General features: G+C 42.4%; 1 protein-coding gene and 1 long non-coding RNA gene across 17 annotated transcripts; both read left to right on the top strand.

The window, feature by feature from the left end:
- Window positions 1-10,589: 10,589 nt before the first annotated feature.
- Window positions 10,590-16,811, top strand: LOC309332672. Its single transcript, XR_014152293.1, has 3 exons — window positions 10,590-10,693; window positions 15,241-15,299; window positions 16,533-16,811. It is a non-coding gene; the product is annotated as an uncharacterized lncRNA (long non-coding RNA).
- Window positions 16,812-34,207: 17,396 nt separating this feature from the next.
- MPDZ (multiple PDZ domain crumbs cell polarity complex component) lies at window positions 34,208-141,337 on the top strand. 16 transcript variants are annotated; one of them, XM_081844712.1, is made up of 50 exons: window positions 34,208-34,296; window positions 42,930-43,014; window positions 44,428-44,594; window positions 53,000-53,215; window positions 54,022-54,161; window positions 55,633-55,846; window positions 57,862-57,990; window positions 59,362-59,565; window positions 62,788-62,908; window positions 63,743-63,831; window positions 64,717-64,912; window positions 69,866-69,955; window positions 73,247-73,333; window positions 75,646-75,788; window positions 76,289-76,435; window positions 78,959-79,147; window positions 81,183-81,392; window positions 82,482-82,598; window positions 84,097-84,258; window positions 86,824-87,090; window positions 87,940-88,063; window positions 90,451-90,649; window positions 92,762-92,803; window positions 96,020-96,124; window positions 98,373-98,465; window positions 102,494-102,671; window positions 104,239-104,349; window positions 105,253-105,336; window positions 108,682-108,783; window positions 110,843-110,914; window positions 112,571-112,733; window positions 113,313-113,509; window positions 115,828-115,919; window positions 116,156-116,246; window positions 117,356-117,436; window positions 118,915-119,007; window positions 119,116-119,190; window positions 120,737-120,851; window positions 122,171-122,316; window positions 124,264-124,347; window positions 124,491-124,684; window positions 127,989-128,136; window positions 129,640-129,726; window positions 130,936-131,032; window positions 132,775-132,818; window positions 135,207-135,329; window positions 137,165-137,269; window positions 139,101-139,213; window positions 139,396-139,519; window positions 140,358-141,337. In XM_081844712.1, exons 2-50 carry the CDS (start codon window positions 42,999-43,001, stop codon window positions 140,502-140,504), a joined length of 6,333 nt encoding a protein of 2,110 aa, XP_081700838.1. In that variant the 5' UTR covers window positions 34,208-34,296; window positions 42,930-42,998; the 3' UTR covers window positions 140,505-141,337. The 16 variants fall into 16 exon arrangements, with proteins under 16 accessions (XP_081700838.1, XP_081700841.1, XP_081700835.1 ...); XM_081844709.1 differs by having other exon boundaries at window positions 34,209-34,296; window positions 120,737-120,923; window positions 132,778-132,818; XM_081844701.1 differs by having other exon boundaries at window positions 34,209-34,296; window positions 120,737-120,923.
- The last annotated feature ends 2,842 nt before the right edge of the window (window positions 141,338-144,179 follow it).

The following is a 144,179-nucleotide window of genomic DNA, read 5'->3' as shown; positions in this document are numbered from 1 at the left end:
AAGTGACTTAGGAAGGATTAGGTAAGTTTACATAGGATAGGAGATTCTTATGCCCATCACGTCTTGATCATGGTCTTACTAGGGACATGCAATTGACGATCATGGCAGACAAAACAAAAAGTTGGTGTTTGCAAATAGCCCTGATAATTTGCCTCTACTAACAATCTTTGAAATACAGCAGGTGGCTTGTTTCTCTTCTAGGCGTTGAAATTAAATCAATGATGAACAGTCTGTGTGAGGTTGGTGTTTAAGGGATAGGAACAAGACCTGTATAAATCTGGTAATTTTCCTTAGCACTGTTCCAACATATGCTGTTTGGCTTGGCCCACATAAAACACCTTTGTCCTGTGCTAAAAATGGACCCATTGCAGTTGGCTATCAGTGGGTTGTTGAATTAAATCTGTAAGAAGCATGCCTTCTTGACTTCCATGTCTGTGTAGTGTAACTTGTGTTTAATGTTTCTGTTTCAAATATCTGCAGATAAGTTTCAGAACCATTTCACAGTATATGATAGGGCAACTCTCTCTCTCTCTCTCTCTCTCTCTCTCTCTCTCTCTCTCTCTCTCTCTCTCAGTGTGTGTGTCACTGAGTTTGCACTGAACTGGAAGCTGTAGCCAATCCTGGCTCATGCCTTGAAGTGCAGTACTACATTATGTGGTGAGTGGCACATGTGAATGAAGGATCACAGATCAAATATAGCAGAAATTCCATGTCCCAAAATGCAATGCTTTACAATGGAATCAGTTCATATTGTCATCTATGAGTTAAAAACAGATGGCAGCTTGAGTGATGTCCACTTATGTGTGAATCAGTGGTGTAGATATATGGTGCAAGTTCAAATAGAACGTCTTAAACATATGCCTAAAAAGGTCAAGGTAAAGGACCCCTGACAGTTAAGTCCAGTCACGAACGACTCTGGGGTTGCTGCGCTCATCTCACTTTACTGGCCAAGGGAGCTGACGTTTGTCCGCAGACAGTTTTTCCGGGTCATGTGGCCAGCATGACTAAGCCGCTTCTGGCAAAATGAGAGCAGCACACAGAAATGCCGTTTACCTTCCCACCGGAGCGGTACCTATTTATCTACTTGCACTTTGACATGCTTTTGAACGGCTAGGTTGGCAGGAGCTGGGACCGAGCAATGGGAGCTCACCCCGCTGCAGGGATTTGAACCGCTGACCTTCCACTCGCCAAGCCCAAGAGGCTCAGTGGTTTATACCACAGAGCCACCGACATCCCTTAAGCATCTTAAGCATATGCCTAGCAGTGTATAATTTGCATCCCTCAGACAGTTTGGGGAGCTTTGCAGAGAGAAGATTCTCAAAGTGCAGCCTTATGAAATACACCATTCTTTGCAATGTGTCCTCCTGAATTTGGTAGTGTAAATTAGATGGGAACAAAATCTGCTGCCCCTGGCACTCAGTGGAGCTATGCAATGCAACTATGTAGATCTTTGCAAGGTTGTGCTAGCTGCTTGTTAATTAGGAACAGAGTGGTCCTTCTTTCAGAGTGCACCATAAAGAATATGCACATTTGCTGGCAAAGAGCATCTAATATTTCTTTAACACTGACTAGGTGACACCTCATTTAATTAGGTTGCGTCCAGCTCTCAGGACAGCCTGTACAAGCGATAGTTTTTCATGTCTGAATTCTTCAGCTGTGAAGACATAAAGCTCCTTAGTCAAATTACTAAAAACAAAACAAAACACCAAACCCACCAATTAATTTCCTTAATTTTCCTTTGGCTAGCTGCTGTATTTCTGTATTTTAGATTTAGTGGTTCAAATGAAGCAGCATTTCCTTCAGGCTCTCACTTTCTGCCTTCTCTCGGTCGGTCGCTTGCCAGCTCCTTTCCTTTGGAATGGTTGTGTATTAATTAAGTTGCCGTGTTCTTAAATGTGGTCTTTTGCTTTTCCTTCATCAAAAACAAAAAACAAAACCATAAGCTTGTTAAAACTTCACTTCTGCTAGAAACAGATAGTGGGGCATTTTTATCCGAAATCTCCTTTGGGGTCATTTAAATATATCCAAATTTCTGAAGACAATAACCTTCAATTTTCTATTTAAAAAACCCGGAAAAAAACCACTGAGAAAGCAAAGGTTGTATGTAATGCTAGTCATACCCAGGGGAACACCTGAAGACTGGTAAGGAATGCACATAGACTCCCTGAGCCCTCTAGGCGCTGTGGTCTAAACCACTGAGCCGCTTGGGCTTGCCGATTGGAAGGTCAGCGGTTCGAATCCCCACGATGGGGTGAGCTCCCATTGCTCTGTCCCAGCTCCTGCCAACCTAGCAGTTCGAAAGCACATAAAAATGCAAATAGATAAATAGGTACTGCTCACTGCTCCAGCGGGAAGGTAAATGGCATGTCTGTGCACTGCTCTGGTTTCCGTCAAGGTGTCCCATTGTGCCAGAAGCGGTTTTGTCATGCTGGCCACATGACCTGGAAAGCTGTCTGTGGACAATCGCTGGCTCCCTCAGCCTGAAAGCGAGATGAGCGCCACACCCCATAGTCGCCTTTGACTGGACTTAACCATCCAGGGGTCCTTTATCTTTACCTTTTACCTAGATTCACACAATGGCCAGAAGGCAGAAAGGACTAAAGTTCTTCTGATCCATCCATCATATGAAATGCTTTCTTTCGTCATTCCTGAATCTCTTGCCAAGCATTACATGGCCTTGAGATCTCGTGTTATGATAGAGAGAGAGAAAGAACTTACTGCTTCCTAATGTTTCCAAACAAAGCATAATGTTATAAACTTTTGTTGTGTCTCCCCTTCCCACCTTACTCACATTTTCCTAAATTAAGGTAAAGGGACCCCTGACCATTAGGTCCAGTCGTGACTGACTCTGGGGTTGAAGCGCTCATCTCGCTTTATTGGCCGAGGGAGCCAGCGTACAGCTTCTGGGTCATGTGGCCAGCATGACTAAGCCGCTTCTGGCAAACCAGAGCAGCGCACGGAAACGCCGTTTACCTTCCCGCCGGAGCAGTACCTATTTATCTACTTGCACTTTGACATGCTTTCGAACTGCTAGGTTGGCAGGAGCAGAGACCAAGCAATGGGAGCTCATCCCGTCACGGGGATTCGAACCGCCGACCTTCTGATCGGCAAGCCCTAGGCTCTGTGGTTTAACCCACAGTGCCAATTAAAAAGCCCCAAATACTGTAGCCTTTTCCCCCACAGGGTAAGCACTCCAAGGCCTTGATTATCCTGGATGCCTTTTTCTTCACCTTTGTCAGCTGTACGACATCTTTTTTTAAAAGTGTGGTACCCCTGGATATCAGTTAGTTACCTTCAAAACTGACTTCTTTGATGTAATGGAAGATCTGCTTGCCTTGAAAGATGGACGGGCTTCATAGACGAGGGGGCTGCCTTTCAATTCAGTGGCTGCTTGACAAAGCCAAGCAGCTGCACCAGCATGAAAAAGAAGAGCTTCTATTGTACACTGCCCCGTTCCTATCCAAAGATCAAGGATGGAGTGCTGCCAACAAGCTGAGCTCTCTAAAACATGCACTTAGCACCCTTGAGTTTAACTACATTTGTTGCTGAATCAGAATATTCCCTCCTTTCTTTAGTCTCCCTTTTCCTGATGCTGCTGCTGCTGCTCCTCTCATGCAGACATTCCTGTCTAATGTCACAATGCAACTGCTCGACTGGGTGGGTTTTCTTGTGCCCAAAGCAGCCCTGGGCATCATGAGGGCTGATCTGCAGGTTTACTTTCTCCAGTCACATGGGCAATGACGGGATATGGAAATCTTTACGCCAAAAGCACAGGAATCTTCTTTGTCCCAGGAGTGGGGCTCACGAAATAAGGTGTTTGTTTGGTTTATTTACTATTTCTTTTGAAAAATAATAATTTTTATTGATTTTCTTTCTTGCAACAAATATCCATCATCATTACTAAACATTCATTTTCCAATTTTCCCCCTACCTGTTGACTTCCCTCAACCTTCATTACTGGTTTGTTACATCAAATGGTACAATCTGCTGTTTATATATGATACTATGTTTTCCCATTGTTATATTTCTTGTTCTCTGTACATAAAATTGTAAATGTTTATTTAAATCCTGCCAGTGAGTCCATGTTTTTTTGTTGTTTCTGCAAATATGTTGTAAAGGGTTCCCATTCTTTTTCAGTCACTGTCCTTTTCACTCAATTTGTCCGTTAATTTTGCTAACTCTACATAATTCATCAACTTTTCTTGCCATTGTTCATTGGATGGTACTTCTCCGGTCTTCCAATTTTGTGCTATTAACATTCTTGCTGCTGTTGTAGCATACATAAATAATATCCGTTTTTCTTTCGGCAAAATATCCAACGAAAAAGCTTCTGGTTTTTTAACAAATTTTATTTTTAACATTTTTTTCAATTCATTGTATATCATTTCCATTTTTTTAAAAAATAATAATCTTGCAATCCCACCACATATGGTAAAATGTACCTTCCCCTTCTTCACATCTTTTGTTCTGTTTTATACATTTTTGCCAATTTTACTGGTGTGGTATACCACCTATACATCATTTATTATTTCAGTTCGGATGGCGCTTTCCCACAGAAATGTGCTCAAAGCGGTTCACAACACGACAGCAACCGCTCAAGTGGTCTAGGGACCACCTTTGCCATGTATATGTGAGACAGTTTTCTATCTTTTCTTTGCTTGACACACTTTAGTGGGACCAATAAATGAAACCCTATATGCTGCTATATGGAAGTCAATAGAGTTTTTCTTTAGTTGTTCCTATTGAGGTGTATCAGCTAGGCTTGCCATATTTCAAAAAGTAAAATTTCTGACACTGCCAGAGTTGTTGAGTTGTTGTTTTTTAAGTGTAAAAGTTGAATGAAAGTTGAATGAAGGAGAACTGGGGACACCTTGCCCACCTGCCCTGAGGAATGGGCTAAATGTGGGGCCGAAGTCATGCCAGCATGTTCAGAATACCTGGAGAGGGGCATGTGAACTGAGAGGTGTTGGGCAGGGAGGAAGAAGAAGAAGAAGAGGAGGAGGCGGAGGCGGAGGAGGAATTTGTTAATATTTATACCCCACCCATCTGGCTGGGTTTCCCCAGCCACTCTGGGCTGCTCCCATCAGAATATTAAAAACACAATAAAACATCAAACAATAAGAAGCCGCAGGTGGAGACGGGGGCAACTCCCTCCTGCTGCTGCTATGAGGTGGCCTAGAAAGGCAGCCTCGTGCCCAGCCAAAGGCTGCAGTCCCCGACCCATGTTCAAGGGACAGAGCATGAAGGCCTCACTGGAGCAGCAACGCCAGAGATGCCTTAAGTATTCGCTGACAGAAGATTTATTTATTATTTTAGCAATATCATTCTGCATAAAATGTACCTTATCAGCACGAAGGCCTCGCCAGAGCAGCGACGCCAGAGACCAGGCGGCGTGCAAAGGTGGGGAGCAGACCCGGAGACCTCCAGCGGAGAAGGACTGAAGAGGCCCTCAAGGAGTGGAGACGAACCCCTTGCTGCCCACCCCGGGAGCCGAGAGAGAGAGAGAGATGCTCAAGGAAGGAAGGCACTCCATGCCTGGCGCAGGCTCTCCCTGCTGAGCGCTTCGCCTCACCCATGCCTGCATGTGTCTACCACTCTCTTGCCTCCAAAGGTGGCAGTGGCAAGATGGCGGGCAGGGCCAGAGTGTGTTAGGATATAGTTCCACTCCACCTTTGGAACAGGCATGTGGAGTTGTTGTATGTCACATGTCTGTTTACTTCCAGCACAGTCTGCTGAGAACTTCCATTGTATATAGCTTTTGCCTATGCTGTTTGCTTGGACACGAAGGGAAGCAGACATGTTTTCCCTTTGTCCTGATGCTGAATAAATGCTTTTAAATATGCTTACATATGCCTCTGTCCGCTACTTCTGTTGCAAAGAGTTCTTATCTCTGCTGGCTTGCGTGCTCAGTTTCTAAAGGTCTCTGAGGCTTGAGTCACAGTTTTGATGCTGTTCTGAGAACCAGAGTTCGCCCAGCTGCCGGCCAGTGGGCTGGAGCCAGCTGGGGGCCTGCCAATTGCTCCCATCTCCCCAGACACATCCCAGCAGAGTGATGGGCCAAGTGGATGCGCTGGGAGGTGAAGGACAGGGCCAAAAGGGAAGCCAACGGCAGCTGAAGTGGGACACACACACACACACACACACACACACAGAGAGAGAGAGAGAGAGAGAGAGAGAGAGAGAGAAAGCTGGAAAATAATCATCTGGTTGCCATACATGTGGGAAATTCCGGACATCACTTAAAATTCAAAAAATTCTCCCCAATCACCATTTTAGGCATACAATTTCTGTACACATCTGGAATTTTTCGGACGTATGGCAAGCCTATGTATCATCACCATCAAAAAAAGAACCAGCGAGAGAGGCAAAATGTGCCCTCCCAAGTGGGTTCACCAGTTTACTGGTGTTCATAGTATCATAGGATCTTAGCATTGGAAGGGACTCCAAAGGTCATTAAGTCCAACCCCCTGCAATGCAGGAATCTCAGCTAAAGCATCCATGGCAGATGGCCATCCAACCAATATGAGTTACTGTCTGAAAGTGCAATGTGTAGAGTACACAGAGATACATTATGTCACATCCCCCCCAAAAAAAAACCTGTAATCCTTATAATATATAGACACACCTTAAAATGCTTTGCCCTACGCATATATTTTTAGTACATAAATGAAAATTAGTGTCTTGAACAAAGATACGCTAGTGGAAATTCATCATTAGAAGTGCAGTACAATTTGTAATACATAACACACTGACTTTATGCTTAGCAATGCCTTAAGTATTCACTGATGGAAGATTTATTTATTATTTTAGCAATACCGTTCTGCATAAAATGTACCTTACCATTTTGTGACCTGTCATATACTTGGCTTTCACAGGCAATTCTATAAATTGCTGTTCCTCTGTAAATGGCTACATTTTTTTAAAGGGACATTTGTCTCGCTGCGGTAAGTTTTTGGATTTAGAAATACAAAAGTTTGACTCAAAGTTTTATCCATTCTAGCACAATGGTGAAATGTGCCATGCTTACTATTGAGCTTTTTTTAGACCAGGCATAGGCAAACTCAGCCCTCCAGTGGTTTGGGGGAGTACAATTCCCATCATCCCTGACCACTGGTCCTGTTAGCTAGGGATGATGGGAGTTGTAGTCCCAAAACATCTGGAGGGCCGAGTTTGCCTATGCCTGTTTTAGACAAACCCCAAAGCTGTTGGCAAAAAAACACAATTTTTCAATTGACTTGCCTAGGATCCGGGATAAACCACTGTCTTTCATAATGTTCTCCCTGTTTTCTGCAAAGAAACAGAAGTGAAAATTAAGTACTTAAGTTTTGAAATACCTCATTATCCATAAATATATCATGTGGAACAACATGCATATACCACTTTGGGTTCCATGACAAAATAAAAGTGGGGTAGAAATGTAAGAAAACAACTAGCTAGCTGTAATTAACAGCTCTGAACATTAACCTGTATGCAAAGTGACCTTTGGTGCATATTGTGAACATGCAAGTCCATCCTTATAAATTTTTTTCATGGCTTATATTGTGTGATGTTGATAATTCTGATCTACTGCTGTCTCATGCTTGACAAGCCTGGATGGGTGTGATTTACAAAACTTGGACTGAACCCTTAAAAAAAACTTGGGTTATGCGGTTCTAGTAATTTCACCTGGGACAATGCCAAAAAGTTACAGACTCTGAGAAAGGTGAAAATCTCCCTACAAAAAAAAAAAAAAAGAAAAAGAAAAAGAAAAAGAAACACAATTAATGCTGTCTCAACATTGTTAAGCTGCTCCAAAAGCGTTTGCAAACAATATCCCTCCATTTCTCTGCTGGATGCCAATAAATGGGGTCAACATTAATCCAAGGAATTTGAAATATAGCAAAAGTAGAGGCTCATTTACTACATTTTATGGGGTTTCTTGAGTCTCCAGGGGGCACTTTCCTCTTTTATAATGTGGAACTGTTTCGTTTTGGCTTGTCGATTTACTGCTGTTGACTCAAGAGAAGAAATGGGAGAAATTGAGCGCCAATTTCTGTTTGCTAATTCTGTGAAAATATGCTTAAACTACCAAGGATTTGTAGTAGAATTCAACAGATTAGTATCTGGGTCAGTGTTTTGAAACCTACAGTGAATGCTCAGTGACCTAGTTCTGCATCTCATCTCTGTTCCTAATTCCCTCTGTGTACACTATGAGGGGGTGTATATGATGGTAAACGTATGGTAGTAAAATAATACATTGATGCCTTTCTATTACAGACTATGGATTGGATCCACTGCATGACTTCATGAAACTTTTCCATAAGTTATGGTGCATTTCATTTCATTTTCACGTCCTTTTAAATTTACATACCGCAAATTAATTTGTGTATACACAAAATATACAGAAAAGGACACACACCTTAAAATAATCTGATCCAACACAAAAAGCCAGAATACAATGGAACAACATATCAAATAAAGTGATATTCAATAATATATTAGAATATAATAGTACACAATAGAATGAACTCTCAAAATATCAGCAAATAATAATTAAACAGAAATTCATTCTTAACAATTACAATAAATAATTACTAAACTATGAACTTTGGCTCCAAGCGAGGGATGGATGAATCCGTCAATTCCAATTTCTCTCAGTTTCCCAGTCTGAACTTCGGCTCCTGAAATTTCAGCATAGGTTTGTATTTTTTTAAAAAAGAGAAGCCCTCAAAATATTTTTTTGGCATTTTAGTGCACATTGCTCATAATATACACATTTTGGCAAGCAATTTTGGCCTCTAGAATGCATTTTTGCATGTTGTTTTCACCAACATATGCATATTTAGTCATACATTCACCATAATGTATGCATTTTTGGACACATTTTTGATCGGAGTATTTTGCATTGCAAAATTCAGATAACTGTTAATTTTGAAGGATACCCATGTTGTTTCAGGGAGCACAAATTAGTCAGATTTGCATTAAAATGCAAAGTGAACTGAAGTTTTCCTCCATCCTTAGTACAAGGTTACGTGTACACATATGTATGAAGAAAATAATACATGAGGAGTTATGTTGCAAGGTCCTTTGAGGAATGGACTATATCTCTGTACAGTCTGCACACAGGGACCTAATGCAGCCTTGTGGGGGAATCCTGTCAGCAGTTGCGGACTTACACTTTGGGGGCCTTCAATCTTGAGCTGGTATGGGGGCCCCTTTGCAACAGCTTTTACAACATCTATGCTACTGACTCTCAAACTTTGGGATTGTGGACCCAATTTTTAAAAAGCAATGTGGATGAAAATCACTTCTGAGTCACCTCCACAATTAGGGTCTCTGAAGCTTAATCTTCCTTAGTTTTATAGTATATCGGCCCCTGCCTGTATTGGAGGATGAGAAAGAATGTTTTACCCTCACAATAACCATGTTCCCAAACATTTTACTTTTCACCACAGAAGTGGATGGCAATGATTCTGGTACAGGGAAGAAAAAGATATGCTTGGAGACTCTATTGGAGTGGAAGTGAAACCTTCTCCTTCACCCTAGTGACCCCACCTATGTAGAATCATAATTGCATAATTTCATCTGACCGGTGACTGGGAGCAGCCGCCAGGACCATATAACACCGGTTCTGAAAGACCTACACTTGCTCCTAGTACGTTTCTGAGTACAATTCAAAGTGCTGGTGCTGACTTTTAAAGCCCTAAACAGCCTCCGCCCTGTATAGATGAAGGAGCATCTCCACCCCCATCATTCAGCCCGGACACTGAGGTCCACCTCCAAGGTTCTTCTACTGGTTCCCTCACTGCAAGAAGTGAAGTTGCAGGGAACCAGGCAGAGGGCCTTCTTGGTAGTGGTGCCCTCCCAGTGAGATGCCCTCCCATGAGATGTCAAGGAGATAAGTAACTATACAACCTTTAGTAGACATCTGAAGGCAGCCCTGTATTGGGAAGTTTTTATTGTTTTATAATGTTTTTGTATATGCTGGAAGCTGCCCAGAGTGGCTGGGGCAACCCAGTCAGATGGGTGGGGTACAAATATCATCATCCCAAGGCCACTTTCTTTGTGATCTAGCATGTGATGATGTGATGGAACACTGAGAGTGACAAAATGCTGAGAACTGGCTTTGACTAATTGATTTAATTCTGTGGTGTTGTGAAACCAGCACCTATGCCATTTTTACTTTTGCGGGCTGAACTTTTAAGCCAAATATTGGCTGGTGATGAGCCTAGAACAGGGGGAAGTTAGGGGAACATTCTTCCCTGTGTCCAAGACACCCCTTTCAGTAATGTTTGCAGCTTCTCCACAAAAAAGGTACAAATCTATATGCAAGAATATAGCTGATGCAAGGGAAGGCAGGACATAAGCTGATGCACAACCCCATCTTGTCGTAAGTAACTCTAAAGAAGTAAAAGTGAATCAGGGTGAAAAGTGCTACTAGATGACACTGGTGGGCCATGAAGCTACCAGAAGAGCAGGGAAAGACAGGGAAAAACAGGGGGGCTGGCCTGGTTGCCTGGGCAATGGGGATGTGTCTCCCCCTTTCTATTGTGAAGACAATAGGATGGCTTTGTATGTCTTCAATGACTTCATCCTATGTGGCGCTGTGACATCAGCCAACCAGGGACCATGTAATGAACAAGATGAAGGAGCCCTTTAGTTAAAATAGGAAGAGTCCAAGGAGCAGCAGATGGAGAACGATGGCTGCAAAAAGGTGATTTTTTTTTAATAAAATAAACATGTGTGTTCTGAAATGGCAGCCAATGCAACTTGAAGCCATGCAAAAAAGCACTAGTAGTGTAGAATTCCTAGATCTCCTGAGATCTGCGTTTCAATATCATTCTGTGGCTTGCAGATGTCTGTGGTGGAAAGATCTGGTAAAAGATGAACTCTCCCTTATTCCCACTTACCAGTGGCTTTTCCAGATAAGGTATCTTTTTTTAAAAAAAATTGATAACAGCACTGTAATGATAATCCCATCCCCATGTTTTATGCTCACTTCTGAGCACAATTTAAAGTCCTGGTGCCTAAAGTGCTGGTGCCCTGTATACCTGAAGGAGCATCTCCACCCCCATCGTTCAGCCCAGACACTGAGGTCCAGCTCTGAGGGCCTTCTGGCTGTTCCCTCACTACAAGAAGTGAGATTACAGGGAACCAGGCAGAGGGCCTTCTCAGTAGTGGCACCCACTCTACAGAATGCCCTCCCATCAGACGTCAAACAGATAAACAGCTATGTGACTATTAGAAGACATCAAAGAGATGAGTAACTATATAACCTTTAGAAAACCTCCAAAGGCAGCCCTGTATAGTTTGATATTTTACTGTGTTTGATGTTTTAATCTGTTGGAAACCACTCAGAGTGACTGGGGCAACCCCATCAGAAGGGTGGCATATAAATAAAAAGGTATTGTAATATTATTATTATATAAGGAGATGAGGCTAGCTTTACAGTCTGAATGTGACATCATGGTTGAGACAGACTTAAACATACATACATACATACATACATACATACATAGGAGGTGCGTACTGCATTGCTGTGGAAGGTGAATGGATAGCCTTAAAACAAGCAAGCAAAGCAGCAAGGGTATATAGCCAGACCAGCTTGTGAAGCTCCAGATCACAGGAGTGCCCCCTTGGTCCTGCAACTGTGGGGGCCCAAGGCTGTGGGTGCCATGCAGCATGCATGGCCCTGGTGCTGAAAGTTGTGGGTGCCTGGCCCCTTCATGGGGAATTTTGTGGGTGCTGGGGCCCCCAGGGAGTCGGCACCTGTGCCAGATCACATGCTAGCACCTCAATTAGTGCCAATAGTACTAAGAGAGCTGAAGTGTATGTTGCTGTTGTTAATTTTGCTGTCTGGTCTTTGACCGCAATAAAGATGGATGGATGGATGGATGGATGGATGGATGGATGGATGGATGGATAGATATGAAGAGAGCCGTCTCCTGCAATAGAAATGAAAGGTGCTTCCTGTTTGGTCTGGGAACTGCTGCTTTCTTCAAACTTCTGTTGGAGTTTTTATTACAGTATAAGCGTAATCACCCTGTAAGGGAAGGTGATATTGTTAGCCTGATTTAATTGCAAACCTGAGGTTTCCTAGTGCAACTACAGAATGTGCAAGAGTTCCTAGGACATGTAACAGAAATTCAAATTCTTTATTATTATCCTGAATACACACATTAGGAAGTGAAATCTCTCCACCAAATACACTAGTCATCTGTGATGTCATGCATTAAGAGACCCCTTTTTGGATTAAAAAAAACCTCTGCTCAGTCATAAAGTTCACTGGATAACCTTTGACAAATTTCTTTCCATATCATGGAGCTGTAAAGAAGTACATTGATGCAACAGACATTATAATAATAATAATAATAATAATAATAATTTATTATTTGTACCCCGCCCATCTGGCTGGGTTTCCCCAGCCACTCTGGGCGGCTTCCATAAAAACCAGAGATACACTAAAATATCACAGATTAAAAACTTCCCTGAACATTACTGATAATAACCCAAAGAGGAGTTTGGGAACATCAAGTATACACTCATATAGTACTGGAGATTGTAAGATTCAGTGAAATAGACATAACCAAGATTTTAAGATATTTATGTATTGGAGCGTAATATAGAATGATGACTAGTTTTTGCCATAAATCCTCTCTTTACTTACTGTGAGGCAATTCCACCCTAAATGTTGCACAGATTGTCTGCAATTAAGTCCTGAGATTTCAGGAGGATATACGTCTGAGCAATGAGTTTCATATCAGAGTGTCTGTCCGAGTCTGTAACTGAAAAGTTGCGTGAAGAATAGATTAGGTTAATTTCACTGCATCCAAGGTTCCTTTCTGAAGGCGTTTGAGACGTGTCACTTGTGAGTCACACTCAGAGCTGGATGTTGGCCCATTATCACAGAGACTCGGCTGAGCAGTTGTTGGAGTCAGCAGAAATGAGAGGGTGCTCTGGGGCTGATTGATGGGAGCTCTCCTGTATGTGAGAGAAACAAGCTGCCTGCGGAGAGTCTCTCAGGCAACCTCAGGTTTTTTTGTGTTTTAATTGGAAGAGGCCTAGTTGACAAAAGTCAAAACCGGAGGAGGATTATTTGGCTAACCTTAGAGCCCAGCACGAAGCAGAACGAGGATAAATTGTCTTTCTTTTCCTAGCTTTACCACTTCATCTGGGTGCTTCTGGTTTTAGCCATGGCTCAGTTCAAACACTTTGCTTTTCAATTCTAGGAACAGCAATTGGGCTTTCTTGCTTGCTTTGCAGGATACTTCTGATATGCTTTTATTGTCTCCCCAAAGAGAATGCTGTGCTTGGGGTTCATCTGCAGTGGCTGTTTCACCCAAGGTGCATCTAAGGGGCAACTTATGCAGTCTCCCCCCCACACACCCAGATTGTCCCCCATTAGTCCTCCATTTCCAGGACTTGTTTACACCCAAATAAATGAGTAGTTAATTAAAATTTCCTTCACAATATTCCTTGAGCTGTCATTTCCAATATCTCAGGATGTATTGCCACTGAAGCAGTGAGATGAAGTTGTCTCCCAGCTTTGATGAATGGAGTTTAATTCTGAGTAAACAGTAGAGAAGGATCTTGGCCATGAGAACAAGCATTGATGGTCAGGCTCAGGACTGGAAATGGAGCTTAGTATTGGTCACCTGAAAGCAGGGGTAGGGAACCTAAGGCTCATGGGCCAGATGCGGCCCAATCGCCTTCTTAATCCAGCCCATGGACAGGCCGGGAATCAGCATGTTTTTACATAAGTAGAATGTGTCCTTTTATTTAAAATGCATCTCTGGGTTATTTGTGGGGCCTGCCTGGAGATTTAACATGAGTAGAATGCATCTCTGGGTTATTTGTGGGGCATAGGAATTTGTTCATTTTTTTTCTTCCAAAATATAGCCCAGCCCACCACATGGTCTGAGGGACGGTGGACCGGCCCATGGCTGAAAAAGGTTGCCAACTCCTGCCCTAAAGCAGTGTTTCCCAAACTTGGGTCTCCAGCAGTTTTGGACTACAACTCCCATCATCCCTTGCTAGCAAGTCCAGTGGTCAGGGATGATGGGAATTGTAGTCCAAAAGCAGCTAGAGACCCATGTTGGAGGAGCCCTTTGGATCTGAGCTGGAGAAGACTTCCCAGCTAAAGAGCTGCTCTCAGGAAAATTGGAACTTGAGGCAAAATCCCACCTACCACAGGGGATGCTCTTCACTCCATATATCCCCCAGTGTATGTTGCTGACCCTTCCTTGCTGGCTGCTCCTGGAGAAATGTCTGTTGCTTTGCTAGGTGGCTGTATGAAGCAAAGGTGCTAGGTGAAGCGTGGAATGAAAGAACTGATTCCAGGAAATCTGAGTAAGGGGCCAAAGACCTCCTCTGCAGGGAACCCTCATAGTCCAAGGTCTTCGTACTCCATTTTCTCCAGGGTCAACTCTCCAGTTCAGCTCCCTATGAAAGCAATGTAGATATTATCTATTGCTTTGCAAAGCCAGACCTTTTGGCCAAGAGGATCCCCCACAAGAGGTGGGCTGATGGCTCTGACTCCAAATTTTCTTGGGCCTACTCTTCAAAGCTGAATCCTTTCCTTGCTGAGGTCTGCCTTGAACAGCTGCCCAGACTGGTTCAGCAATGAACTGAGCTATGTAACCATTTGGAAATAAATAGCTCAATTGCTTTCTTTGCCAATCTGATGTGAGCCGAGGGGAGCTTGTCCATCACTAATTGCTGGGTAAGATTGCCAGGGCTTTTTTTCTAGCCGGAACTCACTGGAACTCAGTTCTGGCACCTCTCAGGTGGACACTGCTGCCATTATAAGAGAACAATGGAGGCGTTTCACAGAGAGTTCCAGAACTTCTTTTTCTAAAAAAATAGCACTGAACATTGCACTATATTAAGTCCCAGTTCTGCTTCCAGACAACTGCAGAAAAGCAATGCCTCAGTAGCGCCAAAAAGACCAAACAAACCAAATATGCACTTTACATTTATTAAAGTACTTTTAATTGTACATTCAGTTGCTGTTTAGTTTAGTTTGTTTTATGACAGAGCTGTTTGTTTGCTATTTATTGGATTTGTTGGTATGCATTCTGTAGTTTTTGCATTTATTTTTTAAGTATCCCCCCCCCGTATATATTTTTTAATTGTTTCCCCACTATGGGATTGAACTATTTAATGACAAGCAGGTTATAAATACTCATTAAAAAATAAATACATGTCCAGTACACAGAAGCAAATGAGTGAAATTACCTTCGCATATTCTGAACTCTCTAGGCTGTGCATGCTCATGGCAAGAAACAGGAAATGACAAAACGAAGATCACCGGAGGGAAGGTGAGGGAACTTTTAGTCACTCCTAATGCATGCCAAGGGACGTGGGTGGCGCTGTGGTCTAAACCACTGAGCCTGTTGGGCTTGCCAATCAGAAGGTCAGTGGCTCAAATCCCCATGACGGAGTGAGCTCCCATTGCTTGGTGCCAGCTCCTACCAACCTAGCAGTTTGAATGTACGTTGAAAATGCAAGTAGATAAATAGATACCACTCCTGCGGGAAGGTAAACAACGTTTCCGTGCACTGCTCTGGTTTCACCTGAAGCGGCTTAGTCATGCTGGCCACATGACCCAGAAAAACTGTCTGTGGAAGCGGACAAACGTCGGCTCCCTTGGCCTGTAAAGCGAGATGAGCACCGCAATCCCAGAGTCGTCTGTGACTGAACTTAACTGTCAGGGGTCCTTTACCTTTTTCTTAATGCATGCCAAGCATGCAGCATGGGATGGAGAATTAACTTCCGGAGAAAATGACAGAGGAAGTCCTTTGCATACAGAAACTCTCAGTTTCAACTCTCAGCATTTTCAGGTAAAGCTTGGAAATACTCCAATCTGACATCCTGGAAAGGCCTTGTCCAGTCCATGTAAGCAATTCTGAACTAGAAGGGTCAACAATACAAGGCAATTTTGTATGTTTCTGTAGCTGTCATTCTGCTTAAGTAAGTTATCAGCATGGCACAAATCTCTTATTAAAAATATGAGGGGAAACTCAGAAGCAGGAATGTCCCAGCTTTCAAAGCCCACTTATTACCCTCACGAGTCACAACCACCTGCTGGTAGTGCAATATTCCTCCCTCCCCACATATGATTAGGAAGAAATAAGTCTTCCCAGGCAGGAGCAAATACTCAGCAACCAGTGGGGACGATGAACTTAGTTTACTCCCCAGCCTCCCTCTCCATTGCTGGACCACACCTGAAGGAAAGGTACTTTCATCATGTAACCCCACCTTGAAGAAAGCTGTCTGGATTTCATTTAAAAAAAGGGAATAACAAATGTTTATTTATGCCAAATAAAGGCCCTCAGCCAATGGGCTGCTTTGGAAGGAAGGGAAGGTATAATAATAATAATAATAATAATAATAATAATAATAATAATAGATTTTAGATGAAATCATAGACTGGAAATGTAAATAAGGCTGTAAGAAATATACCTATGTTAAAATAAATAGGGACTTACTTCAGAGAAAATATGTTTCAGATGGGAGCATTGATTTGACTGATAACTGATGTTTTCTTTCAGAAACCTGACATATTGGACAAAGCAGGCCGCTCCAGAAATTCCTTTTGCTCTTTCTGTGTCACATGCCGATATTTTATTCTGGAGCCGCCACTGCAACAACTACACTACAAATGGATAGAAGCTGTAGAATGAACAGCAACACAAGATTGCAATCCAAAGACTAAGGGAGAGTAGCATGCTAACTACACAAAGCACTGCTTTGAAGAATGGTGTATGGACTTCATGAAACAAATGAAGAACAAATGTATATTTATTGCCTAAATAAAGGCCCTCAACCTGGTGGTCTTCTTAAATCAACTCAGGCCATAGAGAATATAAAAGGTACTATGTACTTTATGAAGAAACTTACTTTCAGTTTAATGATTACAGTGACACCTACTGTTCCCAAATAATCAAAATTATGTACATTTCATTCCGCAATATGTTAGGAAATTATTGTTCTGTAATTCCCATCTACAAATTTATTGCATGGATTTCAAATGGATTTCCATCCCCTCTCAAACGGATTGCATTTTATTACTTCAGAAAAGCTTTACAGCACCGTGAAAAAGCACAACTTTTTATGAGTCAGTGTATTTATATTCGTGGTCCCACTCAAAGAAGGAAGGATTTTATGTAGCTCAAGACATCTATAAATAGTAAAATAATATCTCATTATTTGCAGTTTATGGCTGCAGCACACGTCTGAATATTTTTAGTATTAACTGCCACCAGGCACAATCTGGCCAACCTTACGCACATCCGTCACATTTATCTCAATGGGAGAAAATTAAACACTTGAATATTTGGGGATATTTGCAACATTCACTAACCAGACCTTTTTGAGGAGGCACTTAGAAGGCTGCAATGTTTTGTTTTTCCAGTGGTTATTTTAACTCATTTTGCCCCTTGAAGGAGAGATTATGTTCAGAACTTGGGAATGTATTTTGTTAAATAAAACTTAGCACACACTCTGTGCACATCTTGTTGGCTTTGGTGCATTGTCTTCATGCTGCAGACATAGAGGAGGGGTGGACCAATAAGCAGGGGATCTTCAAAGGTTTGCTAACTTGTTGAACATCTGCATTCAGTGTTATTAACAAATCTTGTTCTAAGTTCAGAAAGAACAAGTTTGGTGATAGCAATCGGAGGAGCTCAGTAACCTATTTTTATTTTGTTGTGAATCTCTAGTGACAACTGTGTAGTAAAAGATTGCTTTGGTTAAAGGTGTATTTGAAAATAATAAGGGATTGTTATGTGTAAGGTTGGGCAATGTTTTATTAATTTCGGCTATGCTGTGTATCACATTTGTGGGAAGAAACCCAGTGGGTGAGCTCACCTTTTCTGCTTTTATTGGTCTACAGGGCGGACGCGGCAACTGGACTTGCTTGTGGTCAAGGGCCCCTACATTAGCTTACTGGGATTGGCATGGTTTGGACCACTGGGGCTAGCCGTCACCGGGGTGAACCACACTAGCTTACAAGTGGACGTGGATGCCATATGCAAGGAATTTCCAGGGGTTTTCAATGGGAAATTGGGACAGTATATGGGCCCCCCCATTGCGCTACAGCTTGACCCCGCAGTACGACCCGTCAGGCTCAAGGCCCGCCGGGTCCCGTTCGCCTTGAAACCCCGTATAGATGAGGAATTGGACCGGCTCGTGGAGCAAGGAGTGCTGGAGCCGGTGCCTAATGCCCCCTGGGAAACCCCAATCATCACACCCGTCAAGCCTAATGGTTCGGTCCGCATCTGCGCAGACTACAAATGTACCATAAACAAGGCCCTCACGGCCCACGCATACCCAGTGCCAGTGGTCAGCCATGTCCTTGCCACCCTGGCTGGGTCGAAAAATTTTGGCAAGCTGGACTTGGCCCAAGCATATCAACAGCTGCCAGTAGATGAGGCCACAGCAGAGGCACAGACGATTGTGACGCACAGAGGAGCGTTCAGGGTAAAGTGGCTGCAATTCGGTGTCAGCGTGGCACCAGGCATATTCCAGAAGCTAATGGACTCTCTCCTTAAAGGGATTCCTGGCGTCACCCCCTTCTTTGATGATGTGTTGATTGCCGGGCCCACACCAGAGGAGTTTGAGGACCGCCTCCGCACCGTTCTGCACCGTTTCCAGACGGCAGGTCTCAAGGTGAAGCGGGAAAAATGTCTACTAGGAATGCCTCAGGTGGACTTTCTGGGATTTATGGTGGACGCAGAAGGGGTCCACCTGACTGGGGACAAGGTACGGGCCATCTGTGATGCCCCAGCACCCAAGAGCAAGACTGAACTTCAGGCCTTCTTGGGACTATTGAACTTTTACCATTCCTTCCTTCCCCACAAGGCGGTGGCAGCGGAGCCCCTAAACAGACTCCTGGACAAGCGGGCCCCTTGGGTGTGGGGCCAGCACCAGGAGGCCGCATTCCAGGCAGTCAAGGACTTGCTTGTCTCAAACTCGGTCTTGGCACACTTTGACGAGAGGCTGCCGGTGGTGCTAGCATGCGACACCTCACCCTATGGCATTGGCGCTGTCCTGGAGCACCAACTCCCGGATGGAAGAGAGGTACCGGTGGTGTACTTTTCCCAGACACTCAACGCAACCAAGTGGAACTACTCGCAAATCGACAAGGAGGGTCTGGCAATCGTGAAGGGAGTAAAAAAATTCCATGATTTCTTGTACGGGCGGCCCTTCACCGTGGTGACTGACCACAAGCCGTTGCTTGGCTTGTTTGCCCCCGAAAAGCAGACCCCCAAGTGCTGTCTCCTCGCGTCCTCAGGTGGTCAATTTTCCTTGCCAGCTACCAGTATGCACTGATTCACCGACCTGGGAAGGCGATGGGCCATGCGGACACCCTCAACAGGCTACCACTACCGGAAACAGGCCCTGACCCAGCACCTGCACAAGAGGTTATGAGCCTGGAGCTGCTTCCCGACCGCCCCATTCAGGCACAAGAAGTTGCACACCATTCCAAGAAAGATAGGGTCATCTCCCAGGTCCTGGACTGGGTGTGGAGGGGATGGCCCAGCAGCAGCCCCAGGCCAGAATTCGCCGGCTACACAACCCACAAACATGAACTGTCGGCCCACAAGGGGTGCCTGTTATGGGGAAGCAGGGTCATTGTTCCCCAGCCCCTCTGCAAAAGGGTCCTCACAGCCCTACACGACACACACCCAGGGGTAGTAAGAATGAAGGCCCTTGCCAGGAGTAATGTGTGGTGGCCGGGGATCGACGGAGAGATAGAGGCCTGGGTCAAACACTGCCAGGCCTGCCAAGAATCCTGCCCAGATCCCCCAAGGGCCCCAGTCCAGTCCTGGGAGTCCACCCGAGCACCATGGTCATGCCTGCATGTGGATTTCGCTGGCCCCTTTCAGGGGAAAACATTCTTCATAGTGGTGGACTCCTTTTTTTTTTTTTTTAAATAATTTTTATTAATTTTACAACATAAACAAAAAACAGACAAACATAACACGACTTCCCCAAACCTCCCCTTCACTGCATCCTTATTTTAAAATTTTTTAGCAATCCTTCATCCCTTTTTATATTTAATTCTCTTTAAAGCTTTTTTTAAATTTCAATTTTTACAGCTGTAATTCTTTATATCCAATCCCTTGACATCTTAACATTCCGAAATTTTACAACAATTTTTAAGATAGATTTTGAATTTTTTCCAGTCTTCTTCCACTGTCTCTCTCCTCTGGTCACGGATTCTGCCGGTCATCTCTGCCAGTCCCATAAATTCAGTCACCTTGGTCTGCCATTCTTCCAGAGTAGGTAATTCTTTAGTCTTCCAATACTTCGCCAAAAGAATTCTTGCTGCTGTTGTTGCATACATAAAGAATGTTCTACCTTTCTTTGGAACCATTTGGCCTACCATGCCCAAGAGAAAAGCCTCTGGTTACTTTACAAATGTCCACTTAAGGATTTTCTTAATTTCATTATAGATCATTTCCCAGTAGGCCTTAATCTTCGGGCAGGTCCACCAAAGATGATAAAAAGTTCCTTCACATTCATTACACTTCCAGCAATTGTTATTGGGCAGATGATATATCTTTGCAAGCTTGACTGGGGTCATGTACCACCTATAGATCATTTTCATTATATTCTCTTTCAAGGCACTACATGCCGTAAATTTAATACCTGTGGTCCATAACTGCTCCCAGTCAGCAAACATAATATCATGACCAATATCTTGTGCCCACTTAATCATAGCTGATTTAACCGTTTCATCCTGTGTGTTCCATTTTAGCAGCAAATTATACATTCTAGACAAATTCTTAGTATTGGGTTCTAGCAATTCTGTTTCTAACTTTGACCTCTCCTTCTGAAATCCTAGTTTCCTGTCCTGCTTAAAGGTTTCATTAATCTGGTAATAATGTAACCAGTCTCGGACTTTAGGTTTCAATTTCTCAAAACTCTGTAGTTTCAGGTTTTCACCATCATATTCTATAATTTCACAATATTTTGGCCAATCTGAATCCATGTTCAATCTTTTTACCGCCTTGGCTTCCATTGGTGACAACCACCTGGGGGTTTTACTCTCTAACAAATCTTTATATCGATTCCATACATTGTACAGTGCTTTCCTGACAATATGGTTTTTAAAGTTTCTATGTACCTTTACCTTGTCATACCATAAATATGCATGCCAACCAAAGTTATTATCATAACCTTCCAGATCCAGAATATCTGTATTCTCAAGAAGTAGCCATGGTTTCAGCCAGCAAAAAGCTGCTGCTTCATAGTAAAGTTTTAAGTCCGGCAGGGCAAAGCCCCCCATAGTGGTGGACTCCTACACCAAATGGCTGGAAGTCGCACTGGTACCGTCCACTTCCACGTCCACAGCCATCCGGGTACTACGCACGCTGTTTGCAACCCACGGGCTCCCTGACATTCTCGTCTCAGACAACGAGATTGCATTTACGTCAGGAAAATTCCAAACCTTCACAGCGCAGAATGCCATCCGCCACATCTGTTCGGCACCATTCCACCCTGCCACCAATGGCCAAGCAGAATGCATGGTGCGGACCACCAAGGACACCCTTCGCCACATGACGCAAGGGGATTGGGAGTACCGCCTTGCCACATTCCTTCTAGCACAGCACAGCACCCCCAGCTCAACGACTGGCCGGAGCCCCACTGAACTACTAATGGGTCAGTGCCTTGCAATCAGATTGGACCGCCTTCACCCCGAGAGAGCTCAGGATGAGGTAGTGGTGGGGGAAGGCAGGAACCCCCGGACCTTCGAGGCCCAGGACCCAGTGTATGCAAAGAATTTTGGGGCAGGCCCAGCATGGGTACCCGCCACAGTCACCAGGGTCACTGGCCCCGTGTCGTACGAGGTGCTAACGGATGGGGGGGCAATGTTGGCGCCGCCACTGCGACCAGATACAGCGACGATTCCCGGGAGAAAACCAGGAGGAGGACAGGTCAGAGGAGTCCCAAGAGAACAGCGGGGCAGTGAGGCCCATAGAGCAGGAGGGGCCAGCAGGAGAGGCAGAATCAGTAAATACAGAGAGGACCCGCGAGGCCGAAAGGACACCGGAACCAGAACCACGACTGAGCGAGCTGGTTGTGCCAGACCAAACAGCCCCATCACAGCCATCATCCTTGGAACACGAGCCAGAACCTGGAGCCCGGACCAGGGAACACCCCAGGCCGCAACGCACATGTAGGCTGCCGGCATACCTTGAGGACTATGAATGCGACCTCCCGGGCAGGACTGGAACTTAGAGGGGAGGGGTGTTATGTACTGAGTTGAATAGGATCCAAACTGCAGCAGTCTGATTGGTCCTAGAACAATAGGATCCAAAATGCAGCAGTCTGATTGGTCCTAGAACAATAGGATTCAGAATGCAGCAGTCTGATTGGTCCTAGAACAATGCAGCAGTATGATTGGTTGGCAGGAACCACCCAATCATGCTCCAGATTGAAGTGAATCCACAACCTGATTGGCTTACAGTAGAATTCCAGAATTAGCCAATCATATTGCAGCCCATTGTGTAAATAATGTATATAAAGCAGATACTGTGAGGGGACTTTCATTCATTCCTCCTCACCACTATGAGCTGAATAAAGAGCATGAAATCACTTTGCGACTCTGAGTATATTTCACAGGCATACCCCCAAAATTCAGGCCACTGTGAATTTGCTTCACCGTGTTATGTTATTGATGATCAGTTTTTTTCTTCATCTAAGCACCATCTGCCTCACAGTCCAAATGTTAAAGTGGTGTTGGTGCAGAGTGCATCTCTGAATGCAGGAACAACTTTTGCATTGCTAAGCTTCACAGAGTCACATGTTCCACCTGGACTGTGACTCCTGAGTTCTTTCAGCAGAAACATCTTTGGATCCAGAAGTCTGCAACTGGAGCATGACAAATCTGTGGTCACCTTGGGAAAGCAGAACTGTTTTTAAAGTAGCCTTAATCTGGCCAAACCAGACATTCCTTTTAGGTATTTTGTGTCTGAATGATCTATGATAATGTTAATGGGCTTTGTCATTTATTTGGATTCACCACTCTGCCAAGAGCAAGGCCTGTGGTTTGAAACAATCATGTTTGCATATACAGAATTTATCCTTTATATTCCTGCACTTTCTACTTATTTTTGTTTTGCAATTATAAATAATTAACATCCCTTTAATGATTTTTTTTTTTCAAATTGCTCTACCTTAAGGGCTGTATTTTTTTATATATTTTTTTTTTACTCCAGGCACACGTGTAACCTCCAGTAGAAAATTAAGAGTTATGGAGTTATGTACCAGAGGAAGCTGTGTTCTTTTTAAAAAAGGGGGGAACCTCTTAAAAATGCAAATCTATGCAACACCGATGCCAAAATAGCTGCTCCAGTAAGTGAAACTAATGTGCTGAACTTGCCAGTACAATAATCCAAAATATGGAATGGATCCCAAACAACAAAGTTCTGAATTCTAACTTTTCTCAGTAGTAAACAGCGTGTTACCAAAACAGCTAACTTTCATTCCTTGAAGATGCTTTATGCAGGAGTTGAAAGGAACTGCCACTGCCCTTAAATGCAAATTTCTAATTTTGTAATGAAAGTTATCTATTGACCGAACAAATTTAAGTAGACTTTCCCACAGCACTTTGACTATTCAAGTGTGGTTGCTTCTTCTGCCGACTACACTGGGGGCGTTCAGCATGACTGGCTTAAATGCCCCCCTGGCCAGCCAGGCATGAAAGCAGACAATGTCTGGCCAACCAGCAAGGCACTGACCAGCAATAAGGGCCTCTGATTGGCCCGTTTGAACTTAAGGGAATTTAGGCTTCCAGAGGCTTTCCTCTGGCTCTATTTCAATATATAATATAGGGTTTATTCAGTCAACAAGCTTTTGTCAAACATCACCTTGATCTCACAACAGTGTGAGATCCAGGCACTTACCCAGGGTCTGTGTTTCCTTTGGAAATGAGGCACAGAGGAGACTGTGGTGTCTTTATGTGATATGGCTTATTATTTACAAATATAACCAACCTGAGCCTTTGATGGAGGGGTTCACAACATTAGCATTAACCCCAAGAGGTTCATCATCATCATCATCATCAATATATATATAAACACATTTAAAAGGCTGTAGCATGTTAATCAGTCAATGGCTTGGTAGAAGAGGAATGTTTCTGCCTGGCATCTAAAGATGTATAATGAAGGCACCAAACAAACCTCCTTGGGCTTTCTGCCACAGCTGCATCCTTGGGTTCAAGAAGAAATCACCCATGGCTCTCCCTCTGCTTTTCCAGCCCTCAAGCTTTCTCCCTCTAGGTCACATCACAGCAATCTCTGCTCAAAACTCTGTCCTCCTGATTATCTAAGAGCTGGAGGAGGTGCCCCACCCATTTGCCCTCTGGTGCAGAGTCCCCTCTCTTCTGCTTTCTTAATGGCCCATCACCTTTTCCTTTGTTCTCTCTTAATGGCTCATCTCCCAGGCAATTACCTCATAAGGCAAGTAGCCTGCCTTGTCTTTTAACTCTTGCTGGATCCAGGGGATCAGGAGGCTTAATTAAATTCTAACACTTACTGGTTCCAGGGATTTAGGGGAGTCTGACACCCCCCAAACTCAACAATATATATTACCAGGTTGGAAGTGGGTAGGCTGTGTGCCAGACCCTTCTAATGCCTTCATGGAATAGTCTTCCTGGTTAGGTGATGGCCTAGGAAATGGCCATTAAGGGAACAAAGGAAATGGCTTAATACAACCCGCTGCTCAACTTCCTGCTAGTTAGAAAGACGAATGCCAGAGTTGAGAATACAGCTTCTGGCAATTAGAAGTAATGATCAGATAAAAGGGGTAACGGTGGGTAGGAAAGAATATAAGGTTAAAGCCTTTGCGGATGATTTAGTATTAACTCTGGAAGACCCTATGAACACGGTAACAGAAGTGTTGAAAGAAATAGACCAATTTGGCCAGTTGGCAGGATTCATCTTGAATAAGAAAAAAACTAAAGCAATTACTAAAAATATAGATCCGGAGATTGTTAACAGATTACAGCAGCAAACTGAAATAGAAGTGGTTAAGAAAGTTAAATACTTAGGAGTTTGGTTAACCCCCAGGAGTATTGACTTGTTTCAGAATAATTACATTCCAACATGGAACAAGATCAAAAGGGACTTAGAGGTGTGGGGAAGAATGAAATTGTCATTTTGGGGAAGAATTGCAACAATAAAAATGAATGTGCTACCGAAGATGTTATTCTTGTTTCAAACAGTTCCAGTAATCAAAGGGGCAGCGATTTTTTAAAATTGGCAAAGAGAAATTTCAAGGTATATCTGGCAGGGTAAGAAGCCGAGGATAAAATTTAAGATATTGACAGACGCAAAAGAAAGAGGAGGCTTCGCCCTGCCAGACTTGAAATTGTATTATGAAGCATCTTGCCTCTGTTGGTTGAAGGAATGGATGAAATTAGAAGACACAGATGTGTTAGATCTTGAAGGTTTTGATAATAGATTCGGGTGACACGCGTATTTGTGGTATGACAAGAAACGGGTACATAAAGTTTTTGAAAATCATATTATAAAAAGGTCTCTGATTGAAGTGTGGGAAAGATATAAAAATCTGTTGGAACAAAAAACTCCATATTGGTTGTCGCCGTTGGAGGCAATGAGTGTGAAGAAAGTCAATATGACAGGGGGATGGGTGACATATGAGAAGTTAGTATGTAAAAGTGAAGGAAAATGGAAAATGAGACCATTTGAAGAAGTTAAGGACTATGTGAATGACTGGCTGCATTTTTTTCAAATTAGTGAGATGTTTAGAAAAGATTTGAATCAGAGGGATTTTGCTGATAAAGATTCAAAATTTCAGACAGAAATACTGAATAATGACTATAAGATTTTAGCAAAAATGTTAAGATATTATTGGAATGGTGTACAAAGGATGAGGAGGTAAAATCAGTTATGATTGACTGGGCAAAAGATATAGGGTATAATATACAAATGGAGGATTGGGAAAGACTCTGGAAAGAAGGTTTAAGATTCACTGCATGTACAGTTATAAAAGAAAATGTTATGAAAATGATGTACCGATGGTATGTAACACCTGTGAAGTTAGCAAAAATGTATAAGACAAGTAACAAATGCTGGAAATGTAAAGAAAAAGAAGGTACCTTTTTCATATGTGGTGGGAATGTAAGAAGGTAAAATGCTTCTGGGAGATGATTTATAATGAATTGAAGAAAATGTTGAAATATACATTTGTTAAGAAACCAGAAGCTTTCTTACTAGGCATTACAGGTAATGAGATAAATAAGAAAGAAAAGAAGTTATTTTTATATGCAGTGACAGCAGCAAGAATACTGATGGCCCAGAAATGGAAACAGGAGGAGCTACCTACGATAGAAGAATGGAGAACTAAAATGATGGACTATGCAGAACTGGATAGAATGACTGGAAGGATCCAGAATCGACGAGACCAAAGATTTACAGAAGATTGGGGAAAGTTTATCCAATGTATGCAAAAACTGAGTGATAATCAAATTACGTTTGTAAGTTTTAAGGAAGCTCTGTGAGGGGAAATGGTTAAAATGGCAGAAATGTGTTAAAAGTAATAAAGGGAAGGAATTGCAGACAAATTGAGGGAAGTCAAAAAGAGAAGATTTAATTAAGATGTATGGAGTGTATAAACTTGTTTTTTGTATCTGAAAACCAATAAAAATATAATATTAAAAAAAAAGAGAGAGAATACAGCTTCTGGCAGTTCAGCATCCGGTGAGAACAAACTATTTCCTGTGCCTCTAGGGTAGGGTGAGATTGTATTCATGTGTAAACAAAACTGTATATCCTAAAGACCCCATGGTTTCTGCCTCACTCTGGAGGAAACTCAAACCCTGGGTGAATGCCCAGAACTTCCAAGCACTCAGAGATTGCGGTGGCCTGCTGCAATGAGCTAAAGAAAATGTTTTAAAATACTTTTATTAAAAAACCAGAAGCCTTTTTATTGGGTATAGTGGGTGAAGAGATACCAAGGGAAGATAAAAGACTGTTTATGTATGCAACAACTGTGGCAAAAATTCTCTCAGCCCCAAAATGGAGACAACAAGAAGTACCAATGAAAGAAGAGCGGCAGATGAAGATGATGGACTTTGCAGAACTGGCAAAGCTGACAAGAAAAAACCCGAAACCAGCATGATCAAGTATTCCAAAAGGTTAAATATATACAATATCTGAAAGATTATTGTAAGGAATTAACATCACTAGCAGGGTTGTCTGAAGACTTGTAATGAGAATTTTTCTACCTTTCTGTATTTATTTAATTTTTGAGCTATTTTATAATGAGTGTAATTAGAATTGGAAAACATATAAAATGCAATGATATATAAAGGTTAATTTTGAAAGCCATGAGGCGCGCAGGATGGAAGTCAATAGGCTCTAAAGACCCAGGGAGGTGAAGTGAATAACGATGATGTGAATGTATATTATTAAATGGAAAATAAATAAAAAATTAAAACAGAGATTGGGGTGGCCTGCAACAAGTTGGTTGCACATCAACTCAAAATATGGCAGGCATCATGTCCTGTATTTCACTCTTTCCCCAGGTCTTTTTCTTCCAGAGCAGTGACGAAGAAAGTAGGGCAGCTGCTGGTGATGGCAACATAAATAAAATATCGAGGGGGGGGTATCAGGTAATCAGCCCCCCTGCATAATCAATCACATGACAGGGCACACACACCATATGAATTACCGTGCCCATCAATGGGGGGGGGGTGCAGTCCCCTCAATTAATTTTTTTTGGGGGGGCGAAGACCCCTCACCCTTTTGGAGTCGCCTCCTGCGGCAGGAGCCGCAGTACCATCTGGCCTCCCGCCGGCTTCGCGGGACACCTGGCGGCCCCTCCTGTTGCTGCTGCTGTTGTCATGGCTCCTTCCCAGCAAGCAGCGCCCGCTCCGGCGGCGCCGAGATAGTTGCCTGGCCGGGAGCGGCTAGGAGAGCCGGGGCCGGGGGAGGCCGGCCGGGCGCGCGTTTCTCCGAGGGCGCAAAAGGAGCCGAAGGGAACCTCGCCCGGCAGAGAGAAAGCGGGTCTCTCTCGACACCCGCCTCTCCCCGGAGACGGACAAAAGACTGAACCTCAGCTGAACTTCGGGAGGGCGAGGGTCACCCTCGGGCCAGCCGGGCTCGGGGCGAGGCGGAGGGGCAGCTCGCCAGGCCGGAGGGGCGGCGCAAGCTCCTCGCGGGACCCGCACTCGACCACCGGCGCTGCTGCAACTGTAAGGCGCTGCGCAAAGCCCTCCTTGGCTCTCGCTCTTTCCTGTCTTTTGGGAACCTCCCCTCCCCTCTAAGGGAGCATCCCGGTTCGGTCGACTGCGCTGCTGGCGGGGGTGGGGTGGGGGGCGCCAGCCTCTCTCGGCCAGCCTCGTTTTTCCAGGGGGGTGGAGAGAAGGGGGGGTCGTGCGCGCCGCTGCGCCCGCGGAGGGCTCGGCCAGGCCTGGCCTGCGTGGGGCGGGGGGAGACCGGCTGGCGGAGCGAAGGCCGCCTGTTGCTTCTTGGGCAGGAGCTGCTGGCGCTGGCCCGGTTCCAGCAGCGGGACCTGCCGGGGGGGGAGGGGAGGGGGAGGGGGAGGGGGCGGGTCTCGGTCCGGGTCTTCACTCGGCGGCTGGACGAGCAGGAGGGATGCGGCGGGCCGGTTCTGCTTCAGCCTCTGCCGCGGGTAGGAGGAGGAGGAGGAGGGATGGGGAGGCCCACCAAAGCGCGCCTTCCCCGGCCTGGCCTGCTGGGCTCCGTCTCCCCCCTCCCTTTCCTCTGGCGAGGAGTTTCCTGCGGTCACGCTCCCTGCTCGCCTTCCCAAGCAGCTCTGGTTCCTACTCTCTGGTCTCCCCCCCCCCCCCGCTCCCTTGATCTCCCTGAAACACTTGGGGTTGGTCGTGCTGCGCAGTTAGATGCAACATCTTTGCTTTTTGGGAGCGAGCATCCTCTCCCCTCCCGTTAGGCGAACTGAGGAGCTGCGAATGGGAAAGAACTTGCATTGTTGAGAAGGGTTTTTTTTTTGGGGGGGGGAGATATGCTCCTTTTGCATGCGCGGTGGAGCGGGCTGGGGGGCGAAGGATGCCAAGGAAGCATCGTCATCCCCAGTTGAAGGAGGTCTGGCTAGCTTCGCTTTTTCGCCCTCCTCCGTGGAAACAGCTGAAGAGGACGAAAGGGAGGCGAGAACTCCGCCTTAACCTGGGTTGTTTAAAAAGGCTGATGTCGTGTTGGAAGTACGGCGGAAAGATGAATATAGCCCCTCTCTTTCGGTGCACGTGAATAGGTAGAGCTAGGTTTCTAACCTGTTGTAATAGCTGGGAGCACAAAGATAAGGAGTTGATAATTTCTTCAGATACAATTAGCGTGCAATAGAAGAGTTTATTGGTGTGTAGGCAGGAGTAAAGTGAGCAAAACCGTACAGACATCCTGCACGTGCTAATAAATCCACTCCTTTTTATCTCGCAGTGAAAATGCCCGATAATCAGCTGATGATCATTGAGGGGGAATTAATAGCAACCCCTCTGTATTAAGGAATAACTGATATGTCAAATGGTCCTGATCAAAACCAGTGTATGAGCATAGTCCTCACTGCTTATAATATTTGTATCATGATGTGCCCATTCTGCTGGAAACATGATTCGGCAGCTTTCCCAAAGCAAGAAGGGGCCAGTCTATGCAAAACACTATTTCTGTGTTTTCAAAATAAATGCATGTCTGTAGTAAGCCCCAAAGTTCCAGTTCAGAGTTTAAGTGCACTTCAGTCCACTTGGCTCTCCCTTGCAATGCAACTATTGAGTTTTAGTGGTGCACTATTTATTTTAAATCATTAGCTTTCCTGAAAATCCCAACCACTGTAATCTCTGTGGTATTGTGTAGAGATTACCTGACTGCAGTGTCGGACACTTCGTAGGCTTACTTATATAAATTGCGTATTTGGCTATCTCTAGAAGTGTCGATTCAGAATGATTTACAGTATTGCATACAATGGGTGAATTCTGACCTCAACTAATTGTGCAGATCTGTATGTGTTTTTCTGTAATACAATTAGAATGAAGCTTCAAATGCTATGTGCTTTTTGTTTCTGGTTGTGGCGGTTCTTAGTTTAGTTTTTCTAAAGGCTTTTATGGACTAGTGAATAACTATAGTACAGTATAAACACTGCATGGCAGTACAGAGAATTTCTCTCTAGTGTTTTTACATATAGGAGGACAAGTGTCTTGGGTTCTGTGTATCATGACCCTGTCTTCAAAGATGTCTTGTATTTACTTGATAATATAGCACCTATTTTAAAGAAAGGTTCACATGACATTTTGGAGAAGTGTGCTTGATTATTTATGGCAGTCTCCTCTCCAGTAAGCATTTCAGTCCACTCACTGAAATGAATGCCAGCATATTAATGGATCCTAGTGTGGTCTAGTAAGTTTTCTTTGCTTTGCCAATGACAAAACTACACTCTAAACCTAAAGAGGAAAGGTGGTAGGCAGCCTTTTCAATAGGCTGTTGTAGTTGACTTGAAGTCATTTTGTATCTGGCTGTTTATCCTGCTTTGCTACAGTGATATGTTTTGTTACATTGCACAGATGGTGGGCATTGCAACCCATTGCAATTGACTTGTTGGGCCAGGAAACAGGTTTGAGCAAAGAGTTGTAAGAAGCCCAGATTATGGGTGTGTTCACATGTTATATTCAACACATGTACAATCTCTGCACCTGGATACACAAGCAGTTTAGGGGGTACATTTGTACAGTATTCACATGCAGAGTTCAGTGACTGTACAATATATGTACTCTGGTGCACAATTGTTGTACTCTTGTAGTTATTCACATGTCATACCCAACCGATGTAGTCTCTAGTTTATACTGCCAAGAAAAGAAAATTGCTTCAGTGACATGATTTAAATACATTAAGTGAAACCATTCCCTTTTATTGGCAACAAGGCAAGGCATGCTGAGACTGTCATACCTCCCAAAGCTGTTTCCTACCAATATTAATTAATTAATTAATTTTTATTTAATTACATTTATATCCCACTTTTCCTCCAATGACTGCAAGGTAGGGCATACAATTCTCGCCCTCCTCATTTTATTTTCACAACAACCCTGTGAAGGAGAAATGGCTGAAAGACTGTAAGTGACCCAAGGTAACCCTTTGGGATTCCAACTGGTCTCCCAGATCCTAGTCCAACACTCTTTTAAGTATTAGACCACATTGACTGCCTTTACATTAAGTAGAAAAAGTTGTGGCAGAAAGGGGAACATAGTTTTATTATTTCCATTTTTTTCCTGCAGTATCTTCTTTTATAACTAAAACACAAGCTTTTGAAATGAAAACACCACCTCCTGTAAGGACCATAATTATAGATATGAAAATATTGCAGATCAAAAGTTATATCTGTTATTCCCAAGAATATTCATGGTTTTCTTTGATGTAGGCCTTTTACAGCAAAATCCTATACATGTTTACATTCCTTACAGTTCAATGGGGTGTACAGTAAGCCCACAACTTATACACATTCACTTTGTGCATATTCAGGTTTAAGCGCTTGTCAATTAATAATAGCAATAACAACAACAATAATAAGCAGATGGAAAGTGGGAGGGCATCCAGGGGGGAAAAAAGACTTTGGCAGTCCCACCCAGCATTGACCTCATTGTGTTTTGATTGAATGGGATTTTGGCTTTGGGCGCAATCCCCAGATTGTAACCCCTGTGTTGTGTAATGGTTAGTGTGTTGGACTAGGACCTGGGAGACCAGGGTTCAAATCCCCACTCAGCCATGAAACTCACCAGGTGACCTTGGGCCAATCACCATCTCTTAGTCTATCCTACCTCAAAGGGTTGTTTTGAGTGGGACTGGAGATACCATATTTTTTGCTCTATAAGACTCACTTTTTCCTTCCTAAAAAGTAAGGGGAAATGTGTGTGCGTCTTATGGAGTGAATGCAGGCTGCGCAGCCATCCCAGAAGCCAGAACAGCAAGAGGGATTGCTGCTTTCACTGCACAGCGATCCCTCTTGCTGTTCTGGCTTCTGAGATTTAGAATATTTTTTTTTCTTGTTTTCCTCCTCCAAAAACTAGGTGCGTCTTATGATCTGGTGCGTCTTATAGAGCGAAAAATACGGTATATTGTCCAAAACCAGTTTGAAATCCATGTCATGACATCAGTTTCACAATTTTAGCAATGGATCACAAATCATATGCTTTTGTGTGTGTGTGTGTGTGTGTGCGCACGCTATGCAAAAAATCACAACGTGGGGAAAACTGTGAAGCCAGCCCATGCTTCTACATAGTTCCATCCTTATTTCAGACACTGTGATATATCACTATATCACAATGCTATATCCCGATGCTTAGCTGGTAATATATTGTGATGTTGAAAACCAGGTTTCGCCCAGCTGTAGCTGTGAGGAAGAAATGCGGAGGGGGAGAACCACTGCACCACATTGAGATCCTTCTAAGATAAAGGTGCTCTATAAATGCAATAAATAAATTAAAATAAATTGTGGGTTTACAGTACCCCTACATAAATATGCGTAACATCAGCCCTAAATGTACTGAATGAAAATATTTTGAGGAAGAGACAGCATCACGGTGGCCTAACATCCTAAAAATACTGGAAGCAGCCTTTTGACCTACATAGACTGTTCTATGTAGAGCCAGTGTGGTGTAATGGTTAAGAACGGTGGACTCGTAATCTGGTGAACCAGATTCACTTCCCCGCCCCTCCACATGCAGCTGCTGGGTGACCTTGGGCTAGTCACACTTCTCTGATGTCTCTCAGCCTCACTCCCCTCACAGAGTGTTTGTTGTGGGGGAGAAAGGGAAAGAAGATTGTTAGCTGCTTTGAGACTCCTTAGGGTAGTGATAAAGCAGGATATCAAATCCAATCTCCTCCTCCTCCTCCTCCTCCTCCTCTTCTTCTTCTTCTTCTTCTTCTTCTTCAGGCATAGTTAATGCTATGTATTCATTCATCCACTAAAACAGATTTCTATCACTGCCTGTTGATCACATCTTGCCATGAGGCTCTCATAAGACCAAAACGTCAAAGATTCCTGGAAGTTGAAAGCAGCAGCAGAGCAAGCAGCCAGCTGCATAATTAGCAGGACAATTAATATCCCGTTAAAAAAATATACCTGGTGCTTCAAAGAAAACACTCTGGTCAGCCAGGCAAACTGGGGGCAGGGGTGCCAACTTGAATAAAATATTATTTTGGGGGGAGGGGGCGCAGGTATGCTCCAGCTGGCATAACAGATCCCATGACAGGGCGCGCACACAGAGCATCTGAATGGCTTTGCCCATTAACTTTTTTTGGGAAGGGGTCTGTCCCCCTCATTGGGGGTGGGGAGAAGGTAACCTGGCCCCTAGAAGATTGGGGAGGGGGTTTCAAAGTTGAGGCACCGTGACCGAAAAGTGGTCCCGGTAGCTACCCACCTAATGGCGAAATCGGGCGCGGGGTGGGGGGGGGGAGAGAATGAAGAAACTTCTTAACATGTGTTGGAGAGGAGAGCTGGGCCGAATCCGACCCTCGCTTTCTCCCTCCCTCCCGCCGCCCGCGCGCTTCGTTCCTCCCAGAGCAGCCTCGGGAAAAATAGGACAACTGCCGCCGCAGGATTCAGGGTCCGGGGAGCCGGCGCGCCTTTCTCCGAGGGCGGAAAAGGAGCCGAGGGGGCCTTGCCCGGCAGAGAGAAAGCGGGTCTCTTTCGGCACCCGCCCCTCCCCGGAGACGGACAAAAGACGCCCCCCCCCTCCCCGCGACGCTCTCGGCTGAACTTCGGGAGGGCGAGGGTCACCCTCGGGCCAGCCGGGCTCGGGGCGAGGCGGAGGGGCAGCTCGCCAGGCCGGAGGGGCGGCGCAAGCTCCTCGCGGGACCCGCACTCGACCACCGGCGCTGCTGCAACTGTAAGGCGCTGCGCAAAGCCCTCCTTGGCTCTCGCTCTTTCCTGTCTTTTGGGAACCTCCCCTCCCCTCTAAGGGAGCATCCCGGTTCGGTCGGCTGCGCTGCTGGCGGGGGTGGGGTGGGGGGCGCCAGCCTCTCTCGGCCAGCCTCGTTTTTCCAGGGGGGTGGAGAGAAGGGGGGTCGTGCGCGCCGCTGCGCCCGCGGAGGGCTCGGCCAGGCCTGGCCTGCGTGGGGCGGGGGGAGACCGGCTGGCGGAGCGAAGGCCGCCTGTTGCTTCTTGGGCAGGAGCTGCTGGCGCTGGCCCGGTTCCAGCAGCGGGACCTGCCGGGGGGGGGAGGGGAGGGGGAGGGGGCGGGTCTCGGTCCGGGTCTTCACTCGGCGGCTGGACGAGCAGGAGGGATGCGGCGGGCCGGTTCTGCTTCAGCCTCTGCCGCGGGTAGGAGGAGGAGGAGGAGGAGGGATGGGGAGGCCCACCAAAGCGCGCCTTCCCCGGCCTGGCCTGCTGGGCTCCGTCTCCCCACTCCCTTTCCTCTGGCGAGGAGTTTCCTGCGGTCACGCTCCCTGCTCGCCTTCCCTTCCTTCCCGTCGCTCTCCCAGCTCCCTTTACCGTCCAGAAACACTCGGGATCAATGCGACGCCTTTGCTTTTTTGGGGGGGGGGAGGGGGTGGGCACCGGGGAGCAGCGAGCATCCTCTCTTCTCCCCTTAGGCGAACCCAGAGAGTTCAAATGGAAAGGAACTTGCATTGCTAAGAGGAGAAGATGCGGGGAGGGGGGAAAAGAGAGATGCGCTCCGTTTGCATGCGCAGTGGAGCGGGCAGGGAGCGAGGATGCCAAGGAGCATCATCCTGAGTCGGAAAGAGCCAGACTTGTCGCTTTCATATTTCATATTCTGTGAAAGCAACCGGAGAGAACTAATGTAAGGTTACGTTACCAGACTTCCCCGTTTCCCGGGGACAGTCCCCGGATTTACAAATCAGTCCCCCATACAGAATCCATTGAAGTTTAAAAGTGTCCCCGGATTCATTGAAAAATAATCTGGTAACCTTAAACTAAAGCGAGCCGAGAACTCCGCCTTTGCCCTTGTTGGGAGCGGAACAATGAGGGTTAGTTGTGGTTGCGGCTACACACACTCAGGATCATTTCCCTTGGCTAAGCGTTGCTTAACAAGGCTTATTCCCACCCTCCTTGTGTTTAAAATGACTGGTTGAAAAAAAAAGTAGAGAAATGCACAATCCTCACACTTTTGGTGTGCTTGAATGGGTAGGGTTTTAGTCTGCTGGGAGCACACAGTTAAGGACTAGATCATTACTCCACATTGGATTAGCCTGGAGCAGAAGAGTATTGGCTTTGTGTATATGCAGGAGGAGCGAAGTAAGCAACCGGGTATAGGTGTTATCCTGCACACCCAGCTGCTTTTACATCTCATGCTGAAAAGGCCCAAACCTCAGTCGCTGCTCAACATATTAATTGCACGGGAATTGATATAATCCCCTGTGTTAAAGTACAACTAATGTGTAAAATGGTCCCGATCAAAGTTGGTGTGTGAACATAGTCCCCACTGCCCTTAATATTTGTGTGGCCATTCTGCTGGACACATGATGCAGCAACGCTTGCTCAAAGCAAGAGGGGGTCAGTAGAAGTAGTGTATGGAAAACACCATTTCAGTGTTTTTGAAATTAATGCAGTAAGCACCAAAGACCCAGTTCAGAGCTGAAGGGCACTTTCACATTGTGACTGTTAAGTTAAAGTAATGCACTATCTTAATCATTAGCTCTTTCTTTCTTTCTTGCCAACTATCTCTGTGCTACTCTCTGGAGATCATGTGGCTATCTTTAAAGTGTGGATCTAGTATAATTCACAAGAGTGCAAATAAGGAGTGAATTCTTTCTTCAAGTAATCATGCAGATCTGTAGGTGTTTTGTGCAATACAATTAGAATCAAACTTCAAATGGTAGATGCTTTTTGTTTTTGTTTGTGGTGTTTCTTAATTTAGTTTTTCCAAAAGCTTTTATGGACTAGTGAATAACTATAGTACAGTATAAATACTGCATGGCGGTACCGAGAATTTGTCTCCAGCGTTTTTACAGATAGGAGGACAAGAGGCTTGGGTTCTGTGTAGCATGACCCTGTCAGCAAAGATGTATTGTATTTTCTTGATAATATAGCACCTATTTTAAAGAAAGGCTCGCATGACATTTTGGAGAACTGTGCTTGATTATTTATGGCAGTCTCCTCTCCAGTAAGCAGTTCAGTGCACTCACTGAAATGAATGTCAGGATCTTAGTGTGGTCTAGTAAGTTTTCTTTTCTTTGCCGATGACAAAACTACACTCTAAACCTAAGGAGGAAAGGTGGTAGGCAGCCTTTTTGATAAGCAAGTTAGGCTGTTGTAGTTGACTTGAACTCATTTTGTATCTGACTGTTTATTTTGTTTTTCTACAGTGGCATGTTTTGTCACATTGCACAGATGGTGGGCGTTGCAACCTATTTGCAATGACTTGTTGGGCCAGCAAACAATTCTGAGAACTGAGTTGTAAGAAGTCCAGATTAAGGACAAATAGTGGTATGTCCTGTACAGGGACAAGCTCCATGCACTTGGAAGTTAAACAGGCACATGAGTGCAGATGGACCTGCCTTCAGTATTGTATTGAGCAAAAATTCGTAGTAGCATGTTAGCTTTCTGCATGAGCAAAGATCAGGAGGATGTTATTTGTCCATAATACCAAACCCCCAGTCCTAAACAGAATTAGGCACTGTTAACGCTTGAGCTCTACAGTGTCTTTGCAAGCCAAAGGGGCAGTTTTGTGTGGCAAAATGATTGCGTGAATTGGCTCCCCTTCTAAGTCAGGTGCTTTTTACCATGGTAGTAGATGGTGAGGGAAAGTTCTGGGTTTTAGCATAACTGGCATGCAAACTGCTTTGAAAGCCACTTTATCAAAATGGTTTGCTATAAAATTCCAGCAAACTTAGAATATGGCTGTGCTTTCATTTTAGCTATGATGCCAGAAAGTGTAGGTTTGAGTTGGGTTTTGTTGGGAAGAAAGGAAGACTGAAATTAAGGAGGCCTAGTTTTAGTGAAATGTTTAGGACTTTTTCCTTGGTGTGTTTGAAGTGAAGAAACCATTCTGTGTCAAAAAGAAACTTATGTTTTGTTAGATCGCTGTTGTTACCTGCGCTCTTTATAATTAACAGAGAAATAGACATTTACATTTATGAATGCCACTGAATTTGATGAATGTGTGCCCTGAACCTTCTGTTGACATGCTTTCCCATAAAGAATTGAAATACATTCTTCTTGTCTTGGGTTGAAATAGAAATCTGCATTAGGACAGCCAAGGTCAATATCAGCTTTAGGAAAGTAGAAAAGTGCCGCTCTGAATGCTGGTATAGATAGCTTTTACCTCTTGTCTCCTCCCTATGTTTTTGTTTTTTACATCCATAGGCATGAGAGCACTGAACCCTTTCTATGACAATTTAGTCTGAATGTTTAGTAGGTTAGTATCTTCTAGTGCCCAGATTATACTTCAATCTTTAGATTTAGGTTTGACCAGGCTCACCCACCCTAGAATGTTTACTTCACATTGAGTTCATGAAACATCGTACCCTGACCTGTTCTCAATGCATGGTTAACCACATCTACGGAATGCGATAGTTATGTTCTTTTAAGTCATGCTATATCAATCACTAGTAATAGTTTAATAAGGAGGTTTTCATACCTGTCCAATTCTGTGTTCCCTTTCCCAACCTTTAATCTATTGATGATTAATGCCTATATGCAACCCTTGTATTGTATTTGTGTTAACCAATCAGCAACAAGCACATATGTGGCAATGCTGTAATATTCAATAAAAGGGACTCCCTGAGACATGCTCGAGAGATGCCTCCCATATGACACTTGTCATTCGTCTGTTGTTTATTTCAACCCAACACAGCTTGCAGTAATAAAATTCAAATTCAAACACTTATGGGTTTCTAACAAGAGTATTCATGAGAATTCTAACATGGTATTCATGAAATCAATTGGATTATGTAAATCAGCTGCTTAAATATTTTTAATGTGAATTCTTTTGATGTTTCATTATTGCTTTCTGATCCTAGAGCTTCTAGCAACAGTGCACTGTGTGGTTATTAGTTTGTATAAGAAAAATATCTTCACTTATTTTGAATTTATTTATTTATCTGAAATGTATATATGCAGCTTTCTTTTCTACCATCAGAGGTGAATGGAGATGTTGACTGGTTAAATCATGATCAATATTTAAAGAAAGGGTTTTTTTGAAAAGTAGTAAAGACAGTCTTACATTTATTACAGAACCCCAAATTAACTGTTAGGAAACAAAGCTAGCACAATCAATTATTAATAACTGCAATGAATTTCTGCAAATATGAGTGTATGTTAGTGCTGTTAAGTGATCAGCTTTATTTGCCAGGTAGTTAGAAGCAACAGGATACTTTACTTACAAATTTTACTTTGGTGGCAGATTTTGTTTTATATTAAGCCAGATAAATAAACAAAAACAACAGAGCAATAAAAAAAGCAAAGCAGAAAAGTTGGTTTTGTAATGCAACTATGTTTCTAGATGGTGTGCAGGAGTATATTGGTGTGTATCCCTAAACTGCACAAGGACTCGGGAGCAAGACTGCTCACTCCTGCCTTTGCTGTTTGATGATACCATGATGGACATATTTTGCTTCATGGAATTTTTGCCAGATATTTTCAAATGCGCTGAATTATCAGTAGGTTGTATTGGATGCAGTGGCGTAGCGTGGGGGGTGCAGGGGGGGGCCGGCCGCAACATCGGGGGGGGGGGGCACGCTCGCACTCGCAGCTCTCTGCCCCTACCTGGCTCACTCACTCTCTCTCACTTGGCTTGCCCCGGGTGCTGACAACCCACGCTACGCCACTGATTGGATGATATGTGTTATTGAATCTTATTCAGATTTGAAGTGAGTGTGTCATGCCCTCCTAAAACAGTTCTGACATTATGGGATAGATACTTGTGGGCATCATTTTTAAACAGAGCATATGGGTGAAAAATCCAGTGCACACAAGCCAGTTCATGTGGTTGATGTCACAGATACCAGAAAAAGGGACAGAATATACAAAATATCAGAATATTAAATATCAGTGGTTATTTAATGAATAAATCCCAATGGATTTTTCTCTTACTAATCAAGGGAATCTATGTAGACACTTGTTTTGTTTTGCTTAGCTTTGCCTACTGAATAATTTTACAAGGCTTTTACCCTTTTCCTATGCCTTTTATATTTGATTGGGGAAATGGTCAATTTTTGCCCTTCAGAAATTTTACTGGTTTTGATAGATTTATAGTAATTGTATGAACTCTTTTGTGTCATAGTTTAATTGTGTATTTGTGGATATATGTTTAAGCAGATTTCCCCAGATGCAGATCAGTTAAATGCATTGATAAATATATTACGTATATAAATACTGCACTTGTCACATTCCTGGTGTACTTTTTCAAAGTGCATATAAAAGTACGAATAAATTGGCTGTATAATTTGAGTTTACAATAAATTGTTTACAATAAAAAATATTTCCTATAACAATTATAATGTTCTACAAGTATTGATAAAATTAAGAAATAAAATAATAGTGATCATGTCTTTTATCTTTTATTTGTACTTTTGTGAGGCTTTTATTAATTACCATTAACAGTTTTTAAAACCTTTTACAGTTCATATCTTGTTTTAGCATCACAACCACTCTGTAAAACAATTCATACTCCCCCCCACACACTTTTTAGGCAGTTGGGTTTCCAATATAGTGACTTGATTCAGGCAATTCATTTATCCATTAACTTGTGATAAACTTTGGCTTATCACTGCATTTACTCTGCATTGCTTTAACCTCTCCGAGCTTTGATAAGACCAGTGACCAAGTTGCATTGCTTGTTGAGAAACAAGATAGTGGGCTCAAAAATGCTAGTTATGAGCAGAATCTTGTGTGTGTTTAAAGAACATGTCATCACAAAAAATAGTGCCCCACGGTTATGCGAGGAACAATCAGTTACAGTATTGAACAGGTAAAGTAGCAACCATATTTCATGGTTATTATGCATCACAGTTTGAGAATAGATCATATTCTTGCATGTGCCTTAACTTTGGATGTAAAATAGTCATCATTTTATTAATTTAAACTGATGCAGCAAGGGGACCTATATGTCTAAACAAGTTTCCTTTTGAGTATCATCAGCTGAAGCCGCAGATGGGAATGCTCATCTGAGCGTGGGTGGAGCATAACTAAGGTATGCTTTAAATAGCATGCACATCTTAATGTGTCTCCACATCCTGATGCAAATACTCATGCACAGAAAGGTTTCTAAAATGTGATTTGAGCTGCGTGGGAGTGAGAATAAAAAAATGAGGCGCTGAAAAACTTCTGAGATTTCAGTTGTGTTTAGAGTAGGGTTGTCATATCTTGAAGAGCAAAAAAAGAGGACAGCCCAAGCCACTGCCAGCCTGAGCTGGGGAAATAGGCACACAGGGCTGCGGCGCCTGAGACCAAGTCTGAGCTACTCTGTGCCTGCACCAAAAACCCCATAAACAAACCAACAAACCCTGAATATTTCCTTTGAAATGTAAAACATCACCTAGGATGAACCTGTTGGCCCCCTAAAAGAGGACATGTCCAGGATTTCTTGGACATAAACCCTAGTTTAGAGAAACATCTGGATTAACAGTACTGTCCTCGAGAATATGTATTGATTTTAGCAAAAGGGAGAAAAGTAAGGGTGCTCTCTCTGATCCCAAACTTACCTTGTCTCTCTGTTGGTGATGCAACAACATCCAAGCTTGGGGGTTCTGTTCTGCTTATGGAGATCAGGATTCAGTATTTCATGGGCAGCCTCCATCTCCACATTGGGCAGGAAGCCTGCTGATCACATAGGGTTCCCATTCAAGGCAGAGATCATTGCACCTCAGCCACAGTGAGGCGTGCCTGGCCTGACCTGGTAGCAGAGAGTAGGGGGAGAGTGAGCGGCAAAGCTGCCACATGCTCTTCTTGGCCACAGCCTGCCCCATGTGCCAACCCCTGGCAGTGCGGGCATACTCTCCGCTGCTGTGCATATGCATCGGGGTGGGGCTAGTGGCCACAGACCCAGCTCCACTCCCTTCCTTCATGAAATGGTTAATCATGTTGATCAAACACTTGAATGGGGCTTGATGCTGCCAACCCAAATATATTTGCATGAAAGCATTTAACACTACAAAAGAGTGATTGACAAGGCAGACAAAATGTTTGTGTTGCTTTTTGGGCATCTCCCGGAAGGAAAGGCACATTGATTTGCTTTCATATATAGTATGAATTCATTTGAACTCACGGGGAGGTGTTGCTCGCAGTGGATTTAATTTATTTACAGTGGGTTGGGTCCAGAAATGTGTGAGCAGAGGTCTGTTCACAGAACATTCCCCTGAATGGAAGGAAGAGGTGATTTGGGCCCATTTCCCCCTCCCTGTGCAGTTTTGCTCGTTCTCTGAAGTTCTGTTCTGGAGCACGTGTGTGCCTTCTAGAACAGTTCTACCTTTGAACTTTAGAAGATGTGCACAGTCATTTGTCTGTCTTCGGCTATTTAGCTCACCATCACTTATCTCTGTAGCTGAAGGGCTAGAGGCTTCCTCTAAAACAAAACAACAAAAGGCAGCAGAAACCTGCTGGATGACCAGATACCAAGTTTTGTGTTTACATGGTGTCATCACAGATGCTTAATATACACACACTTCCCTAATATTGTGTAGCTCTGTCTAGAAGAATCCTAGGGATGTATAAGTAGGATGCCTCACTTAATATCTAATTTCATCCTCTCATTTTATAATGGGGGCTCAGGTAAAGAAGTCTGACTGTATGTGTAAGGCAATTTGCATCTCAGTGTGAATGCCTGAATGGTTCATTCCTCTTTGTGTGGGTGATCAGCTTACAAATCTGTTCCTTTTGCCATTCGCTGGCCTCTGTAAAATTGATAATGTGGCACTCGCACACAAAAAGCTTCCTCTCTTCCATCCCAATGGGAGGTTGCTTCCCTGCGAAGTCCAGCCTACCTAATGAACACGTGGGGCCTGGTTGTCAGTGTTAATTCCAGTAAGGCTTGAGAAATGCCATTGCCTGCCGTAAGGGGTGCAAGGCAAAGCCTGTTACTGCACCTTCTATCTTTGGCATCGCATGTTTGTTAATCTGATGCTGTAAGCCTTATAGTTTCCCCGAGATATTTATTCGAAAATGGATTTGTGAAATATTAAGAGGACCGGTTTAATGAAGAGTGGTGAAACTTCTGTTTGGAAATTATGTGTTCAAGTACAAAAAGAATTCTCACAGCTATTGGAGGGGAATTGCAGGATACATGCCTTTTTAACGAAATGCCGAAGGTTCAGTCAAATAGCATGGGATGGTGTGTTGTAGGTAACAGAGTTGCAAAATCCAGGGATTTGCCCTGCCTTCATTAGTGATGGTGTTTTCTTTATATTATGTGTGTGTTGCACTTTCTGTTTGTCTTTGCAGCTGTGTATAATTTCCCTTGAATTATTTCTTTTGGTGAGAAATGAGCAAAAAAAAAAAAAAAAAAAGTTGCCCAGTGGTTATGGGGAGCATAGAAAAGCAGCCATATTGCTTCTGTTTTCTACAACTACATATTTCTGCAGCAACCCACTTTCTCTGCCCCTTTTTTCCTCCATATCTTCATGAGAGTTTGCATAGTGGGTTTTAGAACCTGCATTTTGAATACTGCAGCATAATGTTTGTTAGCATTTAAATAAAAAGAAGCTATTGTTGTACGCCTGCGCTAGTAAATTGCTCAGGACAGGGTGCCAGTTCAATCTCTTACAACACAACATCACTGTGGCGTTGCAGTGACACGACAACTGCATAAACGTTTGAGATGAGGTATCTAATTAGCTTGTTGTTCACTTTTTGGACTACAACTAATACAGAAATAAGAAGCGATTGATTGAGATTCTGCTAGATCAGTCAGTCGGGGCGGGGGTATGGTTCTGACACAGTAGTTTTAAATTCCTGCTTTTACAGCTTAGTGTTTAAAATCTTTCTTCCTCCCACAGTTCTCTTGTAGGAAGACCTTGAGCTGCTGACTGCTGTTTGGTGAAGTATAAATTAAGCAAGTGGAGGCCATGTTTGAAACAATAGGTAAGACATGATACCAAAACACATTTACATACTTAACAAACCCTTTTCATTCTCTTTTTAAAGAGCTATGGTGAACTGTGTTTCCTCGTGTTTATCCAAATTCAGGAGAAATACGTGCGACGTTCATTGGTAAACTATTCACTGAGATGAAGTCCTGGTGGAGATAATGTCTAAGACTGCTGGCAAGAAATGCTTATAGATCTATATGAAAATGTATTATGCCAAGTGAGGTCACTGGTCCATCTTGCACAGTACTCTTGACTAGGAGCAGCTCTCTAAGGTCTTAGGCAGAGCTATTTACCAGCCCCGTTAGCAGTGTTAGAAACAAATGGCCCTTAAACCAAGGTTACATTCGCCAAAATGGAATGTCTAGTTGCCATTTTGGGGCAAGCCGGCTCCAGTGTCTCATTTTTCAAATGATATACTGACTGCGATTGATTCTCAGTTAAACATCTGGCTAGCTCAGATGACTACCTTGAACTAGGTTAAGAACTTTGACAACCTATAGCATGGCAGTGGGGCGGGGAAAGTGAAGTGAAGATGCACCTTTAGATGGTGTAAATGCCAGGTTACATGCTGGCGCCCTGGCATCTTCATTGGGTCACAAGTGACCGATAGCCAGGTGCAAAATGCACCTGGTGCTTGGCTTATTTCAAACACTGCCTGTTAGCTGCTAATTTTTAGCTAGAGATTGAACCTGGAGCCATCTGCATGTAAAGCATATTCAGCTATAGCCTCTTGCAGATGTGTGTTGGTGTCCAAGGAAGAGCTGAAGTTGATCTCATTAGTTAAGCCAACACCTGAAGCAGATAGTAGAACAATGAAGCAAGGTGAGCAGGCCCTGGTTGTGGAAGACAGCTGTGGCTCAATCTGGAACAGAAGGCCAAAGGGCAAGACAAAATAAACAGGGGCCTTCAAAGGCATTTCGGATGGAACAAAGCCATGTCTCAAGTAGTATGGTTGGAAGGACATTCACATATATGGATAGAGGAGAATGATTGGACAATGTTATTGGTGCATCCATCAATCAGTGATTGGGCCATATGGTTACTATTGTCTGGAAAGGAGGACTATACATTCCTGAGCTTCAAAACAATGGTGCATCCATCATTTTGTGTTAGCTCCCTGATAAAAATTCGTTCAGGAAATCAGAATCCATTTGGGCCATGGGTTAACTGTAGAAAGCTAAAATACAGTCACTTAAAAGTATAATTAAATGGATATTCTGCTGGCATTGTGCTATGACAGGGCAGTTGGATGCAATTTTCACTAAACCGGATGTTTTAAAAAAGTGTGTGGAGACATCCACATTTCCATCTTGTTTTAAGAGCTGATAAAGTAGCATGTAAGCATCTATGCCTAACAGTATATACGCATATTAAGGGTACCAAGTAATAGGGAATATTCTTTCAGATACTCACCGGGCCCTCCAGGCAGTGGAACGCCTGCAAGCTAAGTTACGGGAACGAGGTGATACAGCAAATGAAGAGAAACTGAGTTTACTGAAATCAGTGCTGCAAAGTCCTTTGTTCAATCAAATCCTCAACCTTCAGGCTTCTCTTCCACAATCAAGAGATCAGGTAGGATGGTAACATTTCCAGGGGAAAGAGGAAATGCCAATACGACTTTGTCAAATCCTTTTATCTGATAACACTCTGAACAGCTTGCAAAATAGACACCAAACAGTAAAAATGTCCACAATTTTCCTTGTAACTTAGCAAGTTTGGCCTTCTTAAAGTTAATGTATGCAGTTTTCTCACTTAATACTGATTATAGGTAAACCTGTAAACTTTAGGAATACTGTTACTACTGAAATTAGGATAACTGGTATCACACACTATTTCCCCCAAGGTGTTTTGTGAAGAACGGTGCCATTTAACCTCTGTCAGAATAGCTTGAGAGTTGTGGGGATTCATTCTTTGACCTTATTTTTAGCTGTTGGAAATAAAAGAGAAGTTTTACATTTGCGCTGACATTGTGAGACAAATATATATATATATATATTTCACAAAATTTGGATACCGCAAAGACCTCAAAGTGGTTTGCATAAAAGATAAAAAAATAAAATTATTATAGCTAAAAACGTTACAACCGTTTGCTAACCTGTGCAACACAGAAGAATGCTGGTGTTAAGCCCTGTCTTGAGTTATGTGACGCATGCCTGTGGAAACATACCATTCGTAATGAAGGCCTGACTCCAGCCATTATCAGGAATGTGATAAGAATGGAATGCAGTTGTCATAAGGAATATGAATTGCTAACAGTGCAGAAGTATACATGCCCACTCAGAAGTAAATCCCATTGAGTTCAAGGGGCCTGATCCTCAGTTAGGTGAGTGTAGACTTGTAGTCTAACATGCCTGGTTTTCACTCAAATGAGTGGAACACAAATGTGTGAGGTGCTGGTCATAGTTTAAATCTAGAGGCAATTGTCACACATCTGTTTTATTTAGTTAAATCTGGTGCATTGAAGCGAGTACAACAACAACAACAACAACAACATTATTCTTTGTACCCTGCTCATCTGACTGGGTTATGACAAATTTAGTATAACATTAGTATTACTGCTATATATCTCAGCCATTGGCCACCTTTTGAAGAAATGAAAACATTAAAATCTTTTACTTCTATTTTTTCTTTTGCTAGAAGCAACAGCATCTTTGCTCATCCACGTATAACATGGCTTAGTACATTCTGTTATCATTATTACAGTGCCTTTACTCTTCTGCGCTATGTATTTTTTTAAAAAAACATACGTGCATTTTTGGGCATAGTTGGGAAAGAATTCCTTTGATGAGATACGGAGCTTCTTTGTCTGCATGCTAAAGGGCTGGAAGAACCAAAGCTTAAGGAGTTTTTACTTATTTGTTTAGAACATTTCACTTAAGCGTGGATGTTTTAGAACTGGTGCTCAGATGCCTGTTGATAGGTTGCCTTGTAAGCCTTTTCATTAAAATAAACAAGATTTGTTGCTTATGTTGAGGATTTTAAAATGCAAAGTAAGCAAGATAAGTAGGAAGAAAATCCCAACAGCTAGGGACTAAACCAAACTGAATCAATTCTCTCTTTCAGAGAGAGAAACTGGTACTTAGCCTTCAGCACTCATTTGCATGTCAGCAAGCTAAAAGCAAGCGCATATTTTCCCTCTGAGCATTCCCACTCTGTCCGTTTTTCAATGTCTGATGCCATAGCAAAAGCCCGGTGTTTGAAGATAAGGGAGCAACGACAAAACTAAAAAAAAAAAAAGTAAATTCTGCTCTTGTGATATAACGAACTTCTTAAGTCTTCATTTGGCTTTTGTTTATAATTTGGAATATTTAAATATTCAAATAAAAACAACCGCAACCACCACTCAGTGCTGGCAATCCAGCCTTCGCTCCAACAGTGCTTGCTTCCCCTCCTCCACTGGAAAAGCTCAAAGCTGTGCTAATGAGAAAAATCCCTTTCCTTGGCTGGGTGACATTCTTCAAATTTTTTTCATACAAGTTTGAAGATAGATTTTGCAGGGTGGAAAATTACTGACTGCAGTGTAAGGGGTCTAGCCTGTCTTCACGTGCACCCCTTTTAAGTCCTGTTTCTACTTCCTTAGTGGTTTCTTTCTTTCTTTCTTTCTTTCTTTCTTTCTTTCTTTCTTTCTTTCTTTCGTGGCTTCAACCGGAGTTGCATTGAGATGTAACTATGCTTGCTTTCCTTTGATTTGTAGCCTGTGCACAGCCCCAGCTGGAAAAAAAAAAGTGCTGGAGCTCATCTTGTGCTCCACTGGGGAAAAATGTGCGAAGAAAAACAGCAGAACCGGCCAACTGGTTCTGTTGCAGGCAGTTCTGACGTTACTCTAAGGCTGTGGCATTATGCACGCTTACTTACATGGGTCTAAGTCCCATTGAACGCAGGACTGATTTCTGAGTAGACCTACACAGGATTCTGTAAGTTGCAGAACTACTTAATTACCCTGAACACCAAACTATCCAGCGTGGATCACACCAAATCCTTTTGCCGTTGTCTTTCTACCCAGCTACAGATTGCTCTTGGTTCAGTGCTTCCTGCTTTTAAGAACCATGTCTGTACCAACGTTCCTTCAATTAAGAAACTGAGCTCTCAGAGAAAGATATCACAAGTCAGAAGTCCTCTGTTAAAATCATGGCACTGTGCTAAGCACCTTCTCCACCTTGGGGAAATTATAAACAGTCAGTGTAGAAGGTGCTGGACACAAGACTCAGTTGCAAATACAATGTTTTAAGTGCGTTTTGCATGCATTATACAAATGTGACACTAGATGGCATTAGTCTTATACATGGAGGCATGTTATACATGGAAAAATATGGTACTCCTTAGAGGCATAACCTTTCATGGAAGCCACTGTTGCCATCAGCTTTTTTAGGCTGGAAAAGAAGAAATATAAACTAGGTTCTGAGACCAGTTCAAATTTCCAAGAGTTTTGTGCAACTTCCATTGCTATTTTATCAGGTAGTCCAATTGCATAGTTTTCTTTATACATATAAGGCAATAAATTCAACCATGATCATAGTATCCCTGTTTTCAGCAGTGGACAGTGCAGTGGGGCTGCACCGCTTACCTGAGCTCCCCTCATCTGAGTTGCGTCTGCATACTGGGAGGGAGAGGGGAGCACGAGGAGGCAGTAAGTTTTGTGCAATGCAAATGAGCCAGCAGGAGCACCGGATTGGCTCTCCTGGTTTGCTTGCAGCATGCCAGCTTCATCACTGCTTCACCTCTTGCCCTCTCCAACTCAATATGCAGCAGCAACCTGGCACAAAGGAGCTCAGGTTAAGTGGCGCTGTGTGTTAGTGCCCATTTTAAGCACAGAAACCAACCCCATCTTTATGTGTTCCTACATGCATTGACACCCTAGCTCCACCTTCCTAGCAAAACTTGTGCTCCTGTAGGCTGCAGATGAAATACTTTACCAAAAAATGTGCTTTGAACAAAGAACAAGCATGGATCTCCTAAATTTTATTGCCCTTGCTCTCCTTCTCTTCGCTCCTTTCAGTGTGAGTTAAGGCAAAAGTTTTTGAAATAAGTGCTCGCTCTCATTTTGTTGCCTAAAATGCTGACATTCCATAAATGCAACTGAAGTAGCTTTTTTTTTTTAATTGGGTGACATTTCAAACAAAATACAGAAAGTAGCATTTGATTGCACTGAAAGTTACCCAAATGTACATTTTATCATATATTGTGGCATCGAAGGGTGGTGGGGTTTTTTTTTTGTTTCCTTCCAAATTATGCCAATGTTGCAGATGTTATATACAGTAAAAGGAAAGGCAATTGTGGCAAATTAGCTTAAGGCAATTTATAGAACAAAGCTATGCTCCTTTCATACAGTATATACATAATCACTTTGCTATAAAGCTACCTCGTCATGGAGTTAACGGTGGCTTTTTTTTTTATTGTGAAGCAGAACAGTTTATATGCAATGAAAAATATGACTTACAACTACAAAAGGCATTATTGTTGTGTGGCAGTGATCACTGAGCTACTTTAGAATATGTCACATCTGAACTGAATCACATGCAGATACACACACTCAGAGAGTCCTATTGTTTCCTGTGGAAATACTTAATCTGGATGAGCACACACCTGCGTTTCTCTCCCCCCCCACCCCAATTTATTTTATTAAACTTCCAGAAATTCCAGCTACAATTCCAATACATATTAAAAATATATTCTTTTATATTATCGACTTCCCATCCCATTTTCCGAGATGTTTTTCTTATCCCCCTCTTGCTGCACCCTGTTTTCCTTCCTTCTTTTTTTTAAAACAAAAATCTTAATACAACAGTCTCTAATTCTTTCTGTTACTCATAATTAAAATCCTGCTCATGGGTTCTTCACATTATAATATTGGTTCAAATAATCTGGAAAGGGCTTCCATTCTTCCAAAAATAAAAACAAAAAATCATCAATTGATTCTCTTATTTTAGCTGTTAGCTTTGTTGATTCGACATAGTCCATAACTTTGCTTATCCATTCTTCTTGAGTAGGAACTTCTTCCTTTTTCCATTTTTGAGTGTAAAGGATGTGAGTTGCTTTAATTACTACATAAACAACTTAGCAATCTTTTTTGGAATTTCTGTCCCTAGCAGTGTCAGGTGTTTTTGGCTTTAAACATCTCTTTTTTTTATGTCACCATATATCATTTCCCATAATGCCCTGCCAACCTACCAGTTCAAAAATGAGTAGATAAATAGGTACCACTGTGGCGGGAAGGTAAATAGTGTTTCTGTGCGCTCTGGCACTTGTCACGGTGTCCCGTTGCACTCCCTTGGCCTGAGGCTAGATGAGCGCCACACCCCATAGTTGCCTTTGACTGGACTTAACCATCCAGGGGTCCTTTACCTTTACTTTCTAGGTAAAGGGGCCCCTGACCATTAGGTTCAGTCGCGGATGACTCTGGGGTTGTGGTGCTCATCTCACTTTATTGGCTGAAGGAGCCAGCATACAGCTTCCAGGTCATGTGGCCAGCATGGCTAAGCTGCTTCTGGCGAACCAGAGCAGCGCACGGAAATGCTGTTTACCTTCCCACTGGAGTGGTACCTATTTATCTACTTGCACCTTGAAGTGCTTTCGAACTGCTAGGTTGGCAGGAGCTGGGACCGAGCAACGGGAGCTCACCCCGTCGCGGGGATTCGAACCGCCGCCCTTCTGATCAGCAAGCCTTAGGCTCTGTGTTTTAACCCACGTCCATTCTAGGTATTCACATGGAAACTGTAGCTGTGTGGTTCTGGTGCCCCTGACTCCAAGTGCATGTGAATAGGGCCAGGAAGAATCAGTTTGTGAGTAGGGAATGCCACCTTTTCCTTGACAGAAGGCCCTCTGCCCTGAACTGGTGAATTTAACAGGCAGAAATTAATCAGACCATCTTTCCCATTCCCTGTGCAGAGAAAAATGGCACGTGTTCAGTTCCTTCTCATTTCTAAAGCTGTTGGGGATTTCTTGAGGGAAAGGTGCTAATCCTAGCTGGAGCCAGAGTAGTACAGTAGGTCAAGATTCAGATACTTATGTGACTGTGACGCTCATGTGCTAGCTTTGCGTAAGTCGCTATGTCTCAGCCCTCACAGGGTGGTTGTGGAAGAGGCCAGACATGTAGGGCACACTGAATGTTGGAAAGTGTTACAGAAACGATTGGTGTATTCACTGAACAGGTATTTATACAAGAGTGTCATTCTGCATGACTTGAAGCTGTCATGCCACTTAAATTGTTTACTATTGGCCAATTGGATTCACAGTGGCTAAAATATTTTTCCCCCCATACACCTGAGTTACTCTCTCATTTTTCTGTTTGGTTTGGTTTTACCCACCCCCTCTGCTGCCCTGTAATGCAGTAACCAGAAGCCACTTTGTCTGACATAGTCTTTTCACATTAAGCTAATCCCCTTTGAACATGCAACTCAATTTCTTTAATTAGCTTTAAGAATAAAGATCGTTAGAGTGGAGTGCCACTATCAATTACTATGGACGAGTTCGTAGTCAATAATACATCAGAACTCTACCATAGTCTATACTAAAGCGTTATTAAAAAAACAAGAAGAAGTCTTAGGGTCTTGAATTAGATGAATTAAGGTTATGTTTTCATTCTTCTCTTCTGCGGCTGATCTAAAGGCATACTAGGAAGCTGTGCTCCACTTTTTCTAGGGTGGATTTGATTTAAATCACAATTTAAATCACTAGTCAGTAAGACTTGATTTAAATCTTTTTTTCTTCTTTTTTTACAGAAAGGCATTCCTGCTGGTATAATCTTAATATTTACAACCAGATGAAGGTTTCATTTTTGGAATAATAATTTTTCAGAATAGTTTTTACAGTTATATAAAAAATTGCTGATTTGGTTATACTGTTAGAAATACATACACAGATAATTATGAAATTATTTTGAGGTTTAATAAGTTATCTGTTTATATTTGGACAACCTTTCTGCTGTACTTTATTGGAAGGAGAAAAATAATCATTTCCTTAATAACAATTTAAACAATTTAACTCAAACAATAACATTATAGTATATGTATCCATGTTTGTTAACTGATGTGGTTAAGCTTTTTTAAAAAAACTTAGACTGAGTTTCAGCACACATGAAAAACTTAAAACAAATCCTTATTTCCTGATGGCCTTTGGACTATAATGTAACTTAAATAGAAAACTATCTTTAGAAAGATTTTTTTTCCTCCAAAAGCATTTTATTTTAAAAATCCAATTTAAATTAAAAAGATTGATTTAAATAAAAAAAATCTGATTTAAATAAAAAAATTCATTTTTTAATATATATATTTTAAAAATCATTGATTCATCCTGACTTTTTCCCATTCTACCTTTGGAAGGGTAGTAAGAGAGAAATATTTTATTTCTAAAGCAGTTTTTTTGCATTAGCAGAAGCATGCTATGTTGTTCCCTAAGAGAGGGGAGAAGTATTAGTTTGATGAGCTTCCAAGAGCTGTGATTTGTTAAAAGCATTGAAGCCTGTCCCCATTTTATATTCCAAGAAAGATGGCCTTTGTTTTCCTTATGAGAACATTAAGCCATCTTTTCCAGCATTCTGTCTTTTAACAGTGGATGCACCCAAAATAGCCCTTAGGCTGCTATAGAATGATCTATCCAAATGATTCGTTTGTAATGTCTAAGATCTTCTCCTGGTGCTATATTCCCCAAAGTTTAGAAATAATCCTACGGACCACTACTTCTTTCAGCTGGTTTCTGCTGGCTATAGCATTTTTAATGTGTCGTGCTAGATGCTATGTGATTTCTAATTGTAGTTTTATTGCTTCTTTTATTTCTTATGTTCCATAGAATTCAAATGGTAATAAAGGAAAATATAATATAAGGAATAAAAGAAGCAATGAAAATATAATTGAAAATCAATATGAATATTAAATGCAGACACACCACGGTTTGGGACCCCAGATATACCTAACACAAATGCATAAATATACAACATTCTGTTCATATATCAGAAATAATTGGAGAGCACTGTATCTCCCTACATAATAATTATTAGCAATCAATAAGCAATATAATTTCAGAAAGTATAGTATACTGTGCAGAAAAGCTGTTATGGTATTCTGTAGCCATACCATATCTGTTTTTATACCTTCAATCTACAGAAGTAATTTACTTCTAAAATTTCCTTTTTTTGCTTTCTGTGACGCAGTTGGACCATTTCAAACCATTTCTGCTATTATTTTATCATAAGTGGTTGCTTGTTGTTGCATATTTGAGCTACTGACAGATTGACAACAGTTAATAAATTCCACACCAGTTATTTGGGGTTTAATGTGATCATCTAGATAGCCCAACAAAATTGTCCAAGTATTTAATGGTATAACCTAAAGGGTCATTAGTGTGATTAATCTGATTACTTCTTCCCAATATTTCTTTATTAATGGGTGAGACCACCAGATAGGCTTCAAATCTGCATTTGAGGATCCACACCTCAAGTCTTTGTCCTAACACCCAGTGTATACTTTTCTCAGTCTATGTGGTAAAGCAGTTGGTAATGTTCACTTACGTTTTCTAGTCTTTGGTTATAAATTTTATGCCATTCCAGCTCAGGTTTCTCTGTCCATCAGTTCCTTATATTTCTTCTCAAACTATTGCCAAAAGCCCCTTTATTGTTTTCCTTCTAAAAATCTTACCATCTACATGCCATTTTCTGTGCCCTCATGTCCGCCCCCCCCCAAGATAACTTCTTAACTGCCACTAAGAAAGTCAATGTGTGGTTATACTAAATTTCAATTACAGTTGACTCTTAAGCCACCAGTGTGTACAACATTTATCGTACAGTGTTCTGTTGATTTGTTTCATTACTTCTGTAGTGTTTTAACTCTGTTTTGAACACGTGTCGTATCATTAAGGGCATGATAAACCTCCAATGTTGGATTATGCGTGGGCTTTTTCTATTTTGTTTTGTGTGTTTTGCCCAGTAGCTGCTTGTTCTTGTGTTCTTCACAACTAAAATCCAGTAATGTTGCATAATCTTTTAGGTACATGTTGCACCTTCTATCTCCTCATCTGGCGAACTCCTACAGCTTTCTCATCATGCTGCTATTGTGGAAACTTCACTCCCAAATGAATCCTATCTGTTGGCTCAGCAGAATGGCAGTCTTTCTAGTGGGCTAGAAGCAGCTGCCCGATCTCCTCAGATTATTGTGAAGTCTGCTAGTGATGACTTTGAACTACTGATCAGAAATATGGCACAGGTAGGACTTCATAACTTGAATTAACCATCTGGCACTGTGGCCTTCTGCTAGGGCGGACATGTCAAACCGGTTGACCGCAATCTACAGGTAGATCCTTGGATGATCGTGGTCGATTATGGTCCATCATGGATTCCTAATCTATTCCTAAGAGGGATCCAACTGTAGTGGGCAATGAATGTATCTACCCCTTGGGCAGTCATTAGGTGCCCACTGCTGGCGATTTGGGAGATGAAAGTTGGCTTTGTTGCTGTGTGCATTTCAAAGCTGTGGATTGTTTGCTGTGCGAGTTATGGCATCCCCCTTAAAAATAACTCCACAACCCTGTGCATTAGTCCCCCAAAATAGCTCTACAGCTCATGATACTCTCCCCCTAAAAAAGCTCATCAACCCTGTGCAATCGTCTCTCCCCCCCACACCACAAGTTTTCTCGATTTTTATGAGCTTTGCCTCCCAAATGTTAGCACTAACTGTAGTTACCCTAAACGCAAGTTCCTAACTGACTTTTGCATGGTTGCAAACTGTGATTTGGCACTAAATTTGGTTAGTGAACATGCTGGTGGATATGTAAAGGTAACCGTATTTAGTCCCAAAGCTTGAAAGAGAAGGGTGAAGTGATGCTTCATTGTGGGACGCCCAGATTGCCTAACCACAGTGATCAGAACAGGACCTGTTCATTATGCCCCTACTTGATTTATTTCTTGCCTGCCTGGTTTGTTTATTTGTAATTTGTTTTGTTAAACATGCACAAACTTTGAAACTATATTGCTTCTGAATTTGTTTCAAAATGGTGCTGGCTTTTCTTATAGGGACGCCTTGTTGAAACCATAGAACTTGTGAAGCCTCTAAGCGGTGGTCTAGGCTTCAGTGTAGTTGGCCTGAAGAGTGAATATAGAGGTGAACTGGGAATATTTGTGCAGGAGATTCAAGACGGAAGTGTGGCACAAAGGTGAGATTGCCAGGAACCACTTTCTTAGTCAGATTTTAGAGATGGGAAGAAATCTGTAAGAAACGTGCCTCTTTTAGTCATGAGCAATAGTATAACAGCTACAAAAGGATATATTGCTCACGATTGATAGCTCATTGGAAGTTATAAAGATTGTAATATTCATGCCATTCATGTACAGTTTGAATTTCAGATCTTTCTGAAGTTGTTCCTTTTCCAAATTGTTTATCTATTTTTTAATCATTGTGTTCATTTATACTTGTTGCAATTTTCCTTTGTTATATGGCAAAGGATAAGGAGTGCCCAGAAAGTTCCCCACCCTTTTTAATATTCTTTTGGGAGCTGCCCAGACTGGCTGGGGAATGAATGAATGAATAAATAAATAAATATTCCTAAGTTCTTATGACCTCTATTTCCTCTTCTCACACTCTGTCCTATTGCAACCAGTATACTGTTTGCCTGATACATTGTTAACTCCTTCCCCTGCCTAGTTTTTCTTTTTTTAAATATAATGAATGTTGGTTTCTATAATTTATTTGATTCTTGATATTTCTTTGTTTCATTATTCTTCTATATTGATGTGTGTATTCTGCAGGTTTTTTTGTACTGCTGTGGGAGCTTTTGGTTTAAAGGGCAGCATATAAATTAATAAAAATAAAAATATTTTAAAATTCTATTGATTTCAGCAGAAGAGAATTAAACATGAGTTTCATTCTCCCGTTGGAAGCAATGACACTTGACAGGACCAGTATGTTTTGGGCACATAGGTTTTAAAGACTGTTTAATAAATTTATTGATCCTAAAAAGAAACGTGGATTAGGCTCACAGCTTACTTTTATTCAGTTTACTTTGACTCAAGTCTGAAGAAAGGCAGATTATGTGATTTCCTGAAAATACATTCTCCACCAGCAAATGAATGAATCCCTTTCGTGATTAAGTTAAGAGCAGAAAGATGTCCCTTCCAATGTAGTTTCCTTCTTCGGTTTTAAAGAAGGAAAACTAGTCTCTTCCCCACCTCCCTCTTACACACCTGTTCGCAGTGTTTGGTAAGTAAACTGTATGGATTGATGAATATTCAGTACTTGTACCGTGAATGAAGTAGAGCACATGCTCTGTTAAGCAGCAGGCTCAAAGTCAAGAATGAAGTTCCCAGGCTATAGCTGGAAGAGCTGGAAGCAACCCACTTGTAATATGCTTAGTCTCGGATGCGGGTGCAGGGAGAAGGAACTAGCTGTGGGGTGAAGCCAGGAGACAGTGGCAGTGGGATTAGCTTCAAAGAAAGCTGATCACCAGGGTGCCAAAATAGTTGCTCACAGCAAAACTGTAGGGAAAGATTTTTTCTAAAAAAAAAAGTTTGGGTGGGGAAACAGAAAAAAACAGGATTAAAAGAAACTATTTTGGAAAAACTGACAAACTAATATTTGGTGGCACTTAATTTTGATCATTTCTTTTACCCTTCGCTTGCCTACGATAGAGATGGAAGGCTGCAGGAAGCCGATCAAATCCTCGCTATTAACAGGCAACCCCTTGACCAGACCATCACGCACCAACAGGCTATCGGGATCCTACAGAAAGCAAAGGATTGTGTCCAGCTGGTTGTGGCCAGGGGCGCCTTGCCTCAGCTTATCAGCCCGGTGATTTCTCGGTCCCCATCAGCTGCTAGTACAATCTCAGCCCACTCCAATCCAGTGAGTACATTGTATGAGCATTGAAAGCAAGCATGCCTTCCTTTTTCTTAGCTTGTCGGTGGTTGCAGTTTAAATGCTGTTTTCCATAGTCTTGTAGACTGATCACCCCTTGCCTCAAGGTCAAGATAGTCATGCATAATCTTCTCCCTGATCATTAAGCAGGTGGTTGAGTCAAACTGCATCTCCAAGGGAAGTTTTCCCACGCTGTCAATTTGTCTCCTAGTGCTCAGGCAACAATGTTCCTTCAGTAGGAAGGTCAGAGGTGCAGAATTTGTGGCTCTTCACATGCTGCTCCCACCTGGCTTTGAGTGCCCTATAAGTTCCAGGTTATTTGGGGTAGGGTAGACTTGGTGAATCCACAGATGGAAAGAAGCCCATGCCTTCAGGCTCCAAGGATGATGACCAAGTGTCAGTCAAGGTATCAGACCCATTTGGATTGTGGGCAAGACTCCATAGCATTCTACCCTTCTGGGAAGCGTCTACATTGAATCACAGCAGCAGCAAAGAACTCACATCAGTACTGCCCTCTAGACCAATTCCACCCATCACCGACATAACACTCCCTAAAGTACAGCGAATCATGCAAGAAGCCATCAGTCACCTAATAGTGATAGAGGCTATTAAACCTATTTCTCCAGAAGAAAGGTGCTTAGGCTTTGACTTAATCTTTTTCATCTCCCTCTTCTCCCCTTGCATACTATTCTGGAGATTCTTCCAACCCTCCAGAACAGATAGCAGGAATCATTGTGGTGGCTTCTGCTGGTGCAGTAATTTAGTTGAATACTACCCCTAGTTGCAAAAATTCTTTCCTGAATTTCTTATAATTGACAAGTACATTGAGAAGATCTTGCAATCCAATATTGCCCACCAGTTGTCTCCTTTCTTCAGGTGCCTCATTGTCCCAGACATCCTTGGTTCTTGGCAATCCTGTAGTTAGCACAGTTGTCTTGCCATTTTCTCCCAGCCAGGATGGACCTTCTCTTTCAGGGCTCTGTCACACACCTAGATGCACCTAACAGAAACCTGACAGCACCATGGCTGCAGTCTGCCACTTGCAAGTTGAACCTTAGTCCCTCTTAGTTGCTAACAAGCCCCTTCTATATGCTGGTGTAGTGCATCATTGGAACATCCCTCTACATCAGCCAGTGCTATGGCCCACCTCTTCCAGCTCACCCATCTGGATGAGCCATGCAGAGGATGTTAGGGTAGCTGACATTTCCCCTCTTGGATGCCCTTTCCTGACAAACAAATGGGCAGTGCAGTGGCGTAGCGTGGGGGGTGCAGGGGGGGCCGGCCGCACCGGGCGCAACATCTGGGGTTAGGGCAAATCCACGGGTTAGGGGGCGCAAATCCACGGGTTAGGGGGCGCAAATCCACGGGTTAGGGGGCGCAAATTACTTGCCTTGCCCCGGGTGCTGACAACCCACGCTACGCCACTGGGGCAGTGAGGAATTGTGGCAGCTGTATGCAACCACTGGCCAACCTGTGCCTTCTCCCCCATGCTAATTTTCAGAGGCATACTGAATATATCTGAATACACATTGAGCTTCTACCACCTCTACCATGGAGCTTCATTGGATTATGAGGTAGAAAGACATCTCATCACCCATGGCATGCATAATTTTATATCTTTCTGTTATATTGACTGCTTCAGAGCAGTGGGTCTCAATTCCTTTTTCTATACCTACATAGAAAAGAACATGCATTCTCAGCTACAAGCTTTAATTTTGATTCCTGGTCCCATTTTGAGCTAATTCATTGAGACGGTAAACACTGTTGATTTGCCATTGAATACGCTCAGAATGAACAACGCTGCATAGTGATTACTGATAGGAAGATTTCTAGAGTGAGGATGCAGCCAATATTTAGCATGTTTGCATTTCTGTGCTCTCTTACACTAGAAACAAGACAAATGCTTGTCCTTTGTTGTTGTTGTTGTTGTTGTTGTTGTTGTTGTTGTTGTTGTTGTTGTTGTTGTTGTTGTTGAAATTAACTTTCAATATTGATATTTGCAGGTTCACTGGCAGCATGTGGAGACCATTGAGCTGGTGAATGATGGATCGGGTCTGGGATTTGGGATAGTGGGTGGAAAATCAACTGGAGTGATAGTGAAAACCATCCTTCCAGGAGGAATAGCTGATCAGGTACACAAACTATGTTCTTGTTTATAGCACAGAACAATATAGAATTACAGTTTATAATTATGTTATCTACCATTGTACCTTGGTTTTTTAACAGCTTAGTTCTCGGAACGTTTTGGCTCCCGAACACCACAAACCCGGAAGTGAGTGTTCTGGTTTGTGAACTATTTTTGGAAGCTTTGGTTTCTGAATGTTTTGGAAGTCAAACGGACTTCCAAAATGTATTCCGTTTGGCTTCTGAGGTATGGCTGTAATTGGTACCTGTCTTTTATTTTCTTGAAGTAAAATGAGGGGATTAACATTTTTGTGTGGGAAAACTGCTTCATTAATTAAGAACTGCCCCACCCCCAAAAACAGCAACAATATAAGCACATATCAAAAGGGAAGAAGGAAGTGGTTAGAGCTGTGCTCAGTGCCACCGCCCATCCAAGAACAGCACTGCTGAGATCCAGCAGGCACAGATTCTGTTGCAAAATTATGACTCCCCCAGCTGAAGTTGCCGCCAGAGATGGAGAGAGAAAAGGGATGGTCCACTCTAGCCTCAGCTTCTCTCTCTCTCCTTCCCGCTTCACCCCGCTGACTGGCAAGCTCTCTGGAGGTTTCCTCCTATTCTTCTTCCAGCTGGGCTGCCATCTACCAGAAACCATGAGAAGGGAGAGTGCTTCTACAGCTGCCTCCTCCATGGCCAAACATGAAGGTTTGTTTGCCAGAAGCATCTTAAAACCACGGGCTAAGAAGCTGGCTTGTTTAAACAAATCCTAGCTGATATTTGCCACAGTTTATGGTTTAGACAACATGCTAAACTGTGGTTTGTTGTTGTTGTTTGTGCTAAATCCCACTTCATTTCTTTTTACTAAAACCCTACCAAGCAGTGCTAGGTGCAAAAGATGCTCCCAATTTTCACTACTCTCTTCTCATTGCAATCCCACCCCCCCCCCAAAAGCTGCTCTTAAGAGTTGGAAGAACCCCTGGAACAGTATGGGATGTGGCACAGAGGGTTGCAAAAGGCTGTATATTGCAATAGTGTATTATGCTTACTTTTTGAAATATAAACACTAGACATCTTGGCATCACTTTTACATTTGTTCATTATTTTACTGCTGCAACAATAGATTATACATTAGAGTATAAACAAGTTTTTTGAATTCCCCTATATCATTATTGTTGCACTACTAGTACTGTTAATGCTGTATTGTTTTTAATACTCGTTTGGGAGCTGCCCAGAGTGGCTGGGGAAACTCAGCCAGATGGGTGGGGTATAAATAATAAATTACTATAATTATTATAGTAATTTCTTGTTGGGGTGCATGTGTGCTCTCTCTATCTCTCTCTATATATTTTGCCAGTAAAGTAATTGTTCTTTCCCTCATCTAGCATGGTAGCCTGTGCAGTGGAGATCACATATTGAAAATTGGTGATACAGAGCTGGCTGGAATGAGCAGTGAGCAGGTGGCTCAAGTCTTGAGGCAGTGTGGAAACAGAGTGAAGTTGGTTATAGCCAGAGGCCCACTCGAGGAGCCCACACCACCAGCAGTTCCTCCAGGAACACCAGTACAAACCTTTATGATGGATAACCAGGTAATGATTTGGCAAGGTCAATTTAAGAAGCTGCACCGGCAATAGAGACTTCAGTGGTGGTTCATTATTTAGAGTTCATGGCTCACTATTTTCTTAATCCAAAGGCATATAAATAGAGTGTACTTATCAACATACTTTAAAATAAATCAATCAATCCCTCACGGTAGTCAGTAGTGCATCTGTGCACTGGGAACTCTGAGGAGCCAGACATAAAAACATGCAAATAATTTCTAACCCACTAACCTCAATGTGCCACTTGAACGATGCTTCAACAACAGCTGAGCAATCAGTGTTTTGCAACACCTCCCACTTACTCTGTGGCAGCCCTTTCAGTCCAGCTGGATTATTAAAACAGTTTCTCCCAATATGCCTCTCTTCCTCCTGCCTCCCCCACCCACCTCATCACCCCCAGCAACCACCAGCCTTTTCCTTTCTGTGCCAGCCGGCACACAGCTGCAGCTCTTCACCTAGGTCAGCTGCTACAACTTCAGCTGCTGCTAGCCGTGTGCCAACTAGCCAGCTGCCACCTTCATTGCATGCTGTATACCCTTCACTTCTCTGTTTTGCTGTTCTGGCTCTCTTTCTTTGCTCTCTGAAAGGCTTCCTTAATTCCCCCACCCCGAAACCCTCTGCGTTCTCCCTGACTCACAAACGAGTCCTTCGCTTAACGTTCCAAAGGGATGCCAAGCAAGATTGCGGTTAGTAATGGGAGAAATGGGAGAGGCAATCTGAGGCATTGGGTGTGCGAAAACAAAGAAATACCATGCAGCAAAACAATGCACACATTTTTTCTGCATCTTAAGAAAGAAAAAAAATCTACAGTAACATGTAGAGTGTCTCAGCACCCTGTACAGATAATCTGACAGCTGTCGAACTTGATGCATCAGATGAGCTGATTTTATTCAGCAGAATGAGGTGCTACTCGGTGGAACTGTGACTGCCACAATTGTATACTGAAATAAATAAAGGAAATAAAGAAGGGATCAAACTCAAACCTTTCTGCCTGGAGGCATGGCTTGTTCCAGTGACCTCACAGTTTTTCATCGCACTTTCTCCCCCTGCAGTTTTCAGGAAGAATTCCTGAAAGATTATTTGAACCATTGCTTCTCATCATATTCGTAAGGTTGGGAAACAGTCTTTTAGTTTATAAAGAAGCCTTTCTTTCCCTTAATAGTTAGTTGAATTTATACTAATAGCTATTTTTAGGGACAAAGAGTAGGCAGCACGGTAGCTTTGCCTATCGTCTCTCCCTGAAATCATCACAAAAAAGCTGCTATTAATTGTTACATGCCCCAGTTCCTAAGTTGTTTTTACTTTGCCAAGTAGAATTTGCATTTGTTCAGTTTTACTCAGTGACCTTCCCCTCTCCCTGCCCCTAGAATCCTTTGTGTTCCCCTTACTCTAGCACACATAGTATGTTACCCGTAAGTCACCTGCAAGGTTTCTGTATAATACACTATTAAATCATGGTTCATCATTTAGGTATCATTATTAGTAAAGGAGGATATTTTTAGCAGATCCATTGTACCACACTGGGTGTAAACAAGTAGAGTTCTGCTTGTGCAACAGGACCTTCCTGTTCTCTATCTATAGCACCCCACCCCACCAAATCTGTTTTGAAGGTCTCTGGATATTATTGGGTTCAACCCATATGTTATAGGCGAACCTTAGCTCTGTTTCCTGTTGACTTTCATAGTATCAGGAATTATGGCTATTGTTATGCCTACTGGTGTGGTTGCTCGAGAGCGAACAGGCAAGATCCCCACTGGTCTTTTCAAAAGGCTTTATTATTGATGCAAAAACATTTACAGTGCAGAACTTCTCACTTCCATGTCTTGCTCAGTCACTAGCAGAATCTGAGAGTGGGCGGTCCTTAAACTTTCCCCAGCAGAGTAGTTTCTTGACCCCCATCCGACGCCTCCCCTCTCTGCGTGTAAACCTACTGTGCAGAGAGAGCGTGGGTAAAGGGGGACCTGCCTCCCCCCCGCTTTGCTCATGCACGGTGTCTTGGCTCTCTCTTGCATCTTCTGAGCCCTGCATCTCTTCCCCACTAGAGGCGGGGCTTCCCTCCTCCACGGAGGAAGTGCTGCTTCTCACGATCTTTGGAGGCTCCCTGTAACCCAGCTCCCCTTCCACCTCTCACCTCTGAGCTGATGGCAGTTCCCTGACAGCTATCATTATTGTTGTTGCTGGCATATTTTGCACTCAGGTGTCTAAAAGTGAATTGCACAATGGAAATACAAATGGCAGCGATGTTAAAATCAGATATGAAACCAGCAGTAAGCAAAAACTCAAACACTTCTACTCACCACTTTCACTTAAAGCTACTCTGTTGAATATTTGTTTGTCTACTGTATTTTCAGTAAAACAATTTGGTCATATTCTAACTTGTATTCTAATCTCTACCAGCACAAGGAGTTCCTCTTCTTCTTAAATCTGCTCCAGAGGGATATGGGAACCCCTTCAATAGATTTTAGGGGGCACATGGGGGGTGAAAGAGAGGGTTAGCAGTCCTGCTGCATTCTTGTTAATTTTTTGGACTGACGGGACCCAAGCTTAGCACAACATTGAATACAACCCTTTTGTCTTTAAGTGTTAGCTCCTGAATTGAAAGTTTCAGGACCAAGTTGTTGTTTTATTTGCCTAAATCACATATCCTCTTGTTATTTCAATTTTAATATTTGTGTGTGTATCTTTTATTTTGAAACATTTCAGTAATAATAATATTTACCCTGACCTTTAGTTTACTTCTCTTGCATGATAGTAATATCTGTGGAACTAAATCTTGAAGGACCTCAAAACTGCAAAACACTTCATGGAGCTCCAAACAGCAAAACATTTTGTTTATTTTTGTTATCTTACTTATTTGCAAACATTTCTTCACGGACAACATTTTAACAAATGTAAGGGAGGTGAACAGCATAAAATCAACAATAAAATAACATCAATAAAACAAGTGCAGAATACATCATAAATCTGTAAATCAGAATAGTACATCAGTATAGCTGGATTGAACTGTATAAATAGGTACTTTGAAGACAAGTAAAACTAGCATTTTCAGCAGTTATTTTGGAGGGTTGCCATCTGTACAACTATCATTCCAGTTCCATGCTATCTATTTGCAATTTTTGCACCTGAATTGGTTTGGAAAATACGTACCAAAATTTTTGTCCCTTATGGGACATTCTTTCATTATTATTTTTTTGTTTTCTTTTTTCTAAGAGAGATGAAGAGACACAAGTTGAAAATGATGCTAATGGAAATATGTTTGATGTGGAACTCACAAAAAACATCCAAGGATTAGGAATAACTATTGCTGGTTACATTGGAGACAAAACCTCAGGTAATATTAAGACCAGATCTGTGGAGGGCTATAGCTTGGTGGCAGACGCCATGATTTGAACACAAGAGGTCTTAGAGTTCAATCCCTGGTATCTCCAGGTATGGGTGGAAAGGACTTCTCACTGAAACCCTGGAGAGCTACTGACAATCATTATGGTCAGGGCTCAGGCTATTTTAACCAATTTTTAGGCTCCTTAACGGTGGGCCAAGCGGGACTGCAAAAGCACCATCTTCAGGTACCACTAAAATACCAGTAGCTGAAGGGGAAGGTAGCCAGACCATTACAAGCATCCAAGGTGACCAGGGACCTCCCCACTGCTGGATAGGGTTAGACACACTAAAGAGCAGCTTGCTTAACCACTCTCTAAAGCACCTCCCACTCTCCTTTAAATAGCTCACCTGGGCTACCAGCTGCTCCCTTGCTTGCTTGCCTGACGGTCTGTTGTTGCTCTGCAGTTGCATGACTGCCTGTTGGTGGCCATGTGAACTGCAGCATGATGACAGCCTTACAATTATATGTATATAGGAGGCTGTGCATGTTCAAAGAAGCAGCCATTTAACTGGGGCTGCCTCCTTGTATGCATCTACGCATTAAAATGTAAGTTTTTATCCTGTAATGCATTGTACAACCCATAGGGGAAAACGTCTTCAATGAGACTTTGGACTTACATCATAGTACTAGGTTTAAGGGCTTGGGTGTTTTTTGGTATGATAGAGAACAGTGAAATGTCTCTGTGCTGTGTCTTGGATTTTGGACTCGGGTCATAGGTGCTGATGCAGCAAAAGCTGAAAAGTAGTTTTAATTGCATGAGGTTTTTTCCCTCTTCAACCACAGAACCTTCTGGTATTTTTGTAAAGAGTATCACAAAAGGCAGTGCAGTTGAACACGATGGTAGAATCCACGTTGGAGACCAAATTATAGCAGTAAGTAATCATAGAGGAGTGATTTTACTGGATACTTGCTTTTATTACCCTTACTTTTATGATCCCCGTCCCACCCCATGGTACAGTTGACCAAAAACGATTGATTTATTTAGAACCTTACATACCTTTTGTCTAACAGAAAATACACCTTATGCTAAACATTGAATAGCCCGCCATAGGATTGGGCCATCTCCTTGGTGTGGAGACATGTGTCCAGCAGAAGGCTGATTAGATTCAGTGTTTGAAGCTGCTATGAATAGACTCATAAAAGAAACTGGAATGGATAATTCACACGGGCCTGTTTGTAATAGCTCCATCATCAAATGCAGGTGTCTGTTCCAAAGACAGGTTTTTGCATGCCTGCTTTCATTGATCTGCACTTGGAAACATGGTTATTAATGCAATCACATTATCTGTACCCATACAGAGAGAAAACACAATTGCTCTGTTCTTCCAGTTTTTCTTGTATCAATCATTTGGTCATCCCAGCTGTCACTGATGACACGAATAAATCAAAGTGCTGTAGTTGGTTATCATGTGAACACTTATAACACCAGACTGTTACTCAGCAGTAGTAACCAAGAAGGAAAGTGACTATTTGGTTATGATATTACAAAGCTACATAAACCCATTCCTTTTCTTTCACAGTGGCTTTGTATAAATCTAAACACTGAAAGCTGAATGAATCTGAATGTGGTTTTCTGGGATGCTCATATTCGGAGACAACAAAGCAGTAATAGATAAAAGTGGCTGGAGACCAAAATAAGATATGACATTTTGCAAGTGGCTAAGATGAGATTTGGCTCATTTTGAATTACACACTTCTTGCACGTTTATCTTCTTTATAGTGGCCTGCTGGAAATTAAAACACATTTAATCATTCAGGTGGATGGAACAAATCTTCAGGGTTTTACCAACCAGCAAGCAGTGGAGGTTCTGCGGCATACTGGCCAAACAGTTGGACTCACGTTGGTCAGAAGAGGCCTTAAGCAAGGAAATCACATTCAACCCCATGAGGACTTCAGTGGTGCTGTTGAAAAGGATTTAATTTTCCAAACGATGGATGTTGGCACAGGCAAAGGTAATTAAGAATGGCTTTGCTTCAAATGAGTTGGATTTTATTTCTCTTTCTACAGCTTATAAAACTGGGGAAAATGGGTTAAATTTGCCCTTAGAGTCTGCATTTCATTTTTTTTTTTTTTTAAATCATATAGGGCTTTCTCATGTAAGGGATTTGTGTTCTCATCCATAGCTTTTATAAAGCTTTCCTCCTGGAATTTCAGAGCTAAATAAAGTGTCAGCAGGAAGCTCCCTGTTTAAGAGAGTCAGCAAAGATATGGATAGAACAATGGGATATTGGAGATTATTCTTAGTGTTGAAGGAGAATATAGTGGTGTTTTTGTTATGTTAGATGGATGGATAGCACCACTGTCTGTGATCTTGGAAAGTTGCCATCAGTCAAAATAGACCAAATGGATTGATTGGCCGACAATATAGGGAACTTGATAAGTTAAAACACTTTCTCCACTACTTCACAAGTAAAACAACTGTACTGTATATGTGACAAACAGCTGAGCTGGTGGTGCAGTGCCTTAGAATTCCACCAGAGGGCTGCAGCCTCTCTCTGATTGGCTACTAAGACAGCCAACCAGAGAGGGGTGGAGCCAGCACTTTGGGAGGGCAGATAAAAGGAGCTATTTCAGAGAGAGTGCTGGGATAGGGAGATGGTTTAAGAGAGAGCAGGAGGAAGAGAGAAAGGAGAGACTTGAGAGTTGCTTCTGGTCTGTGTTAGGGCTGGGCGATATCTGGTTTTTGACATCATGATATCTCACCAGTTAAACATTGTGATCTCCCAATATATCATGAGGTCTGAAAGAAGGATGGAGCTATGTAGAGGCACTGATTGGCTTCATGGTTTTTCCCACATTGTGGTTTTTGCATAAAACACACACATACACCATGATCTCCAATATATTGCCAGGTCAAAAATTATGAAACCTATATCACGATATGAACTTCAAACCGGTTTTGGACAATGTATTGATATATCACCCAGCCCTAGTCAGCGTGTCAGATCCATTCTGAGGAGAAAATTTACAGCTATAGAAAGGAGTCTCTCAGTTTAGATAGAAAGTGGCTTGGGAGAGTATTCAGACAAGAGTTAACTGGAGGGCTGAGTTTGAAGAAGTAGAAGTAGAAGCTGTGAGGGTGATATACTTTGGTCTTGTTTCAGTCAGAAGGGGAGAGATATTCAATAAATATTTAAGAAGGACGTGGTGATCCCCTGGGTCTGTTATAATGCTAGAAGTATCTCAGGAGTATGATTGATAGAAGGTTGGGAATCTGACAGAAGGTACCACCTTGCTTAAGAACCAAAGTATTAAGCTGTAACACCTATGGTACAACTAAGTTAAGGAACTGAAGTGAAATAGCTGGAAATAAGCCAAGCATTTACTAATTAGTCTAGAAACCTGTAACATCTAACTGAAAACAAGCAACTGAAGTTTAAAAGAAGCTGTGTGTTTGCTACCTTGTTAGAAGCCTGTAACATCCACTGGTTTTAGTATACTGGTAATTATTAAATAGTTGACTGTTTCCTGAAATAACTTTATTGCTTCACAAATAATTTGTTTTACCAACTTTGTTGCTGTTTGTTCAACTTCTGCCTGAGTCTCCAAGTTTTACCTCCCACAAAAAACATAAGTAAACCCGTTGTGGTTATATAGGGTCTATGAAGCTCAATATGCTTCATCCTAGAAGGCTTAAAAATGCTGCAATGTGACATTGACAAGGTGTTGCATGGAAATATGTTGTTGGATTCTAATCAGACTCTCTGAGGCATTAAGACATCAGCCTTTCCATGTCTTAAAAATCCTCTGGAGAAGCCTGTCTCCAAGTACCTTCCTTAGTAGAGGAACACTGCTTCTGCGAAGGAGAAGACCATTTTTGTGGTGGTGCCCAGACTCTGGATATCTTCCTATTTTAGAGTGTAGATTTTTGGAATTGTGTTAATTATTGTGTTTGTAGATTTTCAGGTTTTTATTTTGTTATAATCATTGGTTTTGAATTGTATTTCCCTGGTTTGTGTTTACCCACACTTCTGTAAACTGCCCTGCAATCTTTTGGTGAAGGGTGCTTAAGAAATATCTGAAAACAAATAAGTAACTTTAATTTTGATAATATCGCCGTAAAGTAAGAATTTCTTGTAGCATTCGTGTGGTGACTTTTTCCTTCTGGCTTTAACTCCATGAGATAACTTCTAAGAGCTAAAAAGCCCTGTACTGAGTTTCTGATAATTTCTGCAGTATGTTACATATCACCAGGTTCAGACAAAGCGTGTTCTCCTTCATGGAGAGCACGTGTTGCAGTGGGGGCTGACAGGACACTCCAAAGTTGTGGGGTGGGCTAATTGATCGTTGGCCACTGTTGTGATTGTGCTTCCCTTGTTGTTGGGAAGAAGTTAATGTTGCCATTTGTTGATTGACAGCCAGAAATGCTAAAACTCCCTGCACGAGGCGTAGAGCTTCCTCTTTTCGCCCCGTGCATCGGATTGCTCGTCCCCCCTCCCTATATTTAGGGTTGTTCGCTTTGACCTTGCTATGCCTGTCATGGGATCGTCTGCTCTTGGGGCAGGGTCCCGGTAGGAATTTTGTCCATCTGGCTGATTGGCTGGGGCCATTTGGTTTTTGCCTACTGTGTAGCAAATCGTCACAACTTGTAAGGTTGCGTTTAGGCATTGGTTTATGGTTTAGTTGGTTGAGGGGCATGGATTGGCTGTGCCTGCCCCTCTAATGCTGCTGCTGCAAGGGATTTCGTTAAAGGAATACAGGGGCTCACTATTGCTTTTGTCCACCCTGTCAAGGGGCTCAGGCCACGCAAGAGCCCCTGGTTGCATTTGGGGAGGGCTGAGGGCAGGATCCCTGCTCCGTCGCTACCCCCAAGTGTATTCCCCTTTTCTGACTATCGCAGGCGTGCGGAATGTCAGTCTGCCCCCACGGGGGGGGGGGGGGGGCAGATAGTCGCAACCAATGCCTAAGCAACCACTCACATTTTTGTATTGTAATAAAGCTGTGGCCAAAATTATGCCAAAAAACTTAAACAAAAATTTCTGTGTGATGTGTGAGTTATTGGGGTGGCCCTGGGGACCTCGACACGCAAATTAAGAAGACATATTCACCATAAAGCTGGGGTGAGAGAGATAAACTTACGGATCATTTTTTTTCCCATTAAGAATAAACCATTATTGATGGATAATGCAACTGCAAGATTTATAATTTTCAGTGAAACTAATAAAAATATTAAGAATGCAATCTTATACATGTCTTACAGATGTTTACTTAGAAGCAAGGCCTGTTTAGTTCAGAGATATTTACTTCCTAGTTAGTGGGCACGGAATTGCTGCCCAGTGCACATACAGTGGTGCCTCGCAAGATGAAATTAATTCGTTCCACAAGTTTTTTCTTCTTGCGAGTTTTTCGTCTTGCGAAGCACGGTTTCCCATAGGAATGCATTGAAAATCAATTAATGCGTTCCTAGGGAGACCGCCTTCAGACCAGGTCCAGGGACAGTCTGTCCCCAGACCTCTTCTGAAGGCTGGCGGGGGGGGGTGGAGAAGGACTTTTCTCCCCACCGCCAGCCTTCAGAACAGCCTTCTGAAGGCTGGCGGTGGGAAGAAAAGCCCTTCTCCCGCCGCCAGCCTTCAGAAGAGTTACTGCAGGGCTGCCTAGGCTGCGGATAGCAGCCTGCTGCCCGGTGCGAGGGACGCTCTGAAGCAGAGCGCCCCTCGCGCGGGGCAGACATCTGCAGCTTGGGGAGCCCTGCAGGACTTCCCCGCAGGGCTCTCCAAGCTGCGGATAGAGGCAGCAGGCTGCTATCCGCAGCTTGGAGAGCCCTGCGGGGAACTCTTCTGAAGGCTGGCGGGGGAGAAGGGCTTTTCTTCCCACCGCCAGCCTTCAGAACAGCCTTCTGAATGTTGGCGGTGGGGAGGAAAAACCCTCCTCCCACCGCAAGCCCCGGGAACAGAGGAGAGGCGCTGCGCACCTTCTCCTCTGTTCCCGGACCTCCCACCGCAAGCCTTCAGGACAGGTCTGGGAACAGAGGAGAAGGCGCCCTGCGCTTCCCCGCTGTCCCCGGAGATTTCCCTATGGGCTTTCGTCTTGCAAAGCAAGCCCATAGGGAAATTCGTCTTGCGAAGCCGCTAAAAAATCGGAAAACCCTTTCGTCTTGCGGGTTTTTCGTTTAGCGAGGCATTCGTCTTGCGGGGCACCACTGTATTAATGTGAGAAATTGGCCGTCAGAGGACTTATTTGAGTTATGCTTACTAGCAGCCTTTTAAATATTCTGATTGGGACTTGAATCTCTGTCTTTCAAAGCATGGTCAAGGCAATTGCAGGAAGGATTCTTCCCATTGTAGAATAAATAATGCACAGGCAAAACTGTTCCCACCTGTAACCTCCACTTACTCCCCTCTCTTTGGATGACATAGATTGAATATACAACAAGAAGAGTATTTGCCAACTTTATGTATCCGCAGTATTTAACAGCAGTCTAGTGGTTAAAGAAACAGTGGAAGAACAGATTTATTGTTTCCAGTGATTTGGCAAACGTTTATAGGTAGAGTGATTATTAGAAACCTCGGAGTTCTATGTTCTTTCCCCTTTATCTGAAACAAAGGAATAAGAAAAAAAAAGGCCAGTAGTATGAATTATTTTGATAGCATACATTTTTTTCTTCATGGCAGAAAGATTTAATGTTTAGATTATTATGGGGAGTTGTTCTTCATGTATAAAACTCTACAGTGATAATGCAGTACGTTAATATATTTTTTTTTAAAAAAATAAAAAGCTACTTTCATTATTATACACCTCTACAAACACAATTTCTTGTTTGAAAAACACACCCTATATTTGGTCCAGGAGGGAGCTCTTACATGAAGCTGGATAACAAAAAATGAAAGCAGGAGAACGTATTAATTGCACATCACAGAACAACGGGGTGCACAGAAGCTGCTCAGAATATTATTCTTCTTTTCCAGAAAGCTGTGAAGCAGAGCAGGAGCCTCCAACATTGTCATGCAGTACCAGTGTGATTCACACTGGAGAAGACGTTGGTCCAGAACAATCAGGTCCGAATTGAGATTTATAATAAAATCCCCCCCCCCGCACTGGAAACACACTGGCATGCATATCTCAGCTTTTGCCTTAATTTGTGTGTGTGTGTGTGTGTGTGTGTGTGTGTGTGTGTGTTTGCATCCTCTGCCTTAAAAATCTGTGAAAACTTCACTGGAAAGAACAACAGACAAAATCTGGAGCTGTTTCTAGAATTTACCTTTATAACATGTTGTTGTTTTTTTAACTGAAATAAGCACCATACATAATATCCTTCAGAGGTTATGTTTCCATAGAACTTTTATTCACAGAAGCAAGTTTCCAAAACATTAATATGGGTCGGTGCTTTATCCTAACTTCTTCAATGTAATCTCCGCTTTTTCTATTTTGCTCTTTGGGAACTTTCTAACTTCCTATCTGTGATGGCCTAATCTCTGTGTTTAACATTGCTTTCTACAATAATAGCAAAAGCTGTTTTTATCTGCATTTTTTTCATTTCTGTATTTTCTAATAGTATTTGAGTTGAGTGGCTTCAGACACAGCCTTTCATGTTCTCTCTAAATATTTGTCTTCTAACACATGTTCTTTCTTGTCAGTGCTACATGACTAACGGTCTCTTAGAAAGTTTCACTAAAACATTCGTTCTGAGTCTCACAATTGGTTATATATATATATAAATGCTTTTTAAAAGCACCCTTGTTTTATACTAGCAACAGCTTTCTACACTTTCAACTCATAAGTCATTTTGAATGATGTAGCTTTTAAAACATGCAATCTGGAGAGTACACACAGACACAGACACACACACACACAATCTGGTGGCAAAATGCCCACTGATTTTTAATAGAGCCATTTTGTATCCCATGAAGTATTCACACATCTGTGGGTGGTCATGGTAGAGCATGTCTTTGCTTTAACATAGGTATGCACTATTTCTGATGTGGAAACTTGAATGCATAGCAGCCCACCAAAGGCCCTGCAGATCTCTTGGTTTTACTATCTGCTTTGGATTGCAGAAATGGGTGCGGGTGTTGCCATACATTTGGTTTCCTGCTATACACTATATACCTGGTAAACCATATTTTGGCGTGATAGGTTATAAGTTGTGCTGGTTTGATTTCCATTATTAAATGATCACATTTGTGGAGATCATTTCATATTCATGTCATAGTTAAATATTGCAATGTTCGCACTTTTTCGTGGCACTGGCTGTGTACTGCGCATTCTCCTATATTTCTTTAGCCTTGATGTAAACTCTTTCGAGTCATTCAGGTTTACTTTCCTGACACATTTCTTTTAGCATTTCCTCACTTCCCTTATCATCTTTCCGAAGAAACCTTCATGTTGTATATAGTATTATGAATTCGTGAGCAGGATTTGAACTATGAGCAACAGAAGGAATGAGAGATTATCAAATTATTGTTATGGTATAAGAGACAGAAGATAGGATGTGGCAAGGAGGAGAAATAAAAATCCCCTATGGGAAATGGGATGGGAAGTAAAAAAAATAAAATAAAAATCTATTTCTTATTGGAACGTTTATGTGAAATTCCTGGAAATCTAATAAAATATATCTTAAAAAAGAGCGAAAGAAACTTTCATGTTGTAGTACTACACTACAGCAGCATATTTCTTATTTTTTTCCATGGGCTAAATCTATTAGAAGTGCACATATGTTTATGAACTTGCATTCTTCCACTGCCCTCTAGGGACCATAATTCAATAGTAGCCTCTGAAACTTTTGAGTGCTAAAATCTCAAATCATTCGTGCATATCGAGAGAATGTTGGCTGTCTCTCTGCGTTTTATATTAGGACATTTCTGTTGTAAGCAGAAGGTTATTTATTTGCCTATAATCACTCAACGACAAGCCAATTTTAAGTATATTAATATCACCAAAGAAGTTTGTGAAATTGTATAACTATAACTTGTGTGCCAGATATTGAATCTGGAACTGGTGTTGCTTTGGCTCTTGTAAAACTGGTCACTTAACAGTATCTAGCAACATACCTGCTGTTATAGCATAAATGCTAAGTGGTAGTTGCATTTTAAAAAGAAAAACCAAGACCTTTTATTATGTTGTTTTGATAAAGAGTTTTTGGGGAAAAACAAAACCTCACTCTATCAATGTTTTGTGCTGTATTTTTTAAAGATACCACTTCTTATTTTGAACTGATAGAGAACATTACGGCCAGTGCTTTTTTTCTGTGGGGATGCAGGGGTATGCATATCCCTAAACATTTTGTGAATCTAAGTTTGTAAAGTAAGTAAGTAATTTTTTTATTTATACCCCACCCTCCCCGGCCAAGACCAGGCTCAGGGCAGCTAACATCATATATCAAATACATTAAAACACAATCAAACAGTTAATTAAAATACAGCTTAAAAATAGAATCAGGATAAAATTAAATGATTGCCCACAAATTACAACCATAGGGACCGGGAACCTCAAGTATTTATCATTTGGCCTCATTGAGGGGCAGTATTTCAATATGAGTAGGAAAAAGAGACTAAACATTTTTTTAAGAAAGGAAAAAAGCACTGATTACAGCCAGAAAAATCTCTTTATCTTATGGTTCTTAAAGTACAGGAATTTAATACGATGGCGAATGGGGGAAAATGGAGTATTTTAGACAACAGTTCTGCCAGATGAATACAGAAGCTGCACGCAATTTCTGCGTTCACAGAGAGGAGAAAGTGCACTAGAGGGTAGCCAGAGAGAAACCTAATTATTCAGAAAGCTCGACGAGTACAATTAGCATTCTTTGGAAGAGAGGAGATGAAAGAAAATCCTTGCAGTAATACAACTCTCATCTGAATAGCCAGGATAAGTGCTTAAAAAACTGATCCTCAAGGTGATGCAATTCCAAACTGAATAGCTAGGGTAAGTGCTAAAAAGGTACTTAGTTTAGTGTCCAATCTATAAACAAAGTGATACAAAAGTGCTCCCACAATAAACTGTTCGCCTTGTGACTTGCTAAGAGTTGCTACAGATGCAGTAAAGCGACAGCAACAGCAACAAAAGTTTCAGAGAGCTTTCGTACAACCTACTTTGATTTGAGAAAAAATTACATTGTGGGAGTTACATTGAAGTTTCCATTTCAAATTTTCATTTATTTTTCTACATTAACAGGTTGTGTGCATTAATGGCATTTTCTCTCTCTCTCCCCCCCCCTTTAAATAAACTGGCAAATAGATATGCACAACACGTTTTGTCACAGTTCATTTACTGTATATAAAAAATAAGGCTAAGAATAACACACGGGATTTTTCTTCTTCTATAGTTAACTGCCAAACTGCATCTTTTAGGTTTTCAACTAACTTCCACCGATGAAGAAATATCATTGCAGAACAAATGGCAGTCATTTTTGGGAGCAGATTATGAGGTGGTGGTAGGTAAACTTTTGTTTGCTGTTTATAGTGTGTGTGTGTGTGTGTGTGGAATGGGTGGAAGAGCTGTCCTTGCAAAATTCCAAAGGAAGTAAACATTATGTATTTGTCTTTCAGAATATTAAATCTCAAAAATAAGCATAAAATGCCATGTTATGTACGCTTTAGATGAGAAAATAAAATGTGTTCTGGGCAAACAACAGTTCATAAAGTGCTGTAGTCCTTAGGAAAACTTGGTACTTGACTGATTCATAAGTTCACGGTATGTTATATTATGCTGTAGGTACACCAAGCTATGCCAAGTACATAAATGGTGGTTGTTTGCCACAACTATACCATGCAAACATGAAGTGAGTACCTGAAGTGTGCCTTGAAAAATTTATATATAGTGAAATGAATTAGTGTCTGCTTTCATTCATTTTGAGGTGGCCACTAAGCTACAGTGAAGTGAAGCAACCCTTATTTTCAGATCACTTTCAGATGCTATGCCCTTACAGTGGTACCTTGGTTTACGAATTTAATCCGTTCCGGAAGTCTGTTCTTAAACCAAAGCGTGCTTTCCCATAGCAGCGGGGGACTCAATTTACAAATGGAACACACTCAACAGGAAGCAGAACATGTTCTTACTCCAAGGCAAAGTTCACAAACCAAAACACCCACTTCCGGGTTTGCAGCGTTCTTAATCCAAGTTGTTCATCAACTAAGTTGTTCTTAAACTAAGCTACCACTGCATTCCCATTGTTTTTTTTTTGCAAGGATGGTATGTGTACATGAAGTAGCTCTTACCTGCTCTGGAAGTAAGGGGAAAGGTAGGAGATGAAACCCAGTTATTTTTAGTTTACTAATTATTGTTATTTACATTATAGAATTAATTGACATGATTACAAGTTATATATAAGTGAACTAAGAAACTCGGTAAAACATGAGTGATTTGCCATTTCATTTTGAAATTCAGGACAACACTTTTTTTGCGATCTGTTGCACTGCTTTTTGCAGTGCGTCCAATCCTCATATGATTACAACTGACAACAGAGCATCATCCCAACTTTCTGGGCAGCATTTGCTTATTGATGTTATTACACACTGGGCAGTGCTATAGCAAAAGTACTGTACCCATATTGCTGCTTTTTGGGGATTCAAACATAGTGGCTTGTTAGTCAATCCACCCCCTTACGTCATATGGTGCTCATCATAACACAGCCTTCGAAGTAAAACCTTGCTCTATAAGCTTCTTTGCATGTAGTTATTATTTCAAATGAAGGGCTTTTCAAAGGACCACCTTTTCTCATGCGGTTCTGCTCACCCACTGGATCACTCTGGCATCACGGATATGGTTCAAAAGGATGCAGAACAAAGCCATTTATGTTGTAGCACTCCCCTCACACAAAATCCAGTTGTCTGATGGTTAAAATGGTGTTGTTTCCTGTTTTTGGACTGGTCTAATTTCTGCCCCCTCCCACGATTCTCTTACATTGGTTGATGATTCTCCGTTTTTAATTATGTGTTTGTCTCATGCTTAACTAGTCAGTTAAGCTATTTATTTTGCTGTACATTCACGGCTGGTTGATGAGCAAGGGACGGTGTAGTACATTTCCTGTGCTCTGTATTGTCCAAAGGAGCGATACAGTTGCCTGAGCACACATGGCACTCTGGGGTGGCGGCGGTATTTTAAATATAATTCAGGGTCACAGTCAGAGCTACAGTTCTCAATCACTGACTAGCACAGCTGTTCCTCCACCTGGGATTTAGGAAGCCAGGGGGGATTATATTGCCAGGTGTGCATCTGGTCCATGCTTGACTGCTCCCAGAGGGTGACAGCAGCATGTACCAAATCTGGAATCCAGGGCTTTTTACGTTGCGCGGAAACACTTCCGTTTTAGAGCACTGTATTTTGCTACCCATTGTCCCTGTGGCACCCATGGAAGCTGACTTCTTGTGTAACGGGAGGTGCAATTCCTTTGATTGTGGCATTTGTTTCATTTATTTGTGGCTTTCTCCGGCCGCCTTTCATCTCAGGGGCAGCTGTAGCTCACCAGCATCTGTTCCCCTTTGCAAAGGAGAATGGGACGTTACGGCTGGCTGCCCCCTTTCAGCTTACATTGCGATTCCATCTTGTCTTGATGTGAGAAATCAATGGGCATGGATGATGTCTGAAAGAAGTGAGCTTGTAGCTTAGAAAGTAGAGCATCTGTGGCAGAATGTTAGGGTTGCTGCTTTTAAATCTACTGTCCCTTTTGTCCGTGGGTCCGAGTGCAATTTTGAGAACAACTAATCCTCCAGTGTTCTGAAGAGCCATTGTGTTCCTTCTTTCTAGGTAGCTCACGTGAACAAGTTTAGTGAAAGCAGTGGCCTGGGGATCAGCTTAGAAGCTACAGTGGGACATCATTTCATCCGATCTGTTTTGCCAGAAGGGCCAGTTGGACGATGCGGCAAGCTGTTTAGTGGAGATGAATTACTAGAAGTATGAAATAATTTCTGATTTACTTCTGATCCTTCCTTAAAGGCGATTCTGCTGAGGATTTCCAGTATTCATAGATACTAACATACTTTACCATATGAAATTCCTGCATGAAAATTGTATGGATAAATCCTGCATTGGCTAATTGTATGCATCAATTTGTAATGGTGCACAATACACTGTAATTTTTTTTTGCAGTGTAAACCCACCTCATATGAGTGGAAGTTGTGCAGATCTGCACTCTTGAGCAAGCCCTGCCTCATTCAGTGGCATTTTGAGGATGAAAAGTTCCCAAAGGATTGTTGATAATAGTAAAAACGGATGTGGCTTTCAGAAACCCTTTCCAGCTGACATTTGAATTTGTGTTACCTGCTTTCTGCATTGTGCCTGCAATTCTTGCAGGGCATTGTGTTTTGTGTCATTCTGGTGCACTGTGCATCTTACAAATTTCATTTTAAATATATATATATATTTCTGTATAATATTTTGTCTTCTGTCGGCAGGTAAATGGAATATCTTTGCTTGGAGAAAATCACAAGGATGTAGTAAATATTTTAAAAGACCTGCCCATCAAAGTAACAATGGTGTGTTGCCGTGCAGCTCCACCTAATAGTCAGTTGTTAATGGATGAATCTCAGATGATGGAACAGGTAAATCAAAGCAAAGGCATAGGTCTTGTATATGTAGGATGCTGTGAAGAAAGTGGGTGATCACTTAACTCTAAGCAAGGCTGTTTCAGCCTCTCTTACCCCTGTGGCAAATGGAGACAACCAGAAAATCTTTACAGGCACTCTTTCTCTCTCTCCCTCCTCCCATTATACCTTGCTCAAGGTTCCACTCTGTGCTCATTCTGAAACAGAGAGCTTTATTTCAGGCATTGCCAATGTTTCTGGGCCTCTGGGCACACTTGGGATATTGAGGAAGTGCCACTAGAGCCAGTCACAAAATGGTTGCTGTGGGGTATGTGGCATAAAACAAAATGGCTGCCGTATTGAAAAAGAGCAGAAAAAGGGACAGGAAACAAAATGATGTGAGCATTCCCTCCCTGCCCCAATCCCCCCCCCCAAAAAAAAATCAGTGGGGGGAAAAGGTAAATCAGTCACTACCACATTCACTCACGGAGAAAAGCCCTTTGTTCTTCTCTATTCTGAATGGTGGATGTCCAGATCTGGCATCCAAAGATATGTCAGCATGTTTAAGGGGCCTATTGAATTAGTGTAAACAAATCAAATAGGAAGAGCAAAGAGTGCATTGTGCATTGCAGATTTTTGAGAGGACACTTGCAGAAAACTTTGTGGGTGCCATAGAAGGTATTCGTGGGTGCACACAGGCACCAGTTTGGCAACTCTCACTTAACTATATAGCAGGACCTTAGCAGTCTTTCTTCTTGGCTGAGTGAATGTGGGATCTTTTTTGTAAGGACATACAGCAATAGGCCTTGCGTGCAAGTTAGTTGCAGGCTTGTCACTTCCTTGCAAGCACATACATTCACTTGAATGAACAACAGAACAGTTTTATCCCACTACAGTGGTACCTCAGGTTACATACGCTTCAGGTTACATACGCTTCAGGTTACAGACTCCGCTAACCCAGAAATAGTGCTTCAGGTTAAGAACTTTGCTTCAGGATGAGAACAGAAATCATGCTCCAGCGGCACAGGGCAGCAGGAGCACCCATTAGCTAAAGTGGTCTTCAGGTTAAGAACAGTTTCAGGTTAAGAACAGACCTCCGGAACGAATTAAGTACTTAACCCGAGGTACCACTGTACAGAGATGCTCAATTTGTGTGAGCTGTCTGTTTTACTGATAAAGCACCACAGTTTGAGACTTGAAAATTTTCACTTCTCCGACTTCAACAAAATATTCATTTCTTATCAGATAACACCAATGGCAGCTAATAAGATGAGGCAGGACAATCCAGAGGGAGGGGAAGCCCACATCTGTACCAATGGGTGGCTGTTGGAAGCAGCTGAGTCAGGAGCAAGGCACACAACACCGTGCAAAGCATTTGGGGCACTCCCTCCCCTGGCTGCCTTCAACAGATGCCCTTTTGGTTTGCCTTTCAGTGGTGGGGAGTCCCACTCGCCATTTACTTCTTAACACTTTCCATTCTGCCTTTCATCACTATTCAGAGGAGAGATAGTTGGTGTATGAAGGCAGACCTGATGTAGAAGGAAAATTCAATCAGAAAAGTTTGGATGAATGAAATATATAATATATACAATATATATTGTATATGGATCCAATCCAGTGACTGGAATGTTAGATAATATTTCCACCTACAAAGCCTGGTTTAAATCCCTACTTTAGATTCTCAAAGTGGCTTTGGCCATATTAGTGTGGTTACCTCAGAGGAAAAGTAAAAAATGTCTCCTCCCACAAAGCCATAAAATCGTTTTAGTTCTTTATCCTGGGGGGGGGGGGCGCAAGATGTTGGCATTCAAGAAATTCAAGTCCAAAGTCCTTTAGACACACAGAACTAGTTGCATAGTTGTTTTTCACAATGAAGCAATTACCTCATAGGGTTTTTGCGAAGGGGGCAGGCTAGAGGTAGCTTGTCAAGCAGAAGTGCTGTGTAATCAACTAATTATTAAGAATATAGGAAGGTTGGTTAGAGCTGCAGAGCAGTGTGGACACAAATATATAGTTAGAAGCAAAATTAAAATGCAGGGGCTATTCCCTATGTGGCCTTAGAGTGGCTTCAGATGTTTTGAATGTGGAGAGAATAGAGTAGCGGTTCTCAACCTGTGGGTCCCCAGATGTTGTTGAACTACAACTCCCATCATCCCTGAACTCTGGCCTTGCTAGCTGGGGTGATGGGAGTTGTAGTTCAACAACATCTGGGGACCCAAGGTTGAGAAAGGCTGGAATAGAGAGTTCAAATGACTTCCCTGTTCTCTGTATGTTTGCTTTGCACCATCTGAAGTGGATCTTGCACTTGTCTCTCAGCCTGTCCCCACCATCTAAGCTTCTGCATTTGACGACTTCGGATGTTATAAAGATCCATGGGGAATAAGAAAAGCAAGTCAGTCATGCTTGCCATTCTCCCATCTCTCAATGTCCAGAGTTCCTTTTAGTCTCTTGTTATATGTGTATTTACTTGGAATCGAGTTTCAGTAAAAAATGTAGGATTTTCAGTTTTATTTATGGAAGTGAATCTCTTTCATTTTGCAGTCTGTTCTTGATCTTGGTGGACTCCTTGGCTCTTCAGAGACAGAGGATGCTAACTTGGACATGGATAATATGGGCCAGAGTGCAGATGAGGTTCAAGGATCTCCTTTGGCAATGTGGGAGACAAACATACAGCAAATTGAGCTAGAGAAAGGGAGCATGGGACTTGGATTTAGCATATTAGATTACCAGGTAATGTCCGAACTGCTTATTTTGCAGAATGGGAGTACTTACTGAGGGGAATTCTGTCCCTTTAAGCAATGTAATGTCAATTACCAGGCCTTTTCAAATGCTGTCAAACATGCTACATTAAGTAAACAAATCTGTTGAACTAATTCTATGGAGCATCATTCATTTTGTGGGACTTCAGTCTAATTCTATGGCACAGTGATCTCTGCAGCAGGTCAACTTGCATAAAGTCTTTTGCTATGATTCAGGAAGAATCTACACATTGCATAACAATAAAAAGCAGTTAACATTTATTAAGATGATCATGCAGAATTGTTGGCATGAGTCTCCACAGATTAGAAACACTGATTTGATTTTCAACTCTGATTTGGTCGTTCCTCTGGTACAAACATGTACTTGGCCATTTATGTCTGATTCTATTTCTTTTAGAATTATTACTATTTTTATCAGTGGCTGGACATTTGCACATTCAGCTCAAAGGAGAAAAATTGATATAATTAAACCAATTATATCAATTTTTCTCCTTTGAGCCGAATGTGCATATGCCCAGCCATTGATAAAAATAAGACCTACAAAGTCTTGCAAAAGACCTACAAAGCTGCAGAGGTGTGTGAAACAGATATGCTTGCTAACAGTGAAATTGCTTTTCCTAATGCTGCAGAGCTTGGTTAGTAAAAGTCTGAATATGTAAACATTCATAAAAGAATTGGACTATGCCACATTAGTGGGGAATTGCTTTCACATTAAAACTCTTGTACTTGGAATGCTATTCCACTAGAGAGGCATTTAAGTCGGGTTTCTACGCTAGCGTTCTAGCTTTCCACGTGCTAGGACTTTCCGAATTGCTGGAAGGATTCGAATCTTCAGTCCCCACTGCATTCCGAAGTGGCAGAATCCTGTTTTATTAAAGAAGTTCAATAATCTCCTGAGCTAGAATCATAAGCTGTTATATTGCACAGTGTGATCTCCCAGTGTTACGTTATGTTGGGCCTGGATAAAATATTCAGATTGAATATATACAAGAAAGTGATCTCTACAAACGTAGGAATTAAATTTTGGGTCCTGGAGGGTGTGAGTGCTCCCTCTCCTCTTCAGTGCCCCAGTATACTGGCAGTTTTTGGTATGCCACAACTCTCATAAGATGTTTAAATAGTGAAACTTTCTATTCCACGTGAGGTAAATGGAGCTTGGGGGAGGGATATCCAACTAATCAATGACCTAAAATCCATTAATCTCAGTGAGTCTTCTCTGAGTGTAACTGTCATTGGATAGCTCCCATTGGCTTGGATTCCTGAACTATTGAAGAAGCCAGTGTAACATTTTTGTCTAGATTGATAAAGAGGATTTGGCATTATTTTATTCATAATATGCTGCTTTTATTTTCATTAATGAATAAAGCGCCTCCTGAAATGTGTATTCCCCAGTGCTTTTACATAAACATGTTAGGGATCAAAGAATACTATCTTTCCCCCTTGGTTCTTCTGACATAATTTGAGTTGGCATAAACAAATATGCTTAATTATAGGGAAGCACATAGCCATTAGAAGTCTTTCAGCTGATCACTGCCTGAAACTCTCAGGTTTTAGTTTTAGATTTTTACATAAAGATATTCCACATGCCCATGCCTAACACAAAAGAGGAGAATAAAGCAGTGTGGGCACTACTTATATTATTTGATGGAGCCTCTTATTTGCTGTAGCACAAAGCACAATCGAAATAATCTAGTGCAGGCATAGGCAAACTCGGCCCTCCAGATGTTTTGGGACTACAACTCCCATGATCCCTAGCTAACAGGACCAGTGGTCAGGGATGATGGGAATTGTAGTCCCAAAACATCTGGAGGGCCGAGTTTGCTTATGCCTGATCTAATGGCTGCTTGCAGCTGCTACATAAATGCAGACATCTCTCATGAAAGTGGGGGTTCACCATTCACTGGGTTAGGGCTGGGTCATCTGCACCTTGAAAAGAAGCATAAAACTTGCATGGGCTCCTTATTTATTGAGAATATGTTTTCCCCACTTTCCTCTTCTTTAAAAAGGACCCTGTGGATCCTGCGAATACGGTGATTGTGATCCGCTCTCTAGTCTCTGGGGGGGTGGCTGAACAAGATGGCCGGCTCCTCCCCGGAGACAGACTTATGTACGTGAATGACATCAACTTGGAAAACGGCAGTCTGGAGGAAGCTGTGCAAGCGCTGAAAGGAGCACCGATGGGAACGGTTAGGATAGGAGTCGCAAAGCCCTTGCCTGTAAGGAACTTAAATCTTACACATTTTGTTTGGGGTTTTCCATTTTGCCAAGACACCATACAGGTTGCCTGTTCGCAAATGCATGTGTTTCGTTTATTGACCCAGCAGCTGACGACACTCACTGTGGATGTGTGAACTAATCTCGTTTTGTTTTAAAGTGATGTAAAAAAAAAAGTTCCGTCTGTGGAGTTTCATCCGTAAAGGTCAGTTCACACATGTGTAAGTGATGTGGCTTTGGCTGCCGTCAAGTGATAAGCATACACCTGTGAACCTGCCCACAGTGTGTCTGATTGCAAAAATAAATAAATAAAACAATAGCAATCTGAAGTGTATCTGAAGAAGTGTTCATGAACACGAAAGCTTATACCAAAGCAAACTTAGTTGGTCTATAACTGCTACTGGATTTTTTATATTTTTTATTTTCATTTCAATAGCAATCTGTACTTCAGATACATCAGGGCAGTTCATTTACTCAATAGCATCTTGTTTTGACCCTAGCCATGGAGTTTCATTTGGGAATAGCATACATTGGGCATAGTAATGGGAAGAGGAGTGACCATCCTGGTTTTACAGAAAATTCAAGAAGGAATTTGTTTAAAGCTGGTTTTCTTCCTAACCTCAAACACAGCATTTTTTATTTCAGTGCTCTTAAGTTCAATGGAGCTTACTGATGAACATTTGTGTTTAGATTCTGAGAGTAAGTGGGACTGAAGTCTGTGGGGCAAAATAGGTTTAAATCCAATCTGTTATGCTCAGCTGCATTGGTAATCGGGCTCTTTTGGGAAATATAGCAAAGTAAATATAAATCATCAGGGCTGAGAAAACATTCCAAATTCCCAGGTGCCGGGACTGGAGTATTAGATACTACCGCTGTTCCCATCTAAAATATTACTTCAAACTCATGGCATTTCATTCTTCAGTGCTTTTCCTAGCCTTGTAAACAATTACACCTGCTCAGGGCTATAAGAATAACCTGCAGTTCTCTCTCTTTTGGAGGCTCCCATTCTTTCCCCTTTCTAAAAATTCCCTCACGCTGCATGTCGTGAACATTAGCCACTATCCATCTCAAGAGCTTCATTCTCTCTGCAGCTTTCACCAGAAGAGGGCTATGTTTCTGCTAAGGAAGATTCCTTTTTCTACACTGCCCAGTCCTTTGAGGAGGAAGGGCCAGCTGATTCAGCCCTCTTCCATGCTGAGCTGGCTCTGGTTAGTGGCCACTTCCTTTCCATGATAATGTGTTAAAACCCTTTTGATCTTATGTTTTCATACCAAACAAAATTTTGTCTAGCATCAATGGAGAAACAGCCTTGACGTTGTAATGTAAAGACGTATTTTAAAATGCTTGCTTAACTTCTTTTTTTTTAAGGGCTTAAGAAGGTTGTTTTATTGGGTCGAGATGCTGATATCTAAATACACACACACACGCAAACCAAAAGCCCACAAACGCACACCCATAGTCATGAGAAAAAGAAAGTACACCCTCTTTGGTTTTACATATCAGGACATAATAACAATAATCTGTTCCTTAGCAGGTCATAGAATTAGGTAAATACAACCTCACTCAGGCGAACAGCAACACATGACCAATTATACCGTGTCATGATTTATTTAAGAAAAAAAAAGGAAAATGGAGAAGCCACATGTGGAAAAACTAAAACTAAAAATGAGACAGTAACTTGGATTGGATTTCAAATATAAATTCCGTGTTTACACATTATCCTGTTTTGAGAATCGTACATCAATATGGGAAAAGGAAATAAAGGCTGCTGTCCTATGCTCTTCTGTAGGAGTAGTTAGTAGACTCACAGGTATTTGTTTCTGGGTAGAAACACAAGATTGGGTGGTCAACCACTTATACAAAACAAGTGGTATTGACAAGAATAAGTTAAGGGGATGTGTATACCACATTACAAAGTGAGGTTTTTGCTGCTGTTTTTCAGGTCATGTTCTATCATCACCACACAGTTTATTTAGAAGCTTGATGGATTCTTAGTTGGCTGCAACTTCCATCATTCAAGCAAACTAATCACTTTTAAGTTTCAGTAGGAAGTTTTAATGCATGCACTTGTGATATCACATAAGTGCAGGATTTGTAACATACTGGATACATTTTTATCAGTCATTTAAAGATTAGTGAAAAGTATGCTAGCTTTGAAGTTGGACAATGTGTGTGTGTGTGTGTGTGTGTGTGTGTGTGTGTGTGTATATATATATATATATAAAACCCTATTATTTAAAATAAAATGAGAGATTTGGTAGGCAGCTTTTGTATCATGAAGATAATTAAACTTTTTTTTTTTAATGGACCTGTTTAGACAAACTTAAGCAGTGCACCACATTCTTAAATTCAACAGTGGGACAGCAGATGAGATTTTTTTCCAGAGGTAGAAAATTATAGGAAATCATCCCCCCTGCCCCAGCATCAAACATACCTGTTTATCACTTGATGTACTTGCAAATTCAGATCTACATAATATTCTCAGATAACACTGGTGTATCATTGAATTTGAGGATATGGAGACATAGGTAAAAATGGAAATGGGCTCATTGTGTGTCCAAAAGATTTTGTATGTTGGAAATCAAAAAGAAAACTAAAACAAGGCACGGTAGCTAAGAAGTATTCATCCACAGATGCAAATGTTTGGGGCTTATGTGATACGAATGCAGCAGATAGCCGGACTGATTAAATTGCCTTTGCTGTTAGGTGGATTCAAGTGAGGCAGATCTAGTGGAGGAATCCACCTTCGAATCGCACTATTCCCCAGACAATGATGGTACATTCCAGTCTTCAGTTTCAGCTCTGCATGGCAGCTCCTGTGCCGATGACCTGAAGTATAACCTCTCACTACCCTCTTCAACTCCCAAGGTAAAAAGAAAAATATGTATCATTTTATTGATTGCGGTGAAGCACCACTGAATGTGAAGATGTTTGCGTTTGGCTGCTGTATTGGATGTAGCAATGACTAATGTCGCCCCGGTTGGTTCCATCTGCTCGTAGGTTTGTTATTAGATTAAAGAGCAATTTCATTTAGGTAGTGTTGACTGAACACCTTTCAGAATTTTGTGCGATATGAGGAGGACAACATCGATTTGAGGTCTCTTGTTTCGCTTCTTAAAAAAAAGAATGGTTTCAATGAATTTTAATAATACTGTGGGATATTTTCAAAAAGGTTAACGTAGAGTAACGAACTATTGCTCAAAAAATAATATTTCCACCATATAAGACACTGTTCATTTTCTCCGTATCTTTAATCGTAGTCAGTTAGTTACTATATCCCTTTAGTAAATGTGATGTCGCAGTTAGGCTAAAATTAAATCAACAGCAAAATAGCATCAACATGTTGACATTCAATTTAACCATAAAGAACAAGATATTTTAAAAATGTTTTGATCCCATACCCAATCCTGTTCTTTAGCATGATGGCATCTTTTACATTTTCTTCCCCGTATTAAGATTTTCCCATCTTCCATTTCTTGGCAACCTGTTAATTTTTTTTGCCTAAGCTTGAATAATTTCCTGTTTTTTTTTTTTAATACTCATGGTAGTTCTGGCATCATCATTGCCGGTGATGTCGATCCGTTTTCTTGGTTGGTTTGCAGTGTATATTCCTGAAAAAAGGAGTTGCTCATCTTTCACACCTGAGGTTCACCAGCTGGCTGTATCCCTTCTGGAATGTATTTCAGTCTTACTGGCCATGGGGCCGACAGCCGGAGTTTATCTCATAATGGAATTTCCTAATCCACAACAGAATGTACCTTTGCTGTGCCAATGAGACAGATTGCATTGTTTAACTTGGTAATTGTTACTTAAAGGGATTAGACAGAGAGCATGCTGGGAAATGTACATTCTGCAACACATCTGGTCTTACAGAAGACATCAGATTGGTGTTCCCAAAGACTCTCTTTCTGTCTCTGTCTCTCCTTTTACATCTACCAGATGCAGTCCTATATATGTCTTCTCAGAAATAAGTCCTGTTGAGCTCAATGGGGCTTACTCCCAGGTAAGTCCTTATAAGACTGCAACCCAAGAGTAAAATGCTAACATTAAAGCTTGGTAGCAATTCACGTTTCATTTTGCCCAGATAAAAATAGCCACACAGAAAGCAATGCAATATACCATTTCAAATGAGCCAGCGACGTCTCTTCACACAGGGAGAGGTAATAAATAATAATAATAATAATAATAATAATAATAATAATAATAATATTTATACCCCGCCCATCTGGCTGAGTTTTCCCAGCCATTCTGGCTGGCTTCCAACAAAATATTAAAATACCCTTCTAGAAGCAGAGGGACATGTGAAGTAGGGAATATCCACCTAAAAAAAACATTTTCATCCTTAGAAGAGCACAGGTGGCCAATCAGGTCACTTGGGGAGGGGCGTGGCCTGGGACAATTTAAGCCTCAGCGTGACTCTGTGGCTTCTCTTCTGTTTCCTCTCCCTCTTTCCCCCCCCCCCCCAGTCCTCCAACTCCAGCTGATTTGGAGGATGTGTGGAGGGCTGCAGGCGCGGAGGGAAAGCTCTGTCTTGCTTGCACAGGTCTGTTGCGCTAGTGGAGATGGAAGAGTGGCTATTGCCCTAGATTTTTAACTATATACATGTTCAGAACAGTAGGTGCTGTTCAGGAATGCTGATGCTGTCTGAAATGTCTCGTGCTCTTTATGAAATTGTCAGTGTAGTTTGGTATCATGTCTACTTGAAAATGTGCTGCCCTGAGCATACTCCCAGGAAACTGGATAGTAAGGTTGTATCCTTAGGCTGTTATTCAACTATGTTTACTTGGAGTAGATGCATTGGAATTAATGACCACGACAAAGTTAGGTCTATGAATTTCAGTAGGACTATTTGGAGTAAAATCTGGTTGAATACCCTTGGGTGCTCTTGCCTGGAAGCAAGCCCCACTGAACACAGTGAGATATACTTCTGAGTAAACATGTGTCGGTTTTACTCTGATGGGCTGTAATTCTATGCACACTTACTTTGGGGTAGGTCTCACGGAACTGTGTGAGACTTAACTTCTGAGTAGACGAGCAGAGATTTTAGTTCTATCTTGGTGATTGGAAAAGCATTTAGTCTTTGCTAAATTCACTTTCAAGAGATGGGCAGAACAATAACATTGTTGTTGTTTAGTTGTTTAGTCGTGTCCGACTCTTCGTGACCCCATGGACCAGAGCACACCAGGCACTCCTGTCTTCCACTACCTCCCAGAGTTTTGTCAAATTCATGTTGGTAGCTTCGAGAACATTGTCCAACCATCTTGTCCTCTGTCGTCCCCTTCTCCTTGTGCCCTCAATCTTTCCCAACATCAGGGTCTTTTCCAGGGATTCTTCTCTTCTCAAATAATAACATACCAAGCTGTTATTCAAAAAAAACCCAAACCTCTAAAAGTCAAATAAACTTTTTAAAACTTTTTTTTTTTTTAATAATAGGCTGTTTGCAAAGAAAGTTCAAATGCCTCAGTTGGTTACCATTTACCGGAGCAAAACCTGTACACCATGGATCTAATGCAAAGGGGAGGAGAGAGCAGATCTTCTGCTGATGTATGTGTGGAACAGTCTGCTGGGAGCACAAGAAAAGATCCAGTAACACATTCTCCTAAGAAACAAGCTGAACATGAAAGCACAGGAACTTGGACAGCTGAAGCCTCACACAATGCAAATTTAACTTCTAGATTGAACCCTGATGCTACTGGGAAAGTAAGTGTTTCATTGCATATGTTTGTGCAGTAATGCCAGTATTTCCAGGGATCACAAAACGGAACTGATAGCCTTCCGGATATTACTGTGCTTACAAACTCCCTTAATAACTCTGCCAGCCTTGATAGCCTGGTTGAATTGTGGAATAACAGGCTCCCCTTGCAACATGGTATATCTCCCAGGTGTCCTTCTGGCAGTGCTGGTTCCTCTTGTTCAGGGCGACCGAAGTGGCTGGCTTTGTTGTAAAGATGGCTATGTTGGTGATCAATTTATGGCCTAGGCCTGTTTCAAAGGGTTGTGCTACTACTGTCAGCATAGCATCCGTTCTGTAAAACTGTTCTGAGCGATAGTAAGTAAGGGCTAAGTTTGCAGAGAGCTCCAAAGTGAAAGCGTGCAGGGATACAAAGCGTTTCTCTCTCTCTCGTTCTTCTAGGTCAGGCTGATTTGCAGCACAAGCACGCAGCAGGAGCTTGTTCTTGGACAGAGCAGGAAGACTTTGGCATAAAATCAGGCTTATACTCCTGCCTACCTCTCCAGCACTCTGCTGCTGCTGCTTGCACTGAAGAAGATATTTTGCTTTATTTTCTTGCTTTGCTGCCAAGGAACTTGCATAAATGCTGATGTTTTAGCAGTAAACCACCATGTTACTTCTTTTTTATCCTTTTAGCGCAGTCATATTAATTTGAAGGGAAACAAGAGTTCTGTAAGCAAATTAGGAATTACACATTTTCTTATTACGTGAATGCCTAGCAGATTGGAAACCATCTGTAATTGGCAAATCACACGGAATCCAATAATGCTCTCCAGTTACTTGTCTCTATAAACTGACACTGTTTTTCTTCTTATCAGGATCACGTACTCTTGATGGAAAATAACAGCTTAACGCATGCTGGGAGGTATTCTGCAACCCTAAATACAAACAAAAACAAGTTTGAGAAGACGATTACTATTGCAAAAGGCAATTCAAGTTTAGGTAGTGTATCTGCATCACCTTTTCTGCCGTTGTTGTAATTTCTGCCTACTTGCTCCCCAAATAGAACTGTGTAATGGTGTGAAAAACAACAACAGACAAACCCATTGAGAGTGTGGCTGCAGTGTAGGCAATCTGCAACTTTTCAGGTCCATGGTGCTGTCTCCAGGAACATGTTTTTCCCAGGAGAGTAGGAAGATATTTCAACACAGGTGTTTTGTTTTGTTTTGCTAATTGGGTGGAATTCCTTCTATTGTTTTGCTCACGATATGGCATGAGATTTAATGTGAGTCAATAATATCAAACCGACCTACGTAATTCTAGTAATTAGTGGTGAGATGGGAAACATATGGCCCTTAAGGTATTTTTGGCTTTCAGCTCCCATCATTCCTAGTTGTGAGAAATTATGGGAAACATGGTCCAACAAGACCTTTCCAAAGCATTTGACACTGGGCTATTGGAATTAGTTAATAGAATTTATTGCTTGCATCTTTTAGCGAATACTTCAGCTAAGAGTTGTCGCAACCATGACACTGAGTAAAGCCTCACAAGACTGTCTAATCTTCTTCAGAGGATGAACGAACAACAGCACATTGAGACTGCAGTCCTATATATACTGTTACTTGGAAGCAAATCCCGTTTATTTAAAATATTTATATCCTGCCCTTCATTACAAGATTTCCCTGTGGGGAACAATAAAACTCATTCTAAAACCACAAAGCCATTAAACAGATGCAAGAGTGGGTCAGATTGCAATTAGCATCAGTTATAAAACTATAGAGCAACATCTATAAAAATCTCAAGCTGAGCACTTAACAGTTTCCAAATGCTTGAGTAAATACAGTGGTGCCCCGCAAGACGAATGCCTCGCAAGACGAAAAACCCGCAAGGCAAAAGGGTTTTCCGTTTTTTGAAGCACTTCGCAAGACGAATTTCCCTATGGGCTTGCTTCGCAAGAAGAAAGCCCATAGGGAAATCTCCGGGGACCTCTTTTAAATGCTGGCGGTGGGGAGCAAAGCCTTTCCCCCCCTCTGGCCTTCAGAAGAGGCCTTCCCCACCGCCAGCATTTTAAAAGCGGTCCAGGATAGCAGGGAAGCGCTTCCCGCTATCCCGGACGGCTTTTGAAGGCAGGCGGGGGGGGGGGGAGCAAAGACTTTCGCCCCTGCCGGCCTTCAGAAGAGGTCCTGGAGCTGTTCTGAAGGCCGGCGGTGGGGAAAAGTCTTTGCTCCCCCCTGCCTGCCTTCCCGGGAGAGCGGATAAATGCAGCGCCTTTCTCCGCTTTCCCGGACGGCTTTTGATGGCAGGGAAAAGCCGTCCGGGAAAGTGGAGAAAGGCGCTGCATTTATCCGCTCTCCCGGGAAGGCAGGCAGGGGGGAGCAAAGACTTTTGCCCCCCGCCGGCCTTCAGAAGAGGTCCAGGACCTCTTCTGAAGGCTGGCGGGGGGCGAAAGTCTTTGCTCCCCCCCGCCTGCCTTCCTGGGGGCTTTAAAATCGCCCCGGGACAGCGGAGAAGTCCGCTGTCCGGGGCGATCTTAAAATGCTGGCGGGCGGCCGCCAGCATTTTAAAAAACCCCGGGACAGCGGAGAAGTCCTTTGCTGTCCTGGGGTTTTTTAAAATGCTGGGGGTGGGAAGAAAAGCCCTTGTCCCCCCCCCAGCCTTCAGAAGAGGTCGGGGGACAGACTGTCCCCGGACCTGGTCTGAAGGCGGTTTCCATAGGAACGCATTGATTGATTTTCAATGCATTCCTATGGGAAATCGTGCTTCGCAAGGCGAAAAACTCGCAAGGCGAAAAAACTTGCGGAACGAATTAATTTCGTCTTGCGAGGCACCACTGTAACTATGTCTTGATCTGATGCCGAACTGAGAGGTGATGGGTGTTCCACAACTGGGGCACAACCCCAGTGAAGCTTCTTAGGCCCTTGCATAGCGTATAACTCCTGGAAGCTGGACCATTTAAGTCAACGGGACTTCATTCTGAATAGGATTACACTGTAAAAATAGCCATTCCTCAATATATCAGTGTGATGTTCAGAATGGAGTTTGTGCTAGACAGCTGTCAAGAAACAGAAGTCATGGTCATGCTTGCAGCTTTGCATAAATTTAAATATCAGCATCTTGCTCAGAATGATTCTGTAAAAACGGTCTTATCCTAATATTATCAAATTTCACATGTGGTTTTATTTTTTATTCTGAGTGGGTGGGTGAGTGGGGAGGTTGTAGGTGGCGGTTTGCTTCTATGGATGCATATCTGCTATCGGCAAAAACACCTACGTATAAGGTTTAAGTTGACTGTTTTTGGGGTCTTCTCATAGGCTGGAATTTGCTACCATATTACCTGTAATATTGGCTGCAAATTTATCTTCTTTATTTTCTTCTACTTCTCCTTTAAGGGATGACAGTAAGTTCCAATAAAGATGGCTCTGGAATGATAGTCCGCAGCATTATCCATGGGGGCTCCATAAGTCGTGATGGGCGCATTGGTGTTGGGGACTGCATTCTGTCTGTCAATGAGGAACCTACCACTAATTTAACCAACGCACAGGCACGAGCTATGCTGCGGAGACATTCCCTCGTCGGACCAGATATAAAGTATGTAGAGTCAATTGGTGCAAGAACAATGTCTGGTGTATTTATTTATTTATTTATTTATTTATTTATTTATTTATTATCTTTAAAAATAATCTTGAAGGACATCATATTCCACACTTACCTTGAAGTTATGTTCCGAATTCAGAATTTAAATGGCTAGAACAGGCACCCCCAAACTCGGCCCTCCGGATGTTTTCGGACTACAATTCCCATCATCCCTGACCACTGGTCCTGTTAGCTAGGGATGATGGGAGTTGTAGTCCCAGGACATCTGGAGGGCCGAGTTTGAGGGTGCCTGGGCTAGAATAACTCGAAATTGCCAGTGTGAGTCTAGGAAGAAAATTTCAAGATTGTGATTCTCAGCACGGCCTGCTCTGACTCAAGTTTACAGTTTTTAATGAGCATCCTTAAGATTTAAGTCTGATTTAAATCTGCCAGTCCTCCCTGGGGTACATTTCTTTCTTTACTCCCACTCTGGGATCCCTTCAGATTCAACCTGTTAGGTGGGTTTGACATAAACATTTTATGTTCTCTTGCATCAGATTGCATCAGATCAGCATCAGATTGCATTCCTTACATGGCCAAGAAGGGCTCCTTTTTTCACTAGTACACTTGCTGGTTTTCCTTCACCCTCACAAGGCAGCAATTGTCCCAGCCCCCCACTCCTTTTTCACACAAATAGATTCCTCCAGCTTCTAGCAGATGCAAGCATGTTCCCATGGGACCCAAGTTATGCAGTGTCTTTCTGAGTGGAGAGAGCTGTGCCCTGTTATATTTTGCTGTGTGCATGCTTGGTGCAAGAAGAGCCTCTCAGCTCCTTGCTCTTTGATGGGGAGAAAACTTGGATTGCGCACCACCTGCGACTGAAGACCTTTGCTCAGGAAGATAAACTAGGGAAAATGTTGGAATTTTTATAAGGGAAGTCTACTCTCTGTTTGCCAAAGATTCTTTTCTTTGAGAAAAATCTCAGTAGTGAAAAAGTGGCTAATTACAGAAACTATGACACATGGCATTAAGACAGAAGAATAATGTTTTAAAGTATAACTCTCAGTACATCTTTGACAAATATCAGGAAAGCAGTTTATCTTGTTTCTACATTTGTATTTCACACATGTAGACTTAGAGGCAGGGTAGCTTGTTACTTGAAAGAGGAACAAAAATCTAAAGCCTAGAAATAAAATACACTGAATTGAAATAGTTTGCCGCCTGCTTACTCTTTTAAGACAACAGTAACAGGTTTATTATCTTTACTGCATGTTAGGTGTTCAGACACAAGATGCTTTCAGGTAACCCAGGTCATTTACAACAAACTGGTGCAACCCGTAACTTCTTGGACCTATTAGTGGTATCTTGGTCATTTGCTTAAATTGCATGTATATAGTAAAAGGTAAATGACCTGAATGGTTAAGTCCAGTCAATGGCGGAAGGTGAATGCATGTTGTAGGCCCTTTATGAATAGAAAAAAATCCTCTTTACACATTGAGGTGAGCACAACTCGCTTCCTAATAAGGGTCCTTAGCTTTCTATCCTATCCAATCAGAAGCAGACCAAAATTTCAGTTCCTCTGGGCACGCCTGTCTTATCTATCAACTATCTATCTATCTATCTATCTATCTATCTATCTATCTATCTATCATCTATCTAATCTATATCTATCCAAACATGTACATTTTTTTTCTAAGCAGACAAGCAGATGTGTGGCCTCACTTCTCACTCCACCTTACAATTTCTGTAATAATATCTAGGGCTTTGCTTTTTAGCAGCAGTCGTAACAGCTGCTTGTAACATCTGCCAGATAATTACCGAGCTGATTCAGAATTCACCTGCCTTCACCGAACGTGTGGAGATGAATCTCTGATCAAGGAAATAAAAGATTGATTGCGGTTCCATTTTTCATGCTTGTTAATAATCACCGCTATACACTCCCAATAAAGAGCAGATGCTTTCTGTTGGGAGGTGTGGATAGAATGGAGGTGGAAAGGGGAGAAGAGGAGAGAGAATAGGAGTGCACACTTTTAATGGCATGTGTGTGCATCTTGCATTCAGCACAAGTCACTGACATTTGTTAACACCATTGTAAAAAGATGCTGCGTCGTATGCTTCACATTCTAGATCTTCTCCAACACCTGCTGATGATCAGGCCCCCTTTTATGTGTGAGTATCGGTGATTTAAAAGCTCATTATAGCTCTGTGTTGCAACTTGTCTGTTAAACCATTCATGCTTTCATAACACCCAAAGTAGCTGGGATATATCCAGATATAGGTACAGCATTATGTATGCAGACTTACATGGCTGCCTTCATCCAATTAGGCTGTTACTAGAATTGACAAGTTGATTCATTACCCAATTACATTACAGTATACTGGCATTTTTGGAGGTATTTAATAAAGATAACTTTTTTTTTGTCTTCTTAAATAGCACAGTAAAATAAGATATCGGGGGGGGGGGGGATTCATCTTCAAAGGGGAGAGGTCCATTTATGAGAGGGAGTTTGATTGTTCACAATTTTCCTTTACTAGACAAGTCAGCCTGCCAACTGACAGGTATTAACCAGTGGCACGGGGCAGAGTATTTTTCTGGACTAAAACAGAAGACACGTTTCAGCCTATGTTTAAAAAGTTAAACATGCATATATTTACTCACATAGTTTTGGGGGGGGGGTTAAGTGTAATTTATCTTCTTTTCAACCACTGGATAGCTGCATTAGTACAGGCAACCCCCGTTTTTGGTGTGACAGATATGTGTGCAATCGCATACACGTGCACAGGGCAGAACCTGGAAGTGACATGGAAGCATCATAAAAGATGTCACTCAAGGTGCGAAACGGGTGGGGCAGTGGCGGAACGGGGTGTTTGAATTGCACACGATTTCACACAAGCGTGCAATGACCCGGAACGCAACCTCTGTGCAAATTGGGGTTTGCCTGTACTGCTTTTAGTTTCAGCACCCTACATTCCACTTTGCCCAGTCAGGACTCAGGTATAGGATTTTGCTTTCTGAAAAACAATGATGCTTTTCTAGTCGTCTGTGACACAGCTTCATCTGGGATTCCCAGTGCATCCATGTTCCTCTCCTTGTGATGATGTATTTGCAGGGAAATACAGAATCATTGCTCGGAGTCTTTCCTCTTCTGATAGGCATAGAGAGAGGTTTGATACATGCAATATGCAGCGTAATTCAGTTCATGTGCATTCAGAAGTTAAGTCCCTTTGAATTCAGTAGGACTTACTCCTAGGTAATTGTGTATATGGGATTACAGTCGTAATGGCTTGGTTTTGCAAAGCACACTTCAGCAATTGTTATAGCACAGGACTGTGCTCCTTCTCACTGCATTTATGCATTCAATCTGATTATATATTGTGGTTTTTCAGCGTTGCTATACAACTGTGTATCGCAACACTAGTAAAGATACCTGAACACTCTTTCCCAAGGTGCTAGTTACTGATACAATCATGGATGTACTGATATCTGGATTAATCTCACTGTCATATTTTCTGTGACACTAATGTTTTACTCTCTCCACTGTGTAACCAAAAGACTCTAGTTGCCAAGCCTGTTGACTGTATTGTAAATTGTCCTGAATGTGATCACAGATTTCTTTATTTGGTATATTTCCTATCATAGTATGTACAGAAGGCTTTTTTGTGTGGCTATAGAATCAAGCATGCAGTTGATTCCTTTTAGTATTGCATGCTGCCTCACGTTTACACCACTGTCCTCTGACTTTATTTAGCGCAGGATATGATTCATTCATTTATTTATTTTTTGCTTACTTTCCGAGTGCCGAGCTGATGTGTAGTCAGTTTAGTCCTTTCCAGCTTCAGTTTTTCAGCCTTTCCTGCCAATTATGGAATCTAAAGTGGATGAGCTTGTGAGCCATCTCTCCTTTTATCATATCCTCCTTCCAAAATTGTCTTTCAACCAAAAAGAATGTTGTACAACTACCCAATTCTACTCTCATTTTCCATATAATCTAAAGATCTGAAGTTGTGACATCTGTTGGAATTTTTTTCTTGAATGTATGAATGAAGTTTCCCCTGCTCTGGAATCTCTCTCTATAGTGCTAGATTTTTTATTTATTTATCCATGTGATTTATTTATCAATGTGATACCATTTTCATTTCTAACGTTACCATAGCTTTATTCACTTTCCCCCCTAGTTACAATCATGTGTTTTGTTGCACTTAACAGTTTAAAAGAATCATGTTACCTCCATAAATACCACCATCTCTCCAGACTTTCTGACCACTATTACTTATTTCTCTCTAAAATGAGCACTTTAAAGGGATAACCTTCAAAACAACAAGGCGGCATTTTAGCCAGAATGGATGTCTGCAAACGGCAGGGGTAATTTCATCGCAGTCAAGTTGATACGGTTGATATATTGATTGGCAGTGGGGAACAGTAATGAGGCATAAGGAATTTTTGTTTTAGTATTTTTTTTATAAAAAAAAAATCAATTTTCCATATTTATGATTGCCTTTGTGAAGCACCCAAGTTGAGGTACAAGGAATAAAGCAAAAACAAGCCAATTATGAATATTCCAAACATTAAAATGACAAAAAACCTCAGCAGCATTAGCCGCTTTCATCCTTCCTGTCGTGTGTGCAGAACCTTCTTGGAGAGACTGCTCTACAATTGCGGTGCCATTGCTAAGACTATCCTGCTTTGAGTTGCAAGCCACTTAATCTCAGAGGAAGGAAAATAGTACCCAGAGGAAAGATATATCAGTTGATATGAAAGGGGACGTGTGTAGCTAGTGGCAGTTTTTCACTAGTAGAAACTGCTTCCAATCATGCAAGGCAACACAATTTTCAAACTCCTACCACGGCACACACAAAGATGTGTTAAAGCCCTCTGTGGCTCATTCCCTGCTGTTCCAGAGGACCTTCCAACCTTCAGGAGCAGTTTCTTTTTTAGCAGACTGGGGTGGGCTGCAGTACTTAGGGAGCATTAGTGAGTACTGTGAGAGGAAGTGCTTTTCTCCAACACAAAACTATTATTGGTGGCAACCCAGAGAGAAGCAGCTCCTGAAAGTAAACACTGGATCCACGTGTTTCTGTCACCACACCTCTGAATCTTAGCTGCCATGCTTTTAGCATTTTCACCAGTTTTAGAGCCCAGCATGTATCATTCATTGTTATTTCTAGGTCATCCAATAAGATGAAAGGTTCTGAATCATGGCCTAGATCTTGGTATCGTGCTCTTGTTTTGAATTGTTGCACACCCCATTAATTCAAAGAGAGTCTTTTGGCTCAAGAACCAAGTAGTGCAGATGGAGAAGGCCTTAAAATCTTGACTGCTTGTTACTGAGCTATTCCTCAGACACCTGCAGCATTTTAGGTTTATTTTTATGTTTTATATTGCAGCATTACCTATGTTCCAGCAGAGCAGTTTGAAGAGTACCAGGCCAGCTTAGGGCAGCAGCTAGAAGGAAGAATGCCACTAGATGTTTTTCCTTCGCATGTTGTCAGGTAATCTACCACACCATATTGCTATAATCCTCTTCTTTACCTCTGTTTACACATACATATGCTAATAGCATGAAAATTCTACCTCCATGCTTGCTGAAGCAAAAAACTTTTACTAAAAAACGATAGGCAAATGTCTGGTGTCTGTTTACTCTAGACGATAATATGGTGGTTGTGGTTTTTTTTAAAGCACAGACAAAGAAATACTCAGGCTAGCCAATGATTTGCTTCAGAAAAGTTGTTCACCATTGTGCAAATATTTTGGCTTGTACTAAACCAGAGTTACTGGTGTGGGCTTCATAGGGAACTGTTCTTGATAAAAGCCAGGATTGTCACAGCGAAGGCAGAGCATGATGGGACAAGGGACCAGCTCGTTTACAGCATAATAAATCATGGTTTGTTAAAGCTATGGTTTTCCTAGTAGTGATGTATGGAAGTGAGAGCTGGGCCATAAAGAAGGCTGATCGCCGAAGAATTGATGCTTTTGAATTATGGTGCTGGAGGAGACTCTTGAGAGTCCCATGGACTGCAAGAAGATCAAACCTATCCATTCTGAAGGAAATCAGCCCTGAGTACTCACTAGAAGGACAGATCCTGAAGCTGAGGCTCCAATACTGTGGCCACCTCATGAGAAGAGAAGACTCCCTGGAAAAGACCCTGATGCTGGGAAAGATTGAGGGCACAAGGAGAAGGGGACGACAGAGGATGAGATGGTTGGACAGTGTTCTCGAAGCTACCAGCATGAGTTTGACCAAACTGTGGGAGGCAGTGGAAGACAGGAGTGCCTGGCGTGTTCTGGTTGATGGGGTCACGAAGAGTCGGACACGACTAAACGACTAAACAACAACAAAAATCATGGTTTTCCTCCCGAAGAGAAAATAACAGTTAATTGACTAGTCATTATTCTGCCTTCCTTTCCCCCGGCCCCCCATTCTTAACCTCCACCAGTGACTTTTCCTACAAATGAGAATAGGATTATTCCAGAGGAATTGTGAAATTGCAAGAAGGACTTATGATATTTAGCAATATGTTCACAGTTTGGATTTGGGTTGGCATAAGCTATGAATGGATACCAGTTTTGAATGAAATTGTCAATGTGACTTTGTGAACCGTCTTGTCCAACTGGTAATGCCTTCAAATGGAAGGCTGTTGTGTGTCATGGAGTGCTATTCTGGAATACCAGGGATGTGAGGAGGGGGAGGAGTCCATATGTAGATATAAAATACAACCTGCAGTTTTTGGATCTTGATTGATATACAGAATATAGAATCACCTCCATTTCCTATACATTTCTTATCCTTCTTCCTATTCTTGTGCCCTTGTTATTGTCTTTGTTGTATTTTTATTTTCTCAGTTTGCTTGCAAGTTTGTATTTTTTTTTATCTCCCCAAAGCCCCAAGAGTTCAAAAAACAATGCAACTGGAAATTGTATCCATTTCTAGTCTGATTGACTGGGGAAAGTGCTTTAGATTGTTTGATTTTTTAAAAAATGTGGACCAAGGCTATAATCCTGGATTGTATTCAGTTAAGTTATATTCTGAGTAGACCCATTGAAATGGATGGACTAGAGTTAGTCACACCCATTAATTTCAATGGGTCTAACGCCGAGTAGAATTAACTTTGGTTATGACCCTCTGTCTTCAGTACTTCAGGACGGTGAGAGACATAGCTGTCAACTTACAGATTTGAAAATAAGGGACCAGCAGCCAAAATAAGGGACCTGCAGCCTCACCTGCAGTCTGGTCAAACTCATGCTGGGTAGCTTCGAGAACACTGTCCAACCAACTTTGTAACCAGAGGTTCAACTGAATAGAATCTGAATCACATGTACCACAAGGCCTATGCAGCCTCAACTTAAGGTGGCTCCCTGGCCTGGCTTTGCACTGCAAAGTTTGCAGCAGCATGTGCAACAAAATGGCGTCCAGCATTCAAAAAACCCCTCAGCTTGCATTAACTAGCCACACACAAGGCATGCAAACTCCACCCCCCCAGTCGTTCTTAGACTTCTTATTGGGTGAGCAACACAGCCAAGCAACACAGTTGGAGCCTCCCTCCTCCCTGGCCGGCAGGGAGGGAGGGAAAGGAGCTGCTTCCTTTGAAATTTAAGGGACATCCATTAATAAGAGACAGCAGCGGGACATGGCGCTGCAATAAGGGACTGTCCCTTCAAATAAGGGACAATTGACAGCTATGGTGAGATGCCATTTGTAGGTTACTAAAGCATGCTGTACATGCCCTTGTTTATTACCAGAGAAATTCCAGAACTACCAGAACGGGAAGAAGGTGAAGGAGAAGAAAGTGAACTTCAGAATGCAGGCTACAGTAACTGGAACCAACCAAGGAGGTATGTGTGTTTCTGCTACTCAGATAACCCTCTTAGCAGTTTATTCTGGTTCAATGTCCAGTTTCTCACATTTTATTGATTTGGGGGCACAGCCAGAATGCCTGGATAACTGGAAATCAGGATAAATTGATATCTTAGTTAATTCACAAGGCATGTTTACCAAATCTTCACCGTGATCAACTCTTGCCTTGAAACCTATGCCCCACCTATGGAAAGACGTGTGGATCCAGAATTAGCCTCCACAGTCACTTATGTACTCATTATTAAGACCATGTTCATGGAAGACAATCTAACTTGGCTACAAGTGATTGCCAAACAAAGAAGACGTGGACATGGAATTTGGATAATTTGGATAGTTTCATTTCTTGTGCAGTTTATTGATTTGTAGTCGGGAGAACTGGGAGTGCTTCTAACCATGGTTGGGAATTCTAGTTGGTGCCAACTGTAATAATGACGTATGAATGACCGCCATACTTAGGTTTGTTTCCAACACACCACTTGTGCAGTGGGACACACCCACCCCATTCCTTTCATCTCCTCATTCACTGCCAAAATCTGTCCTCAAACCTTCTGGAGCAGATTTTGAAAGTGCTCCAGGGACTGCAAGGAAGAGGACAGGAGCGGAAAGGTTTTATTGCACAAGCAGAAGTCTATTGTGTAAGTGGAATGGCATTGCTGGATGCAGCCCTCGGCTTTGGAATTGAAAGGGCTTCCTACAAATTGAAAGGAGCAAAGGAGCCACTTCCGGGTCGGCGCCATCGCCGAATGGCGGACTCCCTCCGAGCTCCGGAGGGAGCCTGCACGGCAGGGGCTGGGTCCTACCGCACCGGCGATGCGGGGACCCTTAAAAACCACGGCCACGGGGGCCGTGGACATGGAGACTCGGCTGACACCGTTAGCGCCCTCCCGACTCGTGAAGGAGCCTTTTTAAAGGCTACGGATCGGGTGCCGGGGAGAAGCGTGGTGTTTTGAGTCCTCTGCTATCCCTGCCGTGCGAAGCCGCATGCCATTCGGCGGAGAGCGCTGGCTTCTTCCTTTGAAAATTCGGACCTAAAAGAACAACCTGTAAGTAATTGGAACTTGGATTAAAAAGAGGGACAAAAATTTTAAAAATTTCGGAGCGAGCGGGGGAGGTGCAAAAAAGGAAGTCAGCCACCCCCTCCATTGTAGAAGGGTCAAAGCAAAGGATCTCATAACTAAGATCGGAGTAACATCATTTTGGCAAGTTTTTAACCTCACGAGTGAAGAATATGAGATTGAGCTGGAGGAGGAAAGTAGAATTCGGACTTAAAAACAACCCCCCCTGGAACCCCGGGAGCGATCGATGACGGAGTTTGGAGAGGAGAAAGGCAAGTTTTGACAGCTGTCAAAGAGCTGTCAAAGCGGAAAATAAGATAGAGACTATGTTACAAGGACTTTGCTGGTTATATTTGTTATAAATTGGATACAAATTGTTTTAAATAAGGATTACAAAGTTACTAGGGCTAATGGATGTGATCTGGAAGAGAACTCAGCTTTTGCAATCCACCTAGAGGAGCCGAGGGACATTACAAGTTTTAGCTGGAAATTGGAACTGAACTGTTTATCTCCTGGGAAACTGCAGAAATGGAACATTATTATGACTACAGAGGCCACTACACCGAAGAAGACAATGGAATCATCTGTTGTGGAATGAAAGGAACTTGACGTAATGTTTTGTTTCTGAATAACAAGCCTCTGTAAAGGAACTAACTTTTGGAATTAGGACATTTGTGCAGGAAAACAGGGACAGAAAGAAATAGAAAGAGGAGTGTGATCAATAAGAACAACAAAATAACAAGAATTGGACCAAGTTAAAAGTGGGGACATTTGGGACATCCAGATTTGACAAGCTTAAGGATTATAATTTGGAGTTTTTCACTCCTGGATATAAAAATCTGGATGGAAAAAATGGGCCTCTCTTTGAGACAGAATCCTTCCATGATTGGACATTCGAAACTAAAGAGGACTGGCAAAGGACTATGATTTAGAGAGACGTGGAAATATCGGACATTGAGGAACATTGGGAACGCAACCGGGAAAAGGGGGGGTGGGAAATGTGGAATCCTTAAAGGCGTAAACTACGTTTTATTTAGGCTATATACATCTACATGGTATTCTAAAGGGGGGAACTCGTGGTGGGAATAAGCCGATTTTAGGGGAATGGAAAATAATGTTTTTTTTAAAAAAAAAAATTTGGGTTAAGGATAACAAGTTTGAATTGAGGAGAAGAACTTGTTGAGATCATTTGAGAGATTGGGAATACAAGGGGGGGAGGGAAGGGGAAGTCCTGAAGGGATGTAATTGGAAAAAGATTTGAAATTGGATGTTTTATTAATTTGTAATTAATTGGAAAACTTTAATAAATATTATTAAAAAAAAAAAAAAAGAAAGGAGCAAAGGAGAAATCCTTAGACAAGGTGGGAGGAGATCTGGAGCTGCAGAGGTGTGCCTGATCATCATCACAGGCAGGCAGGCAGAATTACATCTGTGCCTGACCTCTTGAATTCCTAGATGGTTATTTGACAGTTCTCCACAGAGCTCTTAACTTGTGTAATATTAGCAGTGTCGGATTTACATATACACTAAACAAGCTATAGCTTAGGATCCCACTCTCTTGGGCCCCCCCCCAAAAAAAAAATTAAAGGAAAAAACCACCTGGATGTACATTTCCAAAATATAAGATAAAAAAAACAAATAAAATAAAATCTACATACAGCAACAGTGTTTGGTGTTGTGTATGGACCTAATAGGTCCATAAATTACCATATAGCATATATTCAAACATAAAAAATCAGCAACAATTTGTTGTTGACAAAGGACAGCTAGACATATAAAGGGCCCCGTTACCTTCAGTAGCTTAGGGCCTCATCAAACCTAAATCCGGCCCTGTTACCACCTGCCATCACTGACACCATAGGAGGAAAAGGAAGCTGCAATCAGGCACCCGTTTGTCACCCCTGGGAGTAACCACTGTGTGAGCACAATTCTATATCATGCTGTCAATGCTTTTCTTTGTGTGCTTCCTCCACGTGAAGTCCAGAGGGTAGCAGCATGAGAGTGGGCCTTCTCTGTAGTGGCTCCTCATATGTGGAATGCTCTCCTCAAGGAGGTTCGCCTGGTGCCTTCATTATATATTTTTAGGTGCCAGGCAAAAATGTTCCTCTTCAACCAGCCCTCTATCATTCTACCCGGACACTGAGGTCCAGCGCTGAGGGCCTTCTGGCAGTTCCCTCACTGTGAGAAGCCAAGTTACAGGAAACCAGGCAGAGGGCCTTCTTGGTAGTGGCACCCGCCCTGTGGAATGCCCTCCCACCAGATGTCAAAGAGAAAAATAACTACCAAACTTTTAGAAGACATCTGAAGGCAGCCCTGTTTAGGGAAGCTTTTAATGTTTAATAGGTTATTGTATTTTAGTGTTTTATTGGACGCTGCCCAGAGTGGCTGGGGAAACCCAGCCAGATGGGCGGGGTATAAATTATTTATTTATTTATTTATTTATTTATTTATTTAGCTGTTTTATTGTTTTTGTTTAATTATTTACTACGTTTTATCTTTCATTTTATTCTGTGAACCACCCTGGGATCTTTTAATGAAGGCCGATACATAAAAAAATAAGAAAGAAAGAAAGAAAGAAAGAAAGAAAGAAAGAAAGAAAGAGAAACTGTCAGTGGAAGTTGTTGTTGTTGTTACTTAAATCTTAGTAAGGTTGTGCGAGACATGCCTATTTAATTTCAGCCCTGTTGTTACAAGAAACAAAAGCCCAGCTCTCTCCTAGGTGACTGCATTGTGAAGCGCTTGAATGAACAGTTTCTGATTTTGCCCATATTTGTTTTCCTGTTTAATGAAAGATTCTCCCCTCGACTCAAAATGGCACAATCCTAAATAGCAACCGAAAGTGACAAAGAGTCTCTTCAGCCCTAAGTTCAAGCACGCTGAGATGCAATTTGTAAAAGTTGCAGACCTGTAATGTAGATGCGCTGCATTTCTTAACGTATTTATAATTATAGGGTTGAACTCTGGAGAGAACCCAGCAAGTCACTGGGAATCAGCATTGTCGGTGGACGAGGAATGGGAAGCCGACTGAGCAGCGGCGAAGTCATGAGAGGAATCTTCATCAAACACATTCTTGAAGACAGCCCTGCTGGCAAAAACGGAACCTTGAAAACTGGAGATAGAATAGTGGAGGTAGTAGATCACCCATCACTTTCCCACAGTTAAAGCCCCCAACCTCCTTACACACATTTAATGGGACTGCTGGTTGTTCTAAGAAGATTGACTTCCAGAAGTAGAATGCATGTTGTAAACAGCTTCTGGCATGACTGAACTAGATCTGTTGGGCTCAATTGGTAGAGCACGAGACTCTTAATCTCAGGGTTATGAGTCTTGAGTCCCCACATTGAGCAAAAGAGTCCTGCATTGCAGGGCGTTGAGCTAGATGGCTCTGGTGGTCTCTTCCAACTATGATTCTATGAAATGATTTCTATTACTACTGTACATTTGAATTAAGTATTTCGTTCTGGTGCCCATGGTTTGTGTCCTGCAAGCACCATGGTTTCCACCTCTGGAAGTTTACAAACTCTAACGTTTGCCCATCTCTCCATGCTTTATAGTGGATGGTTTAATTCTCAGTCGTCTCATAAAAACTAAAGTGGTAAAGAGAGCTCTTCCCCTGAGACTTCTAATGTTAAAATTGCAACTAACCACTAGCATGCTGTACCTTGGCTTCCAGCTTCAATAGTGACCGAAAACCCGAATTAACTTACTAACACTAATATTATAACCTCATTTTCTTCAGGTGCCAAAACAGCCTTTGGATTCTTGTCTTAGACATCTGCACAAGTGGAAGCCCCCTTTCAGGAAGTGCTAAGTCTTAGCCTTCATGGAAAGACTGCATTTTGCAGCTCTTGAGGGAGTCTAAAGGGCAGTGTCTCACCTTTTCCCTTCCTCCCCCCTCCCTTTAAAATGAAGGTTGTACTTTATACGCATGTTAATTGAGCCTTGCAGGAATTCAATGAAGCATGTAAACACAATCTTGCTTTGGAAATACGATTTTCAAATTTTTATTTGCAGAAGCGTTTTAGAAATTCTGTTCGCTGCTTACAAATTATGACCTATCCTGAGACTTCTCTCTTTTTTAAAAAAAGAAATAAGTACACATGTAAATGGACATACACAGGTGGTTTGTCTGCTGTGGACTGATAATACATTGAATTTGAGGCTGGATCTATACACATTAAAAAAGCGTGTTGCAGAAAAATGTGTTATAAAAGCCGTTAGTGTAAAACCCTACTAGCGCTAGATCACAGCTCTACAGCACCATCTGGTGTCACATGTTTATAATGCAGTTATAATGATATAGTTGATGAGTGTATCTGAGTCCTGAGTTTTCTCAATGATTCACATACATTTGTCTCAATATCCTTGCAGCAGCCCTGTAAGGTAGGTCAGGATTATTGCCCTCATATTGCGAAAGATGGTACTCAGGCTTGGATAAAGCGCTTTGCTTAAAGTTAAAGCTCATGACTGGAACAAGATTTGAACTACGGGCTCCTTATTTGCAGCTCGGTCTCCTTAACACTGCACTATCCTGAAGGCCTGATGTCAGAAAAGACTGCCCCTAGTTTTTTGCTTGTTTGCTTGTTATATTTTCACCATGACAAAGAGAAGTGAAATACATTTTCTAGAAGTTGCTGCGTTATTATTTTTCTAGCTGCGTGTACCATTGTGTTAAGCTTAGGCCTTACGATTTCAGGTGGATGGAATTAACCTCAGAGATGCAAGCCACGAACAAGCTGTGGAAGCCATACGAAGAGCAGGCAATCCAGTAGTCTTTATGGTACAAAGCATTATAAACAGACCAAGGGTAAGCATATGAACTGTGAAAGAAAGATTTGCAGAACCAAAATATGCAGGGAGAAATTAAACATCCAAGGCTGTGTTATTTTGGGGAGGACATTTCCACAAAGCTAAGGGTAGGATTCATAGTGGTTGCGATTAGCACACACATGCAAACTAAACAAAAAACCAATCCTTGAAAACCTACTTTAGAATGGATTTGTAAGACAGTGCAGGTTTCTGGATCAAAGCGAGTGGTGGTAACCAAAAATATATATGTACATTTCGTTAAGCACTGTGGAAAAGTTTGAAGACAGGGTTTCCTAAACTTGGATCTGCAGCTGTATTTTTACTACAACTTCCACCACCCCTAGCTACCAGGACCAGTGATTGAGGATGATGGGGATTGTAGTTCAAAAGCAGCTGGAGGCCCAAGTTTGAGGAACACTGTTCTAACAGTTCTTCCACACCAAGCAGTTGTTGAGATTATGAGACTGCTCATTCAGTGCAGCTGAGACCTTCCTGCCCCAGAGCACCTGTGTATATCCCATCTTGATTACATGCTCGTCAAACATGGCAGCTGGAGACAGCTGTGGGCTGCGCATGGCCTGCACAATCTGCATGGGGCAGAATAGTTGCAAACGCCCTTTGCACCCAAATGCCCCTTTTCGTTTCAACGCTTGTAAAGCATTAACCAGGAGGGACGGAAACTTCCTGTGCAGATGCACCGTTCAAGTATGCAGAGGGACCTGTTTCGTTTTGCTTCACTTCACACTTTCAGTAACTTGCGCTGCATGGGCGACACAAACACCTGCAAAATAGTTTTAATATAGTAGCTTGCATTGTTTGTAACGACACTTCCTCCTTGTAGATTCGCTGTAAGCTGCATGTCTTGATTTACAAGCTGTTTCACAAACTTTTTGTTTCCCAGCCAGAATCTCTCTATAGCTCTGTATCATCCTCTGCTCCCAGCGGGCAGAAACCTAATAATCCATTTTACCACCAGTCGTCGCAGGTAAATTCGCATGGAGTAGCTTTGCAGAATATTGGTGATTGTGTGCAAGACGCTATTTGAGGCTTGTGCATTTGCTGTGGCATGGAGAAAAGCAGTGCTTCTAGTTTGTGCTCTTCGTTTGAAAACCGCCGTTGTGTTTTTAGAGCAAGATCCTATAAGGGGATTTCCAGTCTTTGGTCACAGACAGTAACCCACAGAACTAACCGGGTCCTATAATGAGAGTTACCTTTTAATACAGCTTTGTTAAGAAAAAAAAGTATCCAGCAATTTAACATGTTCCACCAGTGCATGTTGTGGGTGGAAATGGCTAAGTGTTACCTAGGGGATATGAATGATTACTGTGGCCAGTTATATATATTGTTTTGAAACAACTCTTAACTTGCTTGTTTAATAAGTTAAGTATTCCGTTGTGCATTTCCCCCTGGTAACTTATTTGCAAAGGATGGGAGTTGCGTTGACAAGCCTTTTCAGATTCTGCTTACCACTATGTTTTTATCAATATTTAAAGTATATACCATACTTTTCCATGTATAAGACTAGGTTTTTTTTACTTTAAAATTATGTGAAAAACTGTGGGTCTTCTTATACACGGATAGTGAAGGGTGGGAATTTCTTAAATTGGAGTCCCTAAAAATAGGGGGTGTCTTATACATGGGGGCGTGTTGTACATGGAAAAATATGGTAATTTATTGTCTGTTGGTGTAATATTTTCGCCTTGTTAATTGTAACAACAGTGGCAACAGTTGTGCATTCTGATCCTGTCCTTTTTTATTTAAAAGTAAGTCCCACTGAGTTGAGTGGAATTTACCGTACTTCCAAATAAGCAGGCATAGGATTTGGTAGGAGATTGGGAATGCCCCATGGGCTTTGAAGCTTTCATTATCTGTTGCCCTTGTGTTGTGCACTCCTTCTTCATCACATCTTGCATGGAAATTTCCCCTTGTGTTCAGTGTCTGAGCTAACAATGACATAGGACCAGGCTGGATTTGATTTAAAACAGAGTCAGTAAGACTTGATTAAAACTAGTCAGTAAGACTTGATTTAAATCATTATTTTTTTTACAGAAAGACTCACTCTAGTTGGTATAATCTTAATATTTACAACCAGATGAAGGTTTCATTTTTGGAATAATATATTTTCAGAGCAGTTTTTACAGTTACGTATATCAGAAATTACTGATTTGGTTTTACTATTAGAAATATGTAGACAGATAATTATGAAGTTATTGTGAGGTTTGATAAGTTAACTGTTTATATTTGGACAACTTCTCTGCTGTACTTTATTGGAAGGAGAAAAACAATCATTTCCTTCATAACAATTTAAACAATTTATTTACCGTATTTTTCGCCCTATAGGACGCACTTTTCCCCCTCAAAAAATGAAGGGGAACTGTGTGTGTGTCCTATGGGGCGAATGCAGGCTTTCGCTGAAGCCTGGAGAGTGAGAGGGGTCGGTGCGCACAGACCCCTCTCGCTCTCCAGGCTTCGCGGACCTCTCCGCAAGCAGCGGGAGCGCTCCCGCTGCTTGTAGAGAGTTGCTTGCATGTAGAAGCCTGCGCGTGCTGAGCTCAGCGCGTCCAGGCTTCGCGGACCTCTCCACAAGCAGCGGGAGCGCTCCCGCTGCTTGCGGAGAGGTCCGTGAAGCCTGGACGTGCTGATCTCAGCAGGCGCAGGATTCGGCATGCAGGCACCTCTCCGCAAGCAGCGGGACCCAGCCCTGGGCTCCCACGGCTTGCAGAGAGCTGCCTGTTTAGGGACTGGGGTCGGGGGAAGCTCGGGCCTCCCCTGCCCCAGCCCCACGCCTGGGGGGAAAATAATTTTTTCCCCTTTATTTCCCCCCCAAAAAACTAGGTGCGCCTTATGGGACGGTGCGTCCTATAGGGCGAAAAATACGGTAACTAAAATAATAACGTTATAGAATATGTATCCATGTTTGTTAACTGATGTGGTTAAACTTTTTTATAAAAAAACACACAAAACCTTAGACTGAGTTTTAGCACTCATGAAAAACTTGAAACAAATCCTTATTTCCTGATGAATAGCCTTTAGACTATAATATAACTTAAATAGAAAACTATATTTAGAAAGGTTTTTCCTTCAAAGGCATTTTATTTTAAAAAATCTGATTTAAATAAAAAAAAATCCTATATATATATATAAAATCATTGATTTTTATTCACCCTGCATAGGACAACCTCTATAATCATGGTTATGTAAGACCCCAGCTTCCAACCTACTTCCAGCTATGGCTGAAAACTGTGGTTTGGCGGTAACCATGAGGTCCTCCTCTTAATCCCTTATCCATCAGGCAGCTTTGTGCCAGGCATATGTTTATATTGTTTTCAAGCTACCTTTGCTGGATCACAGCTAGTGCTGTGGTTGCGCTAAGAGGCAACTCGCCCCCCTCCACCACTGCACTAATATAAATTATGGATGTGTGCACCTGCTTTTCTAATTTGGACTTGCAATGATAATGAAGGGATATTTGGAACAATCTTGGTGGAGTCCTGTTCCTTTTTGAGATGCTTAAAACCATGGAGAGGTCTCATGCATAAAGGGTGGTACAAACATGGATGCAGGTGCAACACTCAACATCCTTATTTATCAGTGATTCTCAGCTGGAATGTGTGAATTGTCATTGAAACGCACTGTGTCTGAAATGCTTTGCAATCACTCTGTGGTATTTGATCCATGACCACCATTTTGACACATGGATTTGATCAGGGGTCAGCAAACTTTTTTGGGGAGGGCACTAGTTCACCATCCCCCAGACCCAGTGGCTGCGGACTGCAGAGGGGGCTTCTCTCTCCCCGCCTCCCACAGCCCCTCCCCTCCCCCTGCCTACCTCCGCCGCTGCTCTGCCTGCGGTTGGGAGCCGGTGGTGGTGACCGTGCCTCTCCTTTTCGGGCCAGCTTTCCTGGGTGCCAGGCACAAGGCCAGCAGGTGCACCAAGCTCCAGCCCATGGGGAGAGGCTGGCAGGTGGGTGGCGAGGCTTCCTATTAATGCCCAGCCCCCTTCCTCCGCAGGGTGGGGAGAAGCCAGGAAGAGGGAGGGAGGGAGGAGGGAGGAGACGCCACCACGGTGAGGGAGGGAGGGGAAAAACCACCCAAAAAATGGTGCCCGAAAAAATTGAAAAAAAAAATGGCAATCGTGCCGATCCAAGTGGTGGTTGCAGAACCATTTGCGGGCCGGATCCAGAGGGCAATTAGGCCAGATCCGGCCCACGGGATTTTTAGTTTGCTGACCCCTGGATTTGATGTTGGCCAATGGATGGTCATGTTTGTGTGAAAGTGCCCTAATGTATTTGCCTTTTGGTTAGCAAGCCCCTTTCTGTTTTTCTCGTAGAACCTCCCTATGCCTTACCTGCAGTACAACCCTTTCAGTAAGCCTCCTGCCTTCAGCAGCACTAACCCCTTTGTTGAGCCTCTACAGTTCAACACTAACAAGGTTGGATGATGCATGGATGTTTGCGATGGACTCAGTGAAAATTTATGTGTTCCTCTCTTTCTCTGCTCCTTCTCCTCTCCCTCACTTGATATTTTTTTAACAAACATCAATAAGCCAGTGTCTTACTGGAGGAAAAGCATTCTCCTTATCGGAGATAGATCCACCATACTCACCCAAAAAGCTTTCATTTGACCATTGAACCAGCTGGTCCACAATCATAGTAAGACAGAGAGACAGACTGTTGCTTGGGGAAAGACCAGAGGCTGCAACTGTGTCATGCTTTGTATTTAACAGATAAACTGCTCACTAAAGCTACGAATCTTCATTGTAAAATATTACATGAATTGCTGTGGGTTAGGATTTTAAACACACACACACACGTATACATTGTTGAGGCAAAATTGATTGGCAGTATGACCGCATTCCCAAATCTTTTTGAGAATATTAACAGAAATAGTTTGGCTCTTCTCCTCCCCCACCCTCCACCCTGCCCCCAGTGAATTAGGAATATTAAGGAATGGTGTGGAGAATACAGAAAACAAATAGCTAAGGTTGCAGTTCTGTAATCGCTTACCTGGAAGCTAGCTGTACTGATATCAGTGGGACATAGTCATGTGTCAGAGTGGACTGTAAATGAATTGTGTCTAGAGGCATTCTTGTATCACTGGTTGCATTGCCGCCGCCAGAACAGGACAGGATCACAGGACAATTCTGTGATCAATCCTGACAAAGTCAATAGCAGACCACTGCTGTCTGCAAGGGAATTCAGGCTACAGATCTAACTAACATTGATGCCTCAGTTGATAGAGAATGAGACTCTTAATCTCAGGATTGTCTTGCAGGGAGTTGGACTAGATGATCATTGTGGTCCCTTCCAACTCTACAATTCTACAATTCTACCTTAGGTTCCCATCCCAGATACTTTATGCTATCTGTTATTTGTTGCCATGAAAATGGGGGAGGAGGGGGTGTCGTGAAGCTTAGTGGTGGAACATGTGCTTTAGATGCAAGAAGTTCCTCTGCCTAGTCTCTGGCTTCTTAGGCTGAGCTGAGGGAAAAGAAAACCTTCTGAAATCCTGGGCAGCTGCTGTCAGTCAGTGTACTGAGCTAGACACCAGTGGTTTCACTCACTATAAGGCACCTTCCTGTGTCTCCAAGGTGCCACATAACTGCTTAAATGCAAGTGTTCTGTCTCTACTTGGTGATATAGGTAAGGGCTATAGAAGTAAACTTACTTTTCTTTTAATAAGCTAACAGCTAACAGCTTAGCTCAGAGGTCAGCAAACTTTTTCAGCAGGGGGCTGGTCCACTGTCTCTCAGACCTTGTGGTGGGCCGGACTATAATTTTTTTTTTTTTTTAGGGGGGGGGAATGAACAATTCCCTATGCCCCACAAATAACCCAGAGATGCATTCTAAATAAAAGGGCACATTCTACCCATTTAAAAACACACTAATTCCTGGACCGTCTGCGGGCCAGATTTAGAAGGTGATTGAGCCAGATCTGGCCCCCAGGCCTTAGTTTGCCTACCCATGGCTTAGATTCTCAAAACAAACAAAAGGCAAGGGGTTCTCTGCTGTTCTCTCCAGTACTGCTGTTCTGTGAGTAGAAGCCACTTTTGCTCACAGAACAGGACTTAAACTTCCTTTCCTCTCCTCCCTCCTGCAGCCCTTGAGCCACCTTCAAAAGCTAGTTGGGGGTTCCCTTTGAGCAGATTTTGGAGGGGCTGCTATGGCATTTCACTTCATGTACATCTGCATGCAAAAGTGAATTGATGCATAAATGTTTGTTCTCAGGTTGCAGAATTGTCTTTGTCAATTTTCTCCCAAGAAGGATTTTTTTGCTCCAAGGCCTGTGCAAATACATATTGGATAGGGCCTATGACTGGTAATGATAAGCCATGTTAGGCCCTTTAAGAAATGTAGAGTCATTCTGATGTGATAAAAAAAATAAAGTTTATATAAAACCCATTCCCTATGTAAGAATACTTGTACAGTACAAAAAGTAGCATTCTTCCAAGGATACTGTAATAAACAGCCTGATGTTTTCTGTTACCATAGGATATGCAGAATCCAATTAGATTTACCACCAGTTGCTCCCCATGTAACCCCTTTGCTCCTACACCATTTAAGGTTTGTTTTAATTCACGGTTACTGTCCTAATTTGTAGTTAACTATTGTAGTCAGTGTATGTACTGCACTCCTTGTGTGCTGTCTGTCCTCCACCCCCCATTTTGCCCTCTTGATCATTTCAAAAGACCACATGCTTCTTCCAAGTGTACCTGCTTCTTTCAGAGTGATGCTGCTGTCTCTCTACTTACTGTCTCCCAAATTCGTTGTCTGAAACCCACAGGATACTACGGTGAAGGATTCGGGAGTTGCCACATTTGTATTTATTTCTGCATCTTTTATAGTAGTGATGGGGGGGGCTGTGGTTCTCCAGAAGTTGTCAGACTGCAATTCCCATCAGCCCCCAGGCAGCTTGGTCGACCGTCAGGTATCATTGCTGGAATTCCAGCAATACCTGGAGAACCAACTCTTCGTAATTAAGGTCACCGTTGTTCTTATTAAGAGCTCCCTGTTCAGATCCCCGAAGCCAATCATTTTGCTCCCATTCACTCTTATAGGGTCTCTTCCTATGTTACCTTAGTGAAACCATTTGCCACAGTTAGGCCCCATACCTCTGCATACAAGAGGGCTAAGATGTTGTTGTTGTGTGTGTAAATTGTTGATGATATGTAGCTTACAGCTAGGAAGCCAAATAACTCTTCTAGGTGATCAATAGCTTCTTTAAAAAGACTAAACAATGTCCAGACTCTTTACAGTCATACCTTGGTTCTGGAACATCTTGCGACTCGAACATTTTGGCTCCCGAACGCTGCAAACCTGGAAGTGAGTGTTCCGGTTTGTGAACATTTTTTGGAAGCCAAACATCTTCCGCAGCTTCCGCAGCTTCCGATTGAGTGCAGGAAGCTCCTGCAGCCAATCGGAAGTCACGCCTTGGTTTTCGGTTGTGTTTGGAAACATTCAGCCGCACAAAATCTGAAGCTGTGTGCATATAGTTATTATATATGCACACGCTAAGTATTGAAATAAAGTTAAATGCACACACACACACAGTTGTTTCCAGAGTGTCCCTTTGGCGAATGGAAGCTCATAAAGGAGAGGGGAGGAGACAATGCCCACAATCTCTCATGCAGGTTCCCAAACCAACTTCTGCTGTGTTCTGGAGAGGTCTGCCAACTCTCTGTGGCTTGTTTCAAGAGGGCTTCAGGGACACAGAAGTAGGCATGTACAGTGAGCAGAGTTCTGTACATGGGAACTTTGGATCCAAACTAGTATTGCTAAAGCTTTGTGTGAGTTTCTCTTCTCCCCCTCCCCACCGTTTGAACAAAGGCACTTTTCTATGTGAATCCTCAAAACACATCTCACCACTTTTCTTTGGGAATAGTAAAATTATCTCCCTTCCTTCCTTATATGATACTGTTTTTGGTTTTGGAAATACACTTTCACGTCTATGTAAGTCCTTGGTATGTAGGCCACCCAGCACATAAACCTTCACTGAATTTGGCTTTTAGTTACTGTCCTGCTTTGCTTTAAGTGCATTTGAACCTTCATTTACCATGCTGCTGTTTTTTTCCCCCATCTGCGATTGCCTTTCCGTTCTATTATTGCACAGTATTTTAACTTCAAAGGCCCAGCCCTTTCTTTGTCATCACTTCATGCATTTTCTTTGCCCAGTGCCAGTCTGCACGTTCCCAGCCACTGTATTTTCCTTACTCTCCACAGGCATCTAGCCAGTCAGATTCAGAGCCAGAAAAGACTTCGTCTTGTAACCTGCTTCTGCCGCCTCCTTCACTGTCTCCAGGAATGAGCAGTGAAGTTTTGCAGCGTTCCAGCAACCAATACCTGGAAGAGCTGGATAAGGAAGATGAGTTTGGATACAGCTGGAGTAAGTTTGCTTCTTGAGAGAACCTTTCACAATTGTTTACATCTTCATATACTAAGTGAAGGTCATCTTCCTTTTTTTTTATCTTGCATGAATAACTTGTGGAAACAACATTATTTTTTGCTATGTACATTTTGTTGTATGAATTCAGATTCTGTCTTTTGCATAATGGACAAGCATATCAAGCTCTATTCTCTGGTTGTCTTTTCCATTATAGTCTAAGTGAGATAATCGCGGCTATTAGAAAACATCTTAAAAACACAAATATGTGTGGGAGTTGTGTGTGTGTTTGTTTGTTTGTGTGTGTGAGTGTGTACACACAGAGAGAGAGGCAGACTGTATAGAGCAGTGAGGGAGAGATTTTCTACTCTTCCATTCTGATAAATTGAAGTGCCTGGAGGCATTTTCTAGTTAGAGAATTTTATTGGGAAAGAACCATAGATTCCTATTTGAATTGTTTCAGTCTGTCTGAGGTTATGGGTTTATGACAATGACTGCTGAACTTCCAAAGTTTGTGTTCTTTTTAAGTTTTCGGAGATAAATTCTTCCCTTGCCACCCAATTTCTCTCTCCTTATGACTAGGAAAGATCAGTCAGCGGTATGGGCATCTGTCTGGAGATCTGCACATGATAGAGTTGGAGAAAGGGAAGACTGGCTTAGGACTCAGCCTAGCTGGGAACAAAGACCGGTCCAAGATGAGCGTTTTTGTAGTGGGAATTGATCCAAATGGAGCAGCTGGAAAAGATGGCAGACTGCAGATTGCAGACGAGTTACTGGAAGTAAGTGTCTAGTAATTATACTTAAAATGAAACATGCTGACTCTAAGGACAGGGGGTGGGGTGGGGACATTCGATTATTGGTGCAAAAGGCAGCCTTTAATTAACAGCACATTCTTTTAATCAGTATTGCCTTTCTTTACAATCATACTGGCTTCCCATTATAAATTTTATGTTTGTGGTCAGGACTGTTTTCCAACTATACTAGTACTGAAGAAGTAAATAGATGCTGTGAAACAGGAGAAGTACGTACCTTTGCTATGGTTTTGAGAGAAAGAAAGCCATGATTTAATGAAACAGCAAGACTGCAGTCCTGTTCCACTTAATTGGGAGTAAGCCTCTTTGAGCTCAATGGGATTTATATATAGGGTTGTACTGCTAATATGTTGTCATTCATCCTGAAGCTTTCCCCTTAGGTTTTTAGTTATGTCTGGTTGTCTGACGTCTCACTCCATTTCTCCTTTCATGGTCTCCAAAGTTATACCAGGACTAATGTCACAGAAGTAGCCAAAATCATCTCAGATTTCATAGTCTCAGATGAAGGAAGATACACAATTCATTTTATCATTCATTGGACTACTCTTTGGGTTGATAGAAGAAAATGGAAGCTTTTGAAGTATTCAGTACTCAGCACTAGGTCCTATAGGAGGTTTAGTGCTGGATGTTAGAATATAACAGGATTAGAATAGAAAAAGAGGTGGACTAAGATATAGTACATTTAATCTAGAGTTTATCCAGCCCACCATTTTGTTTCCATCAGTGGCCAGTCTGATTACTCTTATAGCTCACAAACAGGGTATCAACATGGAAGCTACCCCCTCTACAATTTGTCTGCCACCAGTACTGTATATTCAGAGATATAGTGAGCACGAGACTTTATTTAGCTACCTTGGCTAATGCTGATAGAGCTAGCCTCCACAATTCTGTTTAACCCTTATTTAAAAACTAGATAGGCCAATGGTTATCACACGTATTGTAGTAAATAAATACTGCAGGTTAACTATGTAGGTGTGGGTGTGTTTATTTATGAAATATATATTTTTTTAAAAAAGCAAAAGATTTATGCATATCTCTTTCTGCCCCATAAATTGGGAGACACACCCTAGCCAGATAGCTCATGACAGTAGTTGATAGGCACAACAAAAAAATAACATCTAAAATAAAGTAAATAACAAGATTTAAAATAACTGGTAGGAAAACAAGTGTTCAGGGGCCAGCAGTGTCATTCAGTTTGTACAACAAAACCGCAGTGAAATGGTACTATTTTAACTATATATATTTTAACTATATATCAAAATGTCGGGAGGGGGGGAGTGGGGCACAGTCCATGGGCAACAACTGAAAAGGCCTCATCCTGTGTATCCAACAGCTATTGTTTGGACAGAAGCGATACATGGAGCAGCAGCACTCCAATACACATCAGTGGATTTTTCAGAAGACATTCTTTTAAATATCACAGTACCAAGCCATTTAGGGCTCTCAGGGTAATCATCACCAATGCTTAGAATTGGGCTCAGAAATGGTCTAGGAGCTTGAACAAATAGGGGGTCACATATTCTAAACAATGGGCGCTAGTCAGTATAGACAGGCAGGAGCATGTCATAACCAACTGAAGCTTCCAGGTAGCCCCATGTAGAGTATGTTGCACTAAACATCAGTGTGACCAAGGCATGTGTGAACATGGTCACATCTCCCTTTTCCAGGAACAGGTGTGATTGGTGCACTTGTAAAAGCTGTGCAAAAGTGTTTCTGGCCTCATATTGAGGATTTAAGCACACTGTTTAGACACAGTATGCAATAGCAGAACAATCCCATGTATGTTTAATCAGAAGCAAATCCTTACTCTGTTCAGTGGGGACTTCAGTGCACTCCAGGGACTACATAAAATACCTTTTATTTTCATTTCCATGCTCGTTTACAAAATGACCTGGTTGGAGTGGGCTGATTTACCTTTACTTGCTTGTATAAACCTGCTGTCTTCATGCCTTTTTTTTCCATTTGACAAACAGTGAGTCACGAGGTGATCAATCACTAGTGGAAATTGATAATGATGTTCCCAAAGTCAGCCAGCCCACTGCAACCTAATGAAGGACGATTTCAGCCAGTCGAGAGCCAAATACAAACCAGCAGCTGTTTTATATATTAAAAAAAGGAGATAACAATTGCAGTATAGAGATACAGGATTAGTGCATTGCAACCATAATGGTTGAATAGCAGTTTTAATAACAATAGTGACAAAGAAATCAAGTTTGCTTTTGTCTGTGGAACAAAGCTGGTATTCATAATTAAAGTAAATATCCATCCCATTCTGATTTATCTAGATAAATGGACAAGTTCTCTATGGAAAGACTCATCAGAATGCATCTTCAATAATAAAATGTGCACCTTCTAAAGTAAAAATCATATTTATCAGGTAAGCAACCTCTAATGTTTGTATCTATTTTTAACATTTTGTAATATCTAAATGCATATTCAACAATATCTTTCCCCATATAATTCAACTTTTGAAGCATTCCCTGAATGATATATATGCTTTTCAGGATTTACCACTATTGTGGGTATGTCCTTCAAAAAGCAAAAAGCAAATGCTTTAGGTGTCGAAAGTATTGTAGAGTTCGATTTGAAAACTTTCTGCTCCATATACTATAGAAACAGAGATGCTGTCCAACAGATGGCCGTTTGTCCTGGGAAATCAACAGAGACTTCACCTTCCGCTTCTGGGCTACTTCAGTATGAAGAGGTACAATTTGTATTTCATATTTATTTTCATGTGATAGAATTAATAATGGCAGGGATGGGAAAAAGGGGATACTCTTCAGTATGTTGTAAATAGCTTCTAAACAAGAGGGATCAAGGTAGATTTTAGCAAGACTTGTTTTAACAGAGGTACTTTAATATAAATCTGACATTGGGGGTGGGGAGGGAAGTTTGCGTTAAACAAAATGTTGTTGCACAGAGCACTGCTGCTTCCAGAATATCCTGCTCCATTGCCCCTCCCACCCTGGCTTTTCATTTTTGTCCCTAGTAGCCAGTTAAGAGCTTGTTGAACAATGAACATGCCCAGTGGCTTCTTCCTCCCTCCCCCAAATACCTTATATCCTATGTAGACAGTGACATTTTGGCTCCATAAGGGCTGGCACACAGAGAAATGAGATTGCCATTAGTACAGGTGACCCCCAATTTGCGTGGGGATTGCGTTTTGGGTCATCATGTGCAACGGCGAAGCACACATAAACCCGTTCTGCCCTGCCCCTTTCCCCTGCCACGTCCAGCTTGCCGCAATGCACATGTGCATGAAGGGATGCGGGTGGCGCTGTGGTCTAAACCACTGAGCCTCTTGGGCTTGCCAGTCAGAAGGTTGGCATTTCAAATCCCCGCAACAGAGTGAGCTCCCGTTGCTCTGCCCCAGCTCCTGCCAACCTAGCAGTTCAAAAGCACGCCAGTGCCAATAGATAAATAGGTACCACTGCAGCGGGAAGGTAAACGGTGATTCCATGTGCTTTGGTTTCCATCACGGTGTTCTGTTGTGCCAGAAGCAGTTTAGTCCTGCTGGCCACATGACCTGGAAAGCTGTCTGTGGACAAACGCTAGCTCCCTTGGCCTGAAAGCGAGATGAGCTTTGCAACCCCATAGTCGCCTTTGACTGGACTTAACAGTCCGGGGGTCTTTTACCTTACCTTTACCTTTTTTTGCGTGTGCATGGTCACATGTCAATTGGATGTGCGTAAATTGGTCATTGCCGGGATGTCATTAGATGTATTGGTTCTGTGACCTCTATAACGAACATGGCATGTTATGTTTTTCTGTATTGATAAATTTTGATACAATATTTTTCTTTCTTTCTTTCAGGGTGAAGTGAATGATCCAAGCTCTATTTTTCCTATAGATTTGAATTTATATAAGAATATTAAAAATGTGGAATTGCCTAAAGTGAGTAGATGCTGATGCAAATGGCCCCAAACAGAATTCTGTCTGTAATTTCTTTAGTCTGAAGGGGAAGGGACCATTTCCTACTCTGAATGAACAAATGTCTCTAATGGTCTCAGTTTTCAATCTTACAATCAACACTCAGTTTCATTCTCAAGATTCACGTGTTTTCCCATTTTATATTGGATCGCATGGGGTTATCTGTGTGGTCATTATGCTGGTGCATAGTCTTAGACTTCCCAAAATCCAGCAATGTGTTTGGCTTCATTCAAAACATAACTAAACCATGAAAATGAGTTGTAGCAGGCCTCGGGCTCACACTCTCACTCTCCCTTTCATTGGTCCTCTGGTGTGGAGGAATTTGAATATTTTTTTACTTTAATTTTAGATCAACCACATATTGCTTTATTGTCTAGATTTAGAAAAGCTGTGGGAAATGGTAACTAGGATTTGTTAAAACAACCTAGCTTCAGCCCCTTGTTTCAACTAACTATAATTAAGATTAACCACAGTTTAGTGTGTGGAACTCAGTGCTCAAGGCTAGTTCTTGTAATACTAAACACTCTTTTTTTGTTTTGTACAAATGGGGCCTTTCTCTATACCTGTACTTATCTGCAATGAATATATTTTTAATTGAATTGCTTTATGAAGTGCATACTCTTATGCTAAGCATGGATTTACCTAGGAACATTATTCTCTCTCTCTCTCTCTCTCTCTCTCTCTCTCTCTCTCTCTCTGTGTGTGTGTGTGTGTGTGTGTGTGTTGTGAACTGCGGGTATAAAGTGGTATACAAATGTGTGTGTGTTTTAAAAAGGAACAAATACAGTCATACCTTTTGTTACGTTCGGTTCAGGTTACGTTCTTTCAGGATACGTCCCACGGCTTACTTACGGTTACTTCCAGGTTTCGCCGCTCGTGCATGCGCATATGCTCAAAATGATGTCACACGCATGTGCGGAAGTGGCAAATCGCAGATGCGCAGATGCAGGTTGCATTCTGCTCATGTTGCAAACGGGGCTCTGGAACGGATCCCATTTGCAACCAGAGGTACCACTGTAATCAAACAAATTACAAGCATACAAAAAAAATCCCTATTTATTCAAGAGCCAATATTCAAGAGCAACAAATGTCTAAACCATATAGATGCACATGGTCTTTCTGAATATGTTCCATAATTCTGTCCTTTCTGCATTAATCTCTGCTTTAATGCCACCACCAGTCAATCTCTCTGTCTCACTTTTTTAATGTGTATTTTCTGAAATAAGTATTTAATATGCACCTTCCAACATTTAAACTGCCAGGGACGGTGCCACAAGTTTCAGAGGAGCGAACTTGTTTTGATCAATGCGTTCGAGTGGTGCAGATCGTTTGGGCCATCTTTTAAAGAAATTAACAAAGATAGCACTCCTCAAGCATTCATACTTAAGACAGCTTTGATTGACATTCATCTATACCTCTGGGTGTCCCTTTGTATTTCTTAGGATCAAGGAGGCATAGGTATTGCCATTGGTGAAGAAGACACATTTAACGGTGTGGTTATTCAGAGCTTAACAGAGCATGGTGCAGCAGGAAAGGTAAGGCTGTTAAATTGTGACCCATTCAGAGAATAAGGTAATAAGTGTATAGATGGAAAAACCTTCTGCCCCCCCCATCCCATCCCAGTGTTGTTATTTTTATTTCAGGATGGCCGAATTAAAGTTGGAGATCAGATTCTGGCAGTGGACGATGAAGTTGTTGTGGGGTATCCTATAGAAAAGGTACTTGAGCAATTCCTTACAGCATGCGACTTACTGACGCCTGTTCTATACAACCACTTAAGGGCATAAAAATACAGATACCAGGATTCTGTTTAGGCATTTAGTCAGGGTGCTACAGCACCAGGGATGCTCTGTCTGTTTCAGGAGGGTTGCTAAATCTTTTCTCTTTCTTCTCATTCTTTCCTGTCACACTTCTGAACCCAAAATAGCACTTTATGTTGGGTTTTTGGGGAAGCTGAAGTGGCTTGTGGGGCATATTATTTAGCTGTGAGGATATTTAAATGTTTTTAATCCTGTTTTGTTGTTTGCTGCCCTGGGGTCCTTTGTTAGGAAGGGCAGAATAAATATATACCGTATTTTTTGCTCCATAGGACACACTTTTCCCCCTTTAAAAACTAAGGGGGAAAGTCTGTGCGTCCTATGGAGCAAATGCAGTGGGGAGGCAGGCAGGAAAAGCCCCCAAGAGCTGCACACAAGCTTTGCGCAGCTCTTGCGGGCTTTTCCCCAGGAGGGAGAAGGGACTTACGCGGCCAGTCAGTCCCTTCTCCCTCCTCGTAGAAAAGCCCTCAGGAGCCGCACGCTCCTGAAAGGGTGCGTGGCTCCTGTGGGCTTTTGCAGGAGGTGGGGGAATTGCCATAGCCGCGCACAGCCTCTCCAGCTGGGAGAGGCTGTGCAAGGCTAAAGAGGAAGCCAAGGCAGCGAGCGGGATGGATCGAACTTGCCACCTTGGCTTCTTTAGCCACGCTTCTTTAGCCTCACTGGAGAGGTTTAGCTCCTGGCTGGAGAGGTTGCGCGGCTATGGCAGAAGCCAAGACAGCCAGCAGGATAGATCCCGCTTGCTGTCTTGGCTTCTTTGCTCTTTGGGGCTGGGGAAGAAACCCGGGCTTCCCCCAGGCTTCCCCGAGCAGCCTGTCCACTGCTCTTTGGGGTTGGGGGGGGGAATAATTCCCCCCCTTGATTTCCCCCTCTAAAAACTAGGTGCATCTTGTGGTCCGGTGCGTCCTATAGAGCGAAAAATACGGTATATATAATTAATAAATGGAGCACTGATGGTTGCATGTGTATTTAGCCTATTAACTGCAGTTCTTGTGATCAGCTCTTTGGGGGGAAGGGCAGAGCAGGGATTCCAGCTCCCTTTTTAAAGCAGCTGAATTTATTATTTCATTATTATTTATTAAATTTCTACACTGCCTTTCACCTGAGGATCACAGGGCACTTTAAAATATAAAAAACCCCTCAAGTTATGTGTTGAAAGAAGCGGTATCTACCATGACTTTAATAAAATATATGGGGGGAGGCAGCACCCCACATAATCAGTTAGAAGATGTGGCACATGCACCATTTGGATGGCAATGCCCATTGACTTTGGGGGCCCCTGGCCCCCTCAGATTTGGGGGGGAGCCAACAGGACCTCAGTCCCCAGGACTTGACTCCTATGCATGCTTTTGGAAATCTGTTACAATATGCCTGCTACTCTAGAATGATAAAAAATCATGTATCTATATTGGCTTGTTACATGAAAGTTTCCTCTTTTTTACTTTTCAAGTTTATCAGTTTGCTGAAGACATCAAAGCCCACTGTGAAACTCACAATCAATTCAGCTGAAGAGGAGAGTCAGACAGCTGCTCAGCCACAAACACCGATTTACAGTGCTACTTCGGGTGAGAGAACTAATATCCAACAATCAGCCGTTGTTTCACCTGCTGAATCACCAGAACCAGAGTCGGTTAAAAGTAAGAATCTTCTAGTTACCCCAAGTCTTGGAAAAGAATTCAGCGACATTCATTCGTAGAACTAAGCCATTGTCTGTTTTAGCCATGGTTTTGTTCACCAAACCACGAGACAAATGTATAGAGAAGACTAGAAACCACAGCTTATTTATTTCTCCAAAGCTTGGTTTGTTTTCAAGCTGCTGTTTCCTTGGGCCTCTTTCCCTTAGTGAGTGTCTAGGGTGGGATGGCCAAATAAAGGATGTCTAAGCAAAGCTATTACATTTAGATAAAATAACAAACCATTGTTAAAACAAGCTACGGTTCATATGCCCAGGAATAAGGCTTTCTGCATGGAGGCTTGTCAGAAACCATCTTTATTTTTATGCAGCAGGCAAAAACTTGCCTTTTTACCCAGGCTTTGGGGCCTTAATATGAATTACTCTAAGTACTCCATTAGTGTGGCAGATACTGTAAGATGGATCCCACTCGCTGCTTTGCCTTCCGCTTTAGCCCCCTGCAGCCTCTCCTTGCCGGGAGACGCTGCGCAGGGCTAAAGAAGCCATAGCCCTGTGCAGCCTCTCCCTGCCGGAGGGGTTGCGCTCGGCTATGGCAGAAGCCTGCATTCGCTCCATAGGACGCACACACATTTCCCCTCAATTTTTGGAGGGGAAAAACTGCGTCCAATAGAGCGAAAAATACGGTAGTCTATTAAGGAATAGGAAAATAAGAGAAAAATCATAGGTTGCATTTTTTCAAACAAAAACAAAAGCATACACTAGCTGATCCTTGGCCAAAGCAGTTGAATAAAGTAATTAAAGACCCTACAAACAAAATATGATGTGCCCTCAGCCAAAGTGGGAGTGGCAGACATCCCACATGGAAAAAGTTGAAAACAACATCTAAAACCATCCCATTTTATAGTTTTTTCAACATTGATGCATCCAGCCTAATGTGTGTGTGAGAAGAGATGGTTTCTCTCAGATAAGTTGTAAACATAACTTTGTATTTCTGAGAGATTTCAGACTTTGCAGGAGAGAAAGAAGCATGCAAGAATTCAGGTGGCATCTGTTTCTTGGGGCCAGAGCTCATCACAGGTTTTCTTATGTGCATTGAGGCGAACCGTACATGTGGGTATTTGTTGGGGGCGGGAGAATGGACAAGAAAAGCCTTCTTCACCTTAATGAATAAAAGGATAAAGTCCATAATAGACAAGGATTTTTAAGGAGGAGAGCAGCTATAGCTATAACTAGTCGGTTTTCTGTTTCTAGACACAAGCAGGTCCTCAACTCCAGCCACATTGATATCTGACCCAGCTACATGCCCAATCATCCCGGGTTGTGAAACGACAATCGATATCTCCAAGGGACGCACCGGTCTTGGCTTAAGCATAGTAGGAGGAGCCGATACTTTGCTGGTTTGTAACGAATGCCTTTCATAACCCCAAACTAAAGAAGGAAAATGCTTCTTTCTTTGACATACCATACTTTTCTGTGTATGACTAGGGTTTTGTCTATAAAAATCATACTAAAAATTGGGGCTCGTTTTATACACAGATAGTGAAAAGGGGGGACGTGGGGTTGGTTGCTGCCGAGAGCCAGAGATTGTTAGTGTGTTATTGGAAGTCTGGTGGTTGAGTGAATTTCAGCAATCTCCTCCGAAAAAGCTCTACAAGTATGGGCAATCCTCCCCAAAAGAGTTTAGCAACTCTGGGCAATCTCCCCCTCTCCCATTTTCTTAATTTGGAGTCCCAAAAATAGGGGGTATCTTATAAAAGGGGGTGTTATACACGGAAAAATACAGTATACAATGTGACTCAAATAAATGGATGGGAACAATTGATCTCTAAGTTGGGGGATAAAATTTATGTCCATAATTGCACTAGGCAGGGGTGTCCCCCCGCAATTCTGTTTGTTTGAGTGTGTGTGTGTGTATTGGAGCATTATTTTTAGCATCCGTACAAGTGTTACAAAGTTTTTAAATGTATTTGTTGCCACTTGCCACATAAAATACATTTTAAATAATGGGTTTCATCCTTATTATGTTTTATAAGCATTTCAACATTTTTTCTGAAGTGTGAAATGTTGCTATTCTAATCCGTAGTGCTCCTGAAGAAGGGTGCTTTGAAATGTATTACCGTATTTTTCGTCCCATAGGACGTCCCAGGTCGAGGAACAGCGGGATGGCGGCGCTGCGCCTCCTTGCTGTCCCCCAAGCTTGTGGGGCTGGCCGATGTCTGTCCGGCGGGCGGGGCGCTCTGCTTCAGGGCACCCCTCGTGCCGAGCGGCAGGCCGCTATCCGCAGCATGGGGAGCCCTGCTGGGAACTCCCGCAGGGCTCCAACATGCTGCGGATGTCTGTCCGGCGGGTGGGACGCTCTGCTTCAGTGCGCCTCTCGCGCCGGGTGGCAGGCTGCTATCCGCAGTGTAGGGAGCCCTGTGGGACCTCCCGCAGGGCTGCCTAGGCTGCGGACGTGTTCCCGAAGCGCCGGGCGCTCTGCTTTCAGGGCGCCCGACGCTCCAGGAAGCAGGCTGCTATCCGCAGCATAGACAGCCCTGCGGGAACTCCTGCAGGGCTGCTTAGGCTGCGGATGTGTTCCTGAAGCCTGGAGAGCGAGAGGGGTTGGTGCGCACCGACCCCTCTCGCTCTCCAAGCTGCAGCGAATGCCTGCATTCGCCCCATAGGATGCACCCAGATTTCCCCTTCATTTTTGGAGGGAAAAAACTGCGTCCTATAGGGCGAAAAATACGGTATGTAAATGCAATCTTTATTTCCGTGCACCATTGAAATTTCACTCACTCACTCTCTCACACACAAACATTGGTGCTTTCCCTCTTTTTGTTTTTCTTGACCACACACTTTCATTAGGACAGCAAATGAAAACTTATTTAAATACAATTTTTACTTTTGTACCGGAATTTATTCTAGGCACCACTATTCATGTGTATTACTTTGTGTATGTGTGTGTGTGTGTGCGCGTTTTCAATTTTTCAAATACTAACAAAAAAAGACCCCCCCAAAAAAGGACAGGACACAAACAATGTATCCCTTTGGACTCCCCCCCCTTTTGTGGTACCTTTTGTTATTGTTTTCCTTCTGTATCTTCTCATTAATTCCAATTATTATAAAACCTTAATCAGTCCATAATTCAATTTTTTTACTACAAGATTTCTGTCAAACCTCCTAAAGTGTGTAGTCCTTTACAATAATTTTTCAGATACATTACGTACTTTCTCCCATTCATCTGTATTCCTTTGAGATCTCCACAAAACCCCCTTTTATTCTTTTCTTAGGCTCAAAATAGTTGAACTGAATGACGAACGAAAAGGTCTAGCAAGTTTTATATTTTGCTTTTAAATCCACAGGGCGCAATTATTATCCATGAGGTGTATGAAGAAGGAGCAGCGTCCAAAGATGGAAGGCTCTGGGCTGGTGATCAAATCTTGGAGGTATAACATTGTGCAACGTACAAGCCATCCTTACATTGCATACTTCTGAAAGTGGGAGTGGCGGCAGGGGGGGGGGCAAGGAGAAAGGCAGGAGTAGAGGGGGCCTATATGCTTCTGACATCTGCCGTACAATTGAATCCCAGGTGAATGGAATCGACCTAAGGAACGCAACGCACGACGAGGCCATAAACGTTCTCAGACAGACGCCTCAGAAAGTCCGCCTCACTGTCTACAGGGACGAAGCCCAGTATAAGGAAGAAGACATGTATGATGTGCTCAGTATAGAGCTACAGAAGAAGCCAGGCAAAGGCCTTGGATTAAGTATTGTTGGGAAGAGGTGGGTACATGAGGAGAGCCTCTGGAAGTCTGTTTGGTCTTTGTGTGCAGTGCCAGATTTACGTATAAGTTAAACAACTATAGCTTAGGACCCCACTCTCTTGGGGTCCCCAAAATAATTTAAAGGGAAAAAAAACCTGGATGTACATTTCCAAAATATAAGATAAATAACAAATAAAGTAAAATCTACATACAGCAAATCGAATCCCCGCGGCGGGGTGAGCTCCCGTCGTTCGGTCCCAGCTCCTGCCCACCTAGCAGTTCGAAAGCACCCCTAAGTGCAAGTAGATAAATAGGTACCGCTTTATAGCGGGAAGGTAAACGGCGTTTCCGTGTGCTGCTCTGGTGCTGGCTCACCAGAGCAGCTTCGTCACGCTGGCCATGTGACCCGGAAGTGTCTGCGGAGAGCGCTGACTCCCGGCCTCTTAAGTGAGATGAGCGCACAACCCTAGAGTCGGACACGACTGGCCCGTACGGGCAGGGGTACCTTTACCTTTACCTTACATACAGCAAAAGTGGCTTGTGTTGTGTAGGATCCTATTTGTTATGTGCAAAGGGCTTTAGATACCTATTAGGTCCATAAATTACCATATAGCATATATTCAACACAAAACAGCAACAATTTGTTGTTTACAAAGGAGAGCAAGACATTTAAAGAGCCCCATTACCTTCAGTAGCTTAGGGCCTCATCAAACCTAAATCCGGCCCTGTTTGTGTGCAAGCTAATGCGGAGACAACATTGCTGAGAGAAGGTAAAATAAGAATCGCCTCCCTTAGCGTTTGAACCTAATGCTAAGGGAGGGAATTCTTATTTCACCTTCTCTCACTAATGTTGTTAGTGAGTGCAACTTTGACCTGGGAGATATAGTTCATCTTTCTTTCTTTCTTTCTTTCTTTCTTTCTTTCTATGTGAAATACCTTTATTTATTTATTTGGAAATGCATTATATTAAGGTTTATAGAGAAAAATACAAAGCTTAATATCTCTCCCCCCCTTGCTTTTTTCAAACAAACCAAGATCTAGATACAATAAAAACACAAAAGGCAGGGGGGAGAAATAGAGAAAGAAAAATAAATAAATAAATAAATAAATAGAAAGAGTAGGAAAGAGGTTAAAAGAGAAAGATAGAAAAATAAGATTCAGAAAATAAAGAACTTCTGATTATACATCTGTCCGCTATATAAATGCAATATTCACTTTGTCTAATCCAAGATAAGACCCAACAAAGATATCGTTTCAACGCACCCCTCACTTCTTGCTTAGCCATGCTGCAAGTCAGCTTCACTTCCTCATTTGTACAACTAAAATAAGAGCTGTCTACCCTTACTGCTTAGGGGTGAGGAAATGTTGTCCCCTTTGGGACTGCATCTGCTATTAAGTCTCTAAGCTTCCTTGTTTGACTAGATAGCAAACTTGCTCAGAAAAGGATAAGACAAAGAAGATCCTTTTCTTCAGCATCCCACAAGAACGAAGAAGCTATTGATAGATGCATTACTCCTAAGTCTCTTAACACAAATGTAAGCACTGGAACATAACATTTTTACATGCACCAATCAGGTGATCTGGAAAGAAGAAAAACAGCTGCCTTGGCAAAGCACTTTTAGACAGCCACGCACTCCCTGGCGCGCGCGCGCGCGCGCACACACACACACACACACAATTTTATTTGCCCTTCCTCTATTCAAACCATCGGTTCAAACCATCCTCAATAATCCCACTGCAAAAACCTCCAAACAACACCCTGGCCCTAGAGTCTGTTAAGCAGCTTCAGCTTTGGTAGTTGGAGTCAGTCAGAGCCATACCCTCCTTCCTAGATTGGAAAAGGCCTCCAAGGCAGGGAGCAGGTCTTCCAGGACTCACAGCCAAGATGGTTTTTGTTTGAGCCACCAGTTCCAACAATAAGGACTTCAAAGCACAGCATCACCTGATGTCATTGTGACATCAGATAATTGACAGGTAAACAACCCTTTCTATCTGTCAGACTTGGCCTGCCAGGGAATCTGGCCCACTAGTCCCCTCTGCTGATATACACGAGCCATTCTTACTAAATTCAGCATGTTGTCATTCTTAGTTTCCACACTTTATGACTGCAGAAATAAATTCATATTTGGCGTAAGGAGCAATTGTGTCCACGGCATTGTTACCTTGGTCTCCCTTATTCACCAGGACATCATATTCTGCTGTAAGATCTGCATATGAGAATCCATCCTGTTAGGTTGTATGTATATATAAGAAAGTGCTGAAATCTACCCACCAAAATACCGTATTTTTCGCCCTATAGGACGCAATTTTTGCCCCTCCAAAAATGAAGGGGAAATGTGTGTGCGTCCTATGGGGCGAATGCAGGCTTTCGCTGAAGCCTGGAGAGCGAGAGGCGTCGGTGCGCACTGGCACCTCTCGCTCTCCAGGCTCCAGGAAGCTATCCGCAAGCCTTGCGCGCCCGGGGGAACTCCCCCCAGGTGCGCAAGACTTGCGGGCGGCAGCCTGCAGCGCGGAGCAATGGGCGCCCTTTGGAGGATGCCCCGTGCTTAGCGCAGGTGTCCGCAAGCCTTGCGCGCCCGGGGGGAACTCCCCCGGGCGCGCACGGCTTGCGGGCGGCAGCCGGCAGCGCGGAGCACGGGGCGCCCTCTGGAGGACGCCCCGTGCTTCACGCAGGTGTCCGCAAGCCTTGCGCGCCCGGGGGAACTCCCCCCCCCCGGCGCGCAGGGCTTGTGGGCGGCAGCCGGCAGCGCGGAGCACGGGCGCCCTTGGGAGGACGCCCTGTGCTTCGTGCAGGTGTCCGCAGCCTGCCGCCGGCGGGCGGGGCGCCCTGAAGCAGAGCGCCCCGCGCGCCGGACAGACATCCGCAGGGTGGGGAGCCCTGCAGGAGTTCCCCGCAGGGCTCCCCACCCTGCGGATAGCAGCCTGCCGCCCAGCGCGCGGGGCGCCCTGAAGCAGAGCGCCCCGTGCGCCGGACAGACATCAGCCAGCCCCACAAGCTCGGGGGACAGCGGGGAGGTGCAGCGCCGCCATCCCACTGTTCCCCGACCTGGTTTTGGGGGGAAAATAAAGGAAATGTTTTTTCCTTTATTTCCCCCCCCCCCAAAAGTAGGTGCGTCCTATGGGACGGAGCATCCTATGGGACGAAAAATACGGTACTTGTTTGATCATTGCTTTTAAAAGCTCGTTCTTAACCAGGTAACTATGTAATGAATACATTCATAAGTTCATAGTAAACCACCTTGGAAATGTCTTCTTAAAGGGCAATATATAATGTTTTAAATAAAGAAACCCAACAAAATATACTTCCATTATTTTGTTTGCAGGAATGACACTGGAGTGTTTGTGTCAGACATTGTCAAAGGAGGCATAGCAGATCTGGATGGGAGACTGATGCAGGGAGACCAGATATTAATGGTGAACGGGGAAGATGTTCGAAATGCTAACCAGGAAGCGGTGGCCGCTTTGTTAAAGGTAATGGCAGAACGATAGAGAAAAACATAACTGCATAAATGGATACTGGGTCCTCTCTTTTTCCAAAACGAGAATCGCAAACAGGAATAGTGCTGTTGCACTCCCATCTGGCTTGCGGACTTCCCATAGGTATCTGATGGGCCTCTTGCCTGATGTAACAGGGACTTCCTCATAATTCTAGGGACAAGTCTTGTGCAGGGGGGGTTGGTGAGGAGAGGTTGCCACTGTGCACAAGGGCCTCCTGGCAGTGGAGTTGCTGCTACTTTTTGGAAGAGAGGGTGATGGGAAGGTTGGAACTACAACAGCACATTGGTAGGAGGGCATCAACCTCCCCACCACCATTCCTTTAAGTGTGAGTGACTCTGCTGCTGGGAGGCCACCCCTACTGATCATTCCCGGTCTCTTCTGGTATTTTCTTAAGGGATGCTAAAGTTGGCATTTTTTAACGTTCCATATTTGTAAAGCAAATGAAAGGCCTAAGTTAAGCAGTTTCTTTTAGGTACGTTTGCACACCCACCCTGCTTTCATTGTTGCGTTCAGCACATACAGAACCGACAGACTGGGGATTAAAAGATATTCACTTGTTCCGGGGGATTAAAATATGCTGCTACTTCTGATTTAGCACTGCAGTGCACGGCCAGCAGTGGAAACAAAAGCTACTGTTTCTAAATGAAGTTCCTTTATCGTTCCTACTTGTCAAAGTCAGGATTATACGTTGTGCTTTGAAGCAACTTGCAAGCATCATGTTGCTGTGGCTTTTTCATAGATGGGGATGAAAAGGGGGGGGGGGAGCATTAGCGCTGGGTTATGTGATACTCTGGGCAGAAAAGAAATGCTAGCTAGATGTTAGAAGGGCTAGGTTTAGCCACTTAACGTTGGGGTCACTGAAGACATCAATAGTGGATGTCCTTGCTGAGGGTTAAAGTAGGGACTAATGCAAACTTCTGTTGGACTGGGAATGTACAGAAGCAAAGCCTGGAATGGCTGAAGGTGGTTTTGCTTGGTTTTCCAAAACAGGTTTCGGGTCACATTCCTTATTTGGTGAATACGTCTTCATTCTCTGTGTATTTTGGAATTGATTCTTCTCACATGCCATTCGATGTTGCCGTTAGAGAAGAGCTTCTCCCACTTAAATCACTCAAAGTATAATTTTGTTACCTTGTCCAAACAGCAATTTGTTAATGGGCATAGCTGGCTGTGAAATACAGCTGATGTACCATCTTTATTATGCCATTGCTTCTGTAGGGACCTCCCTCTATGTCCTTGTTGAACCAACTGGCAGGCATGGACAATGTGCAATCTACATGCTCCTTTGTGATTTTAGACAAGGTTCATGCAATTTTCTCAGCACGGGTGTAATCACACAATGGACAACACTTACAGAAGGGTCAGCTAAGACTTGTGTGAAATGGCCCTTGATCTTCCTTTAACTAAGATATGCCTTTACATCATTATATTCTGGGTTAAGGAATCTGTGTCTTACAAATAATACCTGCTCTCTAGTGCTCATTAGGTACAGTCAGACTAGAAGTTGGAAGAATAAAGGCAGGCCCATTCCATTCGGAGAGGAGAACGTCTCAGAGCAGCCAGGTTTGTAATTGCTTGCATTGGCTTCATTTGGAACCATCACAAGCATTGTTAAAATTATATAAGCAAATAAAAGGGAATTGATTTCGCAGTGGCAGTGATTTTTCTGTAGAGGCTGAACAGAGATGAATAAACTCCAAGTCAAGTACATAAAAGGCAGTTTTATGTACCCATAGCCATATTGGGTTTATTCTAGCTTTTTTTTTTTTTTTAACAGCTTAGATACTCAAAGCTGCTGTGTAGCACAGCCCTGTTCCCAATGCTGTGTAAGACAAGGCACATCTACAAATGTACTGAAAACTAAGTTGGGATTTAACTGTATGATTTTTGCTGTCACAACTAAACATTTGGGGTATGATCTAGTCCCCCTCCCCTCCTTTCTGTCTCCTCCCGTGTACTATGTTGTGCCTGAAGGCATGTTCTGGTGCTAACCCCTCTTCTCACTGTTAGCAGCTGTACTGCATCTGTAGGAGGGCTGTGCATGCCTGATTGGTTGCTCTGCACAGGGAACAGAATTGACCGTTGTCTTTCTCTCTGAGTAACTTGGTTACATCTCCATTCAAGATAGCTGCTGAGAAGTCTGATTTAGCAGGGAAAGAGAGTACAATATCTCACATATCTGGAGGGTTCTTTCACTCCAGAAAAGTGTTTCCTTCTACCGGTACACAGTATTTTTATGCCAAACAAGATACTCTGCCAAGCTCTTGCTCTGACTGCTCTAATATGCTGCAAACTATTAAGTTTGCCATTCATACTTGTACTTTCACTCCCATAGGGGGGACCATGTCCTTGAGCACAACTGGCAGACATGGTCCAAGTAAAATATTACTTACGAAATATGAGACAGTAGTTGTACTTGGATGATAAAATATCAGCTTAGTGAGCCAAGTTATGAACAAGCTACATGCAGCCACTTTGCTCCTTCCTCTGCAAGAAAGCCAGGAAACAAGTTAGCTATAGTTTCCTGTTGCATCCTAACTAGGAAACTGTGGTTAATGGCTTCCAAAGAAATCAGAATATTAAACAAACTTTAAACCTTGGTTTCATATCCTGGCTTGTATGAAGAGAGGAGTGACCTAGCTGAGTGTGGTTGCACGAAGCTTGTTGGTATTTTGGATTATTAAGCTGGACATCTGAACATGCCATTGTTGATGTAGAAAGAAAACTGAACTTAAGGGATTCTAGTAATTCTCAGTGGTGTAACTCTTTAAGGTCAGCGAGGGAAGCGGCAGCCTGTCATCATTCAGTTTCCCAGGTTCGGGATCCAACCCACCAGAAAGTTATGAAAGTACTCTGAAGAAGAATTCCTGTAAGTTTCAGCTGCTGCTGTTCAAATTCTGTAACTAATATCTTCTCAGTTATTTCTGTGCTGTTAGATACATGTTGTTCTCCCAGCAATCACATGGCATTTTGTGCTTTCATGCTCACATGTATTGGTCATGTTCCAAAATTTAAAAAATATTTGTGTGTCAATTGGATGCTTCTAAAATGGTCGTTGGTTGTGTGCAGGAAATGTCGAGCTATGACTTGCCATTAGATCCCTTAATTGTGCTTGTGTTTGTGAAATCCAGTAGTTCCAATGGAAGAATAAGGAATTATTACTCACCTTTTAATAACAGTAGGAATTTCCATTAGAAGGCAGAACTTGAAAAATAAAGATAATCCATTTATATCAGATTATTTCCTAAGAATGTGGGATAATTTATATATAAGATAAAATTAACAAATTTGGCCAGTCAGAGAAGGTAGACAAAAAGAAAACCGATTGATTGAGAAATGGGGCATTTTCATACTGTATTGGAATTTGAAAGTATGGGATTCTATAAAGTGGTACCTCGGGTTAAGTACTTAATTCATTCCGGAGGTCTGTTCTTAACCTGAAACTGTTCTTAACCTGAAGCACCACTTTAGCTAATGGGGCCTCCTGCTGCCGCCATGCCACCGGAGCATGATTTCTGTTCTCATCCTGAAGCAAAGTTCTTAACCTGAGGTACTATTTCTGGGTTAGCAGAGTCTGTAACCTGAAGTGTATGTATCCTGAAGCATATGTAACCCAAGGTACCATTGTATATCCATATGCATTACTGTGGGTAATTTAGTAATCCTCAGTATTGTTTCGGTGGTATTTCTTTCCTTCTATTTATTTTGCCTCCACACAATTCAGATAACAGTTGATATTTCATTATTGTATGAAAATATAACAAATTATCTTATCAATTGAAAGTATACATATAGAAAGATTTTGTGCACTGGGGATGGAAGCGATATTCATGACAGAACCTCAGTGACTTCAGAAATAAACAAAACAAAACTCTCTTCTTGTTTATTGGCCATTGATTAAAATTTCCCTCTAGGAATGAAATGTTTAAGCCAGGGATGATGGGCAGATTTTGATCTACTTTGTTTTTGACTAGAACTACCAGATATACCAACCAGAGACTGTGGTTAAATTCCCCTCCCCCCCCAAGAGAGTGGGGCCCTAAGCTATAGCTTGTTTAGCTTATATGTAAATCCAGCACTGAGTAGATCCCAATCTTTCTTATGCCCACCCTAATTGAAACAATCAAGAACCAGCTTTTCTTGTGGCAGTATTCAACAGTATGGGAGTACTGCCACCTCTTTTTCTGTTGCCGGGGCAGCCATTTTTTTGCTGGTACCACAACACTTTTATCAAGATACAAGTAGCAGCACTTCATTTTTTATTTTTATTTTACCAAAAAAAGCACTGGTTATTTCTGTGGGGAAAAATCAAGCAAGTTCCCCATTGCCTCTGATGTAGCACATAACCCTGACTTTCCAGCAGCAACTTAATGACCAAACAAATGTCATGAAGGAAAGAGGGAGATGTGCTTAAGGAAAAAAATATCATTTTTGTTTGCTTTTAAGTAAACAAGCAAACCTAGAGACTAGCACTACCAGGTTCCTTAAATTGCTTTGAAAACAATGTAAGCTTTAACAGTGATAAAAAAAAAAATGTTCTGGAGTGCATGGAAAATAATGTTTCAAAGTGGAAAACACCAGTGATAACAGTGCTGTTTCCCTTTTTAACAGTAGCATCTGAAATACAAGGATTAAGAACAGTCGAAATAAAAAAGGTAAGTAGAACCTAGAAGCTGGTATAAAATTAAGGAGAATTGATTACTAACTTGAATAGATGCAGGATTGCATCATGCATCAATTTGGCTATTCTGCTTAATGGAAGATTTCGACTGCATTATATTTTATTAGTTTTGTGTTTTTTTTATCAATAGACCTCTCACACATATTTTGAAGTTACATAACACAAATTCCCATTATTTATCCAAGGAAAGAAAGTTAGGTTTGGAGATTTGAAAATTGCTTCTCTGCCTGATTTTTGGGTGAACCTATCAGTAGTCTTATTTACTTAGGAATTGCAGAATCTGAACCTTCAGAATGTTTTGTACCTCTTCCTTTTACAAACATACCGCCATTTGCATTATGAATTTATATCGTGCTTTTGGTTGGAAACCAGAGAGCTCCTGCTGGCATTCTGAAAAGCTGAGGCATGCCCAGTGGGCAGGTTGGTTTTGTTGCTTTCCTACTTTAAAATAATCCCATATTACTAGCTGCCTTTGTAAGCACCTTCTGTTCCAGAAACAATTTGCCACATGGCATGGAGATGGACGTGTTGTGGAAGAAGCACAAGCCCAAATCTCCCTTGATCATGCACATCTATTTACAAAGCTGTTCCTTATCCTCATCTTTGTCAGGAATCTTCAGATCATTTCAAAACACAAACACTGAGCTTCATAACAGGAATAGAATAAAGTAGGTGCAAGAGCTGTGTTCAAATTCCACTTCCTGCGATGAACTTTTAAATAAAGGTTTTAAACTGCACAAAAAACAAGGGGAATAAAACTGGACAAGCGATGTTCTCCAGTGTGGAAACTTTAACTGACAAGAACGCTTGCTTTGCAATGCAGTTGCTATGAAACATGCAGGAAGACACAGCTGCTCAGATAATGTGGCCCCACACCATCTGGGCCTTGAGATGCTGACGTTAAAATCCTTGAGCTGAACACAATGGCTAATAAAGCATCAAGTTGAGCTCCTACAGAAGATGTGGGATACAGTTGCAGCAGCGAAAATTCCTCACAGAAAACAAGCCTATTAGACTGTGCAAAGTTGCATCCATTAAATACTTAATGCTAAAGGCAGCATTAAACAAAGTGCAAGATTCACAGATTGCCGTGCTATTCCCCCTCAGCAGGCTCAGAGATTGGCCATTATACGCGCAAAGAAGCACTAGAGGGAGCTTGGCTTTCTTTATATAGCTGTTTCATTTTTACTTCCACATTTTAAAAAACCCCACTGGTATTGCAAATAACGGTGTACTGATAAATGTGGGTATGTTTGTTTATACAGTGGTACCTCTGGTTGAGAACTTAATTTGTTCTGGAGGTCCGTTCTTAACCTGAAACTGTTCTTAACCTGAGGTACCACTTTAGCTAATGGGGCCTCCCGCTGCCGCCGCACCGCCGGCATGCAATTTCTGTTCCCATTCTGAGGTAAGGTTCTTAACCTGAAGTACTATTTCTGGGTTAGCAGAGTCTGTAACCTGAAGCGTCTGTAACCCGAGGTACCACTGTACAGTAGACTAGGGTTCATTGGATTGGTTACAAAGAATTAGGGCAGTAGGAATAGAACAAAGGTAACAATGAGATGCTAACTTGGCTGAATCAAGCCAATTCAAAGTGTTGGTGCTGATCTGTATACCTTAAGAGCATCTCCACACCCATTGTTCGGTCCAGACACTGAGGTCCAGCTCCGAGGGCCTTTTGGCGGTTCCCCCACTGCGTTAAGTGGACTTACAGGGAATCTCAATAGTGGCGCCCACCCTGTGGGTCACCCTCCTGTCAGATGTCAAGGAAATAAACAATTACCTGCCTTTTAGAAGACATCTGAAGGCAGCCTTGTATAGGGGAGTTTTTAATCTGTTATCAAGATAACCAGGTGACAGCAAAAACTGCAAAAAAAGTAGGGACAATTAAGATATATTATTTGATCAACTTTCTAACATTGCTCAGGTCTTTTTTAATCAAAAGAAAGCCTGTTGTTTCACATGTCTTAACTGTGGTTAAAAGATTATGTATCAGTTCTGTCATTTGTATTGATGATACGTCTAGAATGTATTTCATATCTAAGCATTTAGCTTTATCCTCAGTATATTGTATTTTATTTTATTGCTATGGCTAGTGGCTGATGCAAATAAAGTTTCTATGTCTTATGTCAAGCTGTTTGAAGCAGCCCAGAGTAGTTGGGGCAACCCAGTCAGATGGACATTAATAATAATAATAATAATAATAATAATAATAATAATAATGTGGAAGTTTAGATGGGAAGCCTTTGGCCGTAGATGGGGGTGAAGGGAGTTGTAGCTCTGATTTTAGAACTTGCACAAAATGATTCGAGTGTTGAATAATAGCAGCTTTTCTTTTGTTGTTGTTGACTTTGTGTTACAGGGCCCTTCAGATTCCTTGGGAGTTAGTATTGCTGGTGGCGTCGGAAGCCCTCTTGGAGACGTTCCGATTTTTATAGCCATGATGCATCCTAATGGAGTTGCAGCTCAAACTCAGAAATTGAGGGTAAGAAAAGAGTAAAACAAAACCTTGAAAATGAAATGTTCTAACTTCAAGACAACAACTTCAGTGGTTGCTTTTCACCCTCAAATAGGTGTCTGGGGGGGGGGCGTCTAGCAAATGGTGTGGCAAATTCCAGAAAGGCTGTAGACTCACTTCAAAGGAAGAAGGCAGGGTCTTTTCGTTTCTTGGCCCATTCCCACATTGAAACTACATCAGTTGCAGAGCACATTGAACATCTCAGAAAGGATGGTGTCGAATGCAGAAACCTGTGAACCCCTCCCACTTGGTTGGCTCAGAAATCTTAAGACACTGCATGGATGGATGAAAATTTCAAGCAGGGGTGCTTGATGGTGCAAGCAGAATAAAGGTGGATCCACCTCAGGTTGACTCCCCAACTTGATTCCGCCACACCCTCACAAGCAGGCTCCCCAACTCAATTTTGTTTACGCACTAGTATGTCATTTGTTTTCACAAGCACGGTTTTGACGGGCCACATTCAGGGAAGTTGCTAGAGAAGGACTATTACCTCAGAAGTCTTTTGCATGGATGGGCATTTGTGCCGAAGCAGCAGTTTTTCATGGTGCAGACACTGAAATAGGCTCCCAAGGGAGGGAAGCACCTGTGCATGTAGTCTGTGAACCCACAAACACCTGGCTTGTGGCCAGATCGTACGTTATACTCTCTCTATATATATATATGATTTTCAAAAATAAAGAAAAAAGAAAACAAACATACATCCAAAGATCATACAGAATCCACATATCGAGATTACTCTGAATCGCCTGACTTCCCTCCCATCCCATCCATGGGTCCTCTTAATTCTGTTTTCAACTGAATATCAATACTTCTCCATATGTTTCATTTTCCTAAGTTATCTGTACTCTCTGTTATATTACAAGTTGTATTTAGAATCCTGCTCATGTTTTGACCTGTCTGCAATGATTTTGCATATGCATTATAAACATTTCCCATTCTTTTTAAAAATATCTTGTCCTCTTGGTTCCTGGGCTTCCCAGTTAATTTTGCCATTTCGGCATAGTCCATCAACTTGATTTGCCATTCTTCTTTGGTTGGGGTTGTCTCTTCCTTCCATCTCTGGGTGAGCAGCATCCAAGCGGCCATTGTAGCATACATGAACAATTTCCTCTGGTCTTTTGGGATCTCAGTACCTATAATTCCTAGTAAAAAAGCTTCTGTTTTTTTTAAACAAAGGTTATTTTAAACATTTTTCCCCATTTCATTATATATCATTCCCCTTATATATATTTTATTACATTACTATTCCACCACATGTTATACTATTCATGAGTGACCTTTTTAAAGACTATCTTCCTTGCCTGCTTATAATTCCGGAGGCAGGAGCAAGTTCTCATTTCTTTATTTATTTCTATTTTTGCTATTATTCCTGCAATCAGCAAAGGCTGAAAAACCCTTGAAATATACACTTGTCCCTTGTTATCTTCAAAACCCTCACAATACAATGAAGCTTCCAGCATCGTCACAAAGGGAAGAAGGGAATCACTACTGAGAATTTTTCCATCTGTATTTGCAATGGACAGGAGAAGCTGAGCACAAAATAAACCACCACCTGAGCAATACCTTATTTTTAATGGTACAGACATAAAGTGCTTTCCCGAGCTGCAGTTCTGTGGCAAGCACTTGGCAATGCAGAATGTGTATTTGTGGTGATCTGTACTTAGGGAAGCAGTTTCAAACCTGCCTTGAAATGGGAAGGGGGTTGTTAAAAGTCCTCTTTGCCCAGTGACTTTCAAGAGGCCAACTTGATATCATTGACATCTGACTTCTCTTCCCCCACCCTTCCCTCTTTTATATTCCAGGTAGGGGATAGGATCGTTAGCATCTGTGGAACACCAACCGAAGGAATGACTCATTCTCAGGCTGTCAGCTTGTTAAAAAATGCTTCTGGCCCTATTGAAATACAGGTAAAAAAACACACAACAGAAACAAAAATAAAGATTGCCCGCAGAGCTATTCAGAACATTTATTCAAACTTTGTTTTCAAGGACAGAAATTATAGCCTTCAAGGGTCTGAGGAGAATTTAGCTTCCAGTGGCTGTAATTTAATATATTTTGTCCATGGAATGGTTTATCCATTTTGATGAACGGTTAGTAGCCACAATGTTTCATTGTTGTTGTTTTTCACACGGTTTGTAATCAACGTGTTTCCTGAAACAGCTTTGGGCTGCAATTATAGGCAATGCTATGCATAGGGGAGAACTGGAAGCATAACTGAAGGTGTTTAGCAGCTGATCGCATGGATGAACAGGCAAGCGATTCCCTGTTAAAGGGAATAGCTTTTTACCCAGTCCACTGTGCGAACTTCTGTTTGCCCAGTCCACTGTGTGGCTGGTAGCAGGAGGGGAAAAAAATCTAAACAGCTTTCAAAGCACAAATATTACTTTCTGAGCCATGGGAGCCCAGGTAGTTTCTTTATGTCACACATGCAAGCCATAATTGGATCTTCATGGGCATTCAAGATATCAGATGGTCCAAAAGCCATGGGTACACTTGGAAACTTGTCAGTTCTTTCAAAATTCAGGCCTGTTTGCTTTAGGACATTTCCACATAAAGCACAGGATATTAAGGGTCTCGGTGTGCATAGGTGTGAGCCTGCTGTGGTTAGATGTGCAACCTCTAAGCATCAGGCTCAGTTGAGATGCATTATTCCTCTTTGCAGCCACAGAAGCTGCGCACAGCCCTTATAAGTTACCTTTGTGGCAGTTGCAAAGTTGCCTCCCAGCACTATTCTAGAAAAGTGTTTCAAACTTTTTTAAAAAAAACCTGATCGGAAAAAAAAGGGAGATGGCACTGAAGAAATGTTAAACTTGCAAAGCACTTAACCTGTCTGAAGCATGCGGGTGTGACCAAATAGGAAATGAAAATCATGTTGGTAAGAGAAAAAGCCAAGCTTGCTCCGAAGGAAAACACAAGCACAAACTGACCCTCATGTTTTTAGGCAGTGTATCTGTGAGTCTTAACAGAGAAATTGCTCTCAGAGTTCTGAACATAGCTGTCAACTTTTCCCTTTTCTTGTGAGGAATCCTATTCGGAATAAGGGAATTTCCCTTTTAAAATGGGAACAGTTGCCAGCTATGGTTCTGAGTGGAACCACAGGTGCAAATCTGTCTCTGAAACAAGCATGTATGAATTAAAGAAAATAATAATCGGAAACATTTGGCGAAGTGTGTGTGGCTTCAAACACTATATAGTTCTCGGGGTGCATTTGGTAGAAAAACAATGAAGGACACAGAAACATTCAGTTGATGTTGCCCCATCTGTTTTAGTCCATTTCCTGCTACAAAATCTTGTGCATTCTCACAAGAGCAACCCTGTCCATATCCAAAGCAAGGCACCATTTGTCTGGCTTGGGAACCAGAAACAGTAATGCTGCTATTGTGTTTGTCAATCACCTAGGAAGTGCTTCATATTTCCATCTGCATCTTAAAAATGTCCTTGCAAGCACATACAAAAGCCTCAGATCCTGATCAACGCCTGAAGTGGAGACTTGCACACTTCTCCCAGTGATGTGCTCAAGCTCCTTGGGCTTCTCCCTCTGAGGAACATGCACAGGTCAATCCTTTGGATTTTGCAGGGAGGAGAAGCAAGTGGGAATATAACAAGCACAACTCTCCCGCCAATTCTGATGTCCTCCGCTCTCTCGCCTGCCCATAACAACTGTGGGGCTTCTCTGCATGCCGTTTTCATGTGATAATCTGTGTACTCCTTTCATTTATATTTTAACTGAACCTGCAGGTCGTAGCTGGTGGAGATGTCAGTGTCATAACCAGCCAGCAGCAAGATCCACCAACATCTAGCCTTTCGTTTGCTGGCCTAACAACAAACAGCATCTTTCAAGATGATTTGGGGTGAGTGGCTATGCTGAAACTGGTATCTTAACTGGGGGAGGGGGAATGGTCCCATCCATTGGCATATGTTCCCGTGACCAACTAGTCACCTCTTCATGTGACCTTTGGAGCAAAAAGATCTGCCCATCCTTGATTCAGAGTGGCTGTTGCTGGACTTCACCTTTCCGCCTCTTGCCTTACAGACCTCCACAGTATAAAACCATCACTCTGGATCGGGGACCCGATGGCTTGGGCTTCAGCATTGTAGGCGGGTATGGAAGTCCTCATGGAGATCTGCCCATTTATGTTAAGACTGTGTTTGCAAAGGTATGCGCCAAGATCAAATTTTTGCTTTAATTAAGTTGTTACTGACGATTTTATTGTGTTACCAAACAAACAAGGAGAAGTACATATAGCGTCTCCACTTTCAATTCATAGAGGTTTTTTCACAGCTCGTTCAACAAACAGCATCTTTCAAGATGATTTTGGGAGGAAAGAAAGGGGGAAGAAAGAGAGAAGGAGGGTGATGGGGGTTGTCATTTCGTTCCATTGCATAGTGTTAGTGCAGGGCAGGCATGTCCAACTGGTCGATCATGATCTACTGGTTGATCACGTGATCCTGGTTGATCATGACGTGCCCCGCCCTCGTTGCTCTTTCCCCTCGCTGCCACTGGTGCTTTTGTGAATGCCTTGATTCCATGCATCTGCAGGCAGAGTGTGTGAAGGAGTGAGAACTCACTCCCCCTAAAAAAAGCTCAACAACTATGGGCAATGACAATGGGTAGATCACCCCGTTTCCTGTTTTATTATACTGGGAGTAGATCTCAGTCTCTATAGAGTTGGACGTGCCTGGTGTAGGCATAGATCATTGTCTTTTTGTGTTGTGTATGTGATAAAGGGGAACCACACCTGGGTGAAGGTGTCCTCCTTTGCTTGTCCCCGTGCTAGTTTAAATTTATGACTCCCACTTCTCGGAATTAACATTTCAAATACAGAAATACAGTTTGTATTTCAATTTATATCTTTTCTAATTTACTCGTGGGTCAAAAACAACCACCCCAACTTGTGTGTGTGTTGTTGTTGTTTTAATTGCTGTATAAACTTGCTGCTGGTGCTGCAGTAAGCTGCAGGCACAATCCAGTACTTGGCTGCTTTTCAATTTCAGGGTGCCGCAGCAGAAGATGGGCGCTTGAAGAGAGGGGATCAGATCATTGCCGTCAATGGGCAAAGCTTGGAAGGCATCACACACGAAGAAGCGGTGGCTATTCTGAAAAGGACGAAGGGAACGGTGACCCTGACTGTTCTCTCTTGAACCCTCTTCCCTGGAAATTTGGGTCAGCACAGTTACTCTGTCCACATTCCACACAGCAAAGAGAATGGAAATGCTTATATCGTTCTCTTGCTTACTGCAGCTGCCAGATTGTTTGACATCATAGGTGGAAAACACAACAACAACAACAAATGATCTTATTTTTATACGCAGTAGAAATAGTTTCTTGCTGTCAAGGTACACAGGTTGGTTTCTGTAGCATAGGACAGTGGTAGGAGAACTTGAGAGCAGTACTAATAGAATCAAAAGGGGAGGGAATCAATGAAAGGAGAAAAAGATAAAGTAATTATGAGACACTTGATGTGTGATGGTGGGCGGGGAGGGTATGTTCTGAAATTCCAAAAATGTGTGATCTTTGGCTTTGGCAACGTTAAATTTCCAAACATCAGCTAGCCAGTCATGACCTCTGACAACAAAGGAACCTCTCAAGGCTGTGTGTCAGTCAGTCTGATTTAAGTTTACCAGTATTCTTTAGCTGTGTCCATCTGTGAAACTTAGACAAGTTCCTTTCTGCAATATTATTGCTAGAGGGCAACACTTTTAAAAGGGTCGTGTTGGAAGCTTGCTGGATATTCATGAGAATCATAAGACTGGATTGGACTGCCTGGCCTTTTTTAAATGGTAGCAAAATGTCAATCACTGAATAGGATATGTGTGTGCTAGCAATGCTTGTCTGTTGCAAAGGTCGCAAAGATACAGTGCAACTCCTCTCCCTTCCCTATGGAATCCCTGGCAGTGATAGGAATGCTGTCCAGGATCAGAGGTCTAGACTTTGGGGAGGGGCAGCTTTAGCCCCTTTCAGTGGTGTAGCTGTTTGTCTTATGAACCTGTGAAATCTGCAATACAGGGAAAACTTGCAAAATGCAGCAGTGGTTTGAGAATGCTGTTGCTCCCACCAGCAGAAGTAGAAAAATCCAGGGGTCGCATCCAGTTTGAGTTTATAGAGGATTAGATTGGCTAAAGTCTGCCCATGCCTGCTGTTTCTATGTTGTTTATACATGAACATACTGCAGATATCTGGTACACCCTGTACTTGAAAGATGAATACTGTTCTTAATCGCTGCTCTGCTTCAGAGTTTATTTATGCAGAAAGTAGTATTTCATAAGAGGTTGTAACTAACTTTCCTATGAACAAATGTCCCGTAATGTCCCAAATCCCTGCCGCTGTCCATGATGTTGAATGCTTGATCATAATTTAGTTCTTTGTGCATTGTGAACAAAACCGGCCCAAACAGCCCACAGTTTGGGGGAGTGAAAGTGTGAGAAACGCTCAAAGAGTAGCACTAGGATGTTGAAGGTAAACATGGAAGACTCACGCATTAGTCTACAAACAGGAGCTGCTGTTTGTTGGATGGAGGATTTATCAGGAAGAATCAGGTAAATGAATCGGGTAAAAAGTAAATAAACATCTGCTAGCACAATCCTAAATGTGTTATAACTCAGAAGCCAAACCTTAAGTTTAAGCCTGAGTTAAGTCCCATTAAACACAGTGGAGCTTACTTCTGGGCAGATATGTAGGATTACTCTCTCATGTCTTATACTTGTAGCCTGCAAAACATTCCCTACTCCTCTAACAACACCCACCCTCTAAGGCCTCTCCTATAGCGCTCCAATTTCCTTCACCCAATATCTTTGTCCACTCACCCAAGCAGGGAAGGTTCACATTTTGTGAACCTCTTTTTCCTCCTGTGATAGATGCTGCCCCTTCAGAGATTTTAGGTGGGTAGGCTTCTTTTTTTGTGGGGGAGACACTGCAGAGGGGAAAACACCCACCATGCATTCAGTTCCGCTCCACGTCTAGGCAATGTTTCCATTGCAAGCCCTTTCACAGTCTAAGCAAACTTTTCCAGCAGCGAGCCGGTCCACTGTCCCTCAGACCTTGTGGGGGGCTGGGTTATTTTTGTGGGGGGGGTGGATGAATGAATTCCTATGCCCCACAAATAACTCAGAGATGCATTTTGAATAAAAGCACACATTCTACTCATGTAAAAACACGCTGATTCCTGGATTTCTAAGCCGGATTTAGAAGGTGATTGGGCTGCATCCGGCCCCCGGGCCTTAGTTTGCCTACCCATGGTCTACAGCACGGGTGGCCACCTCCCAAGAGACTGCAATCTGCTTTCATAATTAAAATCCAACAATGATCTACCCCTGTTTTTTAAGGGGTTCAGCTCAAAGTTGTTGAGCTTTCTTTGTGGGGGGGTCTGGTCAAGGTTGTTTGGGGGGGTTAAGGTGCAGGCTTTCTTGGGGAGGGGAGGTCTGTTTTTTGGAAGGGGAAGTAGGGGTTAAGTCACTCACATCGCTATGGGTGAAACAGTCACAAAGACGTAGCTTCGTCTTCCCTCCTGAGTTCAAACAACAATGCAGGGCAGCACGAGGGGGCAGGACAGGAGTCAGATTTACCAATGCAGAGGAAAGGGAGCCAAAAATTTACCGCTATCTAACAAAACATTGCAGGGATCTACCAGTAGATCGTGATTGACTTGCTGGACATCCCTGGTCTATGGCTTTGTTGTTACACCTTGCCTGAAAGTGGCATTTTTTCCTTCCTAATAACAATGTAATCATGATGCAGAAAATCTGATTTGGCTCTGCAATGTTACTGAGAGGCAAGGAAGCTGCTTCAGAGTGAATGAAATTCCTATTCCGGAAGTACTGCTCATTCTGAATTAGATTTGTCAGCCCCCATCAACTGGCTGTGCGTTGACGTTATTGTTACTACAAAGGAAGGCTAGTTTTAAAGCAAAATTTTGCACCGCAACTGCAGTTAGTTGGGGCAATGAATAGCACTGAACTAGCATTTTTTAAAAATAGCTTTTAGAAGTCTTTCAGGAAACACTTTGCTCACCTTCGCAAAACACCCTTTTCACACTGGAAATGTCTGTCAAAGAACGTTTGGTTCTGCACTACACTTTAATAAAACTTTGCAACTTTTACAGATGAGTTAGGTAAAGCTTAATGTGTGCAACAGAAAATTTCAAATGGTAAAAAATAGGTTCTCTTCCTGAAGCAGTATGTTGCTGTTGTAGCAACGTTAAACCACTTGGTGCAAAAAAAAAAGAAAAAAAAAAGGGAAAAGGGAAAAGGAAGATGTTCATACATCTTAAGAGCACAGGTGTTCCTTCTGTTTTCCACTATTTCAAGAAAACGCCAGAAGGCTGTTGATATTGAATTGTTGCTACTTTATGACACAGACAGTTTAAAAAACAAACCTGAATTAGAATATTTAGGAATACATTCACTTTTTTTCAGAATAAGAGAAAAATAAAATTAGGGAATTTTCCTCAGACATTCTTAGCCGGTAGCTCAGTGCAGCTTAATTAAAAAGAAGTCCTTTGGTATCATTAATTACTTTCAGATACTACATGGGCGTAGAGTGAGAGAGACTCTTCGTAAAGTACTATACTGTAACTGGAAACAATCAGTGTTGAATCATTGTCTTGTATTTACTAACAGCTTAGAGTGTGTTATACCTACCTTACCGTATGTGAAACCACTTGAAATATTCTCTATATTTGTAACAGATGTAGTGTACAGATATTTTATTATGGTGTTCATGTTTAAATGCAGATTTAGTTTAATAAATGTGAAGCTATCTATGGTGAACAAGTGAGATTTCAGGTGTCTTGGTTGTTCCTGTAAGGATAAGGTGGGCAA

The sequence above is a fragment of the Podarcis erhardii genome (assembly GCF_964252035.2).
Source record: "Podarcis erhardii genome assembly, chromosome: 17".
Taxonomy (NCBI): Eukaryota; Metazoa; Chordata; class Lepidosauria; order Squamata; family Lacertidae; genus Podarcis; species Podarcis erhardii.
The sequence above is the reverse complement of the archived record's forward strand: the minus strand, read 5'-3'. Positions and strand labels throughout refer to the sequence as shown.

Bases quoted from the DNA above. Each gene is read 5' to 3' on its own strand.
- MPDZ (XM_081844701.1), top strand. The intron at 55,847-57,861 runs GTGAGTACATTG...TGATATTTGCAG, and splicing joins TCTCAGCCCACTCCAATCCA to GTTCACTGGCAGCATGTGGA. The intron at 102,672-104,238 runs GTAGTAGATCAC...TTACGATTTCAG, and splicing joins CTGGAGATAGAATAGTGGAG to GTGGATGGAATTAACCTCAG.